The 140359-nt window shown below is 48.4% G+C and overlaps 7 protein-coding genes across 26 annotated transcripts in view; 6 read left to right on the top strand and 1 right to left on the bottom strand.

Moving 5' to 3' along the window:
* GARIN1B (golgi associated RAB2 interactor 1B) overlaps positions 1 to 5478 on the top strand; it is a gene marked incomplete at both ends in the record, with an annotated part of 13536 nt that extends 8058 nt beyond the window's left edge. Inside the window, 3 exons of the mRNA XM_080932441.1 lie at positions 1929 to 1966; positions 4685 to 4852; positions 5456 to 5478. Coding sequence (XP_080788567.1) covers positions 1929 to 1966; positions 4685 to 4852; positions 5456 to 5478 — 229 coding nt within the window. The remainder of the gene's footprint in view (positions 1 to 1928; positions 1967 to 4684; positions 4853 to 5455) is intronic.
* Positions 5479 to 15918: 10440 nt separating this feature from the next.
* On the top strand, positions 15919 to 40819 carry CALU (calumenin). 3 transcript variants are annotated; one of them, XM_080932046.1, is made up of 7 exons: positions 15919 to 16004; positions 22433 to 22663; positions 27202 to 27395; positions 31611 to 31777; positions 32392 to 32452; positions 36908 to 37107; positions 38613 to 40819. In XM_080932046.1, exons 2-7 carry the CDS (start codon positions 22443 to 22445, stop codon positions 38715 to 38717), a joined length of 948 nt encoding a protein of 315 aa, XP_080788172.1. In that variant the 5' UTR covers positions 15919 to 16004; positions 22433 to 22442; the 3' UTR covers positions 38718 to 40819. The 3 variants fall into 3 exon arrangements, with proteins under 3 accessions (XP_080788172.1, XP_080788170.1, XP_080788171.1); XM_080932044.1 differs by lacking the exon at positions 27202 to 27395 and adding an exon at positions 26938 to 27131; XM_080932045.1 differs by lacking the exon at positions 27202 to 27395 and adding an exon at positions 26938 to 27131 and having other exon boundaries at positions 15934 to 16004; positions 22437 to 22663.
* A 1616-nt stretch (positions 40820 to 42435) lies between these two features.
* On the bottom strand, positions 42436 to 44864 carry OPN1SW (opsin 1, short wave sensitive; the record flags this gene model as incomplete). Its single annotated transcript, XM_080932473.1, has 5 exons — positions 42436 to 42555; positions 43195 to 43434; positions 43784 to 43949; positions 44169 to 44337; positions 44519 to 44864. 5 exons carry the CDS (start codon positions 44862 to 44864, stop codon positions 42436 to 42438), a joined length of 1041 nt encoding a protein of 346 aa, XP_080788599.1.
* Positions 44865 to 61598: 16734 nt separating this feature from the next.
* CCDC136 (coiled-coil domain containing 136) lies at positions 61599 to 90984 on the top strand (the record flags this gene model as incomplete). Of its 17 annotated transcripts, XM_080931885.1 has the most annotated exons (18): positions 61599 to 61656; positions 62428 to 62535; positions 64102 to 64347; positions 64433 to 64507; positions 70432 to 70752; positions 74078 to 74189; positions 74866 to 75034; positions 75951 to 76088; positions 76411 to 76569; positions 77042 to 77212; positions 77516 to 77701; positions 79381 to 79575; positions 80014 to 80238; positions 81624 to 82130; positions 82456 to 82677; positions 83485 to 83766; positions 84379 to 84645; positions 90877 to 90984. In XM_080931885.1, the coding sequence occupies 18 exons, from the start codon at positions 61599 to 61601 to the stop codon at positions 90982 to 90984; spliced, it is 3549 nt and encodes a 1182-aa protein (XP_080788011.1). The 17 variants fall into 17 exon arrangements, with proteins under 17 accessions (XP_080788011.1, XP_080788020.1, XP_080788021.1 ...); XM_080931894.1 differs by lacking the exon at positions 84379 to 84645; XM_080931895.1 differs by lacking the exons at positions 83485 to 83766; positions 84379 to 84645.
* Positions 90985 to 97722: 6738 nt separating this feature from the next.
* On the top strand, positions 97723 to 125710 carry FLNC (filamin C). 2 transcript variants are annotated; one of them, XM_080932312.1, is made up of 48 exons: positions 97723 to 98361; positions 102815 to 103063; positions 104494 to 104591; positions 104718 to 104868; positions 105516 to 105634; positions 105755 to 105832; positions 106014 to 106176; positions 106339 to 106539; positions 107644 to 107781; positions 108136 to 108262; positions 108405 to 108541; positions 108747 to 108940; positions 109035 to 109148; positions 109787 to 109930; positions 110158 to 110281; positions 110421 to 110581; positions 110823 to 110913; positions 111013 to 111182; positions 111383 to 111500; positions 111585 to 111847; positions 112188 to 112785; positions 113249 to 113422; positions 113521 to 113683; positions 113774 to 113934; positions 114552 to 114719; positions 114797 to 114920; positions 115352 to 115508; positions 115584 to 115773; positions 115920 to 115943; positions 116063 to 116310; positions 116685 to 116783; positions 117063 to 117162; positions 117476 to 117616; positions 117863 to 117991; positions 118080 to 118253; positions 118821 to 118982; positions 119678 to 119881; positions 120287 to 120439; positions 120524 to 120646; positions 120781 to 121023; positions 121216 to 121485; positions 121578 to 121715; positions 121910 to 122025; positions 123208 to 123340; positions 123438 to 123614; positions 123752 to 123970; positions 124564 to 124773; positions 124875 to 125710. In XM_080932312.1, exons 1-48 carry the CDS (start codon positions 98007 to 98009, stop codon positions 125060 to 125062), a joined length of 8181 nt encoding a protein of 2726 aa, XP_080788438.1. In that variant the 5' UTR covers positions 97723 to 98006; the 3' UTR covers positions 125063 to 125710. The 2 variants fall into 2 exon arrangements, with proteins under 2 accessions (XP_080788438.1, XP_080788437.1); XM_080932311.1 differs by lacking the exon at positions 116685 to 116783.
* A 5292-nt stretch (positions 125711 to 131002) lies between these two features.
* Positions 131003 to 133755, top strand: ATP6V1F (ATPase H+ transporting V1 subunit F). Its single transcript, XM_080932467.1, has 2 exons — positions 131003 to 131221; positions 133318 to 133755. The coding sequence occupies exons 1-2, from the start codon at positions 131064 to 131066 to the stop codon at positions 133517 to 133519; spliced, it is 360 nt and encodes a 119-aa protein (XP_080788593.1). The 5' UTR covers positions 131003 to 131063; the 3' UTR covers positions 133520 to 133755.
* Positions 133756 to 134719: 964 nt separating this feature from the next.
* Positions 134720 to 136300, top strand: SPMIP1 (sperm microtubule inner protein 1; the record flags this gene model as incomplete). The annotated part of the gene is made up of 2 exons (XM_080932638.1): positions 134720 to 135140; positions 136191 to 136300. The coding sequence occupies 2 exons, from the start codon at positions 134720 to 134722 to the stop codon at positions 136298 to 136300; spliced, it is 531 nt and encodes a 176-aa protein (XP_080788764.1).
* Between the last annotated feature and the right edge of the window lie 4059 nt (positions 136301 to 140359).

The following is a 140359-nucleotide window of genomic DNA, read 5'->3' as shown; positions in this document are numbered from 1 at the left end:
GAAAAGATCAAGTACCAGCCTCACCCGGATACTGTCGGGATTGAACATATGCTTAGCAAGCGATTTGTCAGGTCGGGAGCAGACAGGAGTGGAGTCTGTCTCCACAGAGAGTAGTGTGCATTGCTAACTGTTTCAGGAAAGGTTTAACAGTTCGAGCAAAAGATCCTCACTGTATGATAACACAAAGAAAGCTGCAGTAAAGAGATGCTGATGTAGAATGTCACAGTCTGGACTGGTGCAGAATTCTAACTGAACAAAGGTATACTGAGAGAAGGTTTTAAGTATTTCAAACAAATCACTGGCTTTGTAAGCACAAGCTTGTCTGAAACTTAAGCAACTTGAAAGATGATCTTGAACTCCTGACCGCCTAAATTCTAGAAACACAGGCAGGTGGCACAGTGCCCGGCTGTTTGTTTTTGAAGTAGAGTCTCCCGATGCTGGCAATGCTGGCTCAGGAGCTCCCTGACTGAGACATAACTGTGACCCACAGCTAACTTCCTGAGTAAAGGACACTGTATTAGCTACGTCATCGCTATGATAAAATGCTGTAACCAGGACAATTCATATAAAAAGTGAGGTTTGTTTGACCTTATTGCTACAGAGGGATAAGAGCCCATCACGGCTGGGAGACAGAGATAGCAGTTAGTGGCAGAAACAGGAAGATGAGAGCTCGCTTTTCCAAACGTAAACACAAAAGCAGAATCTAACTGAGGTAGCACAGGACTTTTAATCCCAAAGCCTGCCCACTGGGACACACTTCCTCCTACAAGGCTGCACCACTCCAAACAGGGCCTCCAACTAGGGACTGAGTTTTACTCGTCTATATTTGTCATTCAAACACCACAGACCCTTTTGGATATATCTCATGCTGAGTTACAAGCTGTAATTCAGCCCCAGGGCTAAAAGCAGCTGAGAACCATACTCTTCTTTAGACATAAACCCAGATAAATTGTTCTCAGTCTGAGATGGGGGTACATGCCTGCATCCAGCACTCAAGATGGGACAAGAGGATGCTTGTGAGTTTGAGGCCAACCCAGGCTAACCTGTCTCAAAACAATACCCCCACAAAATTAGGTGCTCAGTCCCCAGAGCAAAGGAAATAGGGTTACTGGGGGTCTGCCACCAATATATGGCTTTTAATTATGGAAGGTTAGAAAGAGTTAACCAGTTTCGGTTATTAGTGGCCTCATGCCACTGAACACACATGACAGCACACATGGCTGAGATACAAGATCCAAGTCAGGGCCACGCCCCTCCTCAGGCAAATCAGCACCTTGGGCTTGGTTCTCAACCCATCTCTATCCATTTTCTCTTTCCCTTTTCTCCTCGGGAAACATAATGTGTGTCACGCCCAACCAGTGCAGCCACGGCTGCTTTTTCATATTGGTATCGGTCTCTAATCCATTTGCATTAGAAAAAGTCTCTTTAAAAAAAGAATTATTTAATGTATATGAGTACACACTGTTTGTCTTCAGTCACACCAGAAGAGGACAGTGGATCCCATTACAAGTGTGAGCTACCCTGTGGTTGCTGGGATTTGAACTCAGGACCTCTGGAAGAACATCCAGTGCTCTTAACCACTGAGCCATCTCTCCCAGGGAACTTAACTAAGTTCAGAGCTGAGCACGTAGCTCAGAGGCTCAGCCCCTTGTCCTAGCACACACAGAGCCTCGAGTTGATCCTCAGCACTGCATAAAGCAGGCATGGCAGCGCACGCTGTCATTCCAACACTCAGGAGGTAGGAGGTCAGACGTTTAGAGTCATCCTCAACTACACAGTGAGTCTGGGGCTAGCCTCAGATGCGTGAGACCATAACTCCAAAAATTAAGATATGAAAAACAAACAGCAACGACAACAAACTGAGTTTATTGTTTTTCTCCTTAACTTTGATCTTCGCTTCCTTGACCCTGAAACGACTGGAGTTCCAGCAGAAGTGAAAAGGTACAGATCAACAAGACCAACTCAGGTAAGGAAGGCTGCAGTGCTGCATGCTGGGAGAGGTGGCTGCTGTGTAGGTTTAGGACTTGGGCTCCCCACAATGCCTCCTCTGGCCTTCTGGATGGCATCTCTCTGGGCTTTTTGGCCACCAAAGGAAATTTGCACCAAGTCCCAACCATTTATTTATTTAATCTAGATGTTTCTATATTCTTCATTTCCAGTTTCACAGAATGATCCTAGCCAATCCTTCCCCTCGCACATCTGCGGTATCTGTTTGTGGATTCACTGACTTACTCAAAATCAGTCACAGGAGGCTCTCCGGGTGGTGGTCATACAAACCACCTTCTCTCAAAGGGATGGTCACGTGGGTACAGGGCAAAACGAGAGAAACTTTTCTAGTCCACATTCAAAGTTCATGCTGGGGTGACAGAGGCATAGGAAGGTCCTTCACTCCTTCCAGGGCATTGGCTCAAGGAGGTTAGTGTCTAAACAGTGCCATCTTTGAAGGGATCAGGGCAGGTGGAGCAGATGAGGCCGTGTGAGAAAACGTGACATCCTAGAAGGAGCAGTAGTTCTCTGTTGCCAAACTCTAGTCTAGCCCAGGTCCTCTGGATGAGGTCCTTCATCAGCTTCCCCATCTGTGCTGTCTGCCTGACCACGTGCTCTCTGCCTGACCACGTGCTGTCTGCCTGACCACGTGCTCTCTGCCTGACCACGTGCTGTCTGCCTGACCACGTGCTCTCTGCCTGACCACGTGCTGTCTGCCTGACCACGTGCTGTCTGCCTCATATCCATTTCAGCCACATCTGGTGCCGTCAGATTTCAACCATGCTTCCTCATACCTTAGTCATGTCCCGCTCACTTCCTTCCCGCGTGTTCCTGCCAATACCACCTCTCACTGTTCCTTGGATCTCGTAGGTTGAAGGCTTATTTCTTAACGAATATTAAATTACCTCTAGATCATTGGAAGAAGCGAGCACAGCACTGGGGACACAGTGGGAGGTCAATAAATATCTGAACCCAAGTCCACTGACAAGTTATTCTGGTGCACAGAGCCACACGTAGGCAAAACAGTAAATAAAATATAGTGAGAAAATCTAAACAACGGCTGGCAACTGACCAGCTTCCAACATTAAGAAGACAAGCAGGAGCGGTGGAGGCAGTGGCAACAAGAGCAGAGAATATTTCAGTGAGGGCTTTGGTTAATTACGGCCATGGAGGCACAGAGTCTGGTATTGTTGGTCTTGATTTTTTTTTTTCAAGAGCCTCCTCAAATCTGAATTTTTAAATATACACTGCTCACTTCCTCCTGATCTGTGTGACGGCTTTCTCCCAGACCCTGACCTTTGACACAGTGCCAACCACATTTTCCTGTTTTTATGCAACATGCAAGCATGTTCACAAATGCACATGCTTTAAAGTATTCCGTGAGGATGGGGTGAGAACAGAATGCTCAAGACCATTTCCAACGATTGCTGGACTGGAGGGGAAAACTTTAGAAATTCATGACAGCCACCCAGGTGTGCACACCGGCCATTCCTAGTACTGACTCAAGTTTGAGGCCAGCTTGGTCTATGTAGCAAGTTGCAGGATAGCCTGGGCTTCATAGTAAGTTCCTTAACACCAAAAAGAATTTCGGGATATCTGATGTTGGAATGTTCTCAGGTTGGTTTTAATGAGCTATACTGGGGTGTTCTCTGGACCCTGTTTTCTTCCCGGGTCAAGTACTTGGCTGCAAAGGGGAGTGACATACCAGGCTCTGGGAACTCTCGCTGTCTCCTACTGAACTCTATTGGAATTTCTTGATGGAAAAGAGGGGAGGGGAAGGGCTGGGGAGATGACTCAGTAAAGTGCTGGTCTTGGAAGAATGAGGAACTGAGTTTGATCTCCAGAGCCCATGAGCTTAAGAGATTGTCTCAGTGGTTAAGAATCATATTCCAGAGAGTCTGTCTGGTTCCCAGCATCCACTTGGGACAGCTCACAACTACCTGTAACCCCAGCTCCAGAGAGATCAGGAGAGAGCTGATGTCTTGGTCTCTGAGAGAACCTTCATCCACACAGGCACAGACACATGCATGGTTCCCGGAACTCACACCTTGCCACTGTAGTACAGGCCTGAAATCCCAGCCCCTGGGAGGCAAAGACAGGAGGAATTCAGAGCTCCAGGTCAACCTTGGCTGCACAAGAGCTCAGGACCAGCCTTCGGAGAGGGATGGGGATGGGGATGGGGCATGTGTGTGTTCAGTGTAGACAACCAGAGGCCCAAAGGTCACCCATGTGCCCCATAGCACACAAACTGACCCTTGGTCTTGTTAAAATGTTGCTTCTAATTCATTAGACCTGGGCACAGGACCATGCATTTTAATATGATCCCAACTGATGCCAAGGTTTTGGTTACATTTTGAATAGCAAGGGGCCAAAGGTCTAAGAGTGGCTCTGGCTTTGCTCTTCTAGTTTCAAGGCCATTCATTGTCAGTTTAGTTGACTGAATATTCTTGGGGAGATTTATTCAGACAACCTGTCCTGACTATGTCATTTCTATAATGTGGCCATTAGTAAGTTAGCCAGCCTCCATGGGCCTCAGAATCTGTACCGTTCGGATTTCGGGAGAGTTGCCTTTACACTGATGCCAGCAATGATAAAGGCAGCCTAGCACATAATGACCTTCTCTGCATAAATACTGTTGGCTGTTAGCTGCCAGAGTGTTCTGAGAGCAAGAGTGCAAATGCTTCCTTTTCTTGACTAGAGAAAGCTACTCCCTGTGAGGACAGCATCCCCTGTACCTGCGATCTCAACTGGAGGGACGCATTCATGTTCGGAGAGTGGGAAAGAGAGAACCCCTCTGGGCCACAGCCCCTCTCACTCCTCAGTACTCTGGCTGCCTCCAGCAGGCCACGGCTGTCCCTAGCTGGAGGTACGGCGGTCATGGGAGCCTTCTCTTCTTGCTGTGTGGGGAGGCATAAGGGGCTTCTCCTGGAGTTGAGTAGTTCCCGTGGTCCTTCCCTATAACGCTGGTGTCTAACTGAGGGAGGAGGAGTTAGCTGGCAGGGCTGGGTGAGGGCAAACTTCCCTGAGGTCCCAGCCTTTCTTTATCCACGCTCAAGACTCCCCATCCTACATCCATTCAACAAGCATTGTGAAGTACCTCCCATGCACTGTGTCCAACAGAGTCCTAAAGAAGGTGGGATAGTTTATGTTTTTCTAATTCGTAAAAATAAAAATATTTATTATTGTGAAAAACTTTATATTTAGAGTAATTTTTAAATGAACACAGAGCGATGGTTTCATCATGGCATTTTTCCTGGTTTTCAGTTAGAAACTGTGCAAGCAGTCACTAGGCCACACCACAGGCACACATCAGTACACTCTGTTCTCCTGTACCCCGCAGCCCCCCGCAGCCCACACTGCCCTATTCCCATTGCCCCCTTCTTGATGGTCCCCTTCTCTTTCCCAAACGGGCTCTGTTCTGATTTCCTGTACCCTGCATTCCATTGCTCTATCTTTTCTCTCTCCTCAGGATGCCTTCCTGCCTTCCCATGATCTCTTTCCTACTTCCATGATCTACATACAACACACACACACACACACACACACACACACACACACACACACAATTAAATTAAAAGTTAAAATGTGAATAAGCACCAGCAACCCCTCCTGCGGTTTCTCTAAGGTATCAGTCAGCCACCACCAAATACAGTCCAGAATTAAATGGAGATTCACTTCTTCAGAGAAACCACGGTCATACTTTTGTTAGAACACAATCGTTTGCTTTATTTAATATGTGTAGGCATGTTGACAATATCATACAATGCCTATGAGTTAAACTTTATCTAATGCGTATATCAGGAGGCAAGACATCTGTATGGTTTGGAGTTGTCTGCAGTTTCTAAAAGCCCCGGGTTGGGAGACAAAGCCCCAGACAAAAGGTTCATTATTGTGTCTACGCATCCACAGCAGAGTTTTTCAGGTATGCTATATGATATTGACCACTTTTCTCTATGGCACTCACAGGAAACTCCATGTGATGCTTCCTTTCCCATTGGGGAAAGTTTATGCCGCGCTCCAGCACTTCCCCTCAGCATTCGGTTTCCGGGAGGAAGTTGCCACTAGGAGCAAACCAGAGTTACCTCAGCAGCACTGACAAGAGCACCTCCTCATCCTGTCGGCCTCTCCGTGTGTTCTCACCACCGCCTCAAAATATAGCAACGTCCACCCGGTGGCCAGGGCGATCAGGTAGATTGGGGTGCACTGTCCAATAGTCTGGAGCCTGGAGAAGCAGGGACATGGAAGCTTTGGGAAGGAGGCAGAGAAGAGAGGAAGAAAGAAAAGAAGTAACACAAGCAAGCAGAAAAGACCTGGGAGAAAAGCTGAAGAGAACTAGACAGGAAGCACATCTCTGAGAGATGCCCCGCCAAGCGTCTATTTATCTAATTTAAAAAGTAAAGCCATAACCAAGGAGAGAAGTGTGGTTTCCTCTCTGCTCGCTGTGCTCTGGAACAACTCCCTGTTCACAGTTCAGGCTGTTCAGCCGCACCCTGGGCTGGAAGCTGAGGAACAATCTCAGAGTTTTGAGCTAGGGGCTCACATATCCCACCTCACAGATGCTGGGATTACAGGCATTTTCCAGTCGCTCCCAGTTTAGGTGGTGCTGGGGACCAATCACAGGGCCTCAGACATGCTAGGCAAGCACTCTACCAACTGAGTTATATTACCAGCCCCTCTTAGGAACGATTAGTATAGGAACCCAGAAGATGGAGTGTTAAGGTAGGGTGACTTTTCCTTTTGTTGTTCAAACTATGTTTGTGACTGTCTCCATCTTACAAACACTGGTACAGCCGTTTGGGTTGACAGCCCCTGAAACACGGATGTACCTGGTTGATGTGACTTGACAGTGCGCATTAAATTAGCCAGTCAGATGGTCATCTCAGCATCCCTCACTTCAGTAAAACACTGAATTTTACTCCTTCTTGCTTTTTAAATCTTGTCTGTTTAACCTGCTCCCACAGATCCAAATATAAGAAATGCGATAGCATTTAATCCCCTTTGCTTATGGCCACATTCACAGTTCCCAGAGCAGAGCCTGGCCCACAGGAAACACTTCCTCTGTTTGTGGAGCTTCAATCACATCATGGAGTAAGGATGCATCCGCCTCTGCAGTTCAGAGCACCATGCCTGCCACAGCAGACCCTAAATACTGTCTTCAGGGGTCGAATGACATGATAGGCCTTGGGGATAGCTGGGAGTGTCATTTCTTGTGTGTCACTCCTAAGTCCTTCCCTTCTACAGGCTACTTTCTGACTCTGGGGTTCTTGTTGGCCTTCCTTTGCTTCTCTCTCAGAATGCACTTCTGTTCTTACGGCTCCATCAGCTGCCTCCTGGACCAAGACTCATAAGTATCTTCTCCAGCCGATGAATTTTTTCCATTGCCTTTACTCACAACACCACCCTCTACACATCTCCCTCATCCTCATGCATCAGGACCATTTGGAGATTTTATTTTGCTGTACTGGATAGTGAGCCAGGGCCTTGTGTGTTCTGGGCAAGCACTGTACCATTGAGCCACACACAGCTACAGCCCAAATCGTTTGATTTTTGAGTGTCGCCTTAATTTTTCTCATCTCTAACTATAAAACTTATCAAAACTTATTTTAACTTGCTCTCTCTCTCTCTCTCTCTCTCTCTCTCTCTGTGTGTGTGTGTGTGTGTGTGTGTGTATATCTGTGTGTATGTCTGTGTGCATGCCCCAGCACATAAGCAGAGGACTTGCAGACACTGTTTTTCTTCTTTTTCTTCCATTATGTTAATTCCAGAGATTGAACTCTGGTCATCAGGCTTGGCAGAAAATTTCTCTACCCACTGAACCATCTTGCCAGCTTTCTATTTTTTTTAATTATATATGAAATTGTATATATGCATATAGCTTTAAGTGATATGTACAGGTTGTGTTATAACTTTTAATTGTTTGTTTTTGAGAAAGGGTCTGTGTCTCAGATTGGCTTCAAACTTGCTATGTAGCAGAGAATGATCTTGACTTCTGAGCCTCCGGCCTCTACACACAGGCGTGTGCCTCACCTAATTTGTATGAGCCCAGGGTTGTGTGTATGCTAGATGTGTTTTGCTGACTAAGCTGTATCTCCTTCTTGTTCTTACTTTTAAAACCTCTCTCATATACAAGATTTATTTTCATTTTGTTTCTTTTCCTAGGTCAGGCCATTATTCACAGGGAATCTCCAGTATTCACCATCTGTCCAGCTTTCACTGAGGTACTTCCAGGGTATGATTTCCCACCCCACCCGCAGAAGTCTTTCCATTCACCCCAGGTAGGGCAACAACACACCAAAGAATTGAGTCCACCCAAGTCTAGCTTGGTGAACCAATGGGTTCTTTGAGGTTACTCACAGGAACATGAGTCAGGGGTTACCACAACATAGACCTCTAATACTGTTGATCACACCACAAAGGAGTCCCCAACCCCAACAAATGTTAACTTTGTATCTGGGTGTCTTAGGGTTTTACTGCTGTAAACAGACACCATGACCAAGGTAACATTTAATTGGGGCTGGATTACAGGTTCAGAGGTTCAGTCCAGTATCATCAAGGTGGAAACATGGCAGCATCCAGGCAGACATGGTGCAGGAGGAGCTGAGAGTTCTACATCTTCATCTGAAGGCTGCTAGCAGAATACCTGCTCCCAGGAAGCTAAGACAAGGGTCTTAAAGCCACACCCACAAGGCCACACCTACTCCAACCCAAGAGTGTCACTCCCTGGTCTATGCATATACAAACCATCACACCGGGTGTTGGAACATGCGCCCTCCCTTCTGCAAGGAATGTTAGTGGACCCAACATGTGAAGGTCTTCAGAAGAATAACGGCTATTCTGGCTTCTGGTACTATGTCCATTAGACTGAGTTCCACAACGCGTCTTCACTCTGGGCTGCAGGCCCTGAAGACTGGGACGATGACCTTCTCATTATGGGTCTGCCAATGCCTCACACTATGCCTCATCTCAATAAGGTGTTTCTCAGACTTTGAAATAACACGTCCCATGGTAGCCTGCTTGCAGTTAGCCTTTATGTGAAAATGTTTTCCTTTACATTTCAATCTGCCTTTTACGTAGGCACACGTCCCAATTTCTTCAGCTCAGATTCCTCAGGTTAAGACTTCCCATTTGGGTTGGAGAGATGGCTCAGCAGTTAAGAGCACCGACTGCTCTTCCAGAGGTCCTGAGTTCAAATCCCAGCAACCACATGGTGGCTCACAAGCATTTATAATGGGATCTGATGCCCTCTTCTGGTGTGTCTGAAGACAGCGACAGTGTGCTCATATAAAATAAATAAATCTTTAAAAAAGAAAAAGCTTCTTTAAAAAAAGAGATAAAAGACTTCCCATTCTTCATCCAAACTTGTCAGCCATGCTTTCTCTGAGTATCTGCCATCTTGTCCTTCTTTCCCTACTTGGCCTCCACATGTACATTCTGCTCTGCCCCAGACTCTCCTCTACTGCTCACGACCTCCTTAGTCCAGCTGGAGTCTTATCCAGGAAGCCCTCCATCAGTGATGGCCAATACCCTTTTTTTAATTTTGTTCAAAACTTCCTAGAAGGAAACTGCCCCTTCAAACTGAACCTTCTGCACAGCCGATTAACTCATTAGAACATCAAATATGACTGCAAGTCCAGAAACAAGTCATTTGGGGACAGTTTTAGCCTTTTTAATAGCCATTCGTTTAGTGGTGGTTTGCTGCTCTCCTGTGTACCCAACCTAGCAGCTTCCTGGCCACTGGGTAAAATCCTCTGGACTGTAGAAACAGTACAAGTTTCCTTTGGGGTATATTAGCTTAGCAGACTTCTAGCTTCCACAACACAAAAGCTGAACGCAGCAGACGGCATCTGACACCTACAGCAGGGGGATTCCCGATTTGTTCAACAAGCATCTCCTGTTCCTGAGTAGGAAGGAGGAAATGTACTTGGAGTGTCCAAAGGACACATGGAAGGGTTTCATTACCCAGTGTCTTAAGCACACACCCATTTCTGTAAACCCTGAGGTAATCTGGGGTAACCCTGAGACACGGAAAAAAAATCTGAGAAAATCAGTTCCCAAAGTAGAACATAACCCTAGTCCAAAACGCAGTTCCTGGTGATGGCACAGTGAGGGTTAGAATTTTTCAAGAGAATGTTTCCAGAAAGGAGGAGGTACTTGGAAGCTCACCCACCTTCCAACACAGCTGCCAACTTAATGTGTGATAATTACAAACTTTCATCTACCAAGTATTAGGAAAATGGGGAGAGCTAAAGAACAATAACTTAGTTTTACAGTTCTCTCAATGAGACACATTTTAAATTATAAATGTATTTTTGCATACAAAAACAAAGTCCTAGGCAACAAGAGATTATGAATGGGCAGCCTGCTTTAATTGGGTCAATTTCTATCCAATTAAATCTATCCTAGATTACCTGTTGCTATGATAAATACTGGCTTATTTGATATAGGTTACAGTCTATCATTGAATGGAGTCAAGGCAAGGAACTCAAACCAGGAACGTGAAGGAAGGAACTGAAGCAGAAACATGGAGAAACACTATTCACAAGCTTGCTCAGCTACTTTTCCTTCAACTGCTCAGGTTCACCTGCATAGAGGTGACTGGGCCCTCCTACATCAATTACCAATTAAAAAAAAATCCTACAGACATTCCCCAAAGGCCAGTTTGATAGAAATATATCAACTTTCGTTTTCCCAAGTGACTCTGGACTGTGTCAGGTTAATAGCTGAAGCTAAGACACCACGTATATGTTTTCTGTAGTTTAGATACAGCCTCCTGTGTTTTTATTGAAAATTATCTGATTTTAAATTGTTTTCTAAATTTTATTTAAGAAAATAGCAAAATAATAGGATGAGTCCAAAAACATTGAGAGGAGGAGATATAACGGTTATAGGTAAAATATGATACACTTTTGATTCAAAGATGTTTTGGTTGAGAAAGGACTTTGTATGGCAAGATAAAGATTGTCCCAAAATAGAAATGAAGGAGAATAATTTTAGAAGTTTGAAGTATATTGTAGAAATATCATGAAAATAAAACTTAAAGTGGATGTGACTATAACTGAGTATAATCTAAATTTTATTAGAATTTATAAGGTCAAAAGTCGATGACCTGAGATAAATTAACACTGGATTCTGTCCACAACATTCAGGTTTCCTTAAGTATTGATGTAATCTTACTAATGTTTACTTTAAAATGCCTTCGAAAAGCAAGGACCATTAGAGAAAGGATTAGTCTTCCCCAGAAATTAGCTACCAAAATGATAATCCAATGCCAAGTGGTAATCCCTAAAAATATAGCTACAAGTAACATTAAACAACCTTAGTAGTGTTCTTAGGAAATAGGTGTGTCTTCAAACTTTATGATTTAAACCAAAGGAGTCTTAAAGATCAAGACAATGTCACATGTCTTTTTCTAATTGTGGATTTTAGCCTTTGATTTTCAGATATGTGAGTTTCATTTGGAATACACTTAGAAATCAGTGCATCTTTCAGTATTCATCTGAGAAGCTTCTATTTGCAGCAGATGCTGATAATAGAGACCCACCGCTGGCCAGGGTGCCAAGAATAAGAGACTAATTCTCAGCCCTAAGGAGAATATGCACACACACACACACACACACACACACACACGCACACACATACACACACATACATATATATATACATACACATATTCATTGCCCACCCACTTCCACAGTTCAGAAATCATTTCACAGCAGGGTGGAAAGAGTGTAAGAGCTACAGGCAGTGGGTAACTACAAGGAAACAGTGTCTTCTGAACACACCAGGAAAGCTACATATATGAGCACAAGAGGTTGCAGTAACAGACATACAACCACACAAACCCAAGCCAGGCCAAATCCTAGTGTGGAGAAGAGATCTGTACACACGATACTACTTCCAGCCATTCCGTTATTGGCAACTGTTAGCTACTGGGAACGGAAGAGACAGGTTTCTCTAACAGTGCAGCCTGTGGTAAGTTGACCATGAACCAGTGAAGAGTGCACATTCAAGTTATCTAGGCAGCACAAACAGGTCTTGATAGGGTCTAAGAGAAGAGAACTCAAATCCAGTTGGTAGGGAAGGAAGGGCTTTGGGAAGGGTTAGGGGTGGAGGTTGAATGTGATCAAAACATGTACAGAACTCTCAAAGAACTAAGGAAATGTGTTTACAGTACTTCACATGCTATTTTAAAAGTTCAATTAAAAGTATACGAACCATCTCTACTAAAGAAAAGCACATGCTACTATAAAGAACCTTTAACTACATGCGATAACCAAAAATTCAAAATTAGTTAGAGTCTTCCTCAGAGAAAAGGGCAATGGGATGATCCATCAACTGAAAGAAGAAAAAAGACACCACAGTAAAGACTTCACTCTCCTGGGAGGAGTAAGCATGTGTCCTGGCACCTCTATAACCTCAACAAGACTAGAAGGCATGAACTTTTGGTCACACCTGTAAGACGAAACATCTGTATGGGCTTCAGAAACTCTGGAAAACGCTCATGTTCACACCCATTAACAACTGACAGTGTCGCTCTCACTAAGTAACGTTTCTCTTTCTTGTTTCTTAAATCCTCTCATAATGAGGTATTTTCAGAAATTGTCTATGATACTTACCATTTCACTTGATATATAATCAAATAAATACTATTAAGTTTGGCTTTAGTGAACTTGCAAAGTCATTCATCGTTTGTACGTGTTTGAACCTCTACCTCACTCAAAACTAGTTTTTATGTTTAAAAAATTCAAACGTGGGGCTGGAGAGCTGGCTTAGTGGTTAAGAGCATTTCTTCTTGCAGAAAATTAACTTAAGTCCAACCAATCAATCACTGTAAAAGGCTCTATATGTTTAGCCGTTGATCAAAGTAACTTTACCTCATTTACTCTAGCTAGAGAAACTCAAAGAAGACATCCACCTCTGTTAACTACATCCTTGAAGTTCTATACCTTAAGTGCTGAAGTCTCTCCATTAAATGAGCATTTAAGGCATTCTACATTACAATAAGCTGGACTATTAAAATTAAATATTTGTATTTTGCTAATAAAAAGGAAATAGGCAGAAACCACAGTGATTACTTATATCCCATATCCATTTCTGCCATTAAAATAAAGTATGAGATTCAGTTACAAAGACTTTAACATTCTGATTTCTTTTTGGATGATGGGAGTAGAGCTTAAAGATTAAACCCAGGGCCTTCATGCATGCTAGTCAAGTTGTACTACACCCTCCAATTAAAATTGTGATTTCTAAGAAGTCTAATCTCTCGTTTCTATTGCTGTTATTAATATTTTGTACATAAAACAGATAATCTCGTTAAGAGAAAATTTCTGTATCCATTCCTCTGTTGAAGGACATCTGGGTTCTTTCCAGCTTCCGGCTATTATAAATAAGACTGCTTTGAACATGGTGGAGCATGTGTCCTTGTTATATGTTGAAGCATTTATAGGAATATTCTATTGTCTAATTTATTTTACAATGTGGCTTTCTATTTACTTCCCCCCCCCCCAAGTAAATCTAGTTTAATACCAATGTAATAAAACAGATCTGGCCAGTAGCCACTAGTCAGGAGCTCTGACAACCTGCAAGTTGGTGATCAGTTTTCCCTGGCGTCAGAGTTAGCCACTCTATATAACCAAGACAGCTATGGAAACAAGCTGGGTGGAACCAAAACAAACAACAGAAACTCACTAGAATTAACAAATAGTAGATTTGTTTTAAAACTCCAATTGTAAATAAGATAGTTCACAGAATACAAGTAACTGTAAACACATGGGTAAATATGCAGTCAATCTAGGGTTGGTTTGTGTTGTTGTTGTTGTTTTGATTTGATGGTTTAAACTCCCATTTCCTTCACTAGTTACTTTTATGCCACTGGGCCACACAACACTCTTGATTATTTTGTGTTACTCTTAATATATGGCACTTCATGACAAATACAGAGGACTTTAAAAAATAGATCTGTAACATAATGGCCAGCAGATTTTAACGATATGATCCAAAAGTTGTTTTCTCAGAGGCTTCAACAGGCTATTCCCCTCTCTTGAAGATGGCTCTCCTGCATAGTACTCAGCCTCATCTATACCAGATGCTAGGAAGTGTTTCCTGGCAACGTGGAACATTAATAATATTCAGTAAGTACTATGTGCAAAATGCGCTGCTTGGCCAATGGGGAAACAGTGGGTGAGGTTGCGAAGAAAGCAGCCGTACTTTCAAACTCAACCTTCTTCAATGTAGCTGAGTAGATTCTCAATAATGTACAGAAGTCAGAACATTGCTAGTACAGAGGCAAATTATTTCAGGACATATTTAACCTTTTAATATCGACTTATTTAAGAACCTTTTACTCCTCTGTAACTGACCTAACAGCTTTATGACCATCAGGCAAGTCACGGGGACTGTAGAACCGAACACTAATTTCCTCTGAAATGTATGGCTCAGATCACTAGCTTTCACAACTCAAAAACTAAGCACGTTATCTGATACCATCTGAGGGTTACAAGGAAGGTTTTCCCCTTTGCTGTAACCCATTCTCTGATGTTTCTAACAATGTATTTGAAAAGTAATTTTCTTTGTTCTGTTTCTATAAAAGTTACTACAGTGGTGTGTGAAATCTGGGCTCGTAGTCATGGTTGCTTACATTTGACTCCAGAATAAACTGTCTTTGAGATGAGAGTTGTGTTTTGATAGGTAGTTTAAATGCCCCAAACAGTAGTTCCCACCCTTTCCTCATCTTAAGGCAAGCTAATTTGCCTTAGTGTCTTTCATAAGCTTAGAATTTGTTTTGATTAGACAAACTCTAGAGGCTTTGTGTGCTGGTAGCTCTTAATGAATACATACTTTAATTCCATGGCATTGAGTAGTTGATGGGCTGAGGTTATAGTTCAGTGGTAAATTCTGTGCAGTCTGGGTTCAAACTCTCCCTGCCCTTCCCTGAAAACAAATTGCTAATTTCCTATGTATCTTTTAAATCAGGGGCTTTCAACACAACAGGTTTCTTCTATTAAGTTCACTTAGTACTGCTGAGAATTTACTTGGACCTGGGCTGTAAGCTGGGAGCTCCTGATGTGTAAGTCAGACAGATCCTATTTTGGCACTTGATCTCATCGAAGAAATTGGATAAGCACCTTTATTGAACAATATCTGGCTGTGTGCTGAAAATGGAAACTGTTAGGAAAGCAAGCATATTTGTTTACTGACCAGTAAAGATTCCTAGAACTAACACCTTAACTGCACTGGTAATTTCACTACATCTTCCATTAAGACATTCCAGGATGACAACCTGTTTCATGACCTTTTCATGACTGATAGCTTTCAGTAGCTGAAAAATCGAGAACACAACTTCAGGCAGAGGAAGCCGCTGTGTGAACAAAGGCCACATGGATGTGAAATGTAAGGCTGTTAGGGAAGACTGGGATCATGATAGCTTGGGTAGAGGTGCGAAAGAGCATGGTGGGTGGGGATCGAAAGGTACACGTTGGCGTGCGGAGAGCTGCTGCAGTAGATCTGACAGTCTAGACCCTGACTTTGGGCTCGTTTACGGTGGATGGTAACGTTACAACGGGATTATTCCGGCCCCAGGGGCTTGGAGACTGGAAGATATCAGAGTAGCACTTGAAGCCTTGGGACTCAGGGTTGCGTGCCGTAAATGAGGACGTACCGGTCAGTGGGCCACTGTCAGCGAACTGCGTCCACACGCCCAAGAGCAAGGAGCTAGGACTCCGCGTCCTCACAGGCTGGGCAACGCGAGCTGGGCGGGAATCCGGTCCACGCAACTCGGCGCGCTCGCGGGGACGTGGCGATTTCCAGCCAATCCCGGCCATGCGATTGTGGGACCAATGGCCGCACGGAAAAGCAACGCGTCAGCAGTGATCATGCTGGTGATTGGTGTGAAGTCCGTCGACAAGTCGGATGGGGGAGTGGCTAGGAACCACTTCCGGTTGGGCGGTGCTTGTGCGCGGGAGCTGACTCCCTGGGTGAGCGGTGGCCACGGAATCCTGCGGCGTGGAGCTCCGGGAAAGGTAAGTTCTGTGGTGCTCGTTCGCTCTTATTCTGTCCGTCGGCCTTGTTCCCTGTCCGTAGTGGGTCTTCCTCACCCCGGTCTCAGTGCACCCGATGGGCCCGAGGTTCAACTCCGGCCCCCAATGTGCGGTCCCCGACTCACTGTCCCGCAGCTCTGCTGAGAGGGTTGTAGATCGGCACTGGCTCCCGGGCCCTGGGCACCGTTTTGTGCCTGATTTCGTGCGTTCTTGTTCTTCTCGCCGGGTCCCTCTACTCAGGGTCCCTGGGACTAGAGGGTCAATTTTGTTTGTTTCCTGAAGGTCGGAGAGATTTGGGTTGAGTGTAGTATCCGCTCCCTGCCACCTCGCAGGACTCTTGGGAGCTGCCACCCCGCCCCAAGGCCACATCCCGAGAAGAAGTTGCAAGTGCCAAGAAAGAGTTTGCTGTCTTACAGGGTGTAGGAACGTGGAGAACAAAACCAATGAAAACAAAATGTCATTATTTTTAAATTTCTTGTTAATTAGAAAGAAACGCTGCAGTTATCTATGTTTGGCTGAATATTGTCACTGATGGAAATAGTTTTCACATGTTAATTAGGGAGCTAATTACCTTTAAGTAATCACGGTTTTTTACTTGTCATTCCCAAGTGTTCTGATTTTTTACATACTGTATGCAGAAGTAAACTTAATTTTAATTCCCGATAGTTGCTGTAATTAAGAGTGGTTTGCATTTTGTAAAGTTTCCTTTTCACGAGTGGGAAAATTCAGTGCATTTCTGCTAAAACTTGGTTCTTTGATCGAAATTCCTAAGCGTTCAAAAACCTTGGAACAGGATCTTTTGAGAATTGCATTCACTTCCTGTCGTGAGCCATCAAATCAGTATTAATAAATTGGGAATAATAGCGCTCCAATTTATTTCATTGAACTTGAAGGTAGAGAAACCTGGAATGGCTGATAAATTATTCTTGCTATACCTGAAAGCTTACCCAGGATAAATATATATTTGACCTCATTCAGTAAAGTATTAATTGATAGTCACCGCTGAAGAACTTGTGTCCTTCAGTTCAAATGTGGGACCAGAGATAACAAATAGATTACTATTTGTGTAAGAGGCACATCTGTCTAGTCCTAATCTGAATTTGGCAGTGTTTCAGGGGGTCTCCAACAGGATATTTTGTAGAATCAAAATGAATCAAGAGCTTACAAAAATATTGAGTATATGTGAGTGGATAGTATTTTTCTCAATGTCATTCTCAGTCACTTTTAGGTGCCATTCATACAGTGATATGTTAAATGGTGTTTTACATTATTACCACAGTACAGGAGACTAGTATGTTAGTATTAGCTCACTTTTTTTTTCCTTTTGTAGCATAGATGTGCCAGGGATGTTTCTGGGATAGCCAGGAATAGTCATGGGAAATGCTTGATTTGATTAAGATCTTGGATTCTTGGGCTAGAGAGATGGCTCAGTGGTTAAGAGCACTGAGTGCTCTTCCAGCAACCACCTGATGGCTCACAACCGTCTGTAATGAGATCCGATGCCCTCTTCTGGTGGGTCTTACAGACAGTGTACAGTGTACTTACATAAGTACTTGTATAAAATAAATCTTTTTTTAAAAAAAGACCCTGGATTCTTTCTATATAAACTTTTTCCCCCTGTTAGTGGCTTTAATGTTATTTGTATGTGAGAAAGTCTAACTGGGTAGCCTTGGCCAACCTGGAATTCATTATGTAGACTCATAGGAGATGAGCCTATCTGTAACTCCAGAATACTGAGAATATTAAAGGAATTCACCACCACACCCAGATTTCCTATGAACTTGTAAATGTAAATGCCATTAGGTTGTAGATACTAGGATTAAACAGATGAGATAACACTACACTTTTTAAAATCACATTTATTTATGGGGACACGTAAATACCTACCATGGCCTGCCTGTGGAAGTCAGTCCATTCTCACGTTACACCATGTAGATTCTTGGGTCCAACTCAAGTTGTTGGGTTTGGTGGCACATGCCTTTACTGGCTGAACCATCTTGTAAGTCCCTAAAATCACGTATTTGCCTATACCTGGCTTTTGGCCAGCTCCAGTAATGGAATTGGAAGTTGGAGAGCAAATCAAAGCCAAATTGCTGCCAAATATCACCCAGTTGATCCAATAAAATGTATTGGTTCCTAAAAAGTACAAGACTTTACATTAGGAGCTATAGAGCGATAATTTATATTAACTTATGTAGCAGTTGTTTCAAAACTGCAGAACCTGGTGGGTGTGGTGACTCTAGAATCCTAGCATTTAGAAAGCCTGAGTTGGGAGAATTGCCTCAAGCCAGAGGTGACTCTGAGCACATTGAGTTCTGGGCCAGTCTGAGACTCAGTGAGACCCTCTACCTCCAGTGCACCCCCACCCGCACAGACTGGTGAAAGGGAGATGGTTCAGCCACTGAAGGTGTTCCTGCCGAGCTTGACAGCCTGGGCCTGATTCAGGACACACATGGTACAGGGTGAGAGTTGTCCTCTGACCTGAGCCTGCATGTGCCCACGTGCATGTGCATACACACACACTTGAATAAAACAGTATAGCTTGTGGTCATTATTGTGGAGTAATACAAATGACTTTCAACATAATCAGTGCAGACTTCTTCCAACTGGAGTGAGCAACCATGGTCACTAGGTCTTTTCATCTAAGATCTTAAAATTATGTAGGCTTCTGACACTGAAGGAAGGTTGGGTAAAATAACTATACATTCTCTTATGCATGTTAACGGCAGAGTCCAGTACTAGACACCGCAGCTTTTTTTTGTCTGTTTTGCTAGAATAAGTTGGCCAGTGAATCATATATTAAAATTTCATCCCAGAGAACCTTTCCCATACACACAGTTTGTAGAACCTTTTTCTTATAATAAGCTTTTTTTTTTCTTGAGGTGTTATTGTTTGAGGTTTTGTTTTGTTTTTTTTTTTTTTTTTTATGTTCATGGGCACTTTGCCTGCTTATGTCTGTACACCATGTTTGTGCAGTTCCTAAAGAGGACAGACGAGGGCATGCGTTCTTCTGGAACTGGAGTTACAGACAGTTGTTGGCCACCTTGTGGGTACTGACAATCGAAGGCAGGTCCTCTGGAGGGGCAGTCAGTACACTTAACCCTCTCTCCAGACCCATAAGTGAGTTGATTGTATGATTTGATTTGAGTTGAGGGGATTTTTGGTTGTGCTTTGATTGCTTTGGTTGTAGAAATGACAATACAGCCTCTTGTATTTCTTCTGCCTGGTTTATTAGAATGTATTGGTAAGCCAGTGTAAATTGACTGCACTAGACTAGTGCACAGTGGTTTGTAATGCCAAGTTGTTGCCTTGACTCCCGTTAAATAAAGCAGACCCTTAAGCATTGAGTCCTCTGCTCCGGGGTGGAGAAGTGTCTTTCTGCTGGATATCCTAACTCAGAAAACTGGAATTTTACCACCACACCCATTTCTCCCACTTGCTAGCATTGAGCAATGGGCCTTTGGTCAACCAGAATAATTGTGGGATCTTTTATAATTAATTTTTCTGAAGGGATGGATTTAATATAGACATCTAAATTGCCAGAAAGGATGGGTGAGGCTTGTGCTAAAAGTTGAACTTATAAGGAAACTGTTTTTTTTTTTAAACAGGGTGTATATAATCATTTATATTAAATGTAGCACTTCTAATCATGTCTTAGCTTCCACTAACCACATTCTAATTGTTTATTAGTCCATGAGGCTAGTGGCCACCATACTAGACCATACTGGGTTTTGTTTGCTGGGAAGAGTGGTTTGTGTGGTGGGGGAAGGCAGAAGAGAGTGTCAAATTCCAAGAGAGCCGTCCTGTGGGTACTGAGAATAAAACCCTCCTCTAAAAGAGCACTGAGTGCTCTTAACTGCTGATTATCCAGCCTCTCCTTGTTCTTCTTTGGCTGGTTTGGGGTTTTGGTTTGGATTCTTTGGTTTGGGGGGCAGTGTTTGGTTTTTTGTTGCTTTGTGTTTCTTTGTTTTTTGGTTTGGTTTTTTGAAACTGGGTAGCCCTGGCTATCTTGAAGTTCACTATGTAGAACAGGCTAGCTTCAAACTCACAGAGTTCCCTCCCTCTGCCTCCCCAGCATGTGCACCATGCCTGGCTGTTCCTTTATTTGTAAGGACTTGTAACTAAGCATGGTTGTGCTAAGCATCTTCTTAGCCTTTGTTATCCAGAGGGCTCTATAAGCCAAGTTAATGGTTTAAATTCATTAAGCCACTATTTGAGGGTAGGGGGAAAATGGACATATTGAAGGGTGTATAATACATTGACATATTTCATTTCCATATTCCCTAACACAGCTCTCTTCCTTGTTCTACTTCCCAAAACTTTGAAGCAGAGCCAGATAGGGGTGTTTGGGGGTGCAGTTGGATTAACAACTTCTAAGTTAGATGCTTTGCTGAGAAAATTTTCTGATTGAATAAGTATTTGCATGTACATGTGAGTGCTTAGACTAGTTTCACTAGTGATGTCCCTAGGAAAGGAAAACCCCTTGCTGAGGTTTGATCTTTGGATTAGGGCAGTGATACGTTTAGCCTTCAGAAGATGCAGCATCCTTGACTTGTATGCATTGCTTGCAGATGCACTAACAAATTGCAACAAACCAAGTGGTAGTTTGGTTTTGTTTTAATTACTACTTGTGTGAATAATGTGGGAATGTATTTGTGGAGGTCAGAGGACAGCTTCAGGAGGGGTCAATTCTTTCACCTTTATGTGGGTTCAGATTCCAGGCTTTAAGCAAGAGGTACTTTACCCTGAGCCATCTTACCTGTCCCTGACTCGTATTTTAAACAGAATTTTGTATCCTCTGGCAGTTGAGGCTAAAAGTTCAAGCACAGGTGTTGGCCGGGCCATCCTCTCTGAAAGGTCTTTCCTTTCTCCTGTCATAGCACAGCCTTCTAATTCTGTGTCCAATTCCCTTTTTTGTAGAAGGACACCATCTTTGAACCTACACTAGATGAGTCTGACTTCATTTTAACTTGATTACATCTACAAACACTGTATTTCTAAGTAAACGCACATTCAGACATACCAGGGATTAGGAAGAATATGAAGTATTATGAAATTGCTGAAACACTTTCACAGATAGAATGGGGGGATAGACATTCAGCATTCATGTTCACAATGAAGACTAATTAAAATATAAAAGCCCAGGACTGGAGAGATGACTCAGTAGGTTCAACTCTCAGCACCCACATGGCAACTCAAACAGCACCCCACACCCACACACAGACATCCATTCAAGCAAAATACCAATGCATGTTCGATGTAAATATGAAAGCCCAGGAAAACGATCCCCTTTGTTTAATGTTACGGTTTTGTTGTTGTTCCTTGAGGCCTTTGCCTGCCTAGTAATAATAGTATAAGTTGTTTCTAAGGTATAAGAGGGTGGTGTTTGTATTTTTGGGGTTTTTTTTGGGGGGGGGTGTTGAATATTCTTTGCATTTACATTTCAGATGTTATCCACTTCTCCCAATTCCATTTCCCTTCCCCCTTGTTTTGGTTTTCAGGACAGGGTTTCTCTGTGTAACAGCCCTTAATTCTGTAGACCAGGCTGGCCTCAACTCACAGAGATCCACCTGACTCTGGCTCTGACTCTGCCTCCCAAGTGTTAGATTAAAGGCATTTGCCACCATGCCTGGCATGAAACAGGTTTTTAACTGTTAACACTGTCAGTTTTTAACTGATAGTGTCTCTGGGATTTGTGGCCCATATTTCAGTGGTGGTCTAACCTTGTGTTCATTCGATTCACCTGTGACTGGGGGGGGGGGTCTGCATGGTAACACACAGACACATGTACACGGAGCTCGAAAATCTGGCTTTGAACAGCAAGTCTGGGAAATGCAGCTATGCAGGTACATAACTTGTTGCTTGTGAGTGGACTCCAAATGGGTTGGTGGCTCAGGGTTAGGCTATATGAGCTATGGGGCAAGGAAGCCACTGAGTGTGGTCCTGCTCCAGTGGTTCTCAGTCACCAGAGAAGCTTTGAAAGCCACCAAAGCCTGGATTCAACTTGAGAGACTCAAATGGGTGGGGTACTTAACACTTCTAGGTAATATTCTAATATTCAGCTATGTTTGAAGACCAGATCACTGAAAAAATGTACAAAAAGCAAAGGACTTAAGTCTTGTCCTCTTAATTTTGTTAAAATGTTTTGGTGTTCTTTGAAGAAAAACTATAAAGTTGTTTGAACTATAAATTCCTCCTTAGCCTACAGCCATAAAGGAAACAGTCCTACTACAGTGTCTGGAGGTCTGATAACCTACTGTACTCTTTATGGATTAAGGAATAATACCTGGGTAACATAAAAGATTTAGACATATGGACATCTCAAACTAATGATTTAATTGAGACACATGTTGATTTCTTGCTTGTTATCAAACATGCTGCTTTCTGTGTTAACTTCCTCTTTCTTTAAGGTAGGTTACCATGGACCTGCGTCAGTTTCTTATGTGCCTGTCCCTGTGCACAGCCTTTGCTTTGAGCAAGCCTACAGAAAAGAAGGACCGAGTACACCATGAGCCTCAGCTCAGTGACAAAGTTCACAATGATGCTCAGAATTTTGACTATGACCACGATGCCTTCCTGGGTGCAGAAGAGGCAAAGAGCTTTGATCAGCTGACACCAGAAGAGAGCAAGGAAAGGCTTGGGTAAGATGTCTGCTCTAGGCCAGGGAAGGGGTCCAGAGGTTTCTAGGCTGAGAAACGCTGGCAATCTTTTTTTTCCTTTTTCTTTTCTGATTCAGTCACTAATAAATCTGTGCTGAGCTCTGTCTTCCAAGTACTAACAACAGAATTGCTACCACTAAAATCTTTTCAAATCCCTGCTTTCATATACCTCTCCACTGAATAACAATTGCACCTCATTCTTCTACAAAGCAAACTCATCTTCATAAAGGTACCCAGTAGGGCTGGAAAGATGACTAAAGACACATACTGCTCTTTCATAGGATCCAGATTCAGTACCTAGTGCTCACGTCAAGAGTTGCCCATCTGTCTGTGAGGTTTAGGTCATCTGATGCCTTCTAGACTCCAAAAACACTTGCACTCATGTGCATATAACTTTAAAATAATACTGCATTTTCCCTAAAGTACCAGTAGTACTATATCCAGCTTAATTAAGCTAATCACCTTAATTTCAAAACATATGGACGTCTTAGTTCTGCTGCAAAATTTCGAAAAACCTGTAATTTATTCATTGAGCCCGGGCCAAGTTTTTTAAATCTACACTTAGTAGAACCCTAACTCACTGTTTCTGGAGTTCTAAGCATGTCTCTCTCTCTCTCTCTCTCTCTCTCTCTCTCTCTCTCTCTCTCTCTCTCTCTTTTTTTTTTTTTTTTTTTTTTTTTTGGCTCCTTCGAAACTGATTTTTAGGAAAATACAAGTCAGTTCTATGAAATATTCTCCTGAATGATTACCATTAGTTGGCCTTGTAGACTGTTCTTTTGCCATTGCCTGCAATGCAATGGTTGTAAGATATTATTCTAGAGTTTACTTTGACAGAAACTTAAATATCAATTTATTCTTAGTGTTACCTGGTGACTAAAGTGCACACTGTTTTATTTTTCAGCACTGATATAAGTAATAAAAAGATTTTGTTCTGTAGAATGAACTATAGATTCAGAATTACGATAGATTCAGAAATATACATCGTGCTTGCTCTTAGCTCTAAGCTTCTAGCCTGTGAATATTCCATGTGCCCAGCCCACATTTCAGTATGAATTAGTCTCTGGAATCACTCTTACATAATGGATGACCTTTAGGTTTGGGGTCACTTAGGGTATATAGGACTTCAGTGAGCCCCCTCTGGCTTTGCAGGAAGTAGGGTAAATTTGCTAGTAGTTTTCAGTAGAGAAAAGGCTATATGCTAATAGAAAAACCTGATGAAGCCATGTTTTTAATGCAGTTTATACATGAAGTAAACAGTTCATTTTTCCCAAATTTTAGAGATAGTGACAACCATCCTTCATTAATGCAGTGATTACCTTAGAAGCAAGAATTTTAGGTGAAGGCTGGAGAGATGGCACAGTGGTTAGAGTTAAAACTGCTCTTCCAAAGGTCCTGAGTTCAAATCCCAGAAGCCACATGGTGGGATCTGATGCCCTCTTCTGGTGTGTCTGAAGACAGCTACAGTGTATATAATAAATAGACTTTATTTTTTAATTGAAATTTTAAAAAGTTTTAGGTAAAGCCAAAACAGCACACACCAGTGCTCGGGATACATAGTAAGAGTCTTTTCCCCCAGGAGAGAAAAGTCCCAGATAAACTACTGTGGCGTTTTAAAACATTGATTTGGTAGCTAACTGTTCATCAAAATTTGTAAATCACAGTCACCCTTTTCTCCCCTGTCATTCTATAATAGTAATTATTAAGGAGAAAATCATTGTATATTGTTACAAAAATTAAAACTTTTTAAAATATTTAGTAAGCATTTTCAGGACAAGTTTAGTATATAATTTTCAGTATCTTTTTCTCTTAGTGTTGACAGGTAGAACTTTTATGCTTGTATTGGCTTGGGGCTGTTTTTGGCCTTTTGAGATCGAATCTCACTGCATGGAACAAGATGGCCTTCTTGGTTATTTATCCACTTTTACTTCCCAGTGCTAAAATTTCAGGCATATCTCCTAGGTGCTAGGATTTTTTTTTCTTTGTTTGGTTTTGTTTTTTGAGACGGGGTCTCACTGTATTGCCCTGTCTGGTCTGGAACTCAAAGATTGACCTGAGTTTAAAGGCATGGTCCACCATGCTTAGCTCAGTACTAGAATTTTCAGGCATGTGCTATCAGGTCAGCTTTTCTTCTACTTTGTTTTATTTAAATGGGGGGAGGGGTATTATGTGACAGGGTTTTGACTACCTCGGGCTGGCCTTGAGCATATTGTATAGCTGAGGGTACTGGAACTTCTGGTGCTCCTGTCCCTACCCCCTCACGTGCCAGCCACTACATTGGGTTTATGTGGTACTGGGGTTTGAACCCAGAGCTGCATACGTGCTTGGTGATCTTCATGTGTGCTAGGTGAGCTCTATACCAAATAAGCTACAGTCCCTTTACATCTGTTTTATTTTATGTGCATGAATGTCTTGCTGGCATTTATGCATGTGCACCACGAGTATGCCTGGTGTCTGCAGAAGTCAGAAGAAAGCATCAGATCTCTGGAACTGAGCCACAGTGTGGGTTTGGGAACCAAGTCTGTGTCCTCTGTCCTTAATCCCTGAGCCATCTCTTTAGCCCTTACTTTCTTTCAGAAGGTTGTTTGTGTGTAAACATACAACAAGCTATATGTGGCTTGTGAAATAAAAATATTTACTAACTCTTTCCAAAAAGAGTTTGCCAACCCCTGGATTAATCCATTTGGTGTGTTTATTTGGGATAAAATGCTGTTCAGCCTTAACCTTTGTTAATAGAAGTTCATTTTGAATAGTCATGTGCTTATTTTATCTAGGCAGTCCTTCAGGATATTTATTTTTAATAACTTAAAATTACCTTCTGGGGTTGGAAGGAGTTCTGATAGTTGCCTATTTTTTTACTTAGTAGTAGCACCATTGGTATCAAGTACCGTGTAGAAATGCAGAAGTTTTCTTAGCCTGCTGATGTTATTAAAGTTCTCTGACAAAATTTACCCAGTGTCCATGGGGGGGTGTTTAGGAGATGCCATCTTGGTGCCATTTCCATCGGTGTTGTAGGGCTGAGGTTAGAAAAATGAACCTTCTCTGAGGGAAAGTGCTAGAGGCTAGTGGTGGGTAATGGAGCTAAAGCTGTATCAGTGAGTCTGTTATACTCTTCTTAGGAAGAGCTCTGATTTGTAATCACTTTCTCATGCTCTAGTCAGGAGACAAACAAACTAAGGAAATGCTTTGTTGCCAAGGTGGATAGTTTTCTGTGGAGCACAGGAGTGAGCTGGTTGTTGGCTTCTGAAAGCTTTGATACAGAGTTCCCATTTTAAACTGGCTTATTGTGTGGCTCTACATAGACCATCTGAGCCCTCTATAAATAGGAAGTTACATCTTTGGAGTTTTTATATCATGAGCATTTACTTTAAGGGTGTTAGAGGTCAAACTCAGGTCCTCATAATGACAGGCAAGCACTCTACTCCTGAGCACATTGACTTATTTTTAAATCCTTAACTAAAATGGCATATATAGAAGAAAGGTTATAAAAGTAGATCCATGTTTTATTTAGCTTTGTTGATTTGCTTTATAATCTGCTTACTAATAACCCTCTCAGCTTATTAACAGTCTTATAACCAGGAATGCATATTCTTCCCATATCATTTCCTTGGAGTACTGTTTTCATGGGTGGAGGAGACACACACACACACACACACACACAATTTGATGTAATTCATAAGAGTTTATGGCATTTTGAAGATTAGTACCTCTATTCGTTTGGTTTTTACAGTTATGCCATAAAATTTATGTAATCTATGGATTTTTTTTTTGGAGACAGGGAGAGTTTTTTAAAAAAATAATTTATATGTTTTAACAAAAATATACCTTTTTTCTAAAAGCAACTAACTTTTTAAAGTCTGATTTGGATATCTTAAATTCTAAGGAAGTCATTATTAGTACTGGAGATTATTTACCAAGAGGTATACCTACTCTTGTAAACACAGTTAAGAAAAATATAAAGATTTACATCATGTTTGATGCAAAAGTAAGAACCCGGTGGACTAGGTGTTCAGATTAGACTCACCTAACCGTAAAGAGACTGGCTTGATCCCTGGCCATGATCTGTTCACCTTTTCTAGATGTTACAAGTCAGGAACAGGCCAACAAAGTGCAAAATATTTTCTATTGTCTGTTTTGGAAACTTTTTATTTCCTCGTGTTAGACCTGGGCAACCCCACTATGGTCACAGCACACTCCTGGCTACGTCCAGAGACTTGTGGTTTTTAACCTCTTGCTGGATTTCTCTGCGTTCTCTACAGAAAGATTGTAAGTAAAATAGATGACGACAAGGATGGGTTTGTCACTGTGGATGAACTCAAAGGCTGGATTAAGTTTGCACAAAAGCGCTGGATTCACGAGGATGTAGAGCGGCAGTGGAAGGGGCACGACCTCAATGAGGATGGCCTCGTGTCCTGGGAGGAGTATAAAAATGCCACCTACGGCTACGTCTTAGGTAGGTCCCTGCTGTCTGGGGGAAAGCTTTGTGGACCTGGCCCTTGAAACACAACTGTTTTGTCTTGTAGAATGATTGTAGATAAAATAGACGCGGATAAAGATGGGTTTGTGACGGAGGGGGAGCTGAAATCCTGGATTAAGCACGCCCAGAAGAAGTACATATATGACAATGTTGAAAGCCAGTGGCAGGAGTTTGATATGAATCAAGACGGCTCAATCTCCTGGGATGAGTACAGAAACGTGACTTATGGCACTTACTTGGGTAAGGGGGGAGATGTCAGGTGGCCAAGACTGTGTGGTCTTGAGTCAAAGAAACAAATGGGTCAGACAGGAAAGAGGGGGATACTGTGCTGGACTTTAATAGTTTGATCCTGAGTTGACTCCCCTTTGTTTCATTATATTAAAATTTGCATATTATGTTCTAAATTGTAACTTTGGTCCTCTAAAGTCTGACATGTATGTCTTGAGCACTGCACATGTATTTGTCATGTTTTCTATAACGGTGTGCATGTACGCACATACACCCCTCGTGAGTCTCATGTACCATAGTCGTTACGGTTCCAGCAGTGCAGAGCAAGAGGCCTTGCTTTAGGTCTCTTACCATCCTACTACTCAAATTTGGGGCCTGAAATGCGGATAAAATTAAATTCTTTTCTAACTGTTGAGAATAAGAGGAAATTGCTGGTAATGAATGAAATAAAATGAGCAGTCAGTATGTCATGCTTACTGAAGTCTAGAAGTGAAAAATCTCCCATTTGTTTTCTCTGGCGCTTGAGTTTCTATGAGCCTGCTTTGCAAACGCTTCAAGGCAAATGTTGCTTTGATTACTGTGTTATTGATTTGCTAGCCTTTTGTTGGGGCCACTGGCTAATTTTTTCTCTGACTTTGGTGCTTTTCTGCTTGCCTGCTGCTGACCTCCAGGTGGCAGTCTTACTGAGCTGATGAGCAGGTGCTTTTATTAATAGAGATTCCTGTGTTGTGAATAGTTTCAACTTGACACATGAATATATAAATGGTACCTTTTGTACTTTAATTTTAGGATTAGGCAAATTAGAATTACAGGAAACTAACTGACTGACAAGGAATGTGTAAAGGTCCATTTTCCCACAGAGAGCCAGTTGTCTGTGTTAATTACAGGACCGAATGCATTTCTGGTGAAGAGACTTATTTCTGTATTGGGCCTGTTCTCATTCCTAAGAGTAAAGTCGCAGTCTCTCAGGGCTTGGCATTTAGCCAAGAGCCAAACATATCCACCCAATTAAGAACATGTGTATTAAGAACCCAGCACAGATGGGGAGCATTCCATGTTTCTTGGCCTTTGGCTGAAACCCAACACCCTCTGAATATGAAGCTAAGGATAGACTAGACTATCTGTGATCTCAACAAAATGGTTTGCTAATAAATCTCTGCTCAGGCTTAGGTATTCCCCTGCTGTCCAGAATTCTGCTTCAACTGTGTATAATTATGTGCATAGAAATGTGTTGAGCTTTCTTGCATCACAGGGCTGATGATTCAGTGTAGTGGGTATTTCTACGGCCGAGACAAGGCACAAGGCAGGCACTGGCTGGAGAAGTGATGTCTTTATAAGGCCTTTCCCAGGAGGGCTGTGGGCGATTAGCCCTGGGGGGGCCGAGCATGTGTTATTGATTCAGTTTGAATTTGTGTTTAAATCATCTCAGCTTTTAAAGGCTGTTCAGTGATTCCACTTTCCACAGAAGGAACATTTATACTGTATGCACTGTCTCTCTAATAAGTAAAATAAAAGATACCAAAATTGGCCCTGCCTAGAGCAGAACCAGAGGCCGAGAGCAAGGCGAGCAGGGACTGTAGACTGGTGCTTGGGATGAATGCCACACTTAAAGTAGTGTGCCTTCCTTCCTTCCTTCCTTCTCTCATAGGAGTGTGTTATGAATGCCACACTTAAAGTAGTGTGCCTTCCTTCCTTCCTTCCTTCCTTCCTTCCTTCCTTCTCTCATAGGAGTGTGTTATGAATGCCACACTTAAAGTAGTGTGCCTTCCTTCCTTCCTTCTCTCATAGGAGTGTGTTACTGCCAGGCTACTTCATTCTAGTCTCCATGTTTTAGTGCAAGGAAGGGGACAGAGGGCTCTTGGGAGTCTAGTCTTGCTTACGTTGACCTATGTTATATAACTTTACTGAAACTTGTATTTGTTTTAAAGCTACAACTTAGTGTTTGAGAAAGATGCTATTTTCTTTCCATCCTCTATCCCTAACCTGTTGTGATTTTGAGTTTACCTCTGCAGAGTCCCGTGGCCTTATGTGGCTGAATACTAGTGCTTACTACACTTTTGACAATCAACAAAGAAACTTGAAGCTACTTAGTTTTCAAGATAGGGGCAGGTTTCTTATTTGGGTTTTTTCTTGTTTCTCTAGTGGCTTGGAGTGTGTTTGTTTGTTTGTTTGTTGTGGAGGAAGTTTTGTTTTTTGAGACAGGATCTCATTGTGTAGACTTAGATGGCCTGGAGCTTACTACATAGACTCCATAGGAGGAGTTTATAGCCTTGAACTCAGAGATCTGCCTGCCTTTGTGTTTAGCCTCTGGAATGCTAGGGTGAAAGGCTTGAAGGTCACAATGCCTTTTGTTTGTTTGCTGGTTTGTTTCCTTGCTTGTGTGTGCTTAAAGTACAGAAAGAGTGGCCTGGATATGGAAAGTCAACAATGTGGTATTATTGTTAAAAGGGACCAGTGAGCTTTTTGATAAGTAGTACCATGCCTTTTTAGTGTTTCAGGAACAAAAACTTCTTACCTTTAATGTGGTATTCTCTACTTCCCAAAGTATGTTCACACCTCTGAGATCTTCTGTTCCACTCAGCAGCCCAGTTTCTCTTTGCAGTTAGCTCCCTTATATTTTTTCAGTTTACAGAAATTAAATTTTGGTCTCCTAGATATTCTGTGAACCCTGCAGTTGTTTATGTGGCTCAGCATCATAACAGATTACTCTGTGCACTTGATCATATTTTGATTTTATAAAAAGATTTTAAGTGTATATGTGTGTTTCTGTGTATGGGTATGTGCCAGAGGAGGCCAGAAGAAAAGGGTGTTGGTTCCCCTGGAATTGTAGTTGCAGACAATGATGAGCTGCCATGTGGGTGCTGGGAATTGAACCCAGGTCCTCTGGAAAAGCAACAAGTGCTCTAACCACTGAGCCATCTCTCTAGTTCCATATTTTAATACTTATTTTCTAATAAAAGCTTAATCAAAGTCTAATTGACATCTAGAATGTATCACTTCCCAAAAGTCCTTGTGTCTTAATTTTCCTTCTGCCTTTGTTGCTACCACACCATCGACCTAGTTTCTATCATCTGGATGTCTGCATCTTTTACTTGTAATTTCCAATACATTTTGGTAGGGATGGTGTTAGTTGGACCATTCAAAATGGTGATGTTCTTTTTGCTTGAGTCAAATTGTCCTTAAAATGAAATGGGACAAAAGACCTTTGATACCTAGAGTCTTAATGGAAGTTTAATTCGATAAAAATGGCGGTAGCTGATAGTTACTGGGTGCCACCTATATATACACCAGATGTTGTTCAAGCCATTAGTTTGGTTTTTTTCCCTTTCTTTTTTTAAGAGACAGGGTTACTCTGTGTAGCCCTGGCTGACCTGGAACTCACACTGTAGACTAGGTTAGCCTCCACCTCGGATATCTACCTGCCTTTGCTTCCTGGGGCCTGGGGCCAAAGGCCTGCACCACTGCTGCTGCCGCCACCAGCAGCTGTTTGTTTCTTATTGAAACTGTTTATAAGCATCAGTAAGGCAGTTGAGAGCACAGGTTACGGTTGAGTAGACTGAGATACAGTTATGTTTCTTGCCCAAGAGCTGGAGGGTTGGTTGGGCAATTAAGAGCACTTGTTGCTCTTGAGGAGGACCTGGGTTCAATTCCCAGCAACACATGGTGGCTCACAACCATCTGTAACTCCAAATTATAAGCCTAAGGCACTTAAGAAAAAGAGATCTGGTGTCTTTTCTGATGCGCAAGCAGTAGGCACATATGTTCTGCAGTGTTGTACTTTATGTACATAAAGTAATAAAAGAAGAAAAATGTCCCATGCCCAAGGCCACACAGCTAGAGGTACTAATTCATACCCAGACAGTATCTTAGCATCTCCTCTGCCTGCCAGACAGACCCGAGACATTCAAGTCTTCTCCTGACTTCACAGCAGTAGTGGTGAGCAGCATGTACTGAGTAGGTGATCAGGAGCCAGTTCCATGTTGAATAGCAGCCCTTCACTCTCAGCCTGGACCTGGTTTGAAGGTGTGATCACCAAAGCTTCAGTTCAAAGCAAAGTGTCTTTCAACTGCTCCTTCTGAAATCAAAAAAATCATTTTTTCACGCTTGGTTTAACGTCTCCTGGATATTCATTGTTTGGTTTATCTTTTTTGAAATCTGTCTGTTTCCTTTACTTTTTTGTTTTCTCTGGAAGCCTTTTAAGATTTTACCTAAATTTGTATTTTCTAGATGATCCAGACCCTGATGATGGGTTTAATTATAAACAGATGATGGTTAGAGATGAGCGAAGGTTCAAAATGGCAGACAAGGATGGAGACCTGATTGCCACAAAGGAGGAGTTTACCGCTTTTCTGCACCCTGAGGAGTATGACTACATGAAAGACATAGTTGTGCAGGTGGGCAGGGGCCCCGCTTCTCCTTCTGTTGTGCATGTGCTGACTCTGCTCTGCGCTGCGCTTGGACAGTGACTGGCTCTGCCAGCCGACACGCAGAAGCTAAGGAGCACACTGCCCTAGGCTTATCATAAAACTGTCATATTTTTCCATTTCACTAATATGTCATAAAGTTAAAAAATAGAGGAAATCCTATCCTGTGATTGGTGTTCAGAAGTCAAGTAATGACATGATACTCAGTTCTCACTGAAGGCAGTTTACTGACAGTGCAGAATCATCTCTCCAGTCTTTGTCACTGGCAGTGTCCTCCAGGGGACTCAGTTATCATAGGGAGAAGTATAAGAAATCACTAATATTTAACTGTTTTCTAACTAGAAGAATATGAGCCTCCCTCCCTCCATGCTTTCCTTTGTTTGGGTTTGCTTTTTAATGTGTATTTTTGGTTGCCATGTGGACTGGTTTTACCTGCAACTTGGGAGTGAGCACTGATCCTCTCTGACCTCCCAAAAATCTGGGATTACAGATGTTTGCTGTCTTTTCTGGTTTTAACCATACACACCATACTGTCTTCTGAGCAATTCAATTAGAAACCAGCAATCTTGTTCCTTTCTATTTAGGAAACCATGGAGGATATAGACAAGAATGCTGATGGGTTTATTGATCTAGAAGAGTATATTGGTAAGTCTCCTGGTTTTTTGTATTTTTTTTCAACCTTTTTTATTAGATATTCTCTGAGTTTACATTTCAGATGTTATCCCTGTCCCACAATCCCTTCCCCCCTCCCATTGCCTCCTTGAAGGTGCTCCCTCTCCCAACCTCCCTCTCCCACCTCAGCACCTTGACATTCCCCTACACTGGGAAAATGAGCCTTCACTGGACCAAAGGCCTCTCCTCCCATTGATGCCAGACAATGCCTTCCTCTGCTACATATGCACCTGGAACCATGGGTCTCTCCATGTGAGCTCATTGGTTAGTGTTTTAGTCCCTGGAGCTGTGGTGGGTTTGGTTAATTGACAATTTTTTCTTCCCATGGGGTTGCAGATCCTTTCAGCTCCTTCAATCCTTCTCTAGGGGTCCCCATGTTCACTCTGATGGCATCAGGTTCTTTCCAGTAAGCACTACTTGGCATCAGCAATAGTGCTTGGGTTTATTGGCTGCATATGGGGTGTATCCCCAGGTGAGGCAGCCTCTGAATGATCTTTTCTCCCATCCCTGCTCCTCTATTTGTTCCTTTATTTCCACCCATGAATGTTTTGTTCTCCCTTCTAAGAAGGGCTCAAGCATCCACCTCTGGCCTTCCTTCTCTTTGAGCTTCATACATTCTGTGGATCATTTCTTGAGTATTCCGCCGAGCTTTTTGGGCTAGTATTCGAATATAAGTTAGTACATACCATGAGTATTATTTACCTCACACAGGATGGTAGCTTCAAGTTCCATCCATTTGCCTAGAAATTTCATGAAGTCATTGTTTTTTTAATAGCTGAGTAGTACTCCATTGTGAAAATGTGCCACAATTTCTGTATCCATTCATCTACTGAAGGACATCTGGGTTCTTCCCAGCTTCTGGCTATTATAATTAAGGCTGCTGTGAACATGGTTGAACATGTGTCCTTGTTAGATGCTAAAGCTTCTTTTGGGTATATGCCCAAGTATATGTGGGTCCTAAGGTAGTACTATGTCCAATTTTCTAAGGATCCACCAGACTGATTTCCGGAATGGTTGTACCAGCTTACAATCCCACCAACAGTGCAGGAGTGTTCTTTCTCCTCATCCTCACCAGCATCTGCTGTCACCTGAGCTTTATATCTCAACCATTCTAACTGGTGTGAGGTGAAATCTCAGGGTTATTTTGATTTGCATTTCCCTGATAACTTGGGATGAGCATTTCTTTAAGTGCTTCTCGGCCATTTGATATTCTTCAGTTGAGAATTCTTTGTTTAGCTCTGTACTCCGTTTTTAAATAGGATTGTTTAATTCTCTGAAGTCTTAACTTCTTGAATTTGTATATATTGGATACTAGTCCTCTGTCAGATGTGGGATTGATAGATTCTTTTTCCCAATCTGTTTTGTCCTTTTGCCAATGTCCTTTGCCTTACAGAAGGTCCCATTTGTCAATTCTTGACCTTAGAGCATGAGCCACTGGTGTTCTGTTCAGGAAATTTTCCCTTGTGCCTATGTGTTCTAAGTTCTTCCCCACTTTCCGTTCTGTTAGTTTCAGTGTACCTGGTTTTATGTGGACGTCTTTGATCCACTTGGACTTGAGCTGTGTACAAGGAAGTCTCCTGTTTCTAGTGTCCTTAAATACCAAAGTGCTTTGGAAGTTGTAATCATCAAAAGAAATGGTTTACCTCATGAGTCAACTGTTAACAGAGTGTTCAGCCAGACCAACTGACGAATAGTATAACTTGAGCTGGAGAGATTAGTTTTAACCAGAGGTCCTGAGTTTGATTTCCAGCACCCACACTGGGTGTCTCTCAACTGCTGTAACTCTCTCTCCAACAAATAGACCTTCTTTTGGTGTCCATAGCCACCTGCACTCCTACATGCACACACCCTCACAGGATGCACAGGTCATACACACAAAGTCTTAAATTTAAAAAGAAAGTCTATCAGACCAATGGGAAAGTCAAGTGCATGCCGATGCATTTGGCACAAACTGCAAGAGGAGAAGGTGTCCAAGACCACTGGACACAGGAAACAGAAAGGCTGAGTGGATGGATGACCAGCCAGCATTTCACTCACTGTGTATCTGAGTCCTCTGAGAAGTTCTCATTTTATTAGCGTATTTATTCTGGCCATTTTCTCTATAAGGGAGCAGGAGGTGGAGCTACAAATGAAACTTTAGGAGATTGAAATTTTTTTTTATTCTTTGAAATTGTGTCTCTGCAATGTATCATAATCATATCCACTCTCTGTTTCCCTGTGAAACTTGTCTTTATTACCCTTATTTAAAATTGCTTTAATTGTTTTGTTACAAGTGGCATTCTGTTTTGAAACATTCAGGCTGGAGAGACAGATCTGATTAAGAGCACTGACTGCTCTTTCACAGGTCCTGAGTTCAAATCGTGTCAACCACATGGTGGCTCACAGCCATCTATAATGAGATATGATGCCCTTCTTTGGTGTGTCTGAAGACAGCTGCAGTGTATTTACATATAACAAATAAATCTTATAAAAAAGGAAGAAGCATGCATTTTTTTTCTAATATGTGTCTGTTGGTATATTGAGAACAGGGGTCTTACAGTGTTGCCCAGGCTAGCCATGAATTCTTAACCAGTTGAATTGTTCTGTATGTGTTCCTAGTATTAATACCTTATCAGATGAATAGTTTGTGGCTGCTGTCTCCCATTGTCTCTTCCCTCTATTGATTGCCTCCTTTCCTGAGTAGACACTTTGTAGCTGTATGATTACATGCATCTACTTGTCCTTTGTTGCCTGTGTTGATGGTGTCCCTCGTGTTCCTCTACTGATTTTACAGTGAAGGGTTTTGTGCTTATGTCTGATTTACTCAGTCTTCTATAGATGGAAACCCAGTTGTCTAAGAACCATTTGCTGAGGTGATTATCCTTTCTTTATTGAAAATCTTGTAGCTATAGATGTATAGATTTATTTCTGGATTTCTCTAATGAACTTTGTGCTTTTGTTTTTCAGTCTCTGATCATCCTGTCAGGCATTAACTATTAAGCCTGAAAGGCTTTGTGCTTACATCTGTTACCTTCATGAGTTCAGGGTCACTCCTCGGTCCTCTCACTGTCACTGCTGGAGAAAGCAGGCTGGGCGGTGAGAGCGCAGTGGAGCCTCCCCAAGAAAGGGCCTTGTGTTCTCAGCCCCTCCTAAAGCAGAGAAATTGAGGCTTATCGCAGTTAAGTAGCGTCACTTGCCAAGCACTGGGGCCACACAAACATACAGGTTTTGTTCGCCATCCTCCAGGCTCAGGGCAGAGGAATTACATTTTGAAGCTGCTCTCACAAAGGCTCCAGATTTGGTTCTCAGCACCCACTTTAGATAGCTCACTCACTACCACCGAAACTGCAGCTCCAGGAGGTCAGACACTGCTTTCTGAGCTCTGTGGGCACCTGCAGACACACACATGCACGCACACACAATTAAAAGAAGAGAAACACAGAAGCCCTGTCTGTGCAGACGTGTGCTGGCCATGCTTTGTCTTTCCAACTTCTTTAATCTGTGTCAAAATGTGTGATGTCCTTCATCATCAAAACTGTTTAATGATCTGATAGCTAAAATTCACTCTGTTTTTGTCTTATTTACACACAAATTAGAAGCCTCTTGACGTGAAAGTATTAACATTTCCTAGCCATTTGCTTCCTAAAGACTAACACCAATGTTTTTAATCATCTCTAGAGCGTCTTATACTCTATTAAGTCTCGTTCCAAGTGAAAAAGGAGGAGGTCCTAAGAGGGAAACCGAGTAGACGCCGTAAGAGGCATGCCACACTGTGAAAATCTGTGTGTGGGGTTGACTGTCGGCGTTTGATTCTTTGACCATTGTCCCTTCTCAGTGTACTCTTGAGGGTGCTCTTGGCTTGTCCTGATTGTCCACTGGCACAGTGCACTTATGTGGGCGGCGTTGCTTAGGGAGTGGCATTTCCTTGAGAATTTAGAATTTTACCTCCTTCAACAGTGCTTCAATATACTGAGCCACTTGGGGTGAGATGCAGTGCAGTAAGACGTGGACTTGCCTGGTGCCAGTCACCTTAATTACTTTTTATTTTGAGACAAGTTCTTATGTCGCCTATCAACATGCTGGGCTTGACAAACATGCACCACCATGCTCAGCTCCACCACCTTCTCTGCTTTTTAAAGAGAGAGGCAGATACAGACTCTTCCTGTCACTCGGTCAGTAGCTGGAAATACTCTTGTTGAAAGATGAACAGTGGGCTGGAGAGATGGCTCAGTGGTTAAGAGCACTGACTGTTCTTCCAGAGGTCCTGAGTTCAAATCCCAGCAACCACATGGTGGTTCACAACCATCTGTAATGGGATCTGATGCCCTCTTCTGGTGTGTCTTAACAGCTACAGTGTATACCTAAAATAAATAAATCTTTAAAAGACTAAGCCAGATTAACAGACAACCTTTGGAACAAGACTCATTCTTCCGTTGTGTGTGCACACAGGTGACATGTACAGTCACGATGGAAATGCTGATGAGCCAGAGTGGGTGAAGACCGAGCGAGAGCAGTTTGTTGAGTTTCGAGATAAGAACCGAGATGGGAAGATGGACAAGGAGGAAACCAAAGACTGGATCCTCCCTTCAGACTATGACCATGCAGAGGCAGAGGCCCGGCATCTAGTCTATGAGTCAGACCAAAACAAGGTACGTTGTTCCAGACCCAAGCAGTCTAACAACGTTCAAAGTCTTTTTCTAGGGTTGCCTTAAACAGATTTCATCAAAATACAGGGAGTGTTTTTAGGGTCTTAATTACTATAAGTCTGCAAGGACCAAAAATTTAATGACCAGACATTACAGGTAGTACTAACTGTCGGGTCTCATTTTGGAAATCTCTTGCTCTGTGCGCATAGTGTTAGAGAAACCTGGACTTCAGCAAAGAGCAGTGGTATGAAAAGCCTGACCCAGCGTACATCACCTGTAACTGCTGGATGCCCGGAGATTTCCTTTGAAAAAATTGTTATTTTCTCCATTCTTTTACCTACTGCAGGCTCATTCTTTACTGCCATATTAAGTCAGATGCATAAACGCACACACACACACGTACATAATGTTTTAGAACAAGAGAGACGACAGACGGACGGACGGACTGACTGACTAAAACTCTGAATATAAAGCCCTTGCTGGCCGGCCTGAAGGTTAGACTAGCCTAACCTCCAACTCTTTGCCGTTGTCTCTCCGATGCTGAAATTAAAGGTGTGTGCCACCGCTCCCAGCATCAAATAGATTCTTAGAATCTAAATCCTTTACGTGGGGTTATAAGCTGGTTTTCTCTGAACCCTGTTAAAATTGAGAATTGTGTGAGGTGCTTGGTAATCAGATTTTCATTAAGCCCTGTTACCTTTTCAGAAAGCTGTGTATGAGAGACTAGAGTTTTCATTGTTTTGAACATTCTTTAAGCTTCAGATGCTGTTTCTTAGAACCTTTTTTAAGGGTGGATCAGTTCTTAGTTCTTGCTCAGCATTAATTTAGCAGCCAGCCGGCAGGCCCTGAATCGTGAGGAATGAGGAGTCTTGGTGCTGACTGACATGAGTGGGTGTGGCGCATCGTTAGAGTGGGGGTTAGACAAGACTCGGCCCTGGAGAGCTCACTGCTCCTCTTAGATCTTGATGTGATGCTCCCTGATGTTTCAGTCCAACGTTAGTGACCGTTACCCACCCATACCTCCAAAGGGAGCAAATCTGCAGCTCTGTCCTGAAGTTGTTGAGTAGATTTGGCCTGTCATTTCACTTTAAATATTTTGTCCTTTGAGATAAAATATCCCTCTGTAGCTCAGGCTGGTACTGAACAACTCTTCTGTCTGACTTTCCAAGTACAGGGGTCAAATTCAGGACCTCAGCCATGCAAGACAAACACTTTACCATGGAACTACATGGTTTTGGTTTTGGTTTTTATGAAAAAAGGTGTGTCTGTGTGTGTGTAAGAGATAGGGGATAATATGTCCACATGTTTTGGTTTTGTTTTGTGTGTGTGTGTGTGTGTGTGTGTGTGTGTGTGAGAGAGAGAGGGGGGGGGGGATAACATGTCCATGTGTACAGGGAACTAGAACCTTAAGTTAGTACCGTCTCAAGTATATTTCATAGCTGTCTTTTTGAGTTTGGAATGGCAAGTGTGTGTCCACAGCCTCAATTCACTGTTCACTCTGATTTCAGGATGGCAAGCTCACCAAGGAGGAGATTGTCGACAAGTATGATTTATTTGTGGGCAGCCAGGCCACAGATTTCGGGGAGGCCTTAGTACGACATGATGAGTTCTAAGCTGCAGACAGAGGAGCCTACATTTCTTCAAAAGTAATTTATTTTTACAGCTCTGGTTTCACATAAAATTGTTTGCGCTACTGAGACTGTTACTACAAACTGTAAGACATGCAAAGGCTGATTGAGATAGTGTGATCACCGTCCCTGCTCTTCCTCCCTCTGACGGGCTGGAAGGAGCCGTGCTTCTGAGGAACAACTCTGATTAGTACACTTGTGTCTGTAGGTTTACACTTTGTGTATGTATAACATGGTGTGTTTATTTTTGTATTCTTCTCTAGTTGGGAGTATGATATGAAGGACCAAGATCCTCAACCCACACTTACACTTTTTCAACCCCTTACCACATTTTTTTTATAATTCTCACTTAACTAATTTTTTTAAAGCCTGAGATCAATAAGAAATGTTCAGGAGGAAAAAAAAGCAAAAGGAAAAACATGTACTTCATGATTTATGTTTAGAGAGAGAATGCTTTATCTTGCCTGTTGAAAAGTCTCATTTCATGAGTAGCTTGTTCGGTTGTCACGGGCCAGCCACTGGGCCTGCCACTGTGGGCGAGGATAGGTTCCTGTGCTGTCAGACTGCTTGACGCAGCTCAGCTTCACTCTCCCTCCCTTTTGGACTAGCTGTTTGCTAATTTTGTCAGGCACAGCTGTGGTAGGAAAAATTAAGGCCAGTGTCTTGAAAAATCAACCAAGTAATGTGTATGATGTCTTCACAGGGCTATTTCTAGCTCTTTATAGAGCTGTTTCCAACGTGAAACAGCTGGAAAACAAGGAAAAGTGTGCAAGGCATGCATTGTATACTTACTTGAAACCATCCTAAGGACCCATCCAGCCCCTTTCTAAGAATTAACCTTTACTGCAGTTAAGATTGATGATTTTCCAATCGTGACATTGACAGTGCCTTTAATAGGAAAAAAATGGTCACTGGATGGGAATTGAACTAAAATAAACAATTTGGGCACCTTACGTGAAAGCATTGAATCTCCTAATACAGTGGGGACCCACCCTCCCTTTTTCTCTTGTGGACAGCTCAGTAGCAGTATTAGTCACAAGCTTGACTGTAGTGTCCCATCTTGTGGGCTGGTGTCTCAGACCTCACGCTGCTGATTTGACCAGGGATCCTCATACCTCAGAATGCAAACCACTCTCTGCTGGGACTCTTTGGTTTGAGGACCACTGCTTACCCTTCCTGTTACTAACCCATCTCACCCCATTTTATCATCTCCCTTTCTCTCTGACACAAGAAGGTGGGGTGGGAAGGAAGGTTGTGGGTTATCAGGTTGCTGTCCTTACTAAAAAAGAAAGAATCATCTGTTGTCAACTCCTCCATTTACCCTTCTTTTGGTCTCTTATTGATGAGCCTCTTAAGAATTATTATATTCCAAGACTTTAACCCTCAGGTCACTAAGATAAATATACATCTGTATAATCTTTATTACTTCCTATATCTCTGAATAATACATTCAGGTGGTGCTGGGTGATAGTCATATCTGAACCTAGACCTACCCTTCAGTCTTCCACAATCCTGTTGAGGTGGGCTGTTTGGTGTGGTGAAAAGCCCAGCTGTGGTGTAACTGTACCTTAGCCATTGCATCAAGCTCTTGATACCAGATACACTCTTAAGTTTTAACCCCAGTATAGGAGTAATGAACATCACTGCCTTCCAGATCCTCAACTCTCTGCTAAGGAGACCAGAGATAACTAACGCCACCAACCCTGGCTTAGAAAGGGTATGTCATACACTGTGTGGCAAGTGGGCATCACAGCTCGCTAGGTGCTCAGAGCCTAACGCTGGTGTGAAAGTCACATACTTACCCAGCAAGCCGAGTCTGCTAGGATGGTGTATTCTGGACATGGGTGCTCAGCAGCAAGAACTGTGCTCTCATATCTGTGAGCCCCACATAGTGTTGGGGTTTGGGTTTCTGGTTTAAATCAAGTTTGAGGCAGTGAGCATTGGTCTCATGTCTATAGAATGTGCCCTGTGAATGCTAAGCTCTCTTGAATTTGAATATTGGTTCTTTTTTTTATAGAGTGTAAACCAAGTTTTATATTCTGTAATGCAAACAGGTACCTGTTTCTGAATAAAACTGTTTACATTCATCAAGGGTATATGTATCTTTCATTCTCTTGGGAATGTGATTATATGATTATATTCCATGTCGCGGTAAATATTGAAAAGCAGCGGCTACCAGTTCCCACGCGTTCTCACTCCGTGCAGTCAGAGCTGCATGCCTGGGCTGCTTCTCTGCCACGGGGTCCACGAGCCACCCTCTCCCTGCTGTCTCTGCCAGCCGCTCTCACACACTGTCCCCTGATCGGATTGTCAGCATGCCTGGCACACACATCCCAATTCTGCAGTGGGCTTTGTGTGTCCCACCTCCTCGCTTCCTTTTGAATTCAGTTAAGTTGCCACATTAGAGAACACACCAAAATACTGATAACAACCTGTATGTATATGCAAGAAGATATTTACATCTGCCACCATGTTGGCTCACAGCTCCTCTTTCTACCTCCTCCAGGCTCCGTTTTCCTCTCTCCTTCCTCCACTTATAAAAACCTTGCCCCGCCTATCCTTTTTTCTTGCCCAGTGATAGGCTTTGCATTATCCTGGACCTGCCTTCCTGCATAATGACATCCTCCTACAATCCCAGGTCAGCCAAGGCTGCATAGAGAGACCCTGTCTCAAGAAACCAAGAAGGGGCTGGAGAAGTGGATCAGCAGTTAGGACCCCAGTTCAGTTCCCAGCACTCACATAGCCGCTCACAACTGTCTGTAACTCCTGTTCCAGGGATCCAACACCCTCACACAGTTACATGTGCAGGCAAAGCACTGATGCACGTGATAGAAAAATAAATCAAGAAAAGGAAGAAATGGATGGTAGCTTAGAGTTCTGTGATCAAATGTCAGAAAAGGAATTTTCCCAACTCCATTTACCCATCTTTTGGTCTCTTATTGATGGTCTTCTTAAGAATGATTGTATTCCAAGTCTTTAACCCTCATGTTACTAAGGTAAATACACATCTGCATAACTTTTATTACTTCCCTTTCTCCCTCACACTTAGTCCTTTTCTGTTGCTGAGGTTTTTGGTCCCTTCTCACAGCTTCAGCCTTCCTGCTTTCCAGCACCTGATATCAACACGCAGCAGCCCTTGCATGACTCAACACGCACTGTCTTGGTCTTTGCAAGGGGCTCATTTTCCAGGAGCAGCAGGTATAAGGAGAGTGTAAAGAAAAATGGTTTTGGCACTTGGGTTTGATTTACAAGTGGTACTGAAACATGTAAATTCATTTCAAGGACGTCAGGAGATTAAGACACTAACTTTAATCAACATACAGCTTTAAATGGATACATGTAGCCACATAGAGGCAGAACACCTAGAGTAACTGTCAGATGACTGAGATGGGACAGTCCTGGCCATGGCAGCCATAGCTGCATAGGGAAGCTTGCTTGCTCTTCAGTTCACTGCGAGTGCTCGGTGTCTGCTGCCTTTTCTTCCCACTGCCCATGACAAGCTTATTCTGACACAGGATATCTCATCTCAGATCACCAGCAGGGAGAGAGAAGAAATGGCCATGTGGCCCTGCTGGCCGGGAGAGAATAGCAGGAAACTGACCACTACTCCAGTCTTTCCCTGTGTTTATCATTAGGATCTAGTGGTGATGTAGACAGTTAAATGTGGCTTTGTGTTGGCTACCAGCAGGCCCACTGGAGGTCCTTAGTGGGGGCCAACTTTGGTAGAAGAAACAGTAGAAACTTCTGTTTTCTGAGAGCCAGATACATCAGTGTCGTCTGTCATGGGCTTCCTGCACACCATCTCCAGGATGCAAGCCCGGAACTGGAAAGAGAAGTGTTGATCATCCTTACCTGAAAACTACCTAAACTCTACCTTTAACTACGTGTTCCTGCAGGCTAGACTTTAAAAGGGCTGGATAAAGATTCTGCAGAAGGCTGGACTTATGATGGTGGTTTACTTCCAGCACTTGTGGGGAGGCAGGATGGTCTCTGAAGTTGAAGGACAGCCTGGTTTCCATAGGAATTCCAGGACAGCTGGGGCTACACAGTTTGACCCTATCTTTAAAACAGAAAAGAAAAAAGCTAGATATCTGTTACTGTTGATGTTCACAAGGACAGAAAGTAAGGATGATGTATAACTCAGTGATAAGGATGTTTGCCTAGCGTGTGAAAGGCCCTGTGTCCCATCTCCAGCATTGCTAAATGAAGTGTGTGGGGGCAGTAACTCATCTCTTCCCACTCTTAATGTCATTTTTCTGGCTCAAGGTCTAGCCTCCCCTTGTTCCAGTATTATAGGAACCACACTCTGTGTTCCTGTGTCTACCAAGAGCATTCTGGCCTGCTTGGACTATTCTGTGGCTTTCCCTGATACGCCCTTTGTGGAGGCCAGAGTGCAGAGTCATAAAGTTGTCAATGGGAAGAAGCAGGGTCTGGTCATGGGAATGTAGAGAGACAGCTTTACCTGCTTGTTCATGAAGCAGTAAATGATGGGGTTGTAGACACATGAGCTCTTGGAAAAAAAGGCAGGGATGGTGACAAACCGTAAGTCCAGCCCGTGGTTACGATTGTTGACTATGTACATGGCCAGGGCAGCATAGGGCACGTAGCACACACAGAAGGACCCCACCATCACCATCACCATGTGGCTGACCTCCCGCTCAGCCTTCTGAGTTGTAGCTGACTCCTGCTGCTGAGCTGCCACCTGGAATTGAGCACAAGAGTCAAATCCCTCTCCTGACAGTTTGAGAGAGGCATCATGGTGAGGGTTCTCAGCACTGACACTAAAAGAGCCCATCCTTGCCCCCTCCTCTCTCTGGTCCTTTACCCTCGCCCACTGCCTCTTGAGCAAGGGATGGATCCGAGCACTTCACGCCTAGGTAAGTGCTCTACCAATGAGTTGTAACTGAATCTTCATTTCCACTTCCCCACTCTTGCTACCTCCTGATACTCCTGTCTGACCGTGGATGTTCTAGACATGTGACCTGAGGCAGACATACACTGTCTGGAGCCTCCTGAGTTACTCCTACCTGCCCCTCTCAAAAACCACTCACAGCTCTGAGAGTCCTCAGCAACTGGCTGTAGGAGAAGCAGATGAGGGAAAGAGGGATGATGAAACAGAAGATGAAGAGGAACCAGGTGTAGTACTCGCTTCGATACTTGGTGCCCACAGTGTACCAGTCCGGGCCACAGGAGCACTGCAGGCCCTCAGGGATGAACCTGAAAAGGACCAAGCGTTCATTCTGGGTGCTCCCTGAGAACTGGAAGAGTAGGCTTAGCTTCTCCAGTTGGAAGGATGCCAGAAGAGACTAATACAACTGCAGAGTAAACAGTGATGTCTCCAGCTGCCTCTCCTCGCTTACCCTAAACTCAGGTCAAAGAATAAAAAGTTACACCCAATCTCTCTTCCCACACCAGAGCACCGCCCCATACTCTCACCTGCTCCAGCCAAAGAAGGGTGGGATGGACACCCCGATACCAATGATCCAAGTAGTCAGGACCACCATCAGTGCATGCTTGGAGTTGAAGCGGATGTTGCCAAAGGGTTTACAGATGACAATGTAGCGCTCAAAGGCCAGGAAAGCCAAGGACCACCCTGTCACCAGACCTGCAGCAAACATGAAAAGAATGGGCTAGACAGACTCCCTGAGCCTGGACTGGAATATGGGTGTAACTGAGCAAGGCCAGAGAGCCGGAATGGAATTCAACGCTCACGTAGCCCCTTGTTAGAGCTCAAGCTGCTCAGGGGAACCAAGGGCCCTCCCTCCAGCCCCGCTTGCCTTCAGTACCTGCTACAGAGCCCAAGAAGGCCTCCAGAGCACAAACATGGCGACCGAAGAGGAAGTACCCGTGACAGCTGGCGATGAAGACTGCGAAGACAGAGAAGACGCAGAAGAGGAAGCCCCCGAGGGACACGTTAACCAGAATGTAGTTGAGGGGCTGCCGCAACTTTTTGTAACGCAGCGTGGCCACCAGAACTATAGCATTGAGTGGGGTCCCTACAAAGAAGACAAATCCCATGAAGACTGCCTGGAGGCGGTAGGCCCAGACAGGAGCAACGTGGAACTGAGGCCCATCCCAGGGCCCCACCGAGGAGATATTCTGAAACAAGTAAAACTCGTCCTCTCCCGACATCTTGCGCTTAGGATGCCCTCACCACCACCTCTGGGCTCTCTTAAGGACCCTTCCTCTGCTATCACCCCTCCTCACAGCACTCTCCTTTAAAGATACAGTTGAGACTCTGAACTATCCTAAGCCTCCCAACACAAAGTCCGGAATTAGAGATCTCTTAGTTCTCACCTAAACCTTTTATGAGCCCAAAGCTGATTGTGTTCTTCAGAGGATAAGAGATTGAGGTCAGAGATTGAGGTCACCCTGGATAGCAAGTGCTTCGGGGTCAGTATTGGTTTCTATGGCCTGGAAGATGCTGATCTATATTCGTTGGAGATGCTGCCATACCTCATTCCCACCTCTGCCTTTGGCTTCAGGCTCCTGTGCACCTCACCTAGCCCTTTGTGAAAGATGCTCGTCTGAGTGTCCCTATCGAGAGAGCTGGAAGTAGCGAGCCCCTTGGGAGCATTTGAAATAGCCATTGTAGGATAATACAGAAGCAACTGCACCCCCTTGGGTCCTGGGGTGTGCCTGAGCCACTACTGTGTTGGACCTCTGTGGCTTGGTCTTATGTAGACCTGCAACCAGCCAGGTTGGGCTACTTCTTAGATTGGGCTTCTTTTACCTTAGAACGGAAATTCAGAAGAGAAAGGAAGTCTTCTGAATTAACCAGGTTCCGCTGCTAGGTAAGGCCACCAAGAGTTAGTCTCCTCTCGGCATCACCACACCCAGCCTCAAACAGAAGGCCTGCCCCTAATGGCACTTCTGTCAGCGGAGTTCTACATCCTAAACCTCCATTATCTCCCCAGTCACCAGTGGTGGTGCTCATATTCAGAAGCCGAGGGGGTTCTCATTCACGCCATCACAGCAGGCTAAACTGAAGGCCGAAAAGATGGCTCAGTGATTAAGAGCACTCGCCGCTCTTACATACAGGACCCAGGTCTGGCTCTCAGCACCCACATGGTGGCTTACAACTGACTAACTCTAATTCCAACGTCACCCAACATACTTTTCAGGCCTCCACGGGCACCAGACATGCACATAGTGTTGATACACACACACAGGCCAAACACTCATACAAGTAATTTTTAAAAAGAAGTTAAATATGATTTTTTTTAAAGGTGTTTGAGCACAGCTACCTGACCGGGAACATGCTTCTCCCGAACTCTGGTTTATGAAGTGACCGTCTCAGTACCAGGCAGATTTCTCCACACAAGTTACCGGAAACAGTGCAAGCCACTGCACTGCTCCTGCTGGGCCTCCGTAACCAGATGGGAGGCCTCACTGCTGAACACTATGGTAAGAGAGACAAAGCTGGAACTCATCTGAACACCTGCTGCTGGCTTCGATGGACAGCAGGAGCCCTATAGGCCACGGCACGGTTGAGGGGCAGAGAAAAGTCATTTTTATCCAGTAGTGAGCCCTAAAAGCTGTCATATCCATGTGCCAGGTAAGATGTGTGCACCAGCACTCTAATGCATAGAGGTGAGGTGTGTGCACCAGCACTCTAATGCATAGAGGTGAGGTGTGTGCACCAGCACTCTAATGGACAGAGGTGAGGTGTGGTCACCAGCACACTAATGGACAGAGGTGAGGTGTGGTCACCAGCACTCTAATGGACAGAGGTAAGGTGTGTGCACCAGCTCTCTAATGGACAGAGGTGAGGTGTGGTCACCAGCACTCTAATGGACAGAGGTGAGGTGTGTGCACCGGCACTCTAATGGACAGAGGTGAGGTGTGTGCACCAGCACTCTGATGGACAGAGGTGAGGAGTGTGCACCAGCTCTCTAATGGACAGAGGTGAGGTGTGTGCACCAGCACTGTAATGGACAGAGGTGAGGTGTGGTCACCAGCACTCTAATGGACAGAGGTGAGGTGTGTGCACCAGCACTGTAATGGACAGAGGTGAGGTGTGGTCACCAGCACTCTAATGGACAGAGGTGAGGTGTGGTCACCAGCACTCTAATGGACAGAGGTGAGGTGTGTGCACCAGCACTCTGATGGACAGAGGTGAGGAGTGTGCACCAGCTCTCTAATGGACAGAGGTGAGGTGTGTGCACCAGCTCTCTGATGGCATAGGGGTTACAGGGTGATGTCCTGCTTGGATTTTAGGCCTGGTCCACAGCAGGGACATCCATGCCTGGTACTGTAAATCTGTTTTACAATATTGTTTTTTAAAGCCCATAACACTAGACGAACTGCCGTGTAAATATTTACACTTATCTGCTCTCAACCTTAGCCGAGAAGCTTCTTTCTGCAGTGGGCAGCAGTTAATAAGAGGCTCATCTGGGCAAATGGGGTGAGAACAAGGGACTATTAAGTGTTCAGCTCCAAATGGAGCTTCTCTATCAAGAATGTGGAAGTCAGAGGTCAGGGGAAGTGCTGTGAAATGTATCTTCAGGCCATGCCTGGCCATGACTGGGCCAAGAGCTCACTGCTGCCATGGTTACCAGGAATGGAGTTGAAGGTGGGAGGGGACATATTGAAAGATGGGGATTGTGACAGAGGAGGGCAGGTCCTCTGATTTCACGTCCTCATGCTTGAACAGCAGCCGTCCCCACCGTGCCCTTAACTCCATCTTCAGGAGACCTCTGCAGATACTTGTACTCTCACGTGTGTGTGCACACAACACACACACACACAGCCCTAAATACAATTAAAATAACAAAAATACATTTTAAAAACCCAAAGAATAAAGAGATAGCTCAGGAGTTAAGATCACTGTCTACTCTTCCAGAGGACCTGGGTTTAATTCCCAGCACCCACACAGCAGCTTACAATGTCTGTAACTCCAGCTCCAGGGGATCCAACACCCTCACACAGACATAATACAGGCAAACACTAATGCACATAAAGTAAAAATAAATAAATCATAAAAAAACAAAGCCAATACTTAGCCTGATCAGGAAATTTATTGCAGTTTCTTAAATCCTAAGTCAAAAGCAATGGACAGACACTAGTCAGCTATTTTGAAAAAAAATTGACATTCCTGCGCAAGCGCGCGCTCCCACACACACACACACATACACACACACACACATTACCCAACATAAATGTTCACCCACAGGTAGATCCTGCAGAGATTACTAAAAATAAAATCCATCTGAGGGTTCAGAAACCACCTGGGCTGGGTCTGAGGACAAAGCCAAAGGCCACATGGCATGTGTCAAGTCAGCCAGCACCGTGCAAGTCATCATCAGCGTTTCATGTGGTTTCTGACATGGATTCAAGACACCCTGAGCTCTCTTACTTCTAATGTAAGGCTAAGTGGAAGACACCTCTTTAGCCTCACTGATACCCAGATACCTATTCAGACAGTCGCCTCCCATATCAGGACTGGGGAGGAAAGAATAGACCTGAATTGGAAGGAACCCAGGCTCAGTTAAGATGTGACAGATGACCCAGTGAGGTTTAAGCCAGAGAGTATTACCAGAGCACACACACCACCAACACCAGGCAGAGGCTCACCTCTCCAGAGACCTGAAGTCCAGACACCTCACTAGTCCACTCTCGTTCTTGGGAATGCTTTTCCCTTCTTTAAACCAAAAATATTGTAAGTGTGAATGTAAGTGTGCACATGTGCATGTGGGTGTGAGCAGAGGCCAGAAGAGTGTCAGATTCCCCTGCAGCTGGAGCTACAGATCGCTGGCTGTGAGCTGCCCAATGCTTAGGAACGCTCTACTCCTTTACCAGAGCAGCAAACTCTAAACTGCTGAACCCCTACTTTTCCTTTCTTAAGATGCTGCCTGCATTTCTATTTCTAAATATACTCTCCCTGACAGTCTGAGTTTTCTGTTTCTCTGACCTTCATGACCAACTCCTCCACCCTAAATAAGGGAACCCCCTCCCCTCCATTTGTGAACAACTGATTTGGCTGTACATTACAAATGTTCTGCATCCTGGGACAGGGGGATGTTTTCTTAACATTTCAGAGATTTCTTTGATTCTTAGCAAGGGTTTAGGGACTCTTATTCCTTAGTGTGGTACAGTAGACTCGGGGGGATGCATAAATCAGCAGGAACAGAAGAAAAAGCAACACCAAGGAGTTAAAAGTCTAAAAATAAAATATGATCGCCCTGTGAACCCGACACCCAGGAACAAAGACTTAGCTTCACACACCAGAAGCCACTCCTTTCCATAGTGGGCAGTGGGAGAGTCTGTGCAGAGTTAATGGAATGAAGCACAAACTGCCCATTCTCACCATCACTACAGGTAAGAATGCCTTTCTGGGGGCCTTTAAAGGCAAGACCATGGTGGTACCACACAGGGTCCTCAGTGGTACACACAGTGTCCTCAGTGGTACACACACAGGGTCCTCAGTGGTACACACTGTGTCCTCAGTGGTACACACTGTGTCCTCAGTGGTACACACACAGTGTCCTCAGTGGTACACACACTGTGTCCTCAGTGGTACACACACAGAGTCCTCAGTGGTACACACTGTGTCCTCAGTGGTACACACACAGTGTCCTCAGTGGTACACACACAGGGTCCTCAGTGGTACACACAGGGTCCTCAGTGGTACACACACAGTGTCCTCAGTGGTACACACTGTGTCCTCAGTGGTACACACACTGTGTCCTCAGTGGTACACACACTGTGTCCTCAATGGTACACACAGTGTCCTCAGTGGTACACAGACAGGGTCCTCAGTGGTACACACAGTGTCCTCAGTGGTACACACAGTGTCCTCAGTGGTACACACAGTGTCCTCAGTGGTACACACACTGTGTCCTCAGTGATACACACACTGTGTCCTCAGTGGTACACACACAGCGTCCTCAGTGGTACACACACAGTGTCCTCAGTGGTACACACACAGGGTCCTCAGTGGTACACACACAGGGTCCTCAGTGGTACACACTGTGTCCTCAGTGGTACACACACAGTGTCCTCAGTGGTACACACAGTGTCCTCAGTGGTACACACACTGTGTCCTCAGTGGTACACACACAGGGTCCTCAGTGGTACACACAGTGTCCTCAGTGGTACACACAGTGTCCTCAGTGGTACACACAGTGTCCTCAGTGGTACACACACTGTGTCCTCAGTGGTACACACACAGGGTCCTCAGTGGTACACACAGTGTCCTCAGTGGTACACACAGTGTGTCCTCAGTGATACACACACTGTGTCCTCAGTGGTACACACACTGTGTCCTCAGTGGTACACACACAGGGTCCTCAGTGGTACACACACAGTGTCCTCAGTGGTACACACAGTGTCCTCAGTGGTACACACACTGTGTCCTCAGTGGTACACACACTGTGTCCTCAGTGGTACACACACTGTGTCCTCAATGGTACACACAGTGTCCTCAGTGGTACACACTGTGTCCTCAGTGGTACACACACTGTGTCCTCAGTGGTACACACACTGTGTCCTCAGTGGTACACACAGGGTCCTTAGTGGTACACACACTGTGTCCTCAGTGGTACACACAGGGTCCTCAGTGGTACACACACTGTGTCCTCAGTGGTACACACAGGGTCTTCAGTGGTACACACACTGTGTCTCAGTGGTACACACAGTGTCCTCAGTGGCACACACACGGTCCTCAGTAGCAGACACAGAGGTCCTCACTGTGTCACTGACACCCCTGATGGACTCATGGCATATTAGCTGGAAGCACTGGTTGAGGCAGGATTCTGCAAGTCCATGGGGCTCCTCTGGTCCGGGGAAAGTCTGGTATCCTGAAGTTTGAGATGCATTTTCCTTGTCCTAGTCATTTTTCTTCTCTGCTCAGTATTTATAAAATTCAAAAATTACCAAAAGAATATACAGGCTCCGACTGCTCAGGTATCCCTTTCAGAGGCATCTAGGATTTCTTGTGCCTTAGAAGGCAAGTGAAGGTCAGAGGACAACACGAGGGAGTTGGTTCTCTCCTTCCACCATCTGGTCATCGGCCACCCTCACACAGTGGCCATCTTACCAACCAGCTCTTGATACACAGGTAACGATGAGCTTGACTTGTGACAACAGATTCTCTGGTCATGTGATTGGAATCAGGGAAGTCTGACTTCTTTACTGGATATGAGGGGCTCCCCAAGGATTTGCCTATCGGAAAGCCACCCTCATGCTTGGGAGAAAATTCGTGAGCCCCAAAGGTACAGCCAGGAGCCTCTCTAGAAAATTCTATCTGTGGGCTTTTTGATGCAGAAACACATGAACAATGATGGGCCTGGAATCCTACAGCGTGGATCCAGGGCACAGGCATTTCAGTCTGGCACTAAACTGAAGGCAGGCGCTGATGGATTTGCACATGGCACTCTCTCCACACTCCCGGCCCTTCCTCCTGTTTAGGAAGCATTTGAACGCATGAGAAAGTGCAGAAATGAGACAGCCAGTGTTCAGTGAATAGTATGGTACTCCAGAAAGGGCGCAGAGAGAACAAGCCCTCCCTCACCCAAAAGTGCTACCTGGGACCTAAGTGGAGGTTCAGCAAAGTCCCCTCACCCACCCACGAAGGAGGACAGTTTTGAGAATGTACACTGAGGTCACAGGATGACATGTTGAGTGGAATTTTGTTTATAAGCCAGCTGAAGCATTGGAGCAGCTACAGGAAAAGCCTCTCTAGCTTGAGAATAAATGAGCCCTTCTCCGTCCCTCCCCACCATGACCAGTGAGCAGAGTCACCTATGGTACAGAAACTCCTGAGTGGCAGTAATAAAACTTTACAGCCAGAGAGCAAATGACAGCTGGCAAGTCCAGTCCAGTGAGGCCCAGTGCCCATTCTTCACAGGGTGGGGCTCTACTCAGGACTCCCCTGAACATCTGTTTCCACTTTTTCTTGTGTGTGTGTGTGTGTGTGTGTGTGTGTGTGTGTGTGCACATGCCTGGAACTTTGATTCATTCGTTTATTCCTCCCATAAACCTCTGCAGGCACAGTTAACATGCAGGATTCAGTAAGGTTGGTCCTGTTGCGTGCTTAAGAATTTCAGGCATACAGATCTGCTGAGAGCCACTGGCACTACCAGGCTTGCCAAAGGCCAGGCAGGCACAGGGAAGACAGCTAAAACAGATCTCTGCCCCCATGGAGCTCCTGCTCAGAAGAACCTCTGCCAAAAGCAAGCAAGGGGCCCACGTATGTTAGGTATGAAATAGGCCTGGTTGGAACCACTGCTTCTCCTACAGCACCCTTACATCTGAGCCATGATCTCACCTCTTTGGGGATTTCCCACCTGTCAGGCTCCCGTGTACATCACCCTTAGGCTGTGGGTAGATCATCCTCCTGTGAATGGAAGTTCTCAGAAACAAGCTATGCCTCTGTTAAAGGCTCTGTGAGACTGACCAACTGATTAGAAAGTTCACAACTGTGTTAACTGCCAAAGCAGCTCAGTTGGAAGGACATTGAGCTGAAGGATTTCATGACTGTGAAACATTGGAATGTTGCAGATCTGGAGCTAATTATCATGGGCTGTCTTGATCCATGTTAATAGGCATTCATTGCCCACCTCTGTGTCTGACCTGGGATCCTTGTGACTATCACTTGAAACATTCAAAATGTATTAACAGACCACTAGCTCCCACCATCCAAAAACCTTAGACTGTCACCAAAAATAGAAACAGCAGCTGACACTGCAGCAGAGATTCCCACTCTGTTCTAACCCACCTTCCTTATATCCCCACCAATGCATCCGAAAAGGACTCAGATTTACTGCATTCGTGTTAGCGGCACTGCGGCCTCACTCTGCCAGAGCCGCTCCTGTGTGGAGTCGGGCACCCTGACGCTATCACATGATCCGAAAGCCACCCCTCCACTCAGTTCACTTCCCAGGTGGTTCACTCCACCCTCTCTAGCTGCTTATGTCCTGTGTGGTCCACAACCACCCCAGCATGTTGTTTTCTGCTTTCACACACAGTCCACCACAGCCCGGTCACGACTCAACAATCAATAACTTATCAAACAGGTTTATATGTTAAATACCTCTACACAATAAGCTTACAAGCAGTTGACAAAGATATAAACTTCTCACCTAGATAAGATAAATTGACCCATAGAAACCCCTAGAAATAATCACAACCTTATCCATATAGAGATGCGCAGAGAGAAACATCCACATCTGTTTCCATGCTGCCTCCTCTGAATCTCCTGCTTTTCCTCATCTTCCACTTTACCAGAACTTTGTTCCCACCCACTCTCTACTGTCCAATCATGTATCTCCTTGATATGCAATCAACCTACATTCTATAACTATAAAAACTTCATGAAACTGCTACCACTCTGGAAAATGATATTTGAGGTGACCTGATTCTATATTCTTGGGTCATGGTCACTCATATTTGGCTCTAAAATAAACTATCTCCTCCTCCTCTCTTGAGACAGGGCCTCACCATGCAGCCCCGGGCAGCCTGAATGGGCTACGTAACCTGCCGTTGGCCTCCCGAGCCTCAGTGGAAAGGCTGTGCCACAGCCTGGCCTCAGAAACCACCTCCTGCCACTTCCAAAGTCAGAGCTGTTTTTTGTGTTGACACTTGGCAGCTTCCCTGGACCAGCAGCAGGGGCTGGCTGGTGTGGGGAAAGCAGTAGAGGTATGTGGGGATACATTCCTGTCTCTAGTTTTCTAGAAGGTCTGAGAAGCTGACAAGAGGAAGCATCTGGGAACAGGCGGGCACATGCAGGTGCAGCCCAGTGTCCCTGTCTTACAGCCTGAACCATGGACCTTCCCAGGCTGTCCCAAAGTTAAGAGATCGGTAAAGCACACAGCACATGACCGACCCTCAGCAGGCAGTGAGTGCCTAACCCCCATCTTAGGTTACCACAATTTCTGTTGTAGGGCATTTTACACACCACATCACCTAGTCCTCATCATCACCCTTAAGTTAGGCAGGGCAGGTCCTGCCTTTCCTAGCAGATGGGAGGAGAAACAGTAGGTTAGCCGAGGTGTCCTAGACAGGGGTGTGCTGGGTCCGGCTTCTGGGCTGGCACCAAGGAGTTTACCAGGCATGAGGAATCTTTTCCTAGTATTCTGACCAGGAGCCAAGAAAGAAGAGCAGCAAGAACTCCTAAGAGAAAGAATATCTGCTGGGGCCTGCCTGGCCCTCTCTTCCCTTCTTCTAACAGCGCATTGGGCATTGGGAGCCTTGTGAAGTCCTAGGCAGAGAAGCTGCTGGCTGTGTGGCCAAGGAGAGCAGGAAAGAGCCCAGGATCAAGGCTGGCTGGAGCATTGCCGGCCTGGGCTGCGAGCCAGCCTACAAGCAGTAGCAGAGAAACTGCCCCTAGGAACCACAACTGCTGCAGCTAATGATGATGTGGTAGAGAGGATACATCTGGCCAGAGGTAATTACCAGTGGCTCGTTGGTCTAGGGGTATGATTCTCGCTTAGGGTGCGAGAGGTCCCGGGTTCAAATCCCGGACGAGCCCTCTTTTATCCTTTTCTGCTCCCCCTTGGCCCACTTCCACATACACAGCCTGCTCTTGCCAGAGACCTGGTTAAAGGATCTTGAGGGCTGTCAGTCATCTTAGTCTTAGTCGACATATGCTGCCAGAGACCTGGTTAAAGGATCTTGAGGGCTGTCAGTCATCTTAGTCTTAGTCGACATATGCTGTTTCCACGTGTAAACGTGGCTCCACACGGACAAGCACGGTTTCAAAGCATCCACTGGGCTTCTTGATTGAGGAGCCTAACAAAAGCCGTGAAGTTCCTACAAATACCACATAACTACACAAATGCAAGAAAGTCTTACAGTGATGTTTCAATAAACCAGGGTATGTGGGGGAATTCCACCAAGGAAAGAAAGGATGAAAATGTAGGATTTAAGGATGAAAGGATAAAAAAGGAAAGAGGGAGAAAGAGAGGGGGTGGAGAGAGTGGGCGCAAGAGGAGATCTACTGAAAAATCAACAAGTACTACGATTCGTGTAGGATTTCTCAGCTTCTCCTGATTCTAAAGAGGAAGTACGCGATGCACTGCTCACTCCGATGCGCGACCAGCATGTGTTTCTCCTACAGACTCAGCCACCCCAGGCACGGGTACAAGTATTTAGGTGCTTGCTCAGAACACTGCTGGTCACCTGGCCCCAGACCTAACTGGGGCAGTCGGCAGCCGCCGGGAAAGGGGAATCAGTTGTGTTCTGGCTTGGAGCCCTGGTAGGCTGCCCAAGGAAACACTGGAATCACTAATACAACTCTGTCTTTAAAAGACAGAGGTGGGGACACGCTGGGGCAGAGGCTGTGGGGAGTGAGGCGTAGATATGATCAGGACACATTGGATACATGTGTGAAATTGTTAAACCATAAATTAAAAATATAATGGAAAAGTCATTTCTGAAGCCATAAACTCTGTGCCCCACCCCTTACCGTGGCCCCACCACCTTACTGTGACCATACCCCCCTTACCGTGACCCCACCCCTTACCGTGGCCCCACCCCCTTACTGTGGCCCCACCCCCTTACCGTGACCCCACCACCTTACTGTGACCATACCCCCCTTACCGTGACCCCACCCCTTACCGTGGCCCCACCCCCTTACTGTGACCATACCCCCTTACCGTAACCCCACCACCTTACTGTGACCATATCCCCTTACCGTAACCCCACCCCCTTACTGTGGCCCCACCCCCTTACCGTGACCCCACCCCCTTACTGTGGCCCCACCCCCTTACCTTGGCCATACCCAGGCCACATTCCTCCTCTCAGCCCCTGTCCTGAGGGTAATACTTTGCATGGGTGTCCCCCTAATCAATGCTTTGGATTCATCACCTGCCAAGGAGAGCTGCTTTCCTTAGGATCCCTGCTGGAAAAATAAAATAAAACACAAAGCTGGGTGATGGTGGCAGCAAATGCTTTTAACCCAGCACTCCCTAGGCAGAGGACAGGGATCTTCGAGTTCGAGACTAGCCTGGGCTACAGAGTGAGTTCCAGGACAGTCAGAGCTACACAGAGACACCCTGTCTTGAAAACAACAACAAAACTCGAAGCAAAACAAGACAAAAAACGAATCCCTACTGGTCCACCATTTCCATGCCCCACTAAGAGTATCCTGTCACTAGCTTGGGGTGACATTCCCTGAGTAATTCCTCCTAGGGAGAACAGGTAGAACACAGCAAACAAGGATGCTCAGAGAGCTGGGGCGACATGACATAAAACTGCTACGTAGTAAGCACACTTCAAATAGTAATGGAAGGCAGTGATGGAGAGGGCACAGAGTATGAAGAGATTGTTGAGAATAAAATAAAACATTCGGAAATGAAAAACAGGGCTGGAGACATGCTCAGTGCTTAGAGGACTTGGGTTTGGTTCCCAGCACCCACATGGCAGCTCACAACTGTAACCCCAGTTCCAGAGGATCCTACACTTTTTTTTTTTTTGGTTTCCATGGGAACCAAGCACACAAATGGTGCTCAGACATACAGGTAGGTAAAATGTATGTCTGAAAAACACAGAGACAACACACACACACACACACACACACAAAATAAATCTTAAAGAGGTCTGGCGGTGAAGCACAGGTATAGTGCCTGCCTAGCGTGCACAAAGCCATAGTGGATGCGGATGGATCTGTGATTCAGCACCGGGGAGTGGAAAGAGAAAGGATGAGACATTCAAGGCCGTCATCTGCTACTCCAGGAGTTTCAGGCAGCCTGACACTGTTAAGAAACAGCATGAGGGTGGGGGTGGGGGCGGCAAAAGGATGCACCAAACAGATTAGACTCAGAGAGAAGTAGTGAAGATAGAACGAATAAAAACCATTCAGAAATGGGAGCACTAGGAAAATAGTCTGAGAACCGTGAAAGAATAGCTAAAAGACTCAAGGGAGAGAAAGAGGCACACTAAGAAGCCGAACCAGTAAAAGAAAGAAATGTACTATTTTAAAAAATTATTCTGAGACTTTGCCAGACTCAAAACACAGACAAAAATTCTCAGACTGAAAAATCCTGAGCTCTCACTTGGGTGGGAAAACTATAGAAACGAAGAGAAAGACCTTAAAATCACCCAGAAAGAAAAAGTACCTAGTTGTTGGTAACTGTGCGTGTCACATAAGAACGTATCTCAAAAAAGGGGGGAAAGTAAGAAAGAAAGAAACAGAAGGAAACAGAGTGAATGTAAACCAACAATATCCAGAAGGCGATGCTGGCAGACCACAGGTGATGGTGGTAAACCTTAGTGGGTTAGAAACAAGCTGAAACCAAAATACCAGCTTGTAATTCGGGGGATCAGGAAAGAAGAAGAAAGAACACGCAAACATGTTCGAAGCCACTTCTATTTGCTAGAAAAGCACGGTGACTGTGGACTTAAAGACCGAAGGAATGGTGGGCAATGGTGGCACCAACCTCTAATCCCAGCACGTGGGAAGCAGAGGCAGACAGATCTCTGTAAATCTGAAACCAGCGTGGTCCACATAGCGGCTCTAGGCTAACTAGTGAGCCACACGGCTACATAGTTACGCAGTGAGACCTTGTCTCCAAAGAGGGGAGGGGTGAAGAAAAATGTACTAGGAGACGACTAGCATGGGCAGCTTCTGCACCAGTGGCAGGTGGGAAATAACAAAGATAAATCAGGGCTGGAGAGATGGCTCAGTGGTTAGAGCACTGGCTGCTCTTCCAGAGGTTCCCAGCAACCACATGGTGGCTCACAGCCATCTGTAAAGGGATCCGATGCCCTCTCCTGGTGTGTCTGAGGACAGCTACAGTGTACTCATATACCTAAAATAAATAAATCTTTTTTAAAAAGAAGATAAATAAACCCACAAACAGTGACACATCTACTTTACAAACTAACTTGGCAACAATTAGCAAAATTTAGAGGCACCTATTCCATGACCTAGAAATTCGTTCTGGTTATTTACGCTTGGGATATGTCACACAAGTGCTGAGAAGGCATGTGTAGAGTTGCCAGTTGCAGCATTTATTTTATTATGGAAAATTCAAGGAGCCCAAGTGCCCACTAAAGAAAGAACAGAGCTCCACGGAACACCATGGACACCCACGACTTTAAGGTTAACTGATGAAGGTGGGTGATGTAACATTAGGCAGATGTTGAAACCACACAAATCAAAATTATGCAATTTTTTGTGACTATATACATATAAAGTACAACTTTCAAATCCTTGGGTTCTTTCTGGTGGTCAGGGTTGGGTTTTTCTAGACTTTAGGCTTCTACTTCAAATACAGACTGGCACAGATTTGCAAAGTAGCAAAGAAATTTTATTCAAAAGCAAAGCAAGCAGTATAGACCAGAAAGAGATGCGCAGCAAAGGATCGGAGGTCTGCGGGGTGAGAAACTGTTCACGGGCTCCAGTTATGACTTGAGGCTTCCTTCTATGCTGTTCAAGAAGAGGAGTTTGGTTATTAAAGTTCGTAACGTTGTTCTCTGTTTTGATCAATAGGTTGAGTCAGATAATTATTTCTCACAGATCACTTCCCACAGTGCATCTGATTTTAGTCGTGAAGGTACCCAATTATGCAAAAACTTAGACACTCAGGAAATTCTCCCGCATCTGATTTTAGTCGTGAAGGTACCCAATTATGCAAAAACTTAGACAATCAGGAAATTCTCCCTCAAAGTTTTATGTAGACACAGACCCAAAATCCATTTCAGGTTGGATCTGTCCTTCTATTCTTTCTACTCAGATGCACTGGGGATATATTTGTCTTTAAAAAATTATTATTGTTGTAAGCCTAGCCTCTGGCAGCTGAAATCTCTCTCCAGCCCCTTTGGGAATACATTTGAATAAAAAACTTGGTCATTGTTAGAGACAAAGAAACTTCAACTATGGTTCAGAGTGGGACACGTGTAGCCTGATGTAGGTAGCCTGTTGCTAGGCGTGTTGTTTGAGGGGTTGTGTGTACATTGTACACACAGGTGGAGGAACTAGGCTGCCAAGCACATTATTGCAAGACAGAGGGAGTGCATAACTAAATCCAGACAGCATCCCAAGTTGCCAAACTATTCCCTGTCCTCAGCTACTTCGGAATCAAATCTGGCCTGATGTTAATTGTCCCGGAGGTGGCCTAGTGAGTAAGAGCACTGGCTGTTCTTCCAGAAGACCTGGGTTCGATTCCCAGAACCCACATGGCAGCTCACGATCATCTGTAACTCCCACCCCCAGGGCTCCAGGGCCTTCTTCCAGTCTCCTTGCACACTTCACACATGTGGCACAAAAAAATCAATATAGGCAAAATGCCTGTACCTATGCAAATAAGTCACTTTAAAAATATATAATTGCAAGAAAGTAAAATTACTGCTGGGAGAGGAAAAGTCAGTTTTCTTTAATGATCATAGGCCCCAGGAATGTCGCCCACACTCCAGGGCAGGTCCTGCTCCCAGCGGTAGGAGAACAATACAAACTAGACTCCACTGAAAAATAAAGTAAATATAAGAAGACAACTCAAAGCTGGGGGTAGGGAGTAAGGTGAGGGTGAAGAGGGTGGATGTGGGAGGAGGAGGACTGGGAGGAGGGGGACTCAGACGCATTTATAAAATTCTCAGAGAATTAAAATTTGTTTCAAAGTAAAATTTAAACATGGCTGGGAATGTAGCAAGGCAGCAGAGATTTGTCTGCCAGGCGAAAGGTCCGAGGTTCATCCCTAGTTCTGTGAGAAGAGTCAAAAGATACATGCAGTCTGGTGTGCACAGGGGTGTTACACTAGTCTTTGAACTTTCCTCCTCTGCATGTTGCAAATGCTCGTTTTAAAAATGCTTTAATGGTTACTCTGAGCATCTAGAAATAAGGGTAAAGGGAGCTAAATGGCTGCATCAGTCCTCAGAAGGGATGATCTCCAGGGGTGGGATGGGGATAAAGCTGAGTTTTAAACCCTGGGATTACGAGGATTAATCTAGATCATCCTTCTAAGCTGATCACCTGGCTGCCCACCCGGCATCCCTGACACCCCCCCCCCATACCTGTTAAGCTCTTTCCTTCTGCTCCCTAACCTTACCCTCATCTCAACCCCATACTGATCTGAATAGGGTTTGCCTCCTACTAACTGACTGGCTCCGGTTTCCTTGAACATTCCTGAGCATCCCGGAACCAGGGAGAGCTTAGTCCTAACGCTCAAGATCCAGCCTCTCCTAAAGAGAGTTCTGACTCCTGAAGGTTACAACCGACAACTTCTTTCTTTCCATTCACCCACTGCTAGTCTGACCTGCTGCTGAGACAGAACAGGAAGGAACCACATGGGGCAGAACCACTGAGCTTCCAGAACTGGTCCCCTTTAGCTCCCCCATGATAGCCCATTTCATCTTCTCTAAAAATTCTACCTTGCTACCCAATCTGGCTGGAGGATCTGCAAAACAATTAGGCTTGCTTGGCAGCTCTTCTCCATGGCTTTGTCCTCTGCGGAAAAGGTGAAAATGAATAATTCTTCATTTCTCTGACCATCAGGCTAGGGTGAGGACTTCTGACTTTTGGACGTTTTTGTTTGGTTTGATTTCTCTGTGTAGCCCTGACTGTCCTGGAACTCACACTGTAGACCAGGCTGGCCTTGAAATCATATAGATCCAGCTGCCTCTCACTCCCACGTGCTGGGATTAAAGGTGTGTGCCATCGCTGCCTGGCAGACATCATTGTTAGTGCAAACATGAGTTTAAACTCATGAGTTAAGAGTCTGTGGTAAATGATGAAAGCATTATTAATGTAAATGGAAGGTTCGCGTCAACTCATTTACTCTAAGTCAGGTACTTTGATACTGAAGATACAAAGGTGACCAGGGTATTCCCCAACCTTAGCAGCAGGCAGTGTTCTGGTGCAGGGGTGTCTAATAAGGAAGGGATGGGGTTTCTGGAGAGTAACTTTCAACCCAAGGCTGAAATTACTGGTCAGCCCAGTACGTGCAGCAGGCAAAGTGCTTCTTTCCCGTGGGCGTGGCAGCCTGGGAGGTTAAACACAGCCAATCTATGTCCAAACTTCTGGAGTGAGACTACAGGAGAAAGAACTGGTGTGAGTATCCAGCTTAGGAATCTCCCCACGATGGTAACTCGGGGAACACATTCCTGCGTATCCACTTCTGACCGGAGACCTGCTGAGAGGCCAGATCTGCCTCAAGATCAAGTTCATCTCTTAAATAACTAGAGGAAACGGTGAAATAAGCCTCATGGTTGGTGCCCACACTGCACAGGTCACAGAGGGCGTGGCTCACAGGACAGGGAAGAAGGCAAGTCTTGATACACTTGGAGACAGCCAGGGGGGACCCTTGGCTCTGGCTTGATTGGAATTCGGGGAAAGCAGTGATGTACCGCCTAGCAGTTGTCACATCCAGGTCCTGCTGTAGCTCTGGGGCGCGCGAGGTCACCCGGAGGACTGAGAGGATGGAGATGCTGGCCCTGCGTGGAGACCAAGAAAGTGCGAGCGTGTCTGCGCATTTAGGAAACAGTCCATTCAATCTTCCCCAACTCCCCGGCTTCTATCACCCGGCAAGACTAGGCCCTGAAACCCAGCGTAGAGAGGTCCCTACGCGCGGCTGACCCAGGATGGGTTCTGCAGCCAGAACCAAGCCATCCTATCACTCCTTGGGAGCATCCTCAAGACCCGGTAGCTTACGTCCGCTTTGCAGGCGCAGCAGACCCAAAGCAGCCTCGGGCAAGCCTGGGGCACTCTGGCGACTTGCTCTGAGCCTCTTTTGCGGGTCCCCACTGGGTCTGGAATTGGGGACCAGGGAGGGCTTCCGGGCGGCCGAAGGCGGGCCCACGCGTCAGGTGGCCAGGCCAGGCCCCGCCCTCTCGGCCCGCCCTCTCTTCTCCCTGCGCACCGGGCTCCGGGTCCCCGGCCCGGAGGCTGCGGCTTCTGCTCAGGAGGCGGCAGCAGCGGCAGGAGCGGCCATGGAGGCAGGCGGCGGGGCCGGCGCGGGAGCCGCGGGCTGGAGCTGCCCTGGCCCAGGTCAGAGCCGCCTCTCCCTCAGCTCCCTCTGCTCCTTACCCCCCACCCCCGGCTCTCCTTCCTTCTGACCCGCAGGTGCTCCTGGTACTGAGTCGGCCTCCTCCACCCTGGCCTCCACCGGATACCGGATACCGCTCTCCATCTTTCGACCTAGGGTGTCTTCCCAGCGGTCACTCCCCAAGTGCTCCCCATCTAGTCTCTCCAGACTAGCAGTGCTTCCAGCTCACAAGGCGAACAGGGTGGGGGGATTGTCTCTAGAGCCTGCACCCTTCTAGTTCACCAAAGCTCTTAACCACCGGGAGAGGGTGGGGTGGACGAGGTTTGATGAGGGAGGGGAGGCGAGAGATAGAGAAACGGCCTAGTTTAGAGCCCCCGTCTCTTCTCTTCTGGTCCGACCGCCCCTCCCTTCTTTGCTTTGCTTTACAGGATCCTCCCAAAACCTTCTTTCCTAGTTTTCAGCCTACCCCTCTTCTCCTTGTTCCCAAGCTAATAAACACTCACCCTCTTCTGTCTGGGCGAGGGAGAGGAGCCGGGAACAGCCTGGAACAGACGAGCTGAGGTTGGGCAGCGCCTAGCTGGGGTCCTCTCCATAGGCGGAGCATGAGAGGTGGCTAGGGGAATAGAATCACTGAGCTGGGCAGAGTGAGTCAGGCTTCTCTACTGTGATTACAAATTCCGGGGCTCGCACATAAGAACGCAGGTCCCTTTCTTTCCCCCCAGTCCCAGCCCCCTCGAATCCTCCTACACTGCCTACTTTCTCCCTATTCACAGGACCCACAGTGACCACTTTAGGCTCTTACGAGGTATCTGAGGGTTGTGAGAGGAAGAAAGGCCAACGCTGGGGGTCCCTGGAGCGCCGTGGGATGCAAGCTATGGACGGTGAGTTTTCTGAAAAAGGCTTTTCCATCACCCTACGGTAACTCACTTCGGCCTCCCTTCCCTGACCCCAGAGCTCTGAGCCAGGACGCGCTCCTTCCCTCCCTTCATCTCAGGCCCCTCCTCCCAGGTGGCTGAGCTCCAAGCCTCCCCCCCCCCCCCCCCCCCCGGGACTCAGGCGTTGATGAAGTTTGGGCTCATCCCTTTGGGGCTGCAATCACCCCCTAACCAGGTTGTGTGTCCTGGGGGAGCTGCCAGACAGAAAGAGGTTCTGCTGACTTTCGGCAGGGGGCTTGCTCTTCTCGTTGCCTGCTGACCCAGATCCCAAGCTGTCTCTTATTGTTAAAAGCCAGGACATGGGCATGTGAACTGTCTTTCTGATGCGCTACTGTGAACCCTGAGTGTGGGAGCCTTGCAGCTTTAGTAAGAAAGTGCTTAGGAGAGAGTTCGATGGAGCCTGTTCCCAACCAACCGCACTCCGTGTAACAGGGCAGTCGGAACCAACACATTATCTAGGACTTCTTGTGAAGCGTCTCCAGGCCTCTGTATAAGTTCAGCACAGGCCTTCCCTAGAGACTAGATGACATATGGGGTCTCAGATGAACTGTATGCTGTTGGTATTAGAAAAGGGAAGACCAGAGATCCAGAATTTAAAAACAAAGCAATCCCTACCAAGACAAGATTTTACTATTTACAGGAACTGCATTGCAGTTAAAAAAAAAAAAGTGTTCACGAGCCTGAACATGAGGACAAGTACCAAATCAGCTTTTCAAATGTGTCAGCAGGATTGGAGAGATGACTTAGCAGTTGACAGTTCCGAGTACCCACATTGCAGCCCACTGCTGTCTGCAACTCTAGTCACAGAGCATCTAATGCCATCTTCTGACCTGTAAGGGCATTGCACTCACAGGATGGACAGACACATGCAGGAAAGCACCCGTGTGCATGAAATAAATAGATGCATAATTTGAAAGGCTGTGTTAAGATGGCCGACTTCCTTTTATACAGGAGTTCATACTTACTCTGACAAGTACTTGGCTCAGCAGGAAAGAGATGAGCCTTGTGGCACCCAACACGGAAACAACAGGCATAGAAAGTTTCAAAAAGATACTTGATAACATATATTTGATGCAGTAAACAACTCCAAGTCATTTCCACCCAAATATTTCCTTTTCTACCTACAGACCCAGCCACCTAGACTTTTTTCCCCCAAGCTTGCTCCATTTGGCCTAAGTAAACAGATGGTGTCTGAATGTCTGAATCCTTTCTTAACTCCTGCTCCCGCTACCCAGAGTTCAGTCTGCCAGTGCCAGGTGTCCTCATGCAAGCTTGTAGGTGAGCAAGCCCGAGGCTACTGTAAAGGCAGGAGATATTCAATATTAGGCGTTTGGAAGCCAGAGAGCTGCATCCAAATTTGACCCACCAGGGCCTGACCGTGAGTTAAGTCCCACCCAGGGTGACCTTGGAGAACACCAGGTGGCGGTATTCTGCTGTCCTGGCCCTGGGGTAGTAAGGTGCAGGATTCTGGAACAGACACTGACAGTGTGGTGCGATACTTGTCTCTCCTAGGGGAGGTGTTACTTCCAGCTCTATATGAGGAGGAAGAAGAGGAGGAAAAGGAAGAGGTTGAAGAAGAAGATCAAGTGCAGAAAGGAGGCAGTTTGGGCTCCCTGTCGGTGGGCAAGCATCGGGGCCTGAGCCTCACGGAGACGGAGCTCGAGGAGCTGCGGGCTCAGGTGCTCCAGCTGGTGGCAGAGCTGGAGGAGACCCGAGAGCTGGCGGGACAGCATGAGGACGACTCCCTGGAGCTGCAGGGTGAGCGCCAGTGACAGGGCCCGGGGCTCGGGCCCAAAGGCTCTGTGCTTCCCCGGTTCCAAACCACGTGTTCCTCTCACTTCAGGGCTCCTGGAGGATGAGCGGCTGGCCAGTGCCCAGCAAGCAGAAGTGTTCACCAAACAGATTCAGCAGCTCCAAGGTAACTGCCCTCAGGTGGGGAAGTGACCCCCTAATCAAACCCAACACAGAACCCTGCTTCTCTCCTTTCTTTCCTCACCCCTACTCTTCCCCTTGCCCTCTGTCCTCTCCTAATTTCCCATTTTTACCTGTCTACATGGCAATCCTGACCTTCTGTCTCTGTCTCTCTGTCTCTCTGCCTCCCCCCAGGTTCATCCTTTCCTTTTCTCCGCCCCCCCGCCCCAGCCTCTCCCTTCACCCACATCCCTGTGTATGATCAAGGTTGAGTTCTAGACTGTATTTCTCTCTGGTCCTTCCAAGGGCACCATAGGGACCCACTGGAGGACACTTCAGTGTCTTTGAAGGAAAGAGATAAGAACCTAAGTTTGTGGTCCCCAACTCCTTTATTTCAGTCTAGATCCTTTTGTCTTAGGAAGCAGTGAGGCAAGCGTCCCATATTCCACTGCGCTACCAAATAAAGAGGGAGCTTTTGTTAGTTCTGTGGGCTTCCGGAAGGTTTTGAGGATCTGCCCTAGAAAACAGCAGGGACTCTGTAGGGAGAGCTGAGATCAAGCCAAATGCAAAGTATAAATGGAGGGGGGAAGGTCTGGAAGAGCCTTTGCTGTCCTGGAGAGAGCAAGCGAGTGAACAAAACATATAAGAGGAGGAACAGAGGAGAAGAGTGCAGGAAGTAAGCATAGGGAGGTGCAGGAAGAGAAATGTCTGACACAGCACTGGTGTGCACTCGTGTGTGTGCGAGCACACGGGTGTGTGTGCGCGAGCGTGTGTGTGTGCACGAGCATGTGTGCGTGTGTGTGTGTGTGTGTGTGTGTGTGTGTGTGTGTGTGTGTGTGCGCACGTGTGTGTGTCCAAATTCCTAAAGAGAAGATTCCACAGCTGGGCAGGGTGGCACAGGCAGTTCCTAGTATGAGGGCAGGAAAATCAGGAATTTGATGCCAGCCTTGGCTACATGGTGAGTTCAAGGCTATCTAGGTTTTGTGAGACCCCATGTCATTAAAAATAAATGAATTCTAAAGAGAAGCAGAATACAAAGTTCAGGTGGTAATAAAGGCAACACAGGTGTGAATATAATGTTCGATATAAATATGTGATACTGATAAGTTGTTTTTCTGCCAATAAAATGAGCCAATTCAAGCCAGATTAGATTAGATTAAATGCAGGTCTATTGAGAAGCTGCTTTCAGGCGAGTTCACTGACCCCAAGGTCTGAGGCTGGGGGAGTCACCATGGGAAGGGAGGGGAAAGAGGAAGAAAGGAAATGTGCAAAGAGAGAAGAGAGAGAAAGGGAGACCAAAATGTCTGGAATATATAGAGAGGAGCCCCTTGGGCTGGAACGTTCAGGGTTGGGGCCAGGGTATGCCTGGTAGGGACTGGGGGATGCTGGGAGGACTGGAGGCCAGTCTGCTTTGGTGTGTAAGTATATGCACCTCACTTCTTGTCCCAGGACAGACACATGGATAAGGATGAGGTAGGAGTTGGATAGGTTATGAAAAGTCCTCAAGAAGGTGGTGCTTCTGTCGTGTAACAGGAAGCAGCTCACCGTTCAGAATCGGATGGAAGAACCGACTAAACGAGGAGCGGCAACAGCGAGCTTCAGAGATGAGAATGAGCTTCATGTATTGGGGACTGAACCCGGGCCACTGCAAAGCCCGTGCGAAGGGCCCGTGTAGGAGAAAGTGAAGGCAGAGCTCTGGTTAGAGTAGGTGGGCCTTCCAGCTGACAGAGGTGGCTTTCATCGTAGATGCTATAAGAGGTATTTCCTAAGGCTGGAGTGGCTGGTACATTTTACATTTTTAGTTAGCTCTTTGCCTTTTTCCTCCCATGATGGGGGTTTAATCCAAGGCCTTTTCCAGGTGCTGACCACAGAGTAACATCCCTTAACCTTTGCTTTACCTTTTCAAAAGAGCACTTTAGAATCCAGGAGGAAGTAGGTCCATTTAACTGACTGTTTTCTTGAATTGCGACAGTAGAAATGGAGACGGTTGGGAATGTATTTTGAAGGTGGAGTCTTCATACGTTGCCAGGAGAAACGGAGTAAATACTCATATCAAACTCATGGGGAAGCTCGGCAAGAAGTTTGCTTGGGAACTAGAGAAGCCATTTCAGAGGTTTCGGCTGCATGGGTTTGATGTCCAAGTGAGTCTGTGAAGGAGCCATTTGGATGTATGATCTAGAACTGGGGGAGGAAAGAGCACTGGAAATGAGCTTTGGTGATTGTTAACATGCAGACATTGTAATCTATGGGTGATGGACATTCAGTCACACCAAGAGATACCAGAGGAGAGAGAAAGGGTCCATAGAGACTCTCCTAATCAGATGCCCAAGATCGGAGGAATGGCCAAAGAAACGTGATAGAAGGAACACCTAAATCCATTCTGCCCTGACAGCTAAGAGCAAAAAGTGCTCCAGGGAAATGATGGTCCACTAGGTAGAAAGCTGTGAAGGCTAGTGAGGGCTGCTGGGTTTGGCAAGATGGAGGACCAGGAGACATCGCAGAATGGATTGGGACTACAGGGAAAATGGAGAACAAACTGAGATTAAATGGTGATAGCCATTTTAAGGAGAAATAAGGGAAGGCCAGGTGAGATCCTGGGAAAGGGTTTGATTTTTTTTTTAAGATAAGGAACCCTTGATCTTGTTTTTGTGATGAAGAAAAAGGTCCAGTTGTGTCGAGCCAAGTATTAGTCTTGCTTGGAAAAGAGCATTCTTCTTCTCTTTCCAGTATGGAGAAGTCTGAAAATCTGAAAGAGCCAAGGGAGATAGAGTTGTCCTAGAGTTCAAGGGTTCCCAGCCAGGTGAGGGGTCTGCTGGCCTCAAACCCACGGCAAGCCCCGCCCCGCAGAGGGAACTGGAGACGGGTCCTTGCGCACGCGCGTTGCCCGTTTCCGCCGAGTGGGGGCGCTCGCGGCCTCAGAGGTACCTAGTGTTCAGAGGCGGTTCCGGCCGCCAAAGCCCCCCCGGGGCGGCACCGGCCGGGAGGCGGGAGCCCCCCCTCTAGGAGACCGCTTGTGGGGGGCCGCCGAGATGCAGGCCATAACCAGTAAGCGAATTGTCGCCTCTGCCTGTTCTCCCGAATCCTGCCCCACCCCCCAAGTCCCCAGCGGGCAGTCAACCGGCGCCAGCTCTTTGGAACCTGGTCCCTGCCTTTCCAACTCCTGGCTGGGCTGTCCCATTCAGCTTCCAAGACGGGCTTGGCCCCTCTCCACCCATCACTACCCCAACTCCCATGATCCGAGAAGGCACTTTACAGAACCAGGTCCCAAACAGCTACCCAGTGAGGTTTGAGGGTGTGCTAGGGAGATGGAGGTGTGCGCCCCTAGAATGCCCAGGCCTGGAGTCTTCATCATACTGACCAGTTGACCTCATGCCTCTCCCTTCAACTAAACTGAACTGAGGATCTAGATTCCACCTTGTCAACTCTTGTACTGTGGAGTATATTTGTGTTGTGGGGTGTTTCAGTTGGTCACCCGACCTCTTAGTCGTGAACTTCATGAAATCGGGGAACATGCTGGCTTTATTTACTTCCTTTCAAATAGAAAGTCAGGGCATGGGGATGTAGCTCAGTAGCTAGTACACACGAGATTCTGGGTTTAACTTTTAGTAAAGGAATTTAAACCAAAATTCAGGAGATTACGCTACCTAGTGCACACATACTGCTGAAGGCATAGAGACCTCTTCCTGAAGTGCCCTTCCGCTTATCGAGATTGGCTACATATTCCAAATCGGTGCTTCTTTCTCCTTCCCTCCCTCCCATACAGCTGGTCTCAAACTCCTAGCCTCAAGCAATTCTCCTGCCTCGGCCTCTAGAGTGCTAGGACTACAGACATGTACAATGATGCCCTTAAATTTGACTAGTAGAACACTCCTGTGCTCTTAACGTGTAATTTGCATAGAAGAGAAACAGTAAACATTGAGTGAATAAGCCCGTCCCTCCTACATGAATACTGTAAACACTTATTTAGCTGGGGTTTGGTTTAAATTCCTTTACTAAAAGTTGAACCCATGTGTGCTAGCTACTAAACATACCTTTCAAATTCCAGTTCTGGTTCATCCCTTAGTCCTGCCCACACTTCTGAATTTCTACTGAAATCCAAAATTTAACGCTCCACTTTTGAGTTATTTTCACCCATTCCGAATGGGTGCGTGCATCCAGAAATCTGAGATTCGAAACTAGATGTGGTGACTCATGTCTGTAATCTCATCACTTGGGAGGCTGCGTTCGAGACCAGCCTGTGCTGCAGAATACGACACTGTCTTAAAAACAATAAGGCTTGTGTGTTGGTGGCCATGACTTTAATCCCAGCAGTTGGGCAGTGGAGGCAGGTGGATCTCTTGAGTTCCAGGACAGCCAGGGCTACACAGAGAGATCTATTACAAAAAACCAGAAGAGAAACGAAACAAACTAAAACAACCTCAGGTGATCCACATTTGTTTTGCGAATTAAAATAAAAGCATAATCCATATCTAAAGTGTAGAGATGTGTGAAAATCAAGCATCAGCAGTACAAGATGGGGATGAAAACTCCTGCAGTGTCACCCCACTTCTCTGAAGTGTGTCCTCTGTGACTGTGTGAGTGTGGAGACAGGGGTGTCTTCCTCAGTCTCCCACTTGTGTTTTGAGACAGAGTTTCTCACTAAACCAAGAGCTCCCTGGTTCAGCCAAACTGGCAAGCCAGTAAACTCCAGTGACCCGTCTCTGCCTCCTGCACACACTCTGCAGTCCCTAGGGTTAGGGTTTCTGACTCATGCCACCATGTCTGGGTTTTATGTAGATGCCAGGGATCTGACTCGGGCCCTCAGTGCTTGGATGGCTAGCACCTCACCAACTAAGCCCTTTTCTCAGCCTTCACAGGACGACTCTTTGTGGTTTGGAACATAGCTCTTAAACTGTTTTTCTGTATCTTTAAGCATTTGTGCTGTACAGTATCTAACTTGTTTCTCCTTCTACCTAATATATTGTAGAAACACTTTCATATTTTTCTAGTTAGTAAAGAGGTTTCTTTTGACTTAATGTTTTTGGAGGTTTAAGGTTGTCACGGACACTGGCTTCTACTTAAGCCCACTCGGTGAACTGTATCATGATTCAAACAGTTGATGCTGCCAGTCACCATATAGGTTATTATTCTATGTTTATTATTTTGTGATGACCTTCTTTTTTAATTTGACCTTGAATTCTAAATGTGTGCTGTTTTGCATCCTGCACTTACAGGAAGTTTAGGGCAAAGGGGAGCCTCTGAGGTCTCGTATTTCCTAAATTCCAGGAAGGATAAGTGAAAATACTCTGGAAATCATTTTACCCGTGGAGTTTTTAGAAAAACTTAGGACACTGATAAAATACTACCTATTAGGTGTTTTGTTTCATTTTACTGAGGTAGATATCTAGCCCAGGCTGGACACAGATTCACAAGATAGCTGAGAAGGACCTTGAATTTCTGATCTTTCGGCTTCCACCTCTCAAGTTTTGGAAGGACAGGTGTGACTCACCACACCTAGTGTGTTTGGTTCTTAATTGTGATCTTTTTTTAGGCATACTTAATACTTTTTCTGTTTTTGTTTTTGTTTTTGTTTTGTTTTTAGATTAGCATACAAAGCAGTTGGTTTCCTTATAACATTCCCATGCATATGTCACTGGTCTTTGTTCTCAGAGCATTTCATCCTTTTTGTTTATACTAGCCCGTGCACTAGTGATGAACAAGGCCTCAGCATCTGCCTACCCACCATATTTTATCACACACAGTTCCTCTCTGCTCCCCTTAGGCATCCTTTCATTCTGCCCCATATGATGCTTTACTTCTCTAGTAGAGTAAAGACGAGGTTGTCAGTGGTTTCCAGACAAGAGGTAAGACTCGTGAGTGCTGTTTCCAGACTATGCTCAGCTTCACTCACTTCGTGACCACCAACCTTTGTTGTTCTTTTGTTTTTTTCAGGTGAGCTGCAACACCTACGGGAGGAGATTTCCCTGTTAGAGCATGAGAAAGAAAGTGAACTTAAAGAAATAGAGCAGGAGTTGCATTTGGCCCAGGCAGAGATCCAGAATCTACGGCAAGCTGCAGCAGATTCTGCAACTGAACATGAGAGTGACATTGCGTCCTTGCAGGATGATCTCTGCCGCCTGCAGAATGAACTCGAAGACATGGAGCGCATCCGAGGGGATTATGAGATGGAAATCGCCTCGCTGCGTGCAGAGATGGAATTGAAGACTTCTGAACCATCTGATTTAAGTATTTCAGACTTCTCTGGGTTGCAAGGTATGAAACTTTCTGGTCTGTCCACACAGATGAGCAGAGGAGAGGACATGTGTGTGGTGGGAGTGGTGTTAGATTGTGCATTAGAGACCTCTAGAACAAAATCCCCCGTGTTTGCTTTGAGACTGGAGAGAAAAACTCAGCTGTTACATAACCAGACCATGGTGGTGTAAGAATTAGAGATGGGCCCTAGAGATTCTTAGCAGAGAGCTGTTGGGCACTCGTTGGTTTGAGCATGGGAAAGTCCTCTCTGGGAAAGTGTCCAGGTCTGGGGTAGATACGAAAGGACCTGTCCCCGTAGGAAACCCTTCCTGCTGCTGTGGTATCATGGCTCTTTGCCTGAATGCTTAGGCCTCTAGCACTGCCTCTAAGATTCAGAAAGCTAATTCTTGGCTTCATTTAGCCCTCCTGAGTGGAAGCTTTGGAAGGCAACAAATCGGAGCACAAGACAGCTGGAGAGGAAAAAAGGTTATTTCTAGTAATGCATGTGGTACTCAAGCTTGGATCCCCATTTCCGACTGTCTCCCAGCTAGTTGCTAGGATTCATGACATCAGAGGGTTTGTCTTTATACTAGCCTAGATTTATGATCTGAGTACAATGGAGGCCCTATATTTGGACAGGTCAAGCAGAGACAGTCAACAAGGAAATCAAAGAATTTCAATCTCCCCAGCTGTATTAAGCCTTTCAGAAAGAGTTGCCCTTGGCTGGTGGGGCTAGGAGAGGAACGAAGCTCAGGGGAAGGGTGCAGCTAGAGTTAACCTAACCTGAATCAAAAGTCCAGCTCAGGGGAAGGGTGCAGCTAGAGCTAACCTAACCTGAATCAAAAGTCCAGCTCAGGGGAAGGGTGCAGCTAGAGCTAACCTAACCCGAATCAAAAGTCTAGCTCAGGGGAAGGGTGCAGCTAGAGCTAACCTAACCTGAATCAAAAGTCCAGCTCAGGGGAAGGGTGCAGCTAGAGCTAACCTAACCTGAATCAAAAGTCCAGCTCTAGTTGGGGTAGAAGGATTAACTCAGTCAGTTACTGTCTCTCTCCAAGCCTCATTTCTATATCTGATAGATGAACCCCACTTGGTTAATAAAGTCTTACAGCAGGATGGGACACTGGGACAAGGTGGGGGTGGCTAAGGAAAACACAGAGAACCCTGAGTGCTATGTGGAGTTAATTAGAATGGATGGTTATTGGTTCCTTAGCCATGGCAAGTGGGCACTGGAAATCTAAAATGCCTTACAGCTGAGGAACATAGATGAGAATTCTCCCAGCGAACTTTGGACTGGCTTCGTTTGTTTTGTTAGTCTAAAACTATACTAAAATCAAGGTTTATTTAAGCAGTAGATCTTATGCAAGGCTATTTCAAGGATTAAATGAAGGTCAAAACCATGACGTCTTCATATACAATTCTCATTAAAGTTTTTCTTACTTCCCACGGCAATCTTCAGGAGTCTATTTATTTATTTATTTACTTACTTATTTATTTACTTATTTACTTACTTATTTTTAAGACAGGTCTTTACATAGCCCTGACTGTCCTAGAATCTGTTGTGTAGACCAGGCTGGCCTTAAACTCACAGAGGTCTGTCTGTCTCTGCTTCTGTCTTTGCCTCTGCCTCTCTCTCTCTCTCTCTCTGCCTCTCTGCTTCTCTCTGCCTCTCTCTCTTTCTCTCTCTGCCTCTCTCTTTGCCTCTCTCTCTCTCTCTCTCTCTCTCTCTCTCTCTCTCTCTCCCTCTGCCTCTCTGCCTCTCTCTCTCTCTCTCCCTCTGCCTCTCTGCCTCTCTCTCTCTCTCTCTCCCTCTGCCTCTCTGCCTCTCTGCCTCTCTCTCTGCCTCCCTGCCTCCCAGATGCTGGGATTTAAGCTTGTGCCACCATGCCTGGACCTGTCTAAGAACTTCTGATTGGACTAAAGAAGAAACATTAAAAGTGGTGTTCAGAGGTGTTGAATTTTCTTACAAGTAAAATATCATATAGTATAATTAAGGCCAGTTAGTGCATCTTAAGTGTCAGTAGAATTAGTGTTCTAAGTGCTGATTCTTTGTGTGAGTGTGTGAGTGTGTGCTGTGTGTGTGTTGGGGTGGGGAAGCACGCACTGTAGAAGCCAGGGGTTGCCCCTGTCAGTGTTCACCATTTGAGGCAGGGTCTGTCGGAACCTGCAGTTCAGCCCCTTGGCTAGACTGACTCACTGTGGAGGGGAGCCCCCAGGATCTACCAGTCTCAGTGTTGGGTTGTTAATGGGGAATATTGGGAATCTGAACGTAGGTCTCATGTTTATACAAGCAAACACTTTACCTACTTAGCCACTTCCCCAGCCCCAGTAATATTTCTTTTCTTGAAATATTTATTTGGTTTTATTTATATGTATATGTGTCTGTGTCTGCCACATCTTTGTGAAACTGCTGAGTCCAGAAGTAGGTGCTGAGCTGAAATTACAGGTGGTTATAAGCTAGGTAACATGGGTGCTGGAAACTGATTTTGCTCTTGTAGAAAAGTATCAGCTCACTTAAAGACTGAGCCATCTCTCCAGCCCTGTTGGTTCTTGTTCATAAAGATATAAAGCGTGGGTATTTGTAGCAACTGCGGAATTTTAAACAACCTCTTCTCTCTTCTAATGCTTGGGGAAGACAAGCATTGTAGATTGGGAGGGGCTTTTCTGTCAGCAGATGAAGGGAAATGATTATGACTTGGGGGTAGCAGGCTGCTGGTATGCATGGTAAAGAAGGCCCTAGGTTTTATCCCAAGCACCATTCCTCCCCACCAACCAACCAACCAACCAACCAACAAACAAAAAGGTGCATCTGGAATGTAGAAGGTGGCAGTTCACATCTGGCAGGACTTTGTACTAAAAGTGTCATGGGAGCTATGGTTGTGCCTCAGTTGCTGGAGTGCTTGCCTAACTCGCACGGAGCTCTATACTGCATAAATCCCCAGTACTGTATAAAAAGACAGGCACTCAGGAGGTGGAAGCAGGAAGATCTGAAGTTTAAAGTCAGAGACCAACCTAGGCTACCCAGGGCCTTGTCTCAAAAAAAAAAAGAGAAAGAAAGATAATGAGGAGGTGACTATAAACAGTTAAGTAGAAACTTAAATACAATAAATTCAACTTATAAAATCTTCAAGAGCTCCTAAATGCACAAGATGATATTTCAGTTGGAGCTTCAAGGATGAATATGCTGGGTATGTATTCTATGCCTCAGTTTCTCTCTTTTTGAGAAGCTATATAGCCCTTTGCTGTTGAGTTTCCGTTCAGGACACCTTGAGCTTGGTCATCAGTGCTCCTGTCCACTGAGGAGGCCCTCATCTCTCTCATGTCATCTCTCTCTGCTTTCCTTCTGCAGACGAACTACAACAACTTCGCGAGCGCTACCACTTTCTGAACGAGGAATACCAGGCCTTGAGGGAGAGCAACAGCAGCCTCACGGGGCAGCTGGCTGAGCTGGAGAGCGATAGGTACAGCCAGGATCCTGAGTAGTTCTCCGTTCCTGGAAAGCAGCCATTTCTATGTATTGTATTCTATGTAGTCATTTCTTAGGAGGTATGGAGACCACCTAGGAGCAGGCTCAGGATGCCTACAAACTGTCAGAACTATAGTTCAGTGAGCTATAAATGCAGCTTCCTCTATTCTTGGCATTAGAGTCTAGTTAGCTCTGCTTTATACTAGATCAGATGAGACCCCTTTGTCATCCACACAGATGTGATCAGTATAGTGACACAGAACAGCATTCCTAAGGCTGTGGCCCTTTAACACAGCTCCTCAAGTTGTGGTGACCGACAACCATAAGTTATCTTGCTGCTACAAAATTACTGCTGTAATTTTGCTGCTGTTATGAACTGCAAATGTCTGATAGGCAGGATGTCTGATGTGGCCCGCAAAGGGGTCGTGACCTGCAGGCTGAGAACTGCTGGCACAGAGCCTCCAGAACATCATAGGCTGCTCCAAAGTTAGAATGCCCACTCGGCAACATGCTGGAGGCTCTGTGTAATCTCCTAAACGTGTTCATCTGAGAAGGGGCGCACAACAGTACTCTTTAGTACTTTGGCCTAACTGGAAGCACTGGGCCTGAGAGGATTGATCGGTGATACCAGGCAGAGCTCCTCCAACACAGCCCTGGGTTCTGGATTTCAGGACACGGAGAGCAACGGAGCGATGGCTGGAGTCTCACATGCTGAGGAGTGTGGTGTCCTCAGAGTCTCAGACTTCAGAACTGGATTTCCCAGAGCCTGACCCTGTGATGCACCTTCTGCGCCAGCAGCTGCTGGGAGCTGAGAATCAGATGCAGGACATGCAAGACAAGGTGGGTGACAGGGCCTGGAGTGGCAGGCTGCTGCCTCCATCTCGCGCGCCTTTCCCTGGCCTGTAGTAGGGACAGAGTGAACAGGAGTCCCGCACTACACGGCGTGCTGTCCCGGGGCCTTGCCTGACTGGAAGAAGTATAGTCACCTGTCGGGATGACATTTCAACCAAAAAACGACCAGATGTTTGGTAGTGGTCCCATGGAATCATGTGGATGCTGAAAACTCTTACCCTAGTGATGTTGTAGTGCGGCGTGGTATTGAACATGTGTGTGGTGGGGCTCGTGCACAGGAGCTGCCAGATGTGTGAGGGCATGACACAGTGCTGTGACAGCACAGTGACTCAGAGAGGGCCAGTGTTTTGTTTCCACCACATTGTGCTTTACTGTTATTTTAAAAAAGTGTGCATTATAAAGCAGGTGCTAGAAGGGCAGTGGTGGCTCGCACCTTTAATTCCAGCACTTGAGAGGCAGGCAGAACTCTGAGTTTGAGGCCAGGCTGATGAAGTTCCAGGATGTCCAGGACTGCACAGAGAAACGCTGTCTGAGAAAACAACGACAGAAACAAACAAAAAGACCAGGATGCCATGTTGTACTGACAGCATCTTCAAATACCTCGTATTCGTTGCCTCTAACGATGGCATCATTTTCATTGCTTACTTCACTGTCAGGGTGTGCACTAGCATCCTAGGAGCAAGAAAACAGTCACAAACACACGTGCCATGCTGACCTAAGTCTGTGCAAGTGTGCTCTCTAATGGTCACACAGTAACTCAGGAGTATAATGACCAATTTCTCAGCACGAGTCTATTGTTATGTGACACCTGACTATATTCTGATCAAAGGAATGACAGTGTGTGTGTGTGTGTGTGTGTGTGTGTGTTCTACTACAAATCAGCCTCCTTCCATTTCCCCCACAGTGTAAGAACTTGTGTTGTGAGCTGGAAGAGCTACAGCATCACCGCAGAGCCAGTGAGGAGGAGCAGAAGCGACTGCAGAGGGAGCTCAAGTGCGCCCAGAATGAGGTGCTCCGGTTTCAGACCTCCCACAGCACCCAGGTAAACACTGCCAGGGGAAGGACGGTAAGGCTCAGTCGCTGCCCCCAGGGAGGCTGGACACCAGGAGTGAGGCTGACTCTGTTGACTCTCACCCTATGACCAGACCCAACAGCACGACCCAAAGCCCCTGCATATAGAAGCCACATAGGATGGCATATAGAAAGGTGTCACTGTTGAGTGTCTTGATCTCTGAAGAAACCCAGCCATAGATCCAGAGAGCTTCTTCTCAATGTCTCTGCATCAGAAAAGTATCGCAGAGGCCTGCCTAGGGCCCTGCTGATTCTTGAGAGTAACCACTCTACCCACACCCTCCCTACTGCAGAATGAGGAACTGAAGAGCAGGCTCTGTGCCCTACAGCAAAAGTATGATGCTAGCCAGGATGAACACAGTGAGCTTCTGAAGGTGCAGATGCAGCTTCAGACTGAGCTCCAGCAGCTCAGACTCGCCAGATGCACGCCTGTAGAGAGCCAGAGTGAGAAGGTAACAGTGCCAAAGATAAAGGGGCAGTGGAGGGGCCAGCAGCACCGGACGGAGGTTCCAGGGGAGTGTGAATAGTGATTACTTCAGAGCGTGGGGTATGGCTTTTGCTAGACTGCCTGCATAGCACGCATGAGGTCTTAGGTGCAATCCCTCGCACTGAAACAAAACAGAAGGAGACAACTGTTGTTTGATCTAGTGTGGTAGAACTTATCTGTTATGACAGAACTGGGAAGATAGAAGCAGAGAAATCAGGAGTTCAAGGCCAGTGCCAGCTACGTAGACGGGGTTTCATGAGATTACATTACATTTGTTTATGAACAAGCAAGCCAAGAAGATATGTTCTTCAAGTTCTGCGTACGTGGGCGGACAAATGGCAACTGAAAGGAGGAGGTAGATTCTCAGGTGGTCAATGGTCAGGAGAAGAGCAGGGTCATAAAACCCAGCACCACTACCTAGAGCCCCCTGCGTGCAGGACTTAATGTACCGGCTCCAGAAACTGCAGGCCCAGCACCAGTGCAGCGTGAATGAGAAGGAGCAGCTTCTGGAAGCCCAGCATCACCTGCACGACAAGCTGCGGTGTCACGAGTCAGAGGTGCATCGTCTGCGAGGCATGGTGGACTGCTTGCAGGAGAAAAATGAGAAGGTAAAAGGAAGGCCAGGAGCACATAGCCAGGCAGGCTCTTCTGTGAGGTAAAGCATGAGACTGCTGCAGTTCTGTGGGCCCAGGACATGTAGAAATAGCTGCTTTTGAGATATGCACAGTTTCCTTTTATTTTAAACCAGAAACTCAGTCTACAGAAGGAGGAAGCCTCACAAGGTCAGGGTGTCGAGCCTGTTAAGGATAGGTCTGTTGGGTCCTCCCTGGCTGGGATGAAGTCAGGGGTGGAGAGGTCCAGAGTGAGGCAGTGGTTGTACATGGGATGATGGCTCTGCCTTCCCTACCCAGAATTCAGGGATACACATCCAGCTTCAGGAGATGAAGGGACTGTATCAGTTCAGCAAGGATGAGCTGGAGCGGCAGAAGCACATGTATGACCAGCTGGAGCAGGACTTCCTGCTCTGCCAGCAGGAGCTCACAGAGCTCAAGTCCAGCCAGTCCATCTGTGAAGACAATGGAAACTGCTCCAACAAGGTAACTGTGTGTCAGACTGCTAAGTGCTTCTAGCACCAGCTTGGGAGAGAGGAGAAACAGACAAGAGATGAGGTCACCCAACTAAAGGCAGAAGACAAAGGCCATGTCTACTGGCCTTAGAACAGTTCATCTTAAACTTGACTTGAATAGGAACCATAGCTTAGGGGAGCTGGAGAGATGGCTCAGCGGTTAAGAGCACTGGCTGCTCTTGCAGAGGTCCTGGGTTCAATTCCCAGCAACCACATGGTGGCTCACAACCGTCTGTAATGGGATCTGTGCCCTCTTCTGGTGTATCTGAGGACAGCTATAGTGTACTCACGTACATAAAATAAATAAATATATCTTTAAAAAAATACCCATAGCTTAGTACATCAATACGTTTGATCTCAGTCAGTATGAACATCATACCTTTCATGAGCACATGTATATATGCGTTTCTGCATTGGTGTTGTAACTGTATTGATGTCTCATCATTTGAAGGGAGGTACATACACTAAACTAAAAAGAACAAAGCCAGGTTTCTGAGACAGGTTGCAAGTGATTTTAAGGGTATGGTCTGTACCCAGAATGTGGTTTGAATATTAGAGGAACCAGTGGTCTTTTAGGATGTGGTCAGACTTGAAGTAAATTGTCAAATCTTGAATTTTTCTTCAAATTAAACAAAATGCTGTTCTGGTTTGGTTTTTTTGTTTGTTTTGTTTTTTGGAGAGGAGTGTTGAGAGTCTTAGTGTGAGACTAGGTTACCTTGTACTGTGGAGATCCTCGCACTTCCGCCTCTGTTGCTCAGATCACAAGCATGTACTACCACACCCAGCTTGACACAGGACGATGTTTCTGTATTCTGAAAATAATTCAAGCAATGGTTTGTTCCCTTTCTCTGTGGTATAAGATGTCAGTCAGCCATTGTCATTTACCCTGTGGAGCTCTGTCAGAGTCTTGGGAGATGGTGAGGCTGGTCACATTGGTGCTCTGGCTCCTGCCTCTCCCAGAAGTAGACTGTGTCCCTAGGGGAAGGCCTTTATGATAGAGAAGATTGGGAAAGTCAAGTCTAGCTGCCATTCCGTCCCAGGGCTTGCATTTTACAGTGCTGTAGCTTAGGAAGTGAGAGACATGCTGGTGTACACATCGCTGAGGTTTTACTTGATCTTAAAAATACCTGGTTGTGAGAGTCAGGGGCTAATGTAGCTCTAGCCCAAATTTAGCAATGACTCGTATTTTACTAAAGGTTTTACAATATGATTAAGACTAGGGACGTAGCTCCGTGGCAGAGCCCTGGCCTAGCATTAGTTCCTAGGTTCAATTTCCAGTATGCGGGACAAAAGTAAAGAAAACAAAATATTTAAAAAATGTTTCAATTTGATGAGGTGAATAGACGGAGTCTGAAAACAATTGACAGGGTGGCTTGACCTGGTGCTCTCTGCAGGGAGAGGGGTTAGTGTGCCAGAGGGAAGGCCATTGAAATCACTGCTTCTGACAACAGGCACTGCGAGCACAGATGGAGTGCTCGAAACTCCCTGGGGGCCCAGCAGAGGTCTGGTCTGCACAGGGCCATCAATCCAGGGTGACTGGGTGAGGAAGAGAGGGGACCTAAAAAGTCACAGGAGGCAGGGATCCCACAGTGCTCTGCCAGTCCCCTAAAAATACCTTGTTGTAACCGCACACTGCACTCCTCCCTACAGTGTGCCGCACTGCTGGCCAGACTGGCAGAGTTGCAGGACAAGTTCAAAGCCAGCCAGCAGGAGATTGGGAACCTGCAGATGGAGCAGTGTGAGCTCCTGGAGGATCAGAGGAGGCTGCAGGAGGAGCAGGGCCAGCTGCAGGAGGAGCTGCATAGGCTCACATTCCCACAGCCCAAATGTGGCATCTTGCAGAAGGTACATTGCCAGGGTGAGACCATTGATCAGGGGTAGGCTGCTTTGAGAAGCTTCCAGGTATAGCTGTCCATGGGGAAAATAAAAGGAGGAAAGTGAGCATTTTCCTTTCTTACCATTCTCCCCACAGAGCTGATTTGGGTTTTTCTTCATAAAGGCTTTAAACTTTAAAATACATTTTATATTCGGAAATCTGTGCAGCATTATATATTTAGATATTTAGTCCATCTGGAGGAAGTGTTCCTGAAATCACTTTGTGAACTGCAAAATATCCACACATTGGATTTTTTTTTTTTTTTCCAATTAGCAAAATCCCATGGAAAGAACCCCTTTCCCCCAAAGGGCCATGTGAAGCAGTGAAGAGCCAGAGCCCAGCAGGGCTGGGGCCGAGGAGGGCATTTTCCCCTTAATCATCACGTTTCCTTCCTCTTCCCTACTCAGAGTCAGGAGCTACTTTCAAAGTTGCAAGACCTGTGTGAAATGCAGCTGCTCTACCAAAACATGCAGGACCAGCAGAGAAAACTGATACAAAACCAAGAGTGTCTATTAAAGGAACAGTTAGAGGCACACAAACATCTTCGAGGTTTCAAAGAGTCTAATTTCCAGGAAGTGTTGGCGAACCCTCAAGATGCGAAAGGGCCTAAGTCCTCCAGTTGTGAGAATAAGGTAACCACAGCAGAAGGAAGGGATATGGTTCTTGTGAGTACACCTGAGTGGCAGGGAAAGGGCTCTGTGGGAGCATTGAGTCAGGAAGGCCTGTTTGGACAGGAAACAGGATGAGACTGAATCCAGGGTCTTCAATGGTCTCCAGTCCTTAGACCCCTGAGTGTCTCACCAGAGGTATACACTCTGGTTTGGTGTTTGCATACAGATGATTTTTTTTTTTAAACTCAAGTGAAGGTAGCATCTAGAACCGAATTTAGATGGCCCAGAGGTCTGTCTGACCACTGGATTCTGACCGTACAACATGGCATTTTCAAAATATGGGGAATCAGTTCAGTGTTTATTTTGATTCCTTTGGATTAGCCCTAAATGTGTCGTCTTTTTGTATGGGCTGAAAAGTCCACTTCTCCATTTCCAGAGTTAGACCTTTAGAGTTTCCATGAAGAAATCTGACCCCAGTCAGAAAACAGTCGCAGCAGACAGGTTTATGGCACTGACTATACTATTTTATTGAATGTTGGATGATGCTAGCAAAGCCAGCTTACAGGGACTAAATAGAAAAATCCTTGTTTCTCAAACACTGTCAGGTGGCCATGCCTGTGAGGTCAGATGGGCAGGAATCTATACAAATCTGTTAAGAGTTGGGCAGTAAATTTGGTCCAAGGTCTCAGTGAAAGCAAAAGCAGGTAGACAGTTTCAATTCGAGCGGAAACTGCCAGTTTTTATATTGCCACGAACAAGGAGAATCAGGAAATGTAGGAAGTCCAAACAGGAAATGTAGGAAGTCCAAACTGTGGACTTCTTGATCATCCAGAGGTGTCAGAGACTGGGAAATCATGTATAAACCATTCCCTTGATTGACTATATCTAGTGCTGAATATGTACTTGAGGTATAGAAAACATACTTCCAGGCAGAGGGTACAGGGGCTAGTGAGGAGCAAGACTTTGATTCCAAGCCTGCGTCTTCTAAGAAGAGAATTCAGAGTCGCACATTTGCAGCTGGGCTGATTTTACCGTGAGAGATGGTGGAGAGGTCTGAGCACAAAGGCCAGGACTTGACTTAAATCACCAGTGTGGTAGGAAGCCAGGGTGCTCGTGAGACCCACCTACACCGCTTCAAGGAGAACGTTAGGCCAGGGTACAGAAACCAACAGAACAGAAGCCCTAAAATCACTTAGTATCTGCCCTGGGGAGATTTTTTTCAAAGGAGCAGAAAGCTGACATATACCAGTCTCCTGTAGGTTAAGTCAAAGACAAAGGCCTTGTGAAACCTTTCTATCAGGTAAGCACTCACATCTGCCGAGTGAGGAGAGGGGCAGCTAAAAGGACCAATATCGCAGAGTAATGGTGATATCTCCTGCTCCCCCTGCCTCCTCCCCCACCCCCAGTTCAAGGTGCTTATGGACCAGCTGCAGGCTCTGCAGGTGCTGTATGACACCAGTCAGAGGCAGCAGGAGGTACTGCAGCAGGAGCATGGGCGGCTCTTGGAGGAGCGGAAGAGGCTGCAGGCTGAGCTACAGCTCTGCATGGAAGAGATGCAGCTGCTCCAGACTCGCTCCCCCACCCTAAAAATGAGTCTTGAGTACTGCAGGAAGAACTCGGGCAGCAAGGCCCCCAGCACTGATAGCTTCCACAGGAGTTACGACAGCCCCATCGACGAAAACGAAGGCTATCAAAAGAGTTACGTGAGCTCCCAGCCCAGCAATGAAACCTTCCTCAAGAGCTATGACAGTAGCACCAGTTCCAGCCAGGCCTTTCAGAAGAGTTACTGCTCCAGCAGCACAAGTGTGACATATAAGAAGAGTTATGGCACTGTGAGTAGTTGTGAAGCCATTCACAGGAGCTATGCCAGCAGCAGTACTGAGGAGGACCCAGCTGAGCCTGAAGACTTGGAGGTAACCATTGCCAGGTGATTGGTCAGGCAGGAAAGGAAACATCCGCGAGGGGCGGGGCATATGAGTGAGGCAGGAGTAGGGTCGGAGCTGGCCTGAAAGACTTCTGCTAGTGATTGTCCCGCTTCCTCTTACTCCTGACAGAGGTGGCCTGATTTGGACAAAGACCCTGGGGTTCAGGACTTTGACCATAGTCAGGATGTTCTTTATGGGAAGAGCAAAAGCCCCCCACCACGCCCCCAGGCAGCTCCAGGAAAGGGCCTAGCAAAGTGTAGGACAGAGATCAGTGCTTCTTGGGGTGCTGTGATCAATCCCCCACTCTCTGCAGCACTTTGAGGAAACAGTGGCCAAGGTGCTGACCAAGTTGCAGGCAGTGAAGGCCCTGTACCAAGTGAGCCAGGAAGAGCACTGCCGGCTGCAGGAGCGGATGAACAGGCTGCTGGCCAAGCAGAAGGAGCTGAAGGAGGAGCTGGAGTGCTGTGAGAAGGAGTTGAAGGAGTGCATGGAAAACCATGAGAAACCCACAGCTCCCCAGAGTGACAAGTGTGAGGTAACAGTTGCCAGTGGCAGAGACCCTCCCGGAGTCCCCGGAGCCATTTTAGAGAGTGAGGCGTGGGGGTGAGGGGGCAGGAGGCCAGGCAGTCTGCTGCATCCGATGGGCGCCGCTCCAGTGAAGGGCGCCTCCAGTCTATTTCATGGCCTACTCTCCCCTTTGCTGCTTCTGTTCTGTCTTTTACTTTGGGCCCCAGAGCACTTGTATGGAGCGGGTTTTTTTACTTGCCAATATTCTTTCATTATTCTGAGTGCAGTGTCCTTTTTCCCCACCTAGATTATATGCACTTTGAGAGCAGGGCTCTGACCAGCCATGGTTCACTGGCCAGCGGGAGAGTCAGTGTCTGTGTTTGGGAGAGAACCCGTGCGGACGGACATGTGCTGCCGTCAGCCCAGAAAGACAAAGCCTGAGATTAGAGGACGGGGTTTTAACTTGGGACATCACCAGGAAGGGGTTGCAAGGTGCCACATACACTGCCAGGTGTTTTCAGCAGTTCCCTCAGTAACTGACAAAGGACCTGTCCTGCAGAGAATTAGATAATAGTAAAAGTGGTGACAATCTTGCAGTCATTCCCTAGACAGGTCAGGATCAAAAGACATAATATTTTTCATTTAGTAATCATTTCTGTCATCCTAAATGCAGATCTTCAGGTTCTCAACGTAGGGGGAGGCTGTCTGTGAAGCTGCTTAGGTTTCATTGCCTACTTGAACTTGTTACTGTCCTGGGAGCTTCAGCAGGGAGATCTGTGAGGCCCGGGCTGGCGGGGCGGGACTGCTGCGGGTAACTGAGTCCCACTACCAACAGATCAGAGAACTGCAGACTAAGCTTCGGGAGCTGCAGCTACAGTACCAGGCTAGCATGGACGAGCAGGGGCGGCTTCTGGCTGTGCAGGAGCAGCTGGAGGGGCAGCTGCAGTGCTGCCAGGAAGAACTCCGCCAGCTCAAAGAAAACAGGCCCTCTCTTAGCTCAGAAGCCAGGGGCAAGAATGTTAATAAGAATGTGAACAAGAATGCCAACGGAGTTAGAAATTCGAGGGCGAGCAAGGCGTGCTCCCAGGGTTCGGAGAACGGTTTTAAGGATGAGAAGGTGAGTTGCAGCCTTAGAAGGCAGAGAAGCAGGTGGGTGGAGGAGGCTCTGGGAAGAAACATGGCTTCCACTAACAACTCCTTCCAAGGAAGGCACTGTGAAGAACACTTTTGGTACTGCTGATACCGCAAGAGTTTGGCCACTTCCCTGGGTGCTGTGGGGAGAATGCCCAACAATTGCTTTCACTAGCCTAAGTCCATCTCTGGGACCCCTGTTGTTCCTGGGTTACATGATCAAAGGCCGTCATTACATGGTAAAAGGCCAGCTAAATGGAGAGAGAGGAATTTATTTGTTCAGGAGGATTGGCTGTGCTAAGAATTACCAGGAAGGGTAGGAAGCAATAGTTGAGAAACAAAGCCCAAAATCTTGAATTATGGTTATCTGCCTGAAATGGCCTAATGGTCAAATCTGATTGCTAGCGCAACAAACTAAACGTGACTGCCCTCCACATTATTCTTGCAAAGATTCGTTTGTAGTTCCGAAATACAGTCTTGCACAATGGAACTCTAATGTGGTGCAAGTAGAGCTTCCTGGAAGTAGTGTAGCCCTGTCTAGAGGGTAAGATTCATTTAGGTAACAGCAGCCCCGCCCCACCCTGCCTCCATCCTGCAGAATCTGGAGGTGGTGCTATACTACAAGGCCAGCCAGAGGACATTAGATGAGCTAACGAAAGAAGAAGAGATGGAGGTGGCAAGAAAGAAAGAAAAGCAAGCCAAGAAAGATTTGTGTGAACTAGCCACTAAGCCAGCAGATCCTAGGGCAGAGCCTGAGACAACAGAAGATGAAGAGGAAAACTTTGACGAGTACAGAGAAGGGGAGGATGAATCTTGTGAGACTGCTGAGGAAGGCAACCCCCTTAAGCTTTCTGAGAGCAAAAAGGTAACCACAGCCAAAGGCTAGATCAAATGGGAATGAGCCCGGGCTGGGGTGCTCTGGTGACCAGGAGTGGCCCTACCAAAGGCACACCAATTCAAAATAGAGGCCAGGGAGCATCTGCTGGACAGGGGAGTGGGGAAGGGTAGGAGAGGGCAGTCTTTCTTAAGAAATGGCAGGCTTAGATGAATTTGCTGTGCAGTCATTGCACAGTGACTACCTTTTCTCAGAACCAAGGTGGAGGCCATGTGTTCCTTCACTTACACTGTAGCACCTGTCACCTCTCTCTATCAACAGTGTCCCCTCATCCCTCTCCCCAACCCAAAGGACCTTGTTCAGCACATGTCTGCCAGCCTCAGAAGGTCAGTTCATCCGTTTTTGCCACAGTACCCTGTGAGAGCTAACCCTCCTGGTTAGTGCCCACTGGGTTTCGACTCTCACATCATAGGATGTGGAAGATGCACCTCTGGAGTGAACAGGGGTAATGCTCAAAGTTACAGTCTGTGTAGCAGGACCACTGGCCAGTCTACCACTGCTCTAACCCTTTAGTTCCTGGATCTATGAGGGATTGGAAAGGTTGTATCTTGGGGTACATGCAGATGACATATAAGTTAACTGCCTACAGAAGTATTTGCATCTTGTAACAACTGATATGTTTCCATTGCTATGCACCAGCTGAATTCCTGCTCTGAGATTAGTTGGCTACTGAGTCCCCAGTCGACAGTACAGAAAACGTCTCTTGTGGTGGGTTATCCCACTCACCTTACAGATAACTGAAATTTTGCAGTTCAATCTGCATTGCTGGTTCGCGGTCCAGTATTCAGTTCCTGTTAACCAGGACATGGAGGAGTGTTACTTAAGATGTAAGCAGGAAAGTGTAAACACTTTCCCCAGGCCAGTGTTTCTTCTGAACTTACCATATTCTACCACAAGCTGGTTCAGAGAGCATAGACTTCTTGACCTCGGGGACCACTTTTCTAAATCTAAACTTGACTTCTGTACTTGAGAGTAAAATACATTGCTGATGTCTGCACATGTAGATGCCCTTTGCCCCAGTGGGTCCTGAATCTTTTCAGACTGCCCAACTGGCGTTCATGTAACTGCATGTAAATTCAGTTTCTCTCTGCAGGTTGTTGTAGTCAAAGGAGTAACCTTCTCCAGCCTTAGCTTATTGTAGCTCATGTTGTCTCACAGTGTACTAGAGTCGCTGTGGAAAGCAGAGCTCTGAATACCTCTAAAACTGATAGGAGGTAAGGCTGGTATGTAGCTGAAGACTGGCTTTCCCTGAAGTGACCCAGGAAAAGTATCTACCCATTTCCTGTAAGGAAGCCCACTGGACTCTCCGAAGCATCGCTTTTCCAGAGAGTCTGATTCTAGAAAGATCTAGGTACAGGTAACTTCTGCTTGACAAGACAGGAGCTGTACACCACTAGAGAGAAAGCTGGTCTGGAGACCAAATTTGGAACTATCTACTGCTTGACTGTTTTGCAGCTGTTCCAGGCTGAAGTATGAGGAGCTCCTCTGCTCTTCCCAAGGTTCTTGGGGCAGAGAAGAAATGCTGCTTCTCCAGACTGTGTGGTTTTAACTTTGGATTCTTGTCTCTTTCCCTTTGTTTTCTCATCCTCATTATCTGTTGGGTTTGTGTGTATGTGTGTGTCTTTCCATACAATCACACGTCTCCCGGTCTCTCCTGTGCTTCTCATTTGACATGTTGCAGCCATCCCCTGCCCCAGATCCCCCCATATTCTCCTTGCCTCTTGTAGGCCTGGTGGTCATATCAGCTCTGCTCTGGTGCTGGTGGGCTGAGACATCGTCCTAACCCAGGTATTGGTACTGCTTCCTCTCTTCCCTCTTCGCTTCTTACTTCTCCCACTATACGATAGGTGATGTTGACGTCTGAGTTCTAGCCCCGGCTTTTTCTTATTTTACTGAAAAACCTGCAAGCTTTCTTGAGCATGCCATGATTGATGTATGTAATGAACAGGTAGCTGGAGTGCTTACCAGATACACAGGTTGAGTTTCTGTCTTTGGCTGGGTCAAACTTGGATAAGCACATCTCTGTTGCTACTGACAAAGCTGTCCAGCTGCTTCTGATGAGCTCATGTTTGCTTAAATGCCAAAGACAAACACCTGCCATTGTTTCAACCCAGAAGGAATTACTCCCTGTGTTTAAGGATGATATAGAAGGTCAAAAGAGCTGTGATGCTTCGGATCCTCTCTGGAGCATTCGGATGAGTGCAACCTTGGTGCCTCCGCCTCGGTGGAAGAAGTGAATCCCTGCTCCACTATGCTGCTCAGTTTCCACGAAATGCCAGGGAATTATGTACAGTTGTGTTTATGCCTCTGGGGGACGAGATTCCATTGTAATTGGCTTCTCAAGCCAGACTTCTGGAGAAGGTGTGATGTTGCCGAAAAGTTTCTAATGATAAGAGGTGGAAATATTCTCAGGAAGTCAAGATGATGTGTTCTGGGCACCTCTCCCTTGGCCCAGTTCATGTAATCTGGTCTATTGACAGAGTTCCCAGTTTAGGATGAAGATTGTTTGATGGTCTAAGGTAGGAACCCGAGGTTCTACCTGCCTCCTGGAACCTGTAAGTTCTGTTTTGATTTCCTTCTCAGCCTCTCCCAGCCGCAATGCCTCTGTCTCCTCCTCTTGTAAGGTACTGTAGGCTTAATGCACAGTTTTAGAGAGGCAGCTTTTGTTGATGGTACCCCTCACCATTGCCTTTTTTTTTTAAGTTATTTATTTTATTTATATGGTACACTGTAGTTGTCTTCAGACACACCACAACTCATTATAGATGGTTGTGAGGCACCATGTGGTTGCTGGAAATTGAACTCAGGACCTCTGGAAGAGCAGTCAGTGCTCTTAACCACTGAGCCATCTCTCCAGCCCCCACCATTTCCTTTTTAAACTTTATTTATATTATATTTATTTGGGGAGCTGGTGTATGAAGGTTTGAAGGCAGCTTCCAGGAGTCCGCTTTTTTTCCTTCTACCTTGTCTGTCTGTCCCAGAGATGAAGCTGAAGTCATCAAGCTAAGCAGCAAGGGACTTTGCCTGCTGAGCCATCTTGCCTACCCTCCCAGCTTCCTGTTCTTTCTCTGTTTCATCTTCTCACAACCTTCAACCTTTCTCTTTTCTTTCTTTTAGGCCTTTGCCACAACAGTCTTTAGTTCTTTTCACAGTGGGGAGCTCTCCTTATCCCAGCCCACTCCCTGAGTGCTTCCAGAAGCCTCTTGAGTTCCTATGGAACGAGACACAAGGGATTCAGCCACAGCCTTCAGCCAGGCTTCACCATTCCCATCAAGAGTGCAAGGAAGGGACTATGGTTGTGTTCTCTCGGGATTAGTGTGCCCGGAGCTCTGGTCCCCGGTGTACAGCTTGTGTCCAGGTCTTGAGGTGTTGTAGTTACAAGGCCTTGACAAGTGCCGAGAACCTGAATGAGTCTGTCACTTCCTTCTAGCTTTGTCCCAGGGAACAGAACATGCCTAGACTTAGTGGCTTCAGTGGGAAATCAAGGATAACTACCGCCTGCCCTTCTTTCTTAGAGTTTCTGTGAGGATCTGGATCTACACGGTAGAAACAGAGAACCCGCTCCTACAAGTTGTCCTCTGACCTCTATATACACAGCCTTCTTCCAATAAATAAATAATCTAATAACATTTTTAAAATAAAAAAATAGATTATTTTTAAAATATATGTGAGTATCAAAGAGAAAAAGTAAAGGCTGCACTCAAACGGTGTGCGCTGTGTACCAGGCACTCCTCTTGTCACACTGCATATCTGGACAAGCTTCATCCCTGCAGCAGCCCTCTGAGAAAGACTTGGTGAAAAACTACACTGAAGACACGTGAATATAGCCAGGAGATTGTGGCTGTAACGATAAGGAGTTGACATTAACAGTTAGAAAGTTCTAAGGGAGGCTAGTGAGGAGGGCTCCCCTTCTGCAGTGGAGAAGGGGAGGGTGCAATGGGGGAAGGTCATGAGGAATCAGTATAAATATGTACCTACAATCCTGTCACTTCCATTAGGAAGGCAGGAAGATGGGACGTTTAAGATCAGCCTGGGCTGGTCCATGTCACAGAAAAAAATTAAAAAACCCAAATCCTCTTGTTTCTTAGCTCTTTCACTGTCCCCTCCCTTATCTCCCAGCCCCTATACCCCTGCTTTTCTGTGTAGATTTTTACACAGGGTCACATACTGGCCTCAAGTTATATGTAGGTGAGGATGGCCTTACACACCCATCCTCCCGCTGCCATCTCTGGATTACTGTGATATATGTGCGTGTTACCACACTCAGTTTTGGAGTTTCTGGGGATCAAGTCCAGGGCTTCATACATGCTAGGCAAGTATTCTATCAACCGAGTTATGTGTATGTTTTGTATTGTGTATTATCTCTTCTCATTCTGAGCACCTTTCATTGGTTGGCCCCAGGGGAACTAGAAAGACAGCATATGGCCGATTGTACTGTTCTGCTGTGCTTATGGGACCCGTAAGCTCATTAGCTCTCTAGGTGACTAATACTAATTTATTAATGTCTTCTTTCTAAGACTTTTGTGTATTGTGCACACTAAGTATCCTTGTTCTGTACTAACACTGGGTTTTTTGGAGTTCAGCGACAAAGTTTTCCATTTTTCTCTATTAGCTGTAGTTCACTGCCATAGCAGATGAGGTTTTGTTTGATTGTTTATCCTGACCCTGTGTTTTGTGTTTTTACAACACTCTTTCTTCCTGATAGTCATTCACATCCTCAGGGTCAGTCAGATTTTATGGAAGGACCCAGCCTCTAGGGGTTTGTCTTGCCAAGTTCTCTTTATTCAGCAATCTGGCACTTAAGAAATACTCACAGTATCCCGCTATCTGCCTGCTGTCCGCAGGGACCTCAAGGAAACCTTGTCAGACGCCTTGCTTGAGTTCCTCAGTCTGTCAGGGTGGTGACACATCTAGATGCTTGTGATTTCTCGGAGCCCAGGAGCTATTTGGGACACCCAGATAACCCAGCACTATGTATACATGGACTTAGGGCTGACATGGAGCCTTTAACTGTGGCCACACCTGCAACAATGACAAGGCTGTCCCTTTCCCTGTACCCTTCAGCCATCAGCTCCAAACTGGCCACGCATGGAAGTGCTGTGATTACATGTGTGCTACCAGAGCTGGAGCACACATCTTTCCGAGATTGTCCGTCTGTCTTGAGAGGGCCTGGCGTGTGGACCCGGCAGCACGTTCTCCTGTTGCTGCTTCCCAGTTGCTACTGTGGATCATTTTTACATCCACTTCTAACACCAACTTATTTCTTTTCTATTTTTTGTTCCTAGCAGCTATTTCTATAAAACCGGGAGATTATCTTTGCTCTTTGTAATTAGCTTAAAATTTTCTTTGAGATGAGTTATTCTTTAATCAAATACGTTAGCTTTAATGGCCTCGACTCTGTTTTTTTCCTCAAGCCGTCTTCTCCTTACGCTGTGACTTGCGATTCAAAATCCAAATTCTTTAAGGAACACAGTAAAGCGAGCAGTAAAAATAGGAACTATTTCTCTTACTTTTGTGTCGAAGAATTCTTGTTTCCTGAATATTTTCTTACGGTGTGTTTCCTGCCCGTGAATCATCGGGATCCCAGCAGCTAGCATGTTCAGAAGCCTTGTCACACTCAGTGTCTGCTGCAGGCTGCCAGGCTGTGACCTGGAGACTGCGTGGAGAGCTGGGGTGAGGAGCATGTTCACTGGCTGTGATACTACTGCTCAGGACCAACAGCAGATTCCCCCGAATTCCCTCGACGTAGCATTACCTGACACACAGTCTCCCCTCCCAGAGATCTCTGCGCGACGCTACGATGTGTTCTGTTGCTTCCTCCCATGCTCCTACTCCTTAACTTGGCTCTCACTTGTAAGTCCATGAGCTATGCCTGCCTTCTCCAAAGACCCAGCTTACCCCACCTCTTCTCACACACTGACATGAAGAGTCCCTGAAGGCAGGCCTGGAATCTTGCTTGTGCAAACAGGCACCAGTTTTCTCATCCCATGGAGAAAAATGAAGCACAAATACAGGGATAACTAAGTAATCATACAGTATCCTGCCACAAAGCTAGTGTGCTGGAATAAAACCACACAGCCTCCACGATCGCCCTAGAGAGGCTAAACCATAAGAATGTTCCTGAGGCATTGGTTTCTGGCTTAAGAAGGGTTCGTTCGGAAAGAAGGCTTGGAACTCACTGTTTTCCTTTGGTCCCCACAGAACATGTTTGGGATGTGGAAGCCTGTGGTATTCTTGGCTATTGCAGCAGTAGCTCTCTATGTGCTACCCAACATGCGACCGCAGGAACCAGAATTCTACATGAAGTGATGGCAGACCTGGACCAGCCCAGAGGGCAGAGCCCCCACCCCACCTATGTTTCTCCATCTCCTTTGCCTCAGCCACTCAGACTGAAAAGGCTTATGGGAATTGCTGGCTCTCAACCTCCTGCCTTGTGTAAGAACCTGGGTTCCTTGTAATTAAATGTCAGCCTAATTACACGAGACATTGTGTGACTTTTTCTTCAATAAATGGTTCACATAACATTGAACAGAGCAATTACCTTTCAACCAAGTGTAGCCCATAAAAGTCTGTTTTAAATATGATTTTTCAGAAATGGGGTTGAGTCTCTGCTACCAGCGGAACCACAGATTTGATCTGCACCTATTTAATCCTATCTCAGGGAACTCTGACGGACACAGAGAAAGGTAGTGAGCTGGGGCAATGGGTGAACAGAAGACCTCTTAGTTTCTGTGTCCTAAGAAGATCTTCATGGAAGCCTTCATGGCTTACTTATCCTCTTAGCTCAGGAGATTTATTTTTGGAGCCATCTTAATTAGTCAAGAGCATGGGAGCAAAGCAAGATAGTCAATACTTGGATGGAAGGGAATTTCATGAAGCACTTATGTGTGAAAGACAGGAAAACCGAGGCGTGGTTTTGAATATTCTTGGCCCAGGGAGTGAGTGGCACTGTTGAGAGGTGTGGCCTTGTTGGAGGAACTGTGTCACTGTGGGGGGTGGGCTTTGAGGCCCTCCTCCTAGTTTCTTGGGAGACGGTCTTTGCTGGGCTGCAGTCAGATCAAGATATAGAACTCTGGGAGCTGGAGAGATGGCTCAGTGGTTAAGAGCAGTGACTGCTCTTCCAGAGGTCCTGAGTTCAATTCCCAGCAACCACATGGTGGCTCACAGCCATCTGTAATGGGATCTGATGCCCTCTTCTGGTGTCTCTGAAGATAAAAGAAATAAATCTTAAAAAAAAAAAAAACAAAAACAAAAAAAAACAAAGGCATGAAGGACATAAAATTTGAAAAAAATATATAGAACTCTCAACTCCTTGTACAGCACCACGCCTGCCTGGATGCTGCCATGTTTCCCACCTTGATGATAATGGACTGAACTTCTGAACCTATAAGCTAGCACCAGTTAAATGCTGTTTTTATAGGAGTTGCCTTGGTCATGGTGTCTCTCTTCACAGCAGTGGAAATTCAAAGACATTGCCTCAGGATGGAGAAGGAAGAAGAGACTTAATACGCAGGTCACAATCCATTCTTGAAGGAAGACAGGACATGAAGTCAAATCAGAGCCAATGGAAGAATGCTGCTTGGTGACTTGCTCCCTGGCTCACACTATTCGCTTGCTTATGCAGACCCAACTGCCCAGGCATGGTACCACCCAAACTGACCTGGGCTCTCCTACATGAGTCAAGACCGTTGCAGTAATTATTTAACCTTTTATCGGCCCTGCGGTCTCACTCCGAGGGCGCCGCTTCTAGTATGGAACTGTGTACACGGACTCTGTCACTCAGTCTGCATGACGCCCCCTCCACACAATTCCCTTCCCGGGCTGTTCACTCCGCCTGCCCTACTGCCTCCGTCCCGGGTGGAATTACCGCCCCTGCATCTTCTCTCCTCCACCGCCTGTCACAAACATCACTTCAAAGCCCGGCAACTTTTCAAACGGGTTTATATAATAGATTCTCAATTCACAAACCCTCTACACAATAAGATTACATCCAATAGGCAAAGATACAAACTGCCCTTCTATATGAGATAGAAGATAAAATGTTCATATCTACCTATTGCCAGTTACAGCCACCATGATCCAAGTCTGCTTTCCCCGGCTCCATCTTGATTTCTCCTCTTCTCTCTCTCCCTCTTCCAGTTTCCTCCCTTTTCTCTGCCTACCTCTCCCTGTTCAGTCATGTAATGCCATAACAAAAACCTACAAAGACAGTACCTCACCTGGGTCATAGGCAGCCCTGATCCTTGTGGCAATCTTTCCTCTCTTGAAACTCTTTACCAAGTGGTTTGAGACTACGTCAAGTTGGCAGCTGAAGCTAACTAGGATGCTGAGCAAACCTGATGACCTGAGCTAAGTTCCCTGAATCCACGATGGAATGAGAATCCCTGCAAGTTGTACACTCACCTCGGCTTGCACACCATGATGTGTGTGCCTACACTCACCTGACACGATGTGTGTGCCTACACTCACCTGACACACAATACTTTTAAAAAGCTGGAGCCCTGAGAAGAGACCCTGGAAGGTCTGTGACGCCCAGATCTATGATGATCTGAGGAATTTGGTACCTTTCCTCCCATCACACTGAATCCCAACGGCATCTCGTATCAGTGAACCAGAGAGCAGATAAGCCAATGTGATGTAATCTTTCAGGGTCAGCCTCCTGCAGCCTAACACTGGCCGGAAGAGTGAGAAAATGTCTTTAAAGAGGTAGCAGCAGGGCTCGGGTAATTTATGCAGCTTCCTATTTACTGTCGCTGCTGTAAAGTTCTTCCTCTAGGACCGGTTGTTGTCAAGAGTATTTTTCCACACGTGAGCCCCCCGCAACTGTTTTCTTAAGCCACAGTGAACAAAATTGCCCTTGAAACCCCTCTCCCTGCCTCGGTTATGGGACATCCTTTTCCTGGGAAGACTCAACACTCACACCTACTCACAACACAGATCAGATAGGGAACCCAGGTACCACCAGTCAGATCCGGTGAACCAGTGAGTTTAATTGGGGCTATGTGCAGGAGCAGAAACAACTAGAAGAGAGCTGCACCACAGCGTGCAGGACAGCTCACAAAGCTGGCAACCTGGAGCACACTGCACAGCCAGCAGGTAGCACATGGTCGGGAAGTGTCCTTCACAGGTGGCTCAGCCGGTCCAGACTTCTTCCAGGCAGCCTGGCTACTCTCGGATCTTTGCTGCACACCCCGTTCCTTTCAGAGTCTCTTTTGCATCTTGGCTTTACTCTATATGGGCCACATATACTGCAGCAACAGTAGATGGAAGGAAGCTCAGGTGACTTGTAGGATCACCAAGATAATCTGGAATTAGAAGAGAAGGTTCTGGAAGTCGGTCCATCTAGTCCAGAGACCTGGACCCGGGGCCTGAATGACAGAATGTGGCTTGCCTTTCCTCACAGACAACAGTTGTTCCCTTTAGAAAACCTGTCCTCTCATCAGTTTAGAGCCTTAACCCAGGGATGGAGGGATAGAGGGATGGCTCGGCTTCCTGCTCTTTCAGAAGACCTGAGTTCAGTTCCTAGTGCCCACTTTGGGCACTTCACAACAACTCAGGAGATCCAACTCCCTTTGCTGGCTTTCAAAGTCACTCCATCTCTCTGTCTCTGTCTCTGTCTCTCTCCCTGTCTCTCTGTCTCTCTGTCTCTCTCTCTCTCTCTCTCTCTCTCTCTCACACACACACACACACACACACACACACTACTCTTAACACTTTTACTTTCTTCAGTTGGCTTGGACTTGGTGCCTTCAGGTCTTGTGACCCTATATTCCCAGAGCACATGAAACAGGTACCTTTTTGCTAAATGTGAAGAAGCATTCACCTGACTTAGCTTTTTAGAGGGAGAGAGAGAGAGAGAGAGAGAGAGAGAGAGAGAGAGAGAGAGAGAGAGAGAGGGAGGGAGGGAGGGATGAGCACTGATTTTACGTCTATAGACGCAGCTGCTCGTTTTCTGCCCACTGCCTGCAGACCAGGAGAGAGACGTCTTTAAAGAGCTCGGTGCCACTGGTTCTGGTAAGTTAAGTGTTAGGATGGAAGGACAAGGTAAGAGGGTCTGGACCGCGGATCCGCAGCTGTGGTCGATGAGACCCGTGAGTCGTGTGCTAGTCATCATCCAGGTTTGGGTTGGTTTGCTTGGTTTTCTTCACACATGCTTTAGGGATGCTACTAACATCATTTCACAGATGAGGACATAGAGGCTGGAAGAGTCGTGCAGCCTACTTTACAGATGAGGACATAGAGGCTGGAAGAGTCGTGCAGCCTATTGAAGGTTCCAGATCTAGGAGTGGAGAGACTGGGGTCCAGCCCATGCACCTCTCCCCTCCGCCACCCTGCCTCACATTCAAACCAGGCCACAGCATCACTGATGATCGGAATCCCTGCTCTGGAGTCTTGGGACCTTCTCAGGTGACGGTGGGAATGTCTGTGGGTCCAAAACCCAAACTTATCAACTCACTCCTGTGGCTTCAACTTGTTATAAATGGCAATGTTCGGTGGCTGATAAGCAGTGTCTCCTGAGACAGGTCAACAGATACTCAGGGGGCTATAAATGGCCTATGGCCCCAGCCAATGCTTCTCACACTCACTCAGCTGATGAAACCACCTGTAAAGCCCCTCCTGGGACTTCTGCCTGGCTCGTGGGAGGAACATACTAGCTCTTCTCAGGGTGGGGGCCCCTCTTGGCAGGCCCTGGGACAGCATTGCGCACGGTCTGTTCTGCCTGCATGGCTGAGGCTGAGGCCTGGGCTCATAGGCTATATTGAGGGCTGAGTCACCAGCCTGCGCCTGGGTAGGCTGACTGTGACAGGCTGCTGGGGCCTGAGTCAGGCCCCGATTTATCCTGGAGAGCAACAGGCTCGGGTTTCGGGGAGGAGGGTGACGGGAATTATCCTCTGGCACTCTGTACCCTGCTCTGCTGACCCACGGGGCCTGCACACCCATCTCCCAGATCTGCCAGAGTGAGACAATGACAAGAAACTGCTAGGAAAGCTATCCTTGAGAGGTCTCTCTCCCTTGCTAGGTCCCCTTTGAACATTTCCACATCAACAGAGTACCTGGCCTGACTGAAGCTCCTCATAACACCCACCAAGTGGCTGAGAGCCATGAGGGACTGACTGGAACCGGTCAGTTCCTGTACTCCACCAGACCGCCTTTCTCCTCTAGTAGCTCAGAGAGTAATCTATTCTTTTTCAGATCTGTATTTTGTTTTCTTAGACATAGACAACATTGCAGAGCTTACTCAGTTAGCTGTCAAAAGTCTGCCTTCACACACACACACACACACACACACACACACACACACACACACCTTTGCTTGTGTGATTCAGCTCTGTGTCCAGCGCTAGGCAGGCCTCCACAGGAGAACTGTTTTTCAAATAGACAGTGCTGGTGTCTGCTGGGGGTTTTGGCTGTGGGACAAAGGTGGCTTCGGGAGAATGACAGTTTGAGAGACAAGGAGGGGGGTTGCAAACAGCAGAGCAGAATTCCTGAGCACCTCCTCACAGGCAGCCAACAGAACATGAGCTGCAGGGCCTGGGCTATTTATACCTCTCCTGTCACCATCAGGGCCTCTGGAGACACCCCTGCTACACACATCATGCAGGTTCCTTCTCTGGCCCTGGCCCTTTCTGTCCTCCCCTCCCTCCTAAGGACCCGGCCTTGGTGAGAAGGAGAAGACTGACTGGTGAGACTTCACCATAAGCCCCACCTCACTAAACTCCAGAGTCCGTAGGGGACACTGCTTTCACCTGCCCTTGGGGAAAGAGCCCCTAACAGTTTATTACTCCTTGCTTTTCATGATGACTGGGAGGAGAGAAATAAGGTAGTGACTTACCCAAGCCTCAGCTACCACATGGTCTGAATTAGGGACTGTCTTCCTTCAAACTAAACTTAGTTTCGAAGGATAGGAAAACAGAGGACAGACAAACTGAAAGAGTTCAGGACCTCTGACCTCTCCTTACTATGTAATGTTTCATAGCTCCCTCCCTTGTATGTGGCAAGTTGCTGGATTGCCTCAGTTTCTCTGTTGTCAAAATTCCCGTGCCTCTAACCTTACCCTCAGCCAAACCCTGCCTAGGCTCCTCGCCTGCCTCCCTTCCTGCCCACTTGCCCCAGTCACATTTCCCTTGGCTGCTCTGCCAGGGCTTTTCCTGCTATTTGGCACATGTCTGCTTTCCCTGTGGCTTATATGGGCACATTGCCCAGGGGGCTCCCTGGTAATACCTGGGCAACCTTTCTGTCCCCTCACCAACTTGGCTGAGTCAGACAGGGGAAGTGGGGGGGGGGGCACACAAAGTGACTCACTGAGTACCTTTGTCCTGAGCTCAGCTTCATTCTGAGCCATTGAATCTAAATGGGCTAGTGACAGAGACACTGAGTCAGGGTCAGGAACCTTGATTTCCCTGTGGCCCTGGGTTCGGATTCCAAACAAGGGTTTAAGCATTTTCTTCGTGTAAAGTGACAAAATTCGGAAAGCCCCCTTGAACTCAGTCTCTCTTGGTCTGTGTCCCTGCTCCTTCTGGAGAGCGCTCTCTCTCTCTCTCTCTCTCTCTCTCTCTCTCTCTCTCTCTCTCTTTCTCTCTCTCTCTCTCTCTCTCTCCACACACACACACACACACACACACACACACAGGCACGCACACACACAATTTCCGTTCTGAGTTCCTCACAGGTGGACAGTACAACCAGGCTAGAAGCCAGGACTCCTAGGCTGTGTCAACACCCTTGTCACCAAGTCCAGAAAATTCTGTCAATACCAGATCCGTTTGTTTAGCCCTAACCACTGCCTCAGTTTCCCCGTTAATTTCTTTAACACAGTCTGGTTGCGAAAGGAGTGTACTTCATCCCTAAATGGTTGAGACTAGATTTGGGATGTACAGTGTGCGTGGGGAGGAGCGGGCCAGCGCCCCCACCCCATCCCGCTCCTGCTGCGGACTGCACGGAGGAGGGGCGGGCGGAGGCGGGGCCGTGGGGCTCAGCGCGGCCCCCACCCGCGGGCCGGGCGGCATTCCTGGGAGGCCGGCGCTCTGACGTGGACCCCGGGGCTGCGGGCGCGGCGGGGGGGTCGGCAGCCCGGGGGCTTCTTAAACCCCTTGCCCTGGCCCAGCCCGCACTTCCCGAGCACCGTTCCGCCCCGGGAGGGAGAGAGAGCCCCAGCCGGACAGCCCAGCAGCTCAGCCCAGGAGGCCCGCGGTCCCCGCCACCGGAGCGCTAGAGGAGTCTCCGCGAGCTCAGTGTCCCGCCGGCCCGCCCCGACAGCGCCCCGACAGCGCCCCGACAGCGCCCGCAGCCCGACCCCAGGCCGCACGTCCCCGGCCCCCCGCCGCGCCATCATGATGAACAACAGCAACTACTCCGACGCCTCCGGCCTCGGCCTGGTTGACGAGGCGGACGAGATGCCGTCCACCGAGAAAGACCTAGCGGAGGATGCGCCGTGGAAGAAGATCCAGCAAAACACATTCACGCGGTGGTGCAACGAGCATCTCAAGTGTGTGGGCAAGCGCCTGACCGACCTGCAGCGAGACCTCAGCGACGGGCTGCGCCTCATCGCGCTGCTCGAGGTGCTCAGCCAGAAGCGCATGTACCGCAAGTTCCACCCGCGTCCCAACTTCCGCCAGATGAAGCTGGAAAATGTGTCTGTGGCCCTGGAGTTCCTGGAGCGCGAACACATCAAGCTCGTGTCCATCGGTCAGTGTGGGCCACAGGGAACGGTCACAGCAGGGGTAGGGACACATAGGTGCGGGTACAGAGAGCCGGAACAGAAAGCAGTTCCCTTGGTCTGATTTCTCTCTCACCAGTACAGGCCGGAGCCCAGATACTCCTCTAGGGACAGGTGACACCCCTGAAAAGTCCCCTTCTGAAGTTTCCCCCAACATATTAGCTTCAGCTTCCCTACACACACCAACCTGCTCAGTGTCCCCTCTTTTCCTTCCTTCGGGCAACCCTTGCTTGTGAGGACAAGGATGGTACCCAGTGTTAACTCCTTGGGGGCGTTTCCTGTCACCCACACGAAAGCAAATGGCTTTCTATCCTCTTCACCGCTGGGCAAAAGCAAACTTAAAACAGGTCCCAAGTATCTCGGGGTTCTCGGGACCTGGAGGCCAGGGAGGCTAGTGGCCCGAAGCTTCACCGAAGCGTTTGGCAGGCATGTGCTCCCCATCTGGGATCTGGCTGGACTAGGGCAAACAGAGCCCAGCCTCAGAAACCTAAAAAGGCACTGAGCAACGTCCCGGGAGCTTTAACCCCTGGTCGTCCAGGTTGCTTCCATGCTCTGTTCCAACCCACGGCCTGGTCTGGGATTGGCTGCAGCTAAGGGTCAAGCTGCCCTAGAGGGAGGGGAAGGCTGAGGAAGAGAGGAAGTCATTGAGTATAACCAGATTTGGAAGGTGTGTCAGTTCTGAGTGGGGGTGGGGAGATACACTAGTCCTGGGAGTCCAGAAGCCCAGGGTGGGTTTTGAGTGGCAAGAAGCTACCTCACCCCTCACAGCCTTACCCTGCTAGGACCAAGGTTTCCATTTGCACCTTGGGTGAACGTAGAGCCCTTCTGGGATATACTTGAAGGACGTCCTGTGAGGACGCACCCCAAGGCCCTGGAAGGGAACTGTGGATATTTCCAGGTGCTGTTCACCACTACAGGCTGCCCCCAGCCTTCTCTGCGGAACTAGATGTCTGTCCCCTCTCTAGTCTCCCTCAGAGCCATTTCCAGGCCTCCGGAATTAGCGGCTGAGAACAATCTGAGGCCCTTTGCCCCGTTCAGGCTTCTTCCTCGGCCTTACCTCTTCTAGCCCCAGTACGAACCCCCACACGCACACCCCACCCTCCTGCTCTGGCCTGGAAATAGCCCTGTCTCCGTGACACAGCAGATGTCTCTGAGCTTTCCAGAAGGACAAGCCTGAGGACAAGGGGTGGGGGAGGGGACCCTGGTGTATGTGGTAGAGCTAAAAATTAGGAGAGTGCTGGGTGTGTGGAGAGCTGAGGGGCTCAAATCAGCCGTGGGGCTGCTCCCCACCTACACCTCGCTTCACACTGGGCTCTGAAAGGCAGCACTGACTGCCCCAGGTGGGGTCTCCAGAGGAAGGTCTGCAGCCTCTGTAAGACATTATAGGAAATGGTTCAGCCTCCCTTCCCTGCTGGCTGCGGGGGCGGCGGGCCCCTCTCCAGGCCTCATCCTTCCCTGTGCACCTCTCCCCTCCCCCCATGGTGGTGCCTGGCTCCAGCCCCCTTGGCTCTGCTGCAAAGGGGCCGGCTCAGAGTAGAGGGGGGAAGAAGCCAACGCTGGTTCAGGGGCGGGAGGGAAACTCCAAGGTTCCCGCTGAGAGGAAGGGGAATTGTGCCTGTTTGGGCCAAGTGGCTCTCCCTGTGCTGATGAGATAAGCTGTCAGCAATTCAGCAACTGAGCTGAGGTTGGGGCTGAGGCTGAAGGGAAGGGGCACAAACTCCAGCCAGAGATCCCTAGGGGATGGAGAGACTGTCCCAAGGAGGGATCATCGGACTTACTGTAGCTCCTCATCCTGTCTAGAAGTGGGAAGGGGTCTCCCACCAGATACTGTCTCAGGACTGAATGAACATCTGGGCACCTGAGGGTGGGGTACCCAGAGACTCCCCACTTCTCACTAGAAGGAAAGTTGGGGCCTGGAAAAGTTGCTGACAGCTGAGAAGTTTATTTGGAAGAAGAGTTCTAGGCCTGGCTTGGGTTGAAGGAGCTCAGTACCCCTCTTACCCTCAACACTGGGTGCAACCCTCCTCCCCACACACACCCTCTCAGCCCCTCCAAACAAAGAGGCCTGTAAGGCGGCTCTGTTCCACAGCTGTTCTCCAGTTGCTATTCCTTCTCTTAGAGCCAATAGCTGAGGGAGGGGCTGGAGGGGACAGCAGCTGTCCCAGCCCGGTCTCCTCCCCTCTATTCTAGGCAAGGAGTGGGGGTCACAAGCTAGCTGTCTGGCTCCTCCCACCCCGTGGGGTGATCCCCAGGCCAGCAGAGAAGCATGGAGTGGGTGCTGTGGGGGAAGAAGCCCGTGTTGAGTTGAGCTCCACCACTCTCCCCTGCCTGGCTTCCTAAGAGGGTGGAAGGAGAGAAGGTCATAGCTTCCAGGGTGTCCTACTGGGCCTGCTACCCAACCCCCTTCTGTCGGAGCTGGGGACCACTTGCTTTCTGGCCCACAGCCAGTTGCTAGGGAGAAACCTCTCTCTCCAGCAACTATGAATGGAGCATGCACGCGCGCGCTCACTAACACACACACAACACACACACACACATACACCCCGAATGCTCCATCCCCTCCCAACCCTGCAGCTTCAAGGTCTCCCTCCCAGGGGTCTGGATCCAGTTTTTGAAGAAGGCTTCAGAAGTCTGTGAGCCTGGCTTGGGCTTGGGCAGCTGTGAGAGAGCCTGAGGGTTCCCCGGGTGTCCAGCCTGTGTGAAAATGTTATGAGCCTGTGTTTGAGAGAGTGAAAGCACCGAAGGTGGTGTGTCATGGAATCTGAGAGCTGCCAAACCATTGTGCTGTAGAGAAGCCAGGGGAAAGGGGCGGGCTGCGGGGCTGCTGGGGAAGGAAGAATGATTCAGTGGTGAGGAGGCCCGGGAGACAGAGATTCCTCTGTCCTGGGGGCAGGTGGGGTGGAGCAGAGAATGACAGGGGCCCCCAGGCCCTCTGATCTGAGGAAAGGAGAACAGAAAAAAATGCGCAATAGAGTGCCTCCAATCTCACCATCTCTGTCTCTCAGGAAACATGAGTAAACAAGACAGAGCCTCTAGTCACCTTCCAGCCTCCTAAAAGCAGGGCTCAGGGACGGTGATAGATTTCAGATCTCCCTTACACTATACAAATAAGCTGGACTCCAATATCTATAGTCTGTCAACTGTGGTCCGAAGGAACTCTGAGCACTGAGTTCACATGTTTGGCATTTCCTCTCCCTCCTGGGAAACACCACTGACCCTCAGCATCAGACAGCATGACTTCGAGTTTTATCTGAGCAAGTAACTGTACACCTTCTCTCCTCCCAGCCCGTGTGTTTCACAGTCTTTTAGCTTTCAGGGCAGAACACAAGCAGGATTGATCTGGTCCTACTCAACTTTAACTTAACCTTTCAAAATAGCCACCCACTTTTACACTGCAAAGTTTGAGCCCCACCATAGAAACATAAAGCCCAGGGGAGATGGCTAAGCTGGTGAAGTACTTGCTATGATAGCCTGAGGGTCTGAGGTCAGATCCCAGACGCCCATGGGGAAAGCTGGTGCACCCAATGTCCCAGCACTGGGAGGGGAGATAGGAGCTACCCTAGGATGCCTGACCAGCAAACCTGGTCCACTCTGGGCTCACGAACACATGCATGTAGGTACAAACATGTATGTGTACATGCACACACACATTCAAGATGAAGAGTGGAGGAAGCTAAAAGGAAAAATGTACCAATTGATCTCTCTTATATTAAACTACAAAATGCAAACCGTGTGGAAAGAATATGGTTTGTTGCCTGGAAAGGTCAGAGCATGGCAAGCAGAAGAAAAGGTCACAGAAGGTCCATGTGAGAAAATTTGAGGAGGGATGGTTACACTTACCATTTTTTACTTCATGCCAATAGTTTTGTAGGTATGCCCTACTGTCAGAGCTGGTCAGATCATCTTCTCTGACATGCTCAGCCTGCCTGTCAGTAAAACAGCTAAAACAAAACAAGAAGCTGTGGGTGTGGCTTAGTTGGTAGAGCACTTACCTAGCATATAGGGGGCCCTGAGTCTAAACATATAAACAAGTGCAGCCCTTGTCCTTATAACGTCAGGGCTCAGGAAGCAGCAGCCGGAGGATCAGGAATTCAGAGCCACAGTCCAGGCTGTATGAGACCAGGCTCAAAACAGAATCAGTCTCTGGCCCTAAGAGGCCTGCATTCAGAAGGACACTCACTTAGGGGGAGGCAGACCCCAGTGCTGGATTGTCTTAGGGTAGAGGACAATCAGAGGGAAGAGAGGGAAGCCGCTGTTTCTGAAGATGAAACCTCAGGTCCGGTGAGGTTCATGGGAGTGAAAGAATTTGTAGGCAGAGAAGAAGATAGGTCCCAGAGAGAGGAGGAATGTAAGCCTGTGGCTCAGCCACTCCAGGGCAGTGTGGGTGAGAGAGGGTACCACCTTGAGGTTCTCTCTCTACAGACAGCAAGGCCATCGTGGATGGGAACCTGAAGCTGATCCTGGGCCTGATCTGGACGCTCATCCTTCACTATTCCATTTCCATGCCCATGTGGGAGGATGAAGATGACGAGGATGCCCGCAAACAGACACCCAAGCAGCGTCTGCTCGGCTGGATCCAGAACAAAGTGCCCCAGCTGCCCATTACCAACTTTAACCGGGACTGGCAGGACGGCAAGGCTCTGGGTGCCCTGGTTGACAACTGTGCTCCTGGTGAGTAGGCCAGTGGACACACTGTGGGAGACTGGGAGAGTCTGGAGAGACTGAACGAGCCTTGTGTCTGACTGCAGGCCCACCCCAGGGCCTAATGGATCAGGATTGCTGTAGGGTTTGGTCCTCTTCCAGGAGTTGTGGCTGGGATCTAGGTACTCCTGGTTGATTCAACAGAAGCAAGAAAAGGTTCCCAACCAGTCCTTTCATAGGCAAGCCTGGAAGTCCAGAGATGGGTAGGGATTTGTCCAAAAACACACTCCAGAAATTACTCCAGAGCCTGGGGCTTATTTGGTTACTTGGACACCATCTTTTACTCTCGTGGAAAGAAAGGAGCTAGGTGAGACTTACAGCAAGAAATTCTTAGTTACATTCAGAAACGACTCTTTGTACAACCCTTGGGATGGCTTTGTGAAGGGGTTGAGGGCAGGGTGGCGTCACTGTGTTGTCCAGTGACAGGTGGCCCTGGCCTGCCCTTCTGGGCCAGCCTGGTTAGACCTGAGCAGATCAGAGCTCTTAGAAGACTGAATAACACAGGCCAGAGCCCCACCTAAGGTCTAACTGCTTCATGACTGTCATCTACAGTGGAGGCAGTTTGGCCAGAAAAGCTTCGGCCCCTTGGGGAATCCTCCCCCCCCCACCCTGGGGTCAGCTGGGGAGCAGAGATGGGAGGCGGGGGCATGCAGTCTGGGAAGCATTCCCAGCTGCTGAGCCATTGTCCAAAGCTGGTGTGGCTGCCAGCAGTGAGCTCAGCTGTTCCAGCCAGTCATGGATCCCAGCCTGTGAGCGGGCCCCTTCCTCACTAATGTTGCCAATCCTCTGTCTCTGTCTTGAACCAAGCTGCCCCTGACCCTACAACCAGCCCCTCACAGGTGAGCTGGGATACTGTCGGCATTCTACCGGCTGGGAGGCTGAGCTCTCGATGTCCGCATGGAGGAGCCAGTCTTCCTGCTTCGATACTGTTTTATTTGATGCCTCAGTTTCTCCAAGTGGCAGTGAAGAAGGGAGAGAGAGTTATCCCTAAGGCTAGTGTGGAGTAGCTTAGAGCATCTAGGCAACTCTGAAGATGGATCATGGGGTTGTGGGAGACAGGGCCCTCATCTCCTGTCCACTCTAAGGCAGCTGGAATGACAGTGGGGGTCCTTTGTTGGGGTTTGGTGCTTGGGGTCTCTGCGAGGTCTTGGGTTAAGCAGGATGCTGGCTGGTAGGGCTGGTGTCAGGCTGCATCATCGGGATGGAGAGAAAGGCCTCATTGTTGGTGCTAGCAAGGACTGCTATGCCGTGACACGGTGTTTGGATAGCGGGAACCTGACTGGGTAAGGTCCTAGAGCTGGCTAGAAAGGATGCGAAGCCATGGCCTCTGAATATTGACTGAGAAAAGGCTCTGTGCCAGCTCCGTGGTTTACCGTTACGTTCTCCCACCGTCTGTCTAGGTCTCTGCCCTGACTGGGAAGCCTGGGACCCCAACCAGCCTGTGCAGAATGCCAGAGAGGCCATGCAGCAAGCCGATGACTGGCTCGGGGTGCCCCAGGTACACTGGCAGATGGCATAGTGGGGCGTAGAGGGGGAGGGAAATGGAGGGGTAAGGACACCTGGCCAAGCGCAGGTGGGAGCCAGGAGAGCAGTATGAACCCATCCTCTCTTCTTCCTACGGCAGGTGATTGCCCCGGAGGAGATTGTGGATCCCAACGTGGATGAGCACTCTGTCATGACCTACCTGTCCCAGTTTCCTAAGGCCAAGCTCAAACCCGGCGCCCCTGTCCGCTCTAAGCAGCTGAACCCCAAGAAAGCCATTGCCTATGGTCCGGGTATGTGTGTAAGGAAAAGTCACGGGGCACCAATGTTGTTAAAAGATGACGTCCCAGGTTTCAGCACCAATGTTAGGAAAAGGATGAAGAGATTAAGTACATTTGATTTGAAAGAAAGAAAGGGTTTTGGCACCAAAGGGAAAAAGGATGAAGAGAGTGGGGGACATATGGCCCATGGAGGTGCGGTGAGGCCTGGGGTCAAGGAAGATGCCTCTGAGGGTCCCATGCTGGGAATCCCTTCCGCCTGAGGGACCAGCCACATGATGGTATAGTACAGAATAGAGTTTATTCAGGTCATGGGAGAGTTAAGTAGTAGAGGCAGAGAGAGAGAGAGAGAGAGAGAGAGAGAGGGAGGGAGGGAGGGAGGGGAGCAGAGGAGAAGAGGCCAGCCATGAACGCGTGGAGAGAGGGGGGAAGGGAAGGGGCAGAGGAGGGGTGGGGGGAGAGAGTAAGAGAGGCAAGAGAGAAAGGAGGGGCAAGCAGCCCCTTCTATAGTGTCAGGTCACTGGGGCGGAGGATACCTAGCTACTGCCAGGTAATTGAGGGGTGGGGTTTACAGAATCCCAACAATGTGTGGAATCCTAAAAGCCCCATCTGGGCAGGTAGAGGGGACCTTTGAGTGACCTGGGCTCTGCTTCTGTCCACAGGCATCGAGCCCCAGGGCAACACCGTGCTGCAGCCTGCCCACTTCACTGTGCAGACAGTGGACGCTGGTGTGGGGGAGGTGCTGGTCTACATCGAGGACCCTGAGGGGCACACTGAGGAGGTATACTGGACTGCTGGAGATAAGGGGTCAATAGGGGATTGGAAACAGCGAGCACTTGGGACAGAGGAGTCCTGGAATTACAGGATCAGTAAGAGTTACAATCTTTTTCCTTCCCAACAGGCCAAGGTGGTTCCCAACAATGACAAGGACCGCACATATGCCATCTCCTATGTGCCCAAGGTTGCTGGGTTACACAAGGTATCTCCCTAGAGACCCTCCTGCCCTACTGGCTACTCAGGACTCTTGCCTTCACCACTGTTCCTCTCGGCCCACCCCCACTGCCATTGTCCACCTTGCATTCACTGTGTCTCTCCACTCCCTCAGAACTAGTCTCCCCTAGAAGCTAATCTTTGACACCCGCTCCCCACCCCCATGCTAGGTGACCGTGCTTTTTGCTGGCCAGAACATCGAACGTAGTCCTTTTGAGGTGAATGTGGGCATGGCTCTCGGGGATGCCAACAAGGTATCAGCCCGTGGCCCTGGTCTGGAACCTGTGGGTAATGTGGCCAGCAAACCCACCTACTTTGACATCTATACTGCTGGTAAGTGTCAGCCCAGGGTGGCTTGAGTGATAGCCTCTGACAGTGTATGGGGGTGGGGCTGAGACAGATCCTAGGTGGTGGGGGGTGGTGATTCCAGGATGAAGGAGCCCTGATCAGATGTGTGTGTCCAGAGCAGGGTACTGACAGACTTGTCCTTTGCAGGGGCTGGCACTGGTGATGTTGCTGTGGTGATCGTGGACCCACAGGGGAGGCAAGATACAGTAGAGGTGGCCCTGGAGGACAAAGGTGACAACACATTCCGCTGCACGTACAGGCCTGTGATGGAGGGGCCACACACTGTGCATGTGGCCTTTGCTGGTGCACCTATCACTCGGAGTCCTTTCCCCGTCCATGTGGCAGAAGGTAAGGGTGTGTCACCTCACCAAAGCCAGACACAGCAAGCTTGCTACCAGACTTCAGGTCTGAGGGTTGGTGGGAAATGCAGCACTTGACCCACAGGGCTGGAGGTGGGGGTGGAACTAATGGGGTTCTGGAGGGCTCTCCTTTATCATCCCTCCATCCCAAGGAGGCTGGTTTGGGTGAGAGGAGGTTCAGAGACCACAGAAAAGACGAGAATATGGGCCGCCTGGAAGGGCTGGGAGAGAAGTCACAGGCCACACCGGTGGGACACACATGCCATGCTCTCACCGGCATGCAAAGCCCTCGGTTGATGAATCCACAGCAACTGCTTTTTTTCCTGTACTCAGTGCCCTTGCCGCCGCCCACCCCCCCTGTACCCATCGTCCACCAGGCCAAGAGGTGGGGCCAGGCATGTCCACAGCTGACTGGCCTCACCGGCGCTTGTGGCCCACACGGTGTGAATTGCTCCCTCCTGAGGCCTTCTGTGACAGGCTGGAGTTCTGAGCCATGTGTGTGTTCTCTGGCAGGCTTAGTGTTGACTCGCTGTTTGCCTTGTGGTCTCTGTCACCAACTTCAGATTCTGTCCCACCGTCTACCAATATTCCGTGCCTGGCCCCATCTGCTGAGCCACCGCCTGGATTCTGTGGCAGCATCTGAGTTCTGTGCCACTGGCTGTGCTCTCTGGTTATATGTCAGTTCCGCGGTGCTCCGTGAGCTCCGCACCATTTTCTGTATTGTACCAGGCTGGTTTCAATGCATTGCCCATGCACAGCGGAAGGCTTAGTGCTACGTGCAACACCTCTTGGTCCGTGGCGGTGCTGGGTGTTTTGTGGCATGCCACAGTTTGTGAGGCAGCCATGGTGGTGCCGAGAAGGTCTAGGGCTATAGTGGGAAGCCTTAGGTGTGGATAAAGAGTGCTCCTTATCTCATAGCCCACTCAATGCAGAATCCCAGCACCCAGCATTGCTCCCAGCAGACCCAGTTCTGTGCTTGGGGCAGGGTTGCACGAGGCCATGCCCAGTGCCTGGGAGGTGGTCGGTGACGAGGAGCTTGGCCTTTGTCCAGGGTCATTCAGAACCCAAACCTTCTGTCTCTTCCTCTCCCCAGCCTGTAATCCCAATGCCTGCAGAGCCTCTGGGCGAGGCCTGCAGCCCAAAGGTGTGCGTGTGAAGGAGGTGGCTGACTTCAAGGTGTTCACCAAGGGTGCTGGCAGTGGGGAGCTCAAGGTCACAGTCAAGGGTCCAAGTGAGTGCCAGGGCCCAGGGCTGGGGGACTGGACAGTAGTTTTGACAATCTGAGGACAGTGACAACCAGGACACACGGCCTCATTCGGAGAGTCCAGAGACATGGTGATCGATCCATGGACTCTCCTCTCTGCCTCAGTTTCCCAGTCCAAAAACTGGAGCTAATTGTCTCTGTCTTGTGTGCTACACCGGGCTGTTGTGCTCAGGGATGACGCACAGTCCTGCCATAAGTTTCAGCTCTGCCCACTAGTAGCATCTTCCTCAGATGGGCCGAGGCCCCAAGGATTCCGTGAGGGGATGAAGAGCCTGGGACTCCCAGACTTTGACCTGTACTTCCTGACTTTCATTTCCACAGAGGGCACAGAGGAGCCAGTGAAAGTTCGGGAGGCTGGAGATGGTGTGTTCGAGTGTGAATACTACCCAGTGGTACCTGGGAAGTATGTGGTGACCATCACTTGGGGTGGCTATGCCATTCCTCGCAGGTAAGCACAATGCCACCCCCCTGACTTCATCCTCCTGTTTGCTCTAAGGAAAGGAAGATGCTCCTGGAGATTGGAAGAGAAGAGGTCTGTCTCTGCAGGAGCACTTCCTGACACTGATGCCAGCTCTTTCCTTTATTCCTAGTCCTTTTGAGGTCCAGGTGAGCCCAGAGGCCGGAGCCCAGAAAGTGCGGGCATGGGGTCCTGGTTTGGAGACTGGCCAGGTGGGCAAGTCAGCTGACTTCGTGGTGGAAGCCATTGGCACAGAAGTGGGGACGCTGGGTAAGTGTCTGGGTGTCATGAGGCATGTGACAAAGGACTGATGCTGAGGGGGACCTGGGGAAGGCAGTGGAACATGGAAGGCTGTCAGGATAAGCATAGAGTGGGGACACAGGGGTAACTGGGAGCAGAAGGAAACATGGGGACCTACCTGAGAAGCCTGGCTGTACCCTACTCATGCTCCCTGACCCTTCCCACCTCTCCCCAGGCTTCTCCATCGAGGGGCCCTCACAAGCCAAGATTGAATGTGATGACAAAGGCGATGGCTCCTGTGACGTGCGGTACTGGCCCACGGAGCCTGGGGAGTATGCTGTGCATGTCATCTGTGATGATGAGGACATCCGGGACTCTCCTTTCATAGCCCACATTCAACCAGCCCCTCCAGACTGCTTCCCAGACAAGGTACCGTCCTAGCTCCACGCTCTGTCTGGACTGGGCTCGGTGCTCCACTCCTCCTCCTGCCCCCAACCCAGCCCCCCTCTCGTCCTGAACACAGGTGAGAGCCTTCGGCCCCGGCCTGGAGCCCAGTGGCTGCATTGTGGAGAAGCCTGCCGAGTTTACCATTGATGCCCGTGCTGCTGGCAAAGGAGACCTGAAGCTCTATGCCCAGGTGGGATACCAATGTCTCCACTGTGCCCACTACCCCTCCTCGGGGTACTACCTCGGGCATCACCGTGGGGCCTCTAGAGTGGAGGCTGTAGTGTCCCAGGAAGACGGGATTGAGTCTCACATGGTCATATTTCTGTGGAAAATTAAAACCATATTTTCTTACAGATCATAATCTTAAAAGCATTTTCAAAACTCATTTTGAATCAATAATTTGAAGTTGAAAGATGATTTCACCATATACGACATCCGCTTCAAGTCAGTTTGACAAATTAGTGTCCACTGACTCCTAAAGGTCTTGAAACTCCAAGGAGACAGTTCTTTAAAAAAAACTTGTTAATCAATTTTAACATGGATTTAGCCTCTCCCTGACTACTAATACATAAGCTAAACATAAGCTGGGAGGCAAGCCACATAAGTGACTTCATGCCAAATGTTTTGGCTCCCGAGTTAGCTACTGGCCACCAAAGCACATGGCACTAGGCTCGTGGTCTGACATCAGTGGTGGACCTTGAGTGGGTGTGTAGAAACTGGCTGGGAATAAGGCAGTGCAGAGTCTGCCTGATCCAGCAGAGGGCGCACTGAGAGACCTGTGGCCTCAGCTGAACACTGAACATGAACATCTTTGGCTGGTACCCACAGGATGCAGATGGCTGCCCCATCGACATCAAGGTGATCCCTAATGGTGATGGTACCTTCCGCTGCTCTTACGTGCCTACCAAGGCCATTAAGCATACTATCATCATCTCTTGGGGAGGTGTCAGCGTGCCGAAGAGCCCCTTCAGGGTATGTCTACCAACGCTGTCCTTCGCACACTAGCAGGAGTCCCAAGGAATGTGGGCTCCATGCATGCAGCAGATTTTGGCTGTCCTGGACGCTCTGCGTATTTCCCTTCCTCAAGGCTCCCACAAAGAAGCTAAGACTGGTCCAGCTGAGGCTGTGGGTGGAGAGTTGCTGGGAAGGGTTAACCTTGAGCAATGCCTACTCCCTGATCATAAACCCCCTGCCCGCAGGTGAATGTGGGAGAGGGCAGCCATCCCGAGAGAGTAAAAGTATATGGCCCTGGAGTGGAGAAGACAGGCCTTAAAGCCAACGAACCCACCTATTTCACAGTGGACTGCAGTGAGGCCGGGCAAGGTGAGCCCCTCCCTCAGGGAGTTCTGGGTGGGAAGGGCTTGGATCCACTGAAACCAGTTACCCGGGCAATGGTTCTGGGAGCTTCCAAGGGGAGAAGCTCCTGAGCCTCACGCACAGCCTGGGCCTTTCCTCCCCTCAGGTGACGTGAGCATCGGCATCAAGTGTGCCCCTGGCGTGGTGGGGCCTGTGGAAGCCGACATTGACTTTGACATCATCAAGAATGACAATGACACCTTCACAGTCAAGTACACACCACCGGGTGCCGGCCACTACACAATCATGGTGCTGTTTGCCAACCAGGTGCAGTAGCCCTCACTACAGTTGGTAGCTGTGGGCTTGTATGCGAAAGGTCTGGGGAGGCTTTTGGAAATGAGTTGTTTCTGGGGCAGAACGCAATCCACAGAGGCTATAGAATGACTCCTCTGTGCACCTTGGCCAACACAGTGCTTTACTCTCACTGAGTGCCGGGGTGGATGACCTGACCAGCATCTAGCTCGATACTGTCCCCTGAGAAACCTGACTAAGCCTTTTCCACACCCAGGAGATCCCTGCCAGTCCCTTCCACATCAAGGTGGACCCATCCCACGACGCCAGCAAGGTCAAGGCTGAGGGCCCTGGGCTGAGCCGCACAGGTAGATGTCTGGACAAGGATGGAGCTGGTATGAGTTGGTGTTGGGGGTAACTGGTCCCCAGACCCTCACTGACATCTCTTGGGGGGGCGGGGTTTCCAGGTGTGGAAGTTGGAAAGCCGACTCACTTTACTGTGCTGACCAAGGGAGCTGGCAAAGCCAAACTGGATGTGCACTTTGCTGGGGCAGCCAAGGGCGAGGCTGTGAGAGACTTTGAAATCATTGACAACCATGACTATTCATATACTGTCAAGTACACTGCTGTCCAGCAGGTACGTCTCATCCCTTCATGCCTTTCCCTTGCCACTGATGGGACCTGAATGTGACCTCCTCAGCCTCATCAGACCCATTCTGGGCCCCTGGCCACTCCCGATCTCCTGTCTGCCCTCACTCTAGGCAATGAATGGCAGTGTCCAAGGAGTTGTTAGCAGAGCTAAGCCACCCTATCCTGACTTTCTCCTTTACCCAATAGGGCAACATGGCAGTAACAGTGACCTACGGTGGGGACCCTGTCCCCAAAAGTCCCTTTGTGGTGAATGTGGCACCCCCGCTGGACCTCAGCAAGGTCAAAGTTCAAGGCCTTAACAGCAGTAAGTGAGGAGCCACCCTGGGGTTGAGGGGTGCTTGGGTGAGCTGCTGTATTCTACTCACAGTATCCCTTGCCCTCCGTTCAGAGGTAGCTGTGGGACAGGAACAGGCATTCTCAGTGAACACCAGAGGGGCTGGCGGTCAGGGCCAACTAGATGTGCGGATGACCTCACCCTCCCGAAGGCCTATCCCCTGCAAGCTGGAGCCTGGGGGTGGAGCAGAAGCCCAGGCTGTCCGCTACATGCCCCCCGAGGAGGGACCTTACAAGGTGGACATCACCTATGATGGGCACCCAGTGCCTGGCAGCCCCTTTGCTGTGGAAGGTGTCTTGCCCCCTGACCCCTCCAAGGTAAATATATGGGGGCTGGTGGGATCCGGTAGTGGGGGGCTGATAGAAAAGATGGATGGATTCTAGTCAGAGGCCAGAAGGACAGATGTACCTGGAGCAGGCACATTCAGGGAGGGCTGGGACCACCCTCTATGGAGAGTCTTAGAGACAGCTTAGTTGTTCAGAGATGGCCTTGTTATCTGACCCGAGCTTGAATTTCACTGTTCCTTCACCTCCGTCCCGTGTCCTCTCCCAGAGCTCTAACGACTCTGCAGTGGCTGCCACAGCTCAAGGTGCTTAGAGGCTGGAAGCTTATGAGAAACCAAGCTGAGGGGACTAACAAACTTGTTCATCTCCCTAGGTCTGCGCTTATGGCCCTGGTCTCAAGGGTGGGCTCGTAGGCACCCCAGCGCCATTCTCCATTGACACCAAGGGGGCCGGCACAGGAGGCCTGGGTCTGACTGTCGAAGGCCCGTGCGAAGCTAAGATCGAGTGCCAAGACAATGGTGACGGGTCCTGTGCGGTCAGCTACCTGCCGACGGAGCCAGGCGAGTACACCATCAATATCCTGTTCGCCGAAGCTCACATCCCTGGCTCACCCTTCAAGGCCACCATCCAGCCTGTGTTTGACCCAAGCAAGGTGAGGGCCAGTGGGCCAGGCCTGGAGCGAGGCAAGGCTGGAGAGGCAGCCACCTTCACTGTGGACTGCTCGGAAGCGGGCGAGGCCGAGCTCACCATCGAGATCCTGTCAGACGCTGGTGTCAAAGCTGAGGTGCTGATCCACAACAACGCGGATGGCACCTACCACATCACCTACAGCCCTGCCTTCCCAGGCACCTACACCATCACCATCAAGTATGGCGGCCACCCCATACCCAAGTTCCCCACCCGTGTCCACGTGCAGCCTGCAGTTGATACCAGTGGCATCAAGGTCTCTGGGCCTGGTGTGGAGCCACATGGTAAGAGAGGAGCAGCACAGAGTCACCTTACGGGGCTAGGTCTGGAAGGAGGGACGAGAGTGGGGGATGGGCAGGTGGAGGTTTCGGGAGCTCTGTACACCAGAAAGGGACCGAGGGGGTCCAAAGGACATGATGGTTAGTCTGCTCTTGGAAAAATGGCTTCTGCCCCTGGGCACTTTCCTGGTGAGATCTTTAAACTCGTCAGTTTAAAACATCTCAGACCTAACAAAGCTGAGAGTGTACAAGGGGCACGGTGGGCAAGCTGTGTCTTAGGGGACAGTTACATGAAATGTGCTGCTTGCAAGAGAGCCAGGCTCAACTAGGATTAAGCTGAGCAGAGGCCTATAGGACACAGTCCTTGGCCTGGCAGAGGACTGATGGGGGCTGAGGATTGAAGGAACAGCTGTGGCGTGAGGGATGAAGAGGGACTGCATGAAGATTGAGCATGGCTCTCTGGGTCTAGGTGTCCTAAGGGAGGTGACCACCGAATTTACTGTGGATGCAAGATCTCTAACAGCTACGGGTGGCAACCACGTGACAGCTCATGTACTCAACCCCTCTGGTGCTAAGACAGACACCCACGTGACAGACAATGGAGACGGAACCTACCGGGTGCAGTACACTGCCTATGAAGAGGGTACGGAGTTTTCGGGAGAGGGAATGGGCTCACACAATGCTCGGGTGAGCAAGGATGGGGCTCTGTTCTCCTTGACCGACTCTGTGACTGGCTTCCAGGTGTGCACTTGGTGGAGGTGCTATATGATGAAGTAGCTGTGCCCAAGAGCCCCTTCCGAGTAGGTGTGACTGAGGGGTGTGACCCCACCCGAGTCCGGGCCTTCGGACCAGGCCTGGAGGGTGGCTTGGTCAACAAGGCCAACCGCTTCACTGTGGAAACTAGGTACCCTTTTCTCCGCCAAGAGAATGACCATTGTCATGTCCCAAGGTCACGTCCATCTTGATCTCTGCTGACAGGAGTGTTCTTTTATAGGGGTGCTGGCACAGGAGGCCTGGGCCTAGCCATTGAGGGCCCCTCAGAAGCTAAGATGTCCTGCAAGGACAACAAAGACGGCAGTTGCACTGTGGAGTACATCCCCTTCACTCCGGGAGACTATGACGTCAACATCACCTTTGGGGGACAACCCATCCCAGGTGGGCAAAGGGGGGGATGGGTTCTGGGAAAAGGATGATGGGATGCTGAGGTCACGTGTAAATTTGCAGAGGGTAAAAGGCAGGGCAGGAGGTGCCCTGGATGCGGTAACCCTCCAGTTCATTCTTGGAGGCCCTTGCACCAGACTTCGGTAATACGGATCCACTAACGAGATTTGCTGTCCTACAGCCTGGCTGCCAGGGTTTGCCGAGTCGTCTGCTATTGTAGGAAGTGGTCTGCCAAAGCAAGACACTGTTTTTTCTAATTTAATTCTGTGTACCCTCTTCATATTTCAACTACAATGTCAAAACACATAGGCTGGTTATAAAAAGAGTATTCCATTATTAACATTTTAAAGATTTGGAAGGGCTTTCTTCCCAGTCTGAGTCTAAGAAGGTGAGGTTTGTCCTGCCTCATTCTACAGTCAGATTTTCTTACTCTTGTCTTCCCATTTCTAAGCAAGTTGCAAACTGCTTTCTCGTGCTGTTCTGGATCTGTGGGCCTCTCAGCAGCAGGGAGGTTGCCTGCTCCGTGGGTCCTCAGCTCAGAAAGACAGACTTTGCCAGGCAGTGGGTAGAGGCTAACTGCCAGCGTCTCCTCCTCTGTTCTCACCCCTCAGGAAGCCCATTCCGAGTTCCTGTGAAGGACGTGGTAGACCCTGGGAAGGTGAAGTGCTCAGGGCCAGGGCTAGGGACCGGCGTCAGGGCTCGGGTACCGCAGACCTTCACAGTGGACTGCAGTCAAGCTGGCCGGGCCCCTCTCCAGGTGGCAGTGCTGGGACCCACAGGTGCGGAGTCTGGAGAGAGACAGGGAGGGAGGTGAGGTTCCAAGAGGCCCGCTTGACACTCCTCTGCCTCTGTCCAGGTGTGGCTGAGCCTGTGGAGGTGCGTGACAATGGTGACGGTACCCACACTGTCCACTACACACCTGCCACTGATGGACCCTATACAGTAGCCGTCAAATACGCTGACCAGGAGGTGCCGCGCAGGTGAGGACCAGCCTTGGGCAATCCATGCTGAGCTAGAGCTTCTCCTAGGACCTTACCTTCAAGGCCAGGTCGTGGGCAGAGTCCCCGTTATTTGTCTAAACCCCCTCCGGGCTACCCCATCCTGCTCCCCTCCAAGATTCCCTACCCTGAAGGTAATATCACCCCAGTAGCTTCGGCACCAAATAAGCATCAAGGGAAAGAGCCATAGAAAGTGTACGGACTCTTTAAACAATTAACTGCACCTTCCTTTGAAGAAAACACTAAGTTCAATGGGCCCTTCAGTGACCCTTCTCCAAGACTTAAGATGTCACCTGGTCCTGGGACACCCTCCATGCTGCCCTGCAGAGTCCCTCCTTCTGCCCATGTGTGGGAAGGCTCACAAATCCCAAGCTCCAGCTCCCTGACAACTGTTCATTCCTCTGTTTTTCAAGCCCTTTCAAGACCAAAGTGCTTCCAGCCCATGATGCCAGCAAAGTGCGGGCCAGTGGCCCTGGCCTCAACGCCGCCGGCATCCCTGCCAGTCTGCCGGTGGAGTTCACCATCGATGCTCGTGATGCTGGGGAGGGGCTTCTCACTGTCCAGATCCTGGTGAGTCTAGGCACAGCCCCCTGCCCAGCTGGACTCTGTGGACAGAGGCAGGCCTGACCTCTCCTTCTTCTCTAGGATCCCGAGGGTAAACCCAAGAAGGCCAACATCCGAGACAATGGTGACGGCACGTACACGGTGTCCTACCTGCCGGACATGAGTGGTCGGTACACCATCACCATAAAGTACGGCGGCGATGAGATCCCTTACTCACCCTTCCGCATCCATGCCCTGCCGACAGGGGATGCCAGCAAGTGCCTTGTTACAGGTGAGCACCAATCCCTTCTGGCCGGCCAGCCCCCTTAGAGTGCATGCAGTCTCCCAGCCCAGTCCCGGAGCCAGGCTGGCAAATAGCCTATACACCTTGCCCAGCCCAGCCCCACTAGCTCACCTAACTTTCCTGTCTGTTTCCAGTGTCCATCGGAGGCCATGGACTGGGTGAGTACCTTCTTTTTCTTTCTTTACTAGGGGCTGGAGACCGTGGAAGTGTCAGGAAACAGGGGAGTGGCTGGAAAAATGGCCTCCACGGCCCCTGACCTTGTTTTTTCATGTGGTAGGTGCCTGTCTGGGTCCCAGAATCCAGATTGGAGAGGAGACTGTGATTACCGTGGATGCGAAGGCAGCAGGCAAGGGGAAGGTGACCTGCACAGTGTCCACGCCCGACGGGGCGGAGCTCGACGTGGACGTAGTTGAGAATCACGACGGTACCTTTGATATCTACTACACAGCACCGGAGCCGGGCAAATACGTCATCACCATCCGCTTCGGGGGTGAACACATCCCCAACAGCCCCTTCCATGTGCTGGTAAGCTCATGCCATGGTGCTTTATGCAGAATCTGCTCTTGGTAGCTGCAAGAAATCCTAGGAGATGTCCTCAGAGAATCAGAGAACTTGTTCCCATGTCTAATGAAGGGTTCCTGGAGCCAGTGTTCTCTAGAATGAGCCTTTGTAATGCCTCCCAACGTGCAGGAGGTGGCGCGGCTCTGCCTTTGACCTGAGAGGTGCCGTTCCTCTCTGCAAGAGCTCACTGTTCTCTGAACTTTGGGCCACTGTCCCTAGTTCTTGTTTCTACAGAGGTGGCCCTGCAGGGCAAGGATGGAACTCCTGAGAGACCACCCAGGACTGTCAGTTCTGGGATCTAGGTCCCCCACATGTGTGCCCTGTGCCTTACTCCCCAGGCATGTGACCCGCTGCCTCATGTGGAGGAGTGCGCGGAAGTGCCGCAGCCGCACCAGCCGTATGCCCCTTTTCGGCCTGGCCCCTGCCCCACACACTGGGTACTAGAGCTTCCCACGACAGGCCTTATCCTTCTCCCTACTTTCTTCATTCCTTCTCTGCTGTTCTGCAGGCTTGGGCCATGGTTGGGCCTCTTGGGGAGTAGGCAGGCATTAGGATGGGCAGAGGGAGCACCCCTTTTTCTGCAGCTGACGCATCTCTGCTGCCACTGGTGTTTCACTGCTAACCTCGTTCTTTCTTCATTCTCTCTGACTTCAGTCATGAGGCAGGCCACACTCCCCGGCCTTCTTCACCAACACTCTTCCTCTCACCCACTACAGGCCACAGAGGAGCCCGTGGTACCTGTGGAGCCTTTGGAGTCCATGCTGAGGCCCTTCAACTTGGTCATTCCCTTCACTGTGCAGAAAGGGGAGTTGACAGGTAATGGGTGCCCCACACAGGAGACTGTTGAGAACTGAGAACACGTCTTGGCCTTTCAGCTAAGATCGAATGCAGGGATGAGTCCCAGGGCCCAGAGAGGGGAAACAAATTAGGCTGAGTTTCACAAGTTGGGCAGAACTAGAACTCAGGTTCAAGCCCTCAGTCTCCTGCTTCGGGATTCATCCTTTATTCCTGAGTGACTGCTTCCCGGTGTCTGGCCTCTGGGGAAAGCAGAGCCACCCGAGAACAAGCCCTGGGACAGCAGAGATGTGTGGTGAGAGACACTGTACATGTTAGTGTGTCTGCCTTTCAGGGGAGGTCCGGATGCCTTCTGGTAAAACAGCACGTCCCAACATCACTGACAACAAGGACGGTACCATCACAGTGAGATACGCACCAACAGAGAAAGGCCTGCACCAGATGGGAATCAAGTATGACGGCAACCATATCCCCGGTGAGTTGGGGGTCGGGTGAGACCATGGCTAGAGGAGCTGACACCGTGTTGGTCTTACAATCCTTCTTAAAAGACATATGTAAGCACCTGACAGGCACCGAGGACGGTGATGGGCTTCTAAGAGACAAGTCCCTGTGGCAGAGATACAGGGCTCAAAATCCAAGGCTATTGAAAATGCTGGGGGCCAACATGGGTGCAGGAAGCCCCTGTCCCTATGCTAATGCAGCCCCACCTGTCGCTACCCAGGGAGCCCTCTGCAGTTCTATGTGGATGCTATCAACAGTCGCCACGTCAGTGCTTATGGGCCAGGTCTGAGCCATGGCATGGTCAACAAACCTGCCACCTTCACAATTGTCACCAAAGATGCTGGAGAAGGTGAGGAGAGCTGCGAAGAGGCGGAGGGGCTTGCCAGGCTGCAGGCACAGGGATAGACCCTCTGATCTCAGCCCACTTTTGCTTACAGGAGGGCTGTCCCTGGCTGTGGAGGGCCCATCCAAGGCAGAGATCACCTGCAAGGACAACAAAGATGGCACCTGTACTGTGTCCTACCTACCCACAGCACCTGGAGACTACAGCATCATTGTACGCTTTGACGACAAGCACATCCCAGGGAGCCCCTTCACGGCCAAGATCACAGGTGAGTGGACATTCAGGCATGGGCAGCTGCCTGACATGCACAAGTCAGTTCAGCCAGGACATTTGGACAGAGAACATCTTTAGATAAACGTAAGGATGCTGTTCTCCACAACAGGCAAGGAACATCTCCCCACCCCATGCTTTGATCATCTATGTCAGCTCAAAGCCAGCTTACTCTAGAGAGAGCTCTAGGACAGCCAAGCCAACATAGAAAGCCCATATCTCAAAACACCAAGAAACAAAAACAAACAAAGCAAAAAGGAAAAAATTATTTTATTTCAGTTTTCAAGTTACTCTTGAAAAAGTGGGGTAGCAACACTGTCTTGATACCTTGAGAAAACCCAGAGACAGATTAGCACTGTGACCAGAGCCATAGAGAGAGCATCCGGTATCTTGTTCTTCACTCCATGTGACTCAGAAGAGACTTAGCCGTCCCAGGACTGAGACAGGCACAGTGAACAGGGATGCTGGGTCCTTCTGAGGCTGTTAGTAGTTAAGATGAATGTAGACCTGGGATGCTAGAGTCTGTCTGGAGCCAAAAGCCTGATCTGCCCCACCTGTCTCCCAGGTGATGACTCGATGAGAACGTCACAGCTTAATGTGGGCACCTCCACCGATGTGTCTCTGAAGATCACGGAAGGCGACCTCAGCCAGCTGACAGCCAGTATCCGTGCTCCTTCAGGCAATGAGGAGCCGTGCCTGCTGAAGCGTCTGCCCAACAGGCACATTGGTGAGCGCAGTGACCCCAGGGGATACCTGGGGGGGGGCTCAGGGATGCTCTGCTTACTGTCCTGGGGGGGGCTCAGGGATGCTCTGCTTACTGTCCTGGGGGGGCTCAGGGATGCTCTGCTTACTGTCCTGGGGGGGGGCTCAGGGATGCTCTGCTTACTGTCCTGGGGGGGGCTCAGGGATGCTCTGCCTACTGTCCTGGGGGGGGCTCAGGGATGCTCTGCTTACTGTCCTGGGGGGGGCTTAGGGATGCTCTGCTTACTGTCCGGGGGGGGGCTCAGGGATGCTCTGCTTACTGTCCTGGGTGGGGGAGGGCTCAGGGATGCTCTGCTTACTGTCCTGGGGGGGTGCTCAGGGATGCTCTGCTTACTGTCCTGGGTGGGGGGGGCTCAGGGATGCTCTGCTTACTGTCCTGGGTGGGGGAGGGCTCAGGGATGCTCTGCTTACTGTCCTGGGTGGGGGGGGGCTCAGGGATGCTCTGCTTACTGTCCTGGGTGGGGGGGGCTCAGGGATGCTCTGCTTACTGTCCTGGGTGGGGGAGGGCTCAGGGATGCTCTGCTTACTGTCCAGGGTGGGGGAGGGCTCAGGGATGCTCTGCTTACTGTCCTGGGTGGGGGGGGGCTCAGGGATGCTCTGCTTACTGTCCTGGGTGGGAGAGGGCTCAGGGATGCTCTGCCTACTGTCCTTTCTCCACAGGGATCTCCTTTACCCCCAAGGAGGTCGGTGAACATGTGGTGAGCGTACGCAAGAGTGGCAAGCATGTCACCAACAGCCCCTTTAAGATATTGGTGGGGCCTTCGGAGATCGGAGATGCTAGCAAAGTTCGAGTCTGGGGCAAGGGCCTTTCCGAAGGACAAACCTTCCAAGTGGCAGAGTTCATTGTGGACACTCGAAATGCAGGTGCTTCTCATCCCAGAATCCCCCTTGACCTTCCCCTCTGGCCACACCCTCCTACCCTGAGCTTCTTGGATCTGTTGGAATTCAGTCTGGAGCCCACTGGGGGAAAGTGAATGTCCCCAGTCAGCTCCGTCACAGCTGAGAGAAAGCTCAGCTGTCCTGAGCCTGTTAGTCCCCACTCACTGGAATCCATGAGGTCCGCAGAATGGAATTTTCCAGAATGCCTCTTTAGTAGGCCTTGATGACAAACACTGGGTCACCTCACTGTATCTCATGGTGCCATCTTCCTTAGTGGTCACTAGCCTCATTTGACTTCTAGGCAGAGTCTTCTGCCTGGGGCAGGAGAGTGGTGTAGGTGCAGGTATCATGGGCTCAGGGGAGACATTTTTCCCACATCCCTTCCCTTAGGCTATGGAGGCCTGGGGCTGAGCATCGAAGGTCCTAGCAAGGTGGACATTAACTGTGAGGATATGGAAGATGGAACCTGCAAAGTCACCTATTGCCCAACCGAACCAGGCACCTACATCATCAATATTAAGTTTGCCGACAAACACGTGCCTGGTAAGGCTCTGGGACGCAGTGGGGACAAATCTGGTGACCAGACAGGTGACCTGTGAACCTGATTTCTTCCTTTCTCACTCACAGGAAGCCCCTTCACTGTGAAGGTGACGGGCGAGGGACGCATGAAGGAAAGCATCACCCGGCGAAGGCAGGCGCCTTCCATTGCTACCATCGGTAGCACCTGTGACCTCAACCTCAAGATCCCAGGTAAGTGCTGCGAAGGCAGAGAAGAGCCAGGGTGGAGCAGGGTCTGCCATGGGATGCCTCGAGCCTACCTTGGGGCCTCTGTCCTGCCTACCTCCCTCTTCACCGCCTGCTACCTGCCTCTGGGCTTTCCATAGGAAACTGGTTTCAGATGGTGTCTGCCCAGGAGCGCCTGACTCGCACCTTCACGCGCAGCAGTCACACGTACACCCGCACAGAGCGGACAGAGATCAGCAAGACTCGGGGTGGGGAGACCAAGCGTGAAGTTCGGGTGGAAGAGTCCACCCAGGTTGGCGGAGACCCTTTCCCTGCTGTTTTCGGCGATTTTCTGGGCAGAGAACGCCTCGGCTCCTTTGGCAGCATCACCCGGCAGCAGGAAGGTGAACAGGGAGCTCTGGGAACTGGGGTCCTCACAGGGGGGCGGGGCCTCCAGTTCTATGGCCTCACTCCTGGCCACCTTGGCCTAGATGGCCAGGACAGGTCTGAGCAGGAAAGGGGGTTCACCGAGGAGGGAGGGAACCATGGAGACCAGACACAGCTTCTTGTTGGCCTGACATCACTCCAACCCTCAGGTGAGGCCAGCTCTCAGGACATGACAGCCCAGGTGACCAGTCCATCCGGCAAGACAGAAGCCGCAGAGATCGTCGAGGGAGAAGATAGCGCTTACAGTGTGCGCTTTGTGCCCCAGGAGATGGGTCCCCACACAGTCACTGTCAAGTACCGGGGCCAGCATGTTCCTGGAAGCCCTTTCCAGTTCACTGTGGGCCCACTAGGTGAAGGTGGTGCCCACAAGGTTCGGGCTGGAGGCACAGGGCTGGAGCGAGGCGTAGCTGGTGTGCCAGGTAAGGGGCTGAGGCCAGGGGGAGCTTGGGGCCAGGACAACCACTGTGGGGGCAGCAGCACTAAGATGCCCCCCTACCCTGTTTCTGTGCAGCTGAGTTTAGCATCTGGACCCGAGAAGCTGGTGCTGGAGGTCTGTCTATCGCTGTGGAAGGTCCCAGCAAGGCAGAGATCGCATTTGAAGACCGCAAAGATGGTTCTTGTGGTGTCTCCTACGTTGTCCAGGAGCCAGGTAAATGTTCACACTTGGGTGGGGAGAAGGTTTCTACTTGCTGACCAATGGGATTTGGGACTCCCCCACCAGTTTCCATTCCCTTTGCACCCCAAGTTCCTTCACCCACTCAGAGCTGAGCCGTGGAATGAGGCAGGGCTGGGAATTTTTCTGCCGTTGTCCTGGAAAGTGTGCTGACTAGCTTCCTTCTCCAGGTGACTATGAGGTCTCCATCAAGTTCAATGATGAGCACGTCCCGGACAGCCCCTTTGTGGTGCCTGTGGCTTCCCTCTCAGACGATGCTCGGCGACTCACTGTCACCAGCCTCCAGGTCTGTGCCAGGGGTGGGACCTGGGCGGCCCAGGAAGGCAGGCTGGCCCGCTGCAGTACCTTCTCCCATGTGTGCAGCATGGGTCAGGGCCCTTGTGGGGAGCATGTCTGCCTCCCAGTGAGCCCTCTACTTCGGCTCCATGCCTTGTTTGGGCTTCTTAGAAGCATTGTCTTTCTGTCCTTCCTGAGAGCTGGCGTGTCCTGTCACTCATTTGTCCCACTTTGCTCTGAACGTTTGTAACTGAGGACGTTATGAGAGTATAAGAACATAAGCTCAATGGACGGAAGCGAGTTTGCTCGAGCCCTGAGCAAGCACGTGCAGACCGGGCCACACCTCTGCTACTGCTGCAACCAGCTGCACTGTGTCCTCTGTGACCTCTAGGAAGGCCGTCTGGGGATGTACACCACCCAGGCTTTCAGCAGGTGTTACAAAAGGACAAAGAGAGCCCTGCCCCCATGCCCATTTTTTTAACTTTGTTCTTTAGATTTATTTATCACACACACCAGAAGAGGGCATCAGATCTCATTACAGATGGTTGTGAGCCACCATGTGGTTGCTGGGAATTGAACTCAGGACCTCTGGAAGAGCAGTCGGTGCTCTTCACCGTTGAGCCATCTCTCCAGACCCCCCCATTTCAGCTGACCCACATTGAAGTCCCATCAGCCAACAGTGAGCCCTCCACTGTAGCAGAGTTCCATCCGCATACGCCTGAGCCCTCCTTGTGTTCTCTCCAGCCCTCCCCCTCGGTCATGCCCTTCTTGGGACAAGCTACACTGAGCCCGCCACATCCACGCTCTTTTGGGCCCGCAGCCCACATGGCACTGTCAGGCTGTACTACTAGGCCTTCATGACTCAGTGTCTGGCCTGTGCCTCCCCAGCTGAGACAGGAATGCATCACTCTGTATCCTCTGTGGTACCCAGCACGGTCTGCATCCTCTGTGGTACCCAGCACAGTCTGCATCCTCTGTGGTACCCAGCACGGTCTGCATGGTGCCTACAGGTGGATGCAGAGAGTGGCAGATCAGCCCTTCCCTGAAATCTGGGCTGGCAGGCAGGCAGTGACCAGGCTGGAGAGGTGGCAGCATCGGGTTGGCAGTACAGTAAGAACAGCATTGAGCTGCAGAGAGGATCGGTCTAGCCTCAGCTTCCCAGAACTCTGAATTTGCTCTACGGTCTTTGCAGGAGACAGGGCTTAAGGTGAACCAGCCAGCGTCCTTCGCGGTGCAGCTCAACGGGGCACGTGGCGTGATTGATGCCCGGGTACACACACCCTCAGGAGCTGTGGAGGAGTGCTATGTCTCTGAACTGGACAGTGGTGAGCTGGCCCTGCCCCTGCCATCTCCTGCCAGACCACGATCTCTGGAAAGGGGTGAAGAGACATGGAAGCTCACTCACCAACCTCTGCTTCACAGATAAGCATACCATCCGCTTCATCCCCCATGAGAATGGCGTCCACTCAATTGATGTCAAGTTCAATGGTGCCCACATCCCTGGAAGCCCCTTCAAGATCCGTGTCGGGGAGCAGAGCCAAGCTGGGGACCCAGGCTTGGTGTCAGCTTATGGACCTGGGCTTGAAGGGGGCACTACAGGTGAGTGTCTGAATTGAGGAGAGCAGGGTTAGATTGGGGGGATCAGGCACACCTCAGTAGGTCAGGCATTTGAACCCAGGGCCCCCGCTCTGGGCTGTGTTCTTCCTTACCTTCAGCTTGCTCCCTCTGTCCTCCAGGTGTACCATCAGAGTTCATTGTGAACACTCAGAACGCAGGCTCAGGGGCCTTGTCTGTCACCATTGACGGACCTTCCAAGGTACAGCTGGACTGTCGGGAGTGTCCTGAGGGCCATGTAGTCACTTACACGCCCATGGCTCCTGGTAACTACCTCATTGCCATCAAGTATGGCGGCCCTCAGCACATTGTGGGCAGTCCCTTCAAGGCCAAGGTCACAGGTGAGTGCCCTCACTGGAGAAGGTTCGCATAGGCCAGCCCATTTGCATCTGATTGGAGTCTGCTTTCAGTTATAGTCATGGTCTAGTCAGGATGGAGATGGGCGTGGCTAGGCAGATACGTTACCAGGCGCCTGCCTTTTATCCCAGCACCGGAGAGGCAGAGGCAGGTGGATCTCTGAGTTTGAGGCTAGCCTGCTCCACAGAATGGGTTCTAGGACAGCCTGGACTCTGCAGAGAAACCTGTCTTGCAAACCAAAAAAGAAAAAAAATTTTTTTCAGTGCTGGGGCTTGAACCCAGAGCCTTATTCATGCTAGGGAAATGCTCTACCGCCCCCCCATCTCCCCCACCCCCACCCTCGACCCTTATCAAGAGGAAGCCTGGAAGGGGGAGGGGCAGATGTGGCTGTGGCCCCGGGATTGGAGCTGGTAAAATTCTGCCTGGAGGGAACAGGTTGCATTCTTCAAAAGCTGCAGCTGAGGACAGTTGAGAGCCTAGCGGCTGCCCCACGCCCACCTCAGAGGACTGTCAGCATCCTAGGAAAGGGTAGGAAGTCCTTCTGACTAGGCCCATGGCCACCTACTCTACCCTTCAGGTCCCCGGTTGTCTGGAGGCCACAGCCTTCATGAAACATCCACGGTTCTGGTGGAGACTGTGACAAAGTCCTCCTCGAGCCGTGGCACCAGCTACAGTTCCATCCCCAAGTTCTCCTCAGACGCCAGCAAGGTGGTGACAAGGGGCCCTGGCCTGTCCCAGGCCTTCGTGGGTCAGAAGAACTCATTCACTGTGGACTGCAGCAAAGCAGGTTTGTCGGGTCGAGGGAGGGAGCAGGAAGCTGTCCAGGGCCAGGGATGTGGGCTGCCTGTGGCCCTGGTGTGAGTCACTCCTCTCTGCCACTCTCTCCAGGCACCAACATGATGATGGTGGGTGTGCATGGGCCCAAGACTCCCTGTGAAGAAGTGTATGTGAAGCACATGGGGAACCGTGTCTACAACGTCACCTACACTGTCAAGGAGAAAGGAGACTACATCCTCATTGTCAAGTGGGGTGATGAAAGTGTCCCAGGAAGCCCCTTCAAGGTCAATGTGCCCTGAATCTCAGAAGCGCCTCCCTCAGCCCAAGCCCCACATCCTGCCAAACTCATACCTGCACAGATGTGCCACACCCCCATGCACACACAGAATCAGGCTCTAAAACACCTGCCTTAGGTGTGTCGTGGGTGGTGCAATCACCTCACCCCACTGTGCCACTTAAGGGGTGGGGGGACTTTATCTGTCTTCGATCAGTGTCCCTCAAGTGTGGCCTTAGGGCTGACTGGGGTGAGGCTTGGGGTAGAGACTGTCATATAAGGGGTTAAATGGGCTGGGGGGTAATCCCTGGGGATCAGAGGGGGCTAATGCCGGTGGGCAAGCACTGAGTTGGGGTATCTGTGTGTGAAAGAAGACACCCTCACAAACCACCACGCCTGAGGACTCTGTCAGGCCCATCTGGTGCCCACACCCCTAGAGTGAGGGGCTTGGAAAAGAAAGAACAGTCAGGGGAAGCAGAACCAGAGCAAGCAGCAGGTGGCATCGCACCATGTGGTCTGGCCTGGGTGACGCGCTCTGCCCAAGCCAGGCCTCCTGGGAGCTGACACAGCTCTGCCCCATTGGGGGTTTTTATACACATCATGGGGCCCAGTTCTCTGGGAAACTTTTGCACATGTGGAAAACACCAAATAAAGCATAGCTGTTGAGAAGGCCTGGCTGTTCTTTATGTGTGATATATATGGGGGTGGGGAGAGAGAACATGGTGTGTGTGTGTGTGTGTGTGTGTGTGTGTGTGTGTGTGTGTGTGTCCGTTGTTGCCTCCTGATCCAGAGTAGAGGACCACACAGAGGTGAGATGATCTGATCCCGGGCTGAGGCAAGGACCTGGGGAAGACAGGAGTTCTGGAACACTGGCTAACAGAGGACCCAGTGAGGTAGCAGCCCCCACTGGCCAGAAGGCTGGTTGATGGCAATGGGAGCAGACACTGTTAAGGGCTGGAAAGGATTCTTCAGATCCGGTTCCTAGAACTGTGACCACAAGGCCGGTGCTGGTGATGCGAACCTTTAATCCCAGATCGAATCTGCACTTGGGAGCAGACCTTTCAGAGTTTGATGCCAACCTTGTCTACCTAGTGAGTTCCAGGACAGCCAGAGCTATGTAGAAAGACCCTGTCTCAAAACACAAACACTGAAACTTCTGACTTCAGCAGTATTGCTCTGTATCAGAAACCAAATGAGAATCCTGAACCTCACTCCAGACCCTCTATCAGACCTGGGCCAACTACCCCCTCATTTCAAGTCTTGACCTAGCTCAGGTCTCCTGGACTTCATAGCAGCTTCTGATCTAATCTCTTGGCTCTGACATCCCCTCCATGTCCCATGCAGCTAGAAAGGATCCCATTAATGGCCTCATGTCCCTCTGGTTTAGAGCCATTGCAGGAGATGGTTTTCTTCATGCATCCCTGAATTCAGATGCCTGTCTCCCCACATGTGATTAGCCTGTGTACCTGGTCCTCATTTACACTCTGTGTCAACACCCTCCGTAGTTTTGGGGGGACCTAGGCTGCAGTTCTGGCCACTTTTGCCTTCCCGTGCTCCCTTTTCTGGCCAACAGAAATGTTCCTGAACCTCTCTGGCCTTTCCAGAGTCATAACCACCAACTTCTACACTTCCCCGGGGCACACTTCCGCCTGAGGTTATGATCCTGATCTATGGGTACGTATGCATGGTCTCCACAGTCGATCTAAGCCCCCCTAGCCCTGACAGCTCTAACACAGGCATGAACGGTATGTGAACAAGTCGCAAAGCAGGGCAAATGCTCTCTTCACTGGATGCACCCTGTAACTATAGACCCTTCCCTGCCACTCACTCCATAGTGATCCTACTGAGACCCCAGACAATGTGGCCCCGGCCCTCAAACTTCACTCAGTGCCTTGTCTGCTTCCTCTCTTTAGGTTTCCTCGTTTCCTTCCTGTCCTAAGAATGACACAGGGTAGAAAGACTCATGGGAGCAGGAAAGAAAAGGAGGAGCCTCCTTACCCTTAGAGTCTGGCTAAAGTCTGAGACTCAAGGATCCCAGCACAATAACATTTTCTGTGAGGATTGTCGACATAGAGACAGTACTCCTCTTATGCAGAGATAATTCAAACAAAAATGTTAAAATGGTAACGAAGACTAAACCGTGTTGATAAAAACGTTGTGAGATTTAGGATTTTACTTATCAGCTGTAAAGTCTGTCCAGGGCACATGAGGGTCCACCCTATGATCTCATCTAATCTCCTTAGCAACCCTCTGAGACGTGACCACAGAAGTCACCAAAATAACGCTCAGGGCTGTGCTGGAGACACCCCATTCTTTCTTGAGGAGCCTACGCCCATACTTGAGTGCATCCCATCCTTTCCCCAAGCACAGGCTGGGGAGCCGCCTTGCTAAGTCTACATTAATCTCTGATAAACCTGAACCCAGCTTTGTACTGGCCGCTACTGAAATTCTTTTCTGCAACGAATTTTAAAAAGTCTCAGCTTTACCTAAGAGAGGTTTCAGAAAAGGACCTTTCAGACTGCTGCAGATGACAATATAGCACTGTCCCCTGTCGGTGACAAGAAGTACTTGCCTCTCCTCACTCCCTCAAGGCTCCTCTGGAACCTTTCTGTTTTGCATCTCTGCTCTTCCCACTCGTATTTCTCACTTTCCCCTTATCCCTGCAGGGTGCTCCTGAGAGCAGAACTCACGTTCTATTAATCCTTCATCCCTAGCTCCTCATCATGGTCCCATTTGACAAACGGTGGTTGGACCAAGGAGCAGAGATGTGTTTGACTTGCTTTAGCTCCTAAAAGCTCATCCAGCCCATTAAAGGTAGATTTGTTCTCTTAAGCATCTGGCCACTTGGGCTGGAGAGATGGTTTGATGGTTGAGAGCACTGACTGCTCTTCCAGAGGTCCCGAGTTCAACTCCCAGCAACCACATGGTGGCTCACAGCCATCTGTAATGGGATCTGATGCCCTCTTCTGGTGTGTCTGAGGACAGCAACAGTGTACTCACATAGAATAAATAAATCTTTAGAAAATATTAAAAGGAAAAAAAGCATGTGTGCTCATCTAGGACTTCTGCTAATGCTCCTGCCCACGGTCTTACTCTCTACCCACCCCCCCTTGACTGAGCTGGTTTGCTGCCCTTCCCTGAGGCTTGGGGTACTCAGTGGATTAAGCTACTCTCACCCAGCCATGGTGGGGCAGTAGGTGCTGAGCACCTGTGGGCCTCTTCTCACACCTTTAAGAGTCCTGTGACCCAGCCCTGAGAACCTAGTGCTAAGTCCAAATGAAACCTTGAAACAGCAAAGCGGAGAGTGAGACTGAAGTTTACCCCAAATCTCAGGCCAAGGGGTGAAGGGCTGCTTCTGGCTCACAGTTTGAGGTTACTGTCTCTCATGGTGGAAAGACACAGCAACAAGAAGCTTGTGACTAGGTTGGTAAACACATCAGAGGACACTGAGGTTACATTGACATTTTTAGCCTTTTTACTCAGTGTTGGGTCCCATCCTATGTGATGGAACCAACCACATTCACTGTGTTGGCTGGGAGAACAAAGGCATGTATCACAAGTCCCCTAGGATCAGTGTTTCTCAATTCAATCAAGTCAACGATCCAAATTCACTGCCAGACATAGACACGACCACTACACTAGACCATGTGGATTTGTCAAGCACTCCATACCCAAGGTTCCCCTTCCCCCCTCTCTAGCCATCTGTCTATCTTTGTTGGAAAAACAATAGCCCTTCCCCTCCAACCTACTCATTTCAGAGTACATACTCTGAGGGATGTTACCTTTTTTGTTTTGTTTTGTTTTGAAAGTCAGGGTTTCTCTGTGTAGCCCTGGCTGTCCTGGAACTAGGTCTATAGACCAGGCTGGCCTTGATCTCACAGATATCCCCTTACCTTTGCCTCCAGAGTGCTGGGATTAAAGGTGTGCACCACCACCACCAACAACACCCGGCAAGAATGTTACTCTTATCCCAACAGGTACAGCCTCTAGAAGACAGGTCTTGTTGCTTGCTGCTCAAACATAGCTCTAAAGTATGAGCCTGGTGACCATGACCCTTTAGTCCTCAGAAAAACTTTTAAATTCTGTAATTTTGATTGTTTGCTTGGTGGTGGTGGCAGTGGTAGTGGTGGTGGTGGTGGTGGCGGCGGTGGTGTGTGTGTGTGTGTGTTTCGAGAAAGGGACTCGGTATGTAGCCCTGGCTATACGGGAACTCGCTCTGTAGACCAGGCTGGCCTCAAACGCAGAGATCTGCCTGCCTCTGCCTCCTGAGTGCTGGGATTAAAGGATTGTACCACTGCACCCTGTTTGTATTTATTTAGTTATTTAGTGTACCTCCGTGTGTGTTTGTGTGTTCCATAGAACAAATGTATTGAGATCAGAGGACAACTTGCAGAACTTGCTTCTCTCCTTCCACCGTGTAGGTTCTAGAAATTTGACTTAGGACATCAGCTGTGTGGCATTACTCACTGAGCTGTGAGGTTAGCTCTAGGATAATCTTAATATATGGTTGTGGTGATCTGAGTATGCTTGGCCCATGGGAGGGAAGGGGCACTATTAGCAAGTATGGCCTTATTGGAGGAGGTGTGGTCTTGTTAGAGGAAGTGTGTCACTGAGGAGGTGGGGTTTTAAGGTTTCATAGATATGCTCAAGTCTGGCCTGTGTGACCAAGACCCTTGTCCTGGCTGCCTTCTGACCAAGATGTAGAACTCTCGGCTCTAGAACCGTGTCTGCCTGCAAACTGTCATGCTTCCTGTCATGATAACAGATTAAACTTCTAAATCTGTAAGCCAGCCCCAATTCAATGTAACCCAATTAAATGTAAAGTTGCCCTGGTCATGGTATCTCTTCAAATGTGCTGGTGCCCCTCCTACCCCAAACTGGCCTTGAGCTTGCGGCAACCCTCCTAAATGCTGGAGTTGTTCCTATGTATTTCTCTAAATTTAGCAACTAACAACACGAGGTCTTGCTTGGTTCTCTACAGCACTGCACAGTGTCATCATTAATTTGCCCATTTCTTTAGTAATTAAATATATATTTAGTAATTATTAGGCATGTCATAGTTAACATGCGTGTGTACAACATACAGATTCAGAACTTGACCTTTCAGCTAGGAACTATCTTTTTTTGGATAGTTGTGGCAGCCCATGTCTGTAATCTCAGACTGAGGCAGGAGTTCAAACAAATGAAGGGGCAGGAAAAACTGGTGCATTCCTGTAATCCCAGCGTTCAGGAGGATGAGGCAATAGGATCATCCGCTGCAAGTTCAAGGCCAACCTGAGTTCCATGCCAGCAAAGGCTACATATAGCAGGTAAAAAAAAAAAAAATCTACCAAATAAAACCAAAAAGGGAGGTGGGGGTTGATGGCAGGCACAAGCCTTAAATCCTAATACTTCGGAGGCAAATACTGAGACCTGTCTTTAAAAAATAATAATAAAATAAAAATTTAAAAAAGCACTGGGTTGACCAGGTGACTCCCATGGAGTGTACTATGACCTCACAAACTTGGGCCTGCTTCACCGCCGTCCTGCAGATACAACAACAAAAAAATTAAATCAGACAAATCAAGCATACACTGTTCTGTTTTGTGTATGGCGCTGGCCTATAATTTCAGCATTCGGAAAGTAGAAACAGTAAATCCGTCCCCTCCAACACAGCAAGTTCAAGACCTGCCTGAGATATATAACCATCTCTCAAAACGCCAAAACAAAAATAACATACACAGGAAAAAAATAAAAGCATATGTCCCGTAAAGTCTCGGTTTCTAATAACTCTAGGCTCAAATACTTTTCTTCCGAGAAGGAAAAAATAAAGGACAGAATGCCAGTGAGAGGCCTGTGGCGCTCAGCCTTCTGGGGGACGTAGTTCCGCGGTTCCAGCCTCTATGGCGCAGGAGTACGCAGATTGAGCCGAGCTCCTGCTAGCGCGCATGCCCGGGAGGTGGGGAACTGCGCATAACTGAAGGGAGGGGCCGCTGTGGAGGCGGGGCATCGCTGGTGTTTGGGGACCGCTCTGCCGGGCTGACAGGATGGCGGGCAGGGGTAAACTAATCGCGGTGATTGGAGACGAGGACACGGTGACTGGTTTTCTGTTGGGCGGTATAGGGGAGCTGAACAAGAACCGCCACCCTAATTTCCTGGTAGTGGAGAAGGATACCACCATCAATGAGATCGAAGACACATTCAGGTACGGTAGCCTGTGAGGCCTAAATGGGTTCTTCCGCTTGCTACAAGCACGGGGAGATTGGCGGCCTGTTAACTTGGGTGTCAGGTGGTGGTCCCGGAAGCCGTCTGTCCACTCGGAGCAGGGGCCTCCGCCGTCTAAGTTCCCTTCCAGCCTACGGTAGGTCCTGGAGCTCCCCATCACATGATTGTGTGTCAGTTTAGAAGAGGAGTGGAGCTTGTGATCTGCACCAGCTGTAATTGGTTCCTGGAGCCTCTGACCAGTGCTGACCGGCATGTTCAGCCCACTTCCGGGGTCCCTGACGCTCCCCTGTAGCGCATTCTCTGGCTTAGTCTTTTCAGTTGTATCCTAAACAAACCTCCTCCAACGTAGGCCAGGACAGTGTGTGTGTGTGTGTGTGTGTGTGTGTGCGCGCGCGCACACACACACATTTATAATATAAATATTTATTGTAAATAATTTTATATTTATATCGATAAGGTAAATATTCATTTATTTTAGAGGCTCACAACTGTTCTGTAAGGTAGTGGTTATTCCCACTTTCCCACTTACGAGTGAGAAAAATAAAGAGTGAATAGGTTAGGGTACAGGCCTGAAGACACACCATAAGAGGCAGAAAACTCTTTAATTACACTGTGTGTGTGTGGTGTGTGTGTGTGTGTGTGTGTGTGTGTGTGTGTGTGTATTCATGGGTAGGTGTGCACACATGGAAGTGAGAAGACAACTTTGTGGAGTCAGTTTTCTTTCTATGGGCTTTGAGGCTAGAACTGGGTGGTGGGGGGGTAGGCTTGCATAGCAAGCACCTTCGCCTGTGCTTTTGTTTATACAGCTCCCTCAGTCTGCCTTGTGACAATGGGGGAAACATCCGGGAACTATGGCCTTCCACAAAGACTGTTTACTTCAACTCCCCACTTCATGCCCTGGGTCCTAGTTCAAAAAGTGGGTGCAGGCATTATTTTTAAGCCAGAAAGTATCCTACTGACTAGAATTGAGGATGCCAACTCCCTGTTTTTTTCTCTCACTCCTTTTCTAGAACTCCTATGCAAATCTCAGGAATAAACTGCCCTTACCTGTTTTCCCTCAGTAGCCCAGTCCAGGGATGCTGGCTGAGACTAGTTCCCACAGCCTGCAATGTGGCAGGCTCTGACCTGGGAGACTGATCTCTAAGGAAACCAGTCAAGTGTCACTGGAGGACATCTTACTTCCAAGAATTTACCATGTTTCCAACAGGAAAGGATCTAAAATCACCAAGCCAAATCTGTTCCATGCTGGCACAAAGTAGGTGCCCAGCAAATTATTTTTAACGAGTAAATACATGGCTGAATGGGTGCACGTGTCTGTGTGGAGGTGATCATGTGAGAGGAAGGCCAGAATGACAGTCTGTCTGGAAATCATGATTCCTTCATTGCTGAGCACTGCTGAGTTTGCTCTTTCCACCTTTACTTTGGCTTATAGCAGATATCCTCCTGGTCCACCCCCTACCCTAATCAGCATAGATCTTGAGACCGACAGAGGTCTCCTCAACCCTACCTCTTAAACATTTAGTAAAATCAGAAGAAGATATACATTAAGGAGTCAGTCAGCCGCCCCATCCTTGCATCTTCTCCTGCCTTCAACCTCTATCAGTAATAACAAAAAGGTTTTGTTGTTTTGTTTGGTTTTATGAGACAGGGTTTGTGTAGCCCTAGTTCTCCTGGAATTAGCTCTGTAGACCAGGCTGGCCTTGGTCTTTTTTTCTTTTCTTTCTTTCTTTTTTATTTATTTATTTATTTATTATTTGGTGGTAGGTGGTAGTTTTGAGGGTTTTGTTCGTTTGTTTGTTTTGTTAATAAGGCTTTTGTGTTTCTAGACTCTTATGTAGATACAAAGGGGCTCATACTTACTTTCCTCTTCTCTGCCTCTCCTCCACAGAGGCAACATATAGAACACACAGACATGCATCCTGGTCTTCATCACCAGTTCCCTTACGAGCAAATGTGTGGACTCCAACCCTCACCGGTGTGGCTCTGAGCTCAGTGCAGTTGCTTCATCCAAGGAAAGATAAGGTTGAAGGCCCAGTGCCTCCAGCCACTGTCATTTCTCCTCTTCTCCCCCAACAGGCAGTTTCTAAACAGGGACGACATCGGCATCATCCTCATCAACCAGTACATCGCAGAGATGGTTCGGCACGCCCTTGATGCCCACCAGAGGTCCATCCCAGCTGTGCTGGAGATCCCGTCCAAGGAACATCCCTATGACGCAGCCAAAGACTCCATCCTGCGCAGGGCCAAGGGCATGTTCACCGCTGAAGACCTGCGCTAGAGCTGCTCAGCCCTTAACCCTCCTCACACTTCCAGGCCTCTCCCAGTTTATCAGCCTCTATTTAAGTTTCAAGCCTTGGTTTCCAGCCCCTCCACTCCTCTTCACTGATTGGCTGTTGGGGTTCTGTTGTTCAGGTCTAAGCTGGGTAGGAAAAGAAAGCCCAATCATCTCTCCACTACCTCCCCCTGCTGTCAAGCAGTGTCATTGTTGATATTAAAGGAATATTCTCTCTGAAATGGGTGCTGGTTTGGATACGTGAAAGTTGCAGTGTTGGGAGACATTAGACTTGCAAACATGGGAAAGCTACCAAGAGCAAGGTAAAGAATTGAGTGGGGTTAGGGGGAAATGGGGGGGGGGTTATTCAAGGACTGGTCACCTGGATTAGAGACTGGCTTCAGGAATGGAGGACAAAGTTTGAGCCCAATCTCTCTACCTTTGCTTCTTCTCCTTGGTTTTCATAAAGCTGGGATGGGCCCTACCCAAGAGACAGAAGAAATTGCATAAGATGGTTGTTCTAGAGAACTCAGGTATTTCCAACTGATGAGTAGGAAAAGTACAGTCATAAGTAACAACAACAATTTTATGGTTGGGGATCCACAACTTGAGGAACTGCATTAAAGGGTCAAAGTATCACAAAGGTTGAGAACCACTGATCTAGAGTGGTTTGGAAATCAAGATGTCTAGTTAGTGAGCCCTTCTCCTAGGCTGCCCCAGAAGGGGTGACAGGACTCCGCTGAGGGCAATGGCAGGCAGAATCCTGGCTGTCTTAGTTAGGGTTTCATTGCTGTGAACAGACACCATGACCAAGGCAACTCTTATGAGGACGTTTAATTGGGGCTGGCTTACAGGTTCTGAGGTTCAGTCCATTATCATCAAGGCAGGAGCAGGGCAGCACACAGGCAGGTATAGCACAGGAGGAACTGAGAGTTTTACCTCTTCATCTAAAGGAGACTGTCTCCTATGTGGCTAGGAAGAAAGTCACAAAGCCCACTCCTTACAGTGACATGCCACCTATTCAAACAAGGCCACACCTCCTAATAGTGCCACTCCCTGGGCCAAGCATATTCAAACCACAACACTGGCCCTGTGTGAGGTGAGGCCTGGTTGCCAGGTGACCATCCCAGGACAGCCACCTACTGTCCACTTGCTGTGCACACTCAGCAGTAGCTAAACCCCCATACTGCTCATTTCTTTGCCACCATGTCGAGGCAGCTCAACATGGACACCCTGCGGCAAAACTTCTGGAAGGAGGAATATCTCAAAGAGATGAGGTTGCGCTGTGAGTGGCAGCGCAAGTATGGGACTCTGGTGAAGGCCAAGCAGAAGGCTAAGGCTGCATCCCGCCTGCCCCTCAAACTGCCCACCCTGCTGCCCAAGGCCCCAGTATCATTACCACCTGTCTCCAAAACAGCTCCATCTAAAGCCCCCAGCCCTTCCCCAGAGCCTCCTTTTCTGTCAGAAATGTACCCAGTTCCGCCTGACACCAAAGCCCTGCTGTATGAAGGCATCTCCCATGACTTCCAGGGGCGCTACCGGTATCTCAACACCCGAAAACTGGACCTGCCAGAGACACGTTACCAGTTACCCGTCACCACCAACTTCACATATGGCTGGCAGCTGGGTGAGCCCCAACCTCCCATAAATGAGTCCCCTCACAAACACGGAGCTCCGACCACATGCTGGAGAGTAAACTTTCTAGGGAAAGGCCAGATTGTGGGCAAGGAAATAGGTCTAACAGAGACGAGCTCTGTGTAATGGGTGGTGGTGGTCAGGGAGGCAGGGACATGTTCTATCCTAATTTGAGAGGAAGCTACTGAGTATTTAAGCAAGTGAGTGATAATGAATTTGAGAGACTGAAAGTTCTAGGCTGGTGAATTAGGCATTTCTGTTATCTTGGAAGATGTAATTAGGATTAAAACTGAAATCAAGGATGTTTTGGACAAGACTCGGTGGCTTACTTCTTGATGGTTTAAACACGACAGGGAGGGCAAGCAATGGCAGCCCACAGAGTTGCCCACAAGATTAGAATAGGGCTAGTGGTGTTTGAGGACGGGTCTGTGGCGGCCATAGTAGGTCGAGGATGTCACTGAGGCCGCTGGGGCGGCATCAGCAGGAAGGTGAGCATCTGTTGTTTCTGTGAGGCTGAAAGTCAGGGAGCCCAGTGACTTTTCAAAAGTGTGAGGGAAACAAGACTATATGTGTCATGGGGTCAGTGAGGGCAGTGTGTCCCACTGCCTGAGCACGTGCAGAAAAGGTGGGTGGTTGGGAACAACACAGTGCTCTCATTTTCCTCTGACATGAAAGTAAGGGGAGTCAGCTTCCCAACAAAAGCAAAAGGAAGCCCCAGAAGTGAGGTGGAGGTAGAAGGAAAGTCCCATGTCTCTGCAGTTTGTCCCTGTGATAAACATAGGCAGCCTCTGACCTGGCCTGTGGAGAGAGCTAGTGGTCCATCATCTAGATGCTAAAAAGGCCCTGGTGGAGCATCTTAGAGCCAGATGATCCAGCACCCAAACGTATTTTTCTGTAGTCCTCACTTTTCAGAAGCCCCTTTCATTTATTTATGCAGGGTAGATACAGCATGGGCAGAGTCCTAGGGCTATTCGGGAGACTCCTGTGCTCCGAGACCCCCTCCTCAGAAACCCATCCCTAGTATCTTGACATCTTTTTCCAGGACCTGCAACAAAGCAAGAATTGGTCTCCTGCAAGATGTGCCGAATTGAGTCATTCTTCCGTAAGAATGGTGCCTTTGCATTCCTGGACCCCCGAGATCTGGCCCTCTGAGCTTGGGCCTGGCAGTGACTTAGGAACCAAAAGAAGAAATAGGAGTATTCCTGGTGGACCTTACTGCTCTGTGCGTGCGTGCGTGCGTGCGTGTTCTCCCTGGTCTTAACGCTTCCCTCTGGACCTTTCTAAAACTGTCTCACACCTAGGGTCACCCTTTAGCCTTTTCCTCAACCATCAGCTTCGTATCTCTGTGGGGACCCAGCAAAGGAAGGGTCAGGCTGGGTCGGGTGGAAGCTATTCTCCAGGAGAAGGCTCCTCAGTGCCAGGAGACAGTAGCTCCTGGAAGTTCTGGGCGTTCCTAGGAAGACAGTGGCTTGTCAATCAAATGTCAGGGCAAAGGGGCACCTACCGCTCCCTGCCTGCCCCTTACCTCACCCCCAGTGCCCGCAGTTGCAAAGTCCTGCCTCGGTGTACTTCACTTGTCCCAGCAGTTCCCGCAAGATGCGTTGCCGTCCTGCTACGTCCTCCTAGTTGACAAGAGCTCTGAGCGGGCAAGTGTGGCCAAGAGGGGGCCGCCCAGCACCCTCCCCTCCCCCTCCTTTAGAAGCAGCTGGCTGCCATCCTTTTCATCCCCTCAGGGGACACAACCTTGGTGGCCTTTCCCCAAGCTCTTGCCTGAGGTGTCATCTGAGCCACGCTGGGAGCGAGCCCCAGCGGGTGAACCCGGCGATGGCGGTTCGCAACGATGCGGAGTCGTTCCAGGACCTGGGGAGGCGGCAGTCAGCTCCGCCCGAGTGTCCCTCCCATCCCTTCCACCACCACCACTGCTGAGCCCTCAGACGCACCCGGAGCCGCTGCTGCTCGCGGTCCCTCCGCCGCCGCTGCCTGGCCGCACTGTTCAGCTCCAGCAGTTGCTGCAGAACCTCCTGCCCTGCGCTGGCCAGCACCTCCTCCCTGCTCTGGGGCGCAGGCCATGCGGCCTTGGAGGGTTTGGGGTCCCTAGGGCCACTCTGCTCCCTGAGAGCACTGGGGAGCCTTGGCTGGCACTCCTGCGCCTCGGAAGCAAGTACTTCTGGGCCTCGGAGCAGTGGCTGGGTGGAACGTGCGGCAGGAAGAGGAGCCCGACCTCCTTCCTGGGTAACTGCCGCCTGTGCCGCCTGGGAGCTACTATCCTGGGGTCCTGCTACCCTCTTTTCTGGGAACTTGCAGAAGTCGCTAGGATGGCTCTTAGGGTTGCTCTCTTCCTGGCGCCATGCCGTGGTCTTTCCCCCCCAGACTTCTGAATTATTGCCTTCCCCAAACCGAGGGGTTTTTAATTCCTGGCCCTGTTGAGCCTCCTTCCTTTCACTTTGACTCTGAAGAACCCCTTTGTCTTGTCCCTGAATTGACTCTCCTTTATAACCCTGAGGTGACTGTCCTCGCTGACCCAGTGGTGGCTCTGGGTGACCCTGAGGAGTCAGCGCCATCTCAGGTTCTGCTCCCTCCTGGCCCAGGCCAGAGCCGAACTCCGTGGAGCGATCTTGGAGAGCTGACAAACCCTGGGAAGCCAGACCAGAGGGCTCAGGGGCTTCCTGGCCCACCTTTTCCTCCAGTGTGCTTCTGAGGGTCTGTCCGCAGGAACTCTGAATGTTCGGTTCTGCTTGACTCCTCTCTTCCATTTTCTCTGGGTCCTTAAAAGGAAAAACATTATGGGCCCAAAAAGTTCGTGCGGGAGCCCCGTGACTGCTTTTCCCGAGTGGGTTCCATATCATAACATTACTACCACTACCCACTTACCTTTGCTTACCCATTTTATGCCCTTTAAAAGGTCTCTGAACTGGCCCCTCCTACCTCAGCAGCCCCACCTTACCCCTGCAGCCTTCTCCCAGGCAGACTCCACCCCAGCTGCCCGTTTCAAGAAACCTTACCCATGACCCTTTCACCTTAAGTTTGGAGTTTCCTGGCTCCTTGAAGCTACTGCTGCTGGTGGGATGTAAGCAACCTGAGGGTGAAAAGCCAATGACCGACATCTACTGGCATCTAGCCTCTTACTCGCATTACACCCAAATTAGGATGAAAATGCTTGAAGCTGAGCAGTGGTGCACGCCTTTAATCCCAGCACTTAGGAGGCAGAGGCAGGCAGATCTCTGTGAGTCTGGGGACAGCCTGGTCTACAGAGTGAGTTCCAGAATAGCCAAGGTTACACAGAGAAACCCTGTCTCAAACAACAAAACAACAATAAAAATGAGGATGCCTGGGTAGGCCCTAAACGAGGAGTTCCAACGGGGGTACTTGTGTTTCAAGTTATTACAACCCCTGCATCTTCCTTCCTACCACTGGGAATACTGTGCACTGCACACCATGTGCCATGCACTGTGCACTTCGAACTGCACACCGTGTGCCACACACTGCATACTCTGCACAGCACACCGTCTGCCACACACCGCACTGCATACTGTGTGTCACCTATATCTGCAACAGCCAACTCCAACTTTGTAGCCTGGAGAGACCTCTGTAAGGAACCTGCACAGTCCTCCCCCAGAATACCACAAGAAGGGCCCATTTGCTGAGATCCTATGACATAATGACAACACGCACACACACACACACACACACACACACGCACACACACACACACACGCACACACACACACTTTATCTGGATGTGGAGGTTCAGGACCACAGAAGAATCCCACTGTTTGGGCCTTACTTTCTCTGTTATGAAAGAAAGAAAATCCTACTAAGCTGTTTCTGACAACAAACTCAAAAGAAGGTCATAATGAAAATTGAAGCCAGAGCCTGGCTTAAAAGGTGCCAAGTCTTCATAATTAACCAGAGAAATCTAAAGGAGGGGCTCGCTGCTGCTCACTCACTCCCTATGTCAGACTCGGCCCGAGGGTCTGCATTTCATAGCTCCTAAATCAGCTGCTTTGCAGACTATAACTTCTTTCTCTTGCAGGGAAAACAGGGCTGAATATTCACAACAGTAACTGCAGGGTTTGTTTTCTGTGGGCATACATGCAGCTTTCAAAGGGCTTTTTGAACAAAAGTTTTATAACATTCTCAGGCTTTAGAAACCATCCTGAAAAGGTGGGAAAACAACCTTTCCTTCTTCCTGCTGAGGTGTGGTTTTATTAGAGAGTCATACTGTGCCTGCCCCCAACCAGGTAATTTAGTGTAATTCATATCCCTATTTCCCAAGAGACAATATAGTTGTAAAAATCCTGTCAATCAAAAAGAGACAATTAGCACTTTTTCATTCCAATGATAAAACAAATGGAAGTATATAGCTTTGATAGGTGCATTGTTTAACACAATTTGAGAATCAATTCCCTTTACAACCGGGAGGGGTTGGAGGGAGGGGAAGGCCAGAGCATCCTTCTCACCAAATCCTATCTGCCAACTTCATGTCTTAACTCTGTCACAAGGTTGTGATCTAAGGCTAGACCAAGTCCTCCAGTGTGTCTGTATAGCCCTGTGCTTGGCACAAAGGTGGCAAATGGACGGCATGGGGCTGCTGCTCTGTTCTTTCCTCCTTGGGCATCAACTGCTGGTTCTTCCTGCTGCTCCTGTCTGAGCTCCAGATTCCACTCAGAATCCCACTGGACCAGCTGGTAACACAACCTACTTCCCTTGAGCATCATGGTACACCTGTAATCCTAGCACTCGTGATGCTGAGGCTTTTGAGGAGGATTTTGAGTTCAAGAGCAGACTGAACTAGACAGCAAGTTCCAGGTTAAGATGGCCTACACAACAAGATCCTGTCTCAAAAAATAGATAAATATGAATGTATTTAAAACCTACTCGCCACCAGCGGATCCTGACACCCACTGAAAGTCTGTGACATGAGGAATGACCTGGCTGAAGGTGCCCTTCCTCCCAGTCTAGTCCGGCTTACCGGCTCCAGGAGCAGCTGCCCCCTTGGCTTCTTGCCCCTCTCCTGTGGGTGTACCAGGTTCAGTCTCAGCAGGTATAATGCAGCCCTCCAGCCTTGGGCCTCCATCACTTCTGGCTTCATCCAGATCTGAGGTGGAGGGAGATTCTGCATACAGCCTCCTGCAGTTTAGCAGCTTCAGTGAGGAGGTAGCTTAGACTGGCCCCACTGGCCTCCCCAGTCCCTTCAAGCTGCCTAACTCT

Source organism: Micromys minutus (genome assembly GCF_963924665.1).
Source record: "Micromys minutus genome assembly, chromosome: 18".
Lineage (NCBI taxonomy): Eukaryota > Metazoa > Chordata > Mammalia > Rodentia > Muridae > Micromys > Micromys minutus.
The sequence above is the reverse complement of the archived record's forward strand: the minus strand, read 5'-3'. Positions and strand labels throughout refer to the sequence as shown.

Bases quoted from the DNA above. Each gene is read 5' to 3' on its own strand.
- ATP6V1F (XM_080932467.1), top strand. From the start codon at position 131,064: ATGGCGGGCAGGGGTAAACTAATCGCGGTGATTGGAGACGAGGACACG. The intron at 131,222-133,317 runs GTACGGTAGCCT...CTCCCCCAACAG, and splicing joins GAGATCGAAGACACATTCAG to GCAGTTTCTAAACAGGGACG.
- CALU (XM_080932046.1), top strand. From the start codon at position 22,443: ATGGACCTGCGTCAGTTTCTTATGTGCCTGTCCCTGTGCACAGCCTTT. The intron at 27,396-31,610 runs GTAAGGGGGGAG...TGTATTTTCTAG, and splicing joins GACTTATGGCACTTACTTGG to ATGATCCAGACCCTGATGAT. The intron at 32,453-36,907 runs GTAAGTCTCCTG...GTGTGCACACAG, and splicing joins TGATCTAGAAGAGTATATTG to GTGACATGTACAGTCACGAT.
- FLNC (XM_080932312.1), top strand. From the start codon at position 98,007: ATGATGAACAACAGCAACTACTCCGACGCCTCCGGCCTCGGCCTGGTT. The intron at 116,784-117,062 runs GTACTAGAGCTT...CACCCACTACAG, and splicing joins GCCCCTGCCCCACACACTGG to GCCACAGAGGAGCCCGTGGT. The intron at 121,716-121,909 runs GTAAATGTTCAC...TTCCTTCTCCAG, and splicing joins CTACGTTGTCCAGGAGCCAG to GTGACTATGAGGTCTCCATC.